Here is a 144179-nt window from a genome sequence, read left to right on the forward strand (position 1 = left end):
TCCCGCCCACCTCCTTCCTTCCTCATTGCCGGTGGATGCAGGTAACGAAAACCGCACCAAAACGCATGCAGATTTCGGTGCGGTTTTTTTTCGGATTTTTTTCCGCGGGTGCGGAAATCTTTCAGTGCCTGTGGAATTTTCTTAAGAAAATTCCATTTTCTAGTGCGCACAAGGCCTTAAGGCTACTTTACACACTGCGATATCAGTCCCGATATCGCTAGTGTGGGTACCCGCCCCCATCTGTTGCGCGACACGGGCAAATCGCTGCCCGTGCCGCACAACATCGCCCAGACCTGTCACACATACTTACCTGCCCGGCGACATCGCTATGACCGGCGAACCGCCTCCTTTCGAAGGGGGCGGTCCGTGAGGCGTCACAGCGACGTCACTGAGCGGCCGCCCAATAGCAGCGGAGGGGCGGAGATGAGCGGGACGTAACATCCCGCCCACCTCCTTCCTTCCTCATAGCGGCCGGGAGGCAGGTAAGGAAAGCTTCCTCGTTCCTGCGGCGTCACACATAGCGATGTGTGCTGCCGCAGGAGCGACGAACTACATTGTTACTGCTGCAGTAACGATAATCGAGAATGGACCCCCATGTCACCGATGAGCGATTTTGCACGTTTTTGCAACGATACAAAATCGCTCATCGGTGTCACATGCAGCAACATCGCTAATGCGGCCGGATGTGCGTCACAAATTCCGTGACCCCAACGACTCCGCATAAGCGATGTCACAGCGTGTAAAGCCCCCTTTAGGCTACATATGCATGCTGCGTTTTTTGTTGCGTTTTGCCTCGTTTTTTTGGTGCAGTTTTGTTGTCAGAACTTACTGACATTTGACTTCCCAGCAAAGTCAGATTTGCAATGTGCACCTTGCAGTTTATTTGTCAGCGGTTTTTTTGTCAAAAGTTTGTGACAAAAAAAATGCAGCATGTTCATTCTTCTAGCGTTTATGTTAACATTTGTCATAAAAATGCATCAAAAACGCATGCTGTCAAAACCTCACCAAAAACGCACCTACATTACAAGTATTTTTTTGGACATTTCCAGGCTCTCTCTGACAACGTGCAGTTTTGGTTGCAGTTTGTGAAGACAAAAAGCTACAGCGTGCGCATGTAGCCTGAGGCTATGTGTCCACGTTGCTTTTTACCTGCTTTTTACCTGCTTTTTTGCTGCTTTTTCAACTGCAGCGTTTAATGCCAAAATAGATGTGTTCTGCTTTTCAAGCAAAGTCTATGGGAATTTGGGTTTCTTGTCCGCACTATGCAGTTCAAACTGCAGCCTTTTTCTGGCAGAAATTTGGTCAAAAACTCTGCTTTGCAGTTCAAAACGCAAATGGCAAAAACAATTGACATGTCAATTGTTTTTGCCATTTGGGTTTTGCACTGCAAAGCTGAGTTTTTGTCCAAAGTTCTGCCACAAAAAGGCTGCAGTTTGAACTGCATAGTGCGGACAAGAAACCCAAATTCCCATAGACTTTGCTTGAAAAGCAGAACACATCTATTTTGGCATTAAACGCTGCAGTTGAAAAAGCAGCAAAAAAGCAGGTAAAAAGCAGGTAAAAAGCAGGTAAAAAGCAGGTAAAAAGCAACGTGGACACATAGCCTAAAGGCCACTTTACACACACAGATAAATCTTTGGCAGATCTGTGGTTGCAGTGAAATCATGGACATATTGTTCCATTTGTACACAGCCACAAACCTGGCACTGATTGTCCACAATTTCACTGCAACCACAGATCTGCCGCAGATTTATCTGTGTGTGTAAAGTGGCCTAGAGATTCAGCTGAATTAATCTGTAGATAAAGTGGCCTTTAAGCCAGCTTTACACCTTACAATTAGGTATGCGATCTCGTATGCGATGTGACACGCCCAGTCGCATATGCGATCTAATGAGATTGCATGTAGGTCGTTCATTTGCTGTCACACGAGCGTTAGTAGTCTATGTTAAATTGATCAATTTTGTGTGCGATCCTTTAGATCATGTGTCCTGTGACGTATGCATTGGGCACCTTTTTTTTTTTTTTTTATTTATTGACTTGCCAAGCGTGTGTAATGTGTAGGGATGCGTTTTTACTATGTCATCTGCCATTCAGCTCTGCTACATGGCCGCTGACAGCAGCCACAGACAGCCATGTAGCAGCGGTGAATGGCCGATGACAGCAGACACAGACAGAGCCGCACTGTCAGAATGAACTCGGGTGAACCTCACCCGACTTCATGGTGATGCTGCGGCTCTGTCTGTGCCGCGTCCCGATTAGCGGTCACCAGTGAAGGATTCACCGGTGACCGCTAATCTCCTGAGTAACTGAATTGAGCAGCCCTCTCTCATACTTACCGTTCCTCGATCCCCGGTGCTGCACGGCATTCACACTGCTCTGGCGGCTTTTACTGTTTTGAAAAAGCCGGCCGCCCATTAAACAATCTCGTATTCCCTGCTTACCCCGCCCACCGGCGCCTATGATTGGTTACAGTGAGACACGCCCCCCACGCTGAGTGACAGGTGTCACACTGCACCCAATCACAGCAGCCGGTGGGCGTGTCTATACTGTGCATTGAAATAAATAATTAAATAATTAAAAAAAACGGCGTGCGGTTCCCCCCCATTTTAATACCAGCCAGATAAAGCCATACGGCTGAAGGCTGGTATTCTCAGGATGGGGAGCTCCACGTTATGGGGAGCCCCCCAGCCTAACAATATCAGCCAACAGCCGCCCAGAATTGCCGCATACATTAGATGCGACAGTTCTGGGACTGTACCCGGCTCTTCCCGATTTGCCCTGGTGCGTTGGCAAATCGGGGTAATAAGGAGTTATTGGCAGCCCATAGCTGCCAATAAGTCCTAGATTAATCATGTCAGGCGTCTATGAGACACCTTCCATGATTAATCTGTAAGTTACAGTAAATAAACACACTCACCCGAAAAATCCTTTATTGGAAATAAAAAACACACACACATTCCCTGGTTATCCACTTTAATCAGCCCCAAAAAGCCCTCCTTGTCCGGCGTCATCCAGGATGATGCAGCGTCGCTTCCACCGCAGCTGCATGGAGGTGACCGGAGCCGCAGCAGACACAGCCGCTCCGGTCACCTCCACACAGCTAATGAACACAGCCGGCGATCAGCTGACCTGTCACTGAGGTTACCCGCTGTCACTGGATTCAGTGACAGCGGGTAACCTCAGTGACAGCTCAGCTGATCGCCGGCTGTGTTCATTAGCTGTGTGGAGGTGACCGGAGCGGCTGTGTCTGCTGCGGCTCCGGTCACCTCCATGCAGCTGCGGTGGAAGCGACGCTGCATCATCCTGGATGACGCCGGACAAGGAGGGCTTTTTGGGGATGATTAAAGTGGATAACCAGGGAATGTGTGTGTGTTTTTTATTTCCAATAAAGGATTTTTCGGGTGTGTGTGTTTATTTACTGTAACTTACAGATTAATCATGGAAGGTGTCTCATAGACGCCTGACATGATTAATCTAGGACTTATTGGCAGCTATGGGCTGCCAATAACTCCTTATTACCCCGATTTGCCAACGCACCAGGGCAAATCGGGATGAGCCGGGTACAGTCCCAGAACTGTCGCATCTAATGTATGCGGCAATTCTGGGCGGCTGTTGGCTGATATTGTTAGGCTGGGGGGCTCCCCATAACGTGGAGCTCCCCATCCTGAGAATACCAGCCTTCAGCCGTATGGCTTTATCTGGCTGGTATTAAAATGGGGGGGAACCGCACGCCGTTTTTTTTAATTATTTAATTATTTATTTCAATGCACAGTATAGACACGCCCACCGGCTGCTGTGATTGGGTGCAGTGTGACACCTGTCACTCAGCGTTGGGGCGTGTCTCACTGTAACCAATCATAGGCGCCGGTGGGCGGGGTAAGCAGGGAATACGAAATTGTATAATGGGCGGCCGGCTTTTTCAAAACAGTAAAAGCCGGCAGAGCAGTGTGAATGCCGTGCAGCGCCGGGGATCGGGGATCGGTGAGTATATGAGAGAGGGGGATAGACTGACATGGACAGAGAGTGAGGGACAGAGATAGTGACGGACTGACAGAGATTAGTGCATGACAGACATTGTGAGGCGCTTCAGAACGCAGCTTTTCAGCTGCGCTCTGAAGCAGACCTTTTTTAAGCTGCGGTGCAGAGCGCACACCTGCGCACATAGCATCAGACACAAAAATCGTATGAGGGATGTCACACGTTACAATTCACTAGTTTCGTACAACAAAACGTCCAATGTATGAGGAATAAACGACGTGTATGCGATCACCGTATTTTCGTTCAATCTTGATCGCATGTAGGTTTCACACGCAAATACGTCACGAACGATGCCGGATGTGCGTCACTTACAACTTGACCCCGACGACGGATTGAAAGATCTATTGAAGTGTGTAAAGCAGGCTTTAGGCAATTAAAAGTAGCATATTCATTGTTCAGATGACTTCCACTGAAAGTGAAAGTCACAGCTAGAACACCAGCAGACGGATGTCCATATTTTCCTAAATTGTCTTCTTCTGGGAAATCACTGTACCTAATGTCCTAAGGCTATGTGCACACGCTGCGTTTTTTTGACGATGCGTTTTTGGCCGCTAAAAACGCAGAAAAACGCACCCGCGGCAAAAATGCATGCGTTTTTACCGCGATTTGGTGCATTTTTGGCTGCGTTTTGCTGCGTTATTGATCTCTGCGTTTGCTGCGTTTTTCCAATGCATTGCATGGGGGGAAAATGCAGAAAAACGCAGGAAAGAATCGACATGTCCATTTTTTTTAAGCTCAAAAATGCAGCTTAAAAAAAAAAGTTGTGTGCGGACAGCAAAAATGAAAACTCATAGACTTTGCTGGCCAAGTCAAGCAGTTTTGAGGCCAAAAATGTGCAAAATCGCAGCGAAAAACGCACTGTGTGAACTTACCCTAAGACATTCTAGAAAGCCTTTTTCTGTTCCAGCATGACTGTGCCAACGCACAACCCAAGATCCATAAAGGCCCTGTTAAGCGGGCTTTACATGCTACGATTTCGCTACAGCGATCTCGTTGGTGTCATGGAATTTGTGACGCACATCCGGCCGCTGTAGCGATCTCGTAGTGTGTGACTCCAAGGAGCGATTTTGGATCGTTGCAAAAACGTCCAAAATCGCTCTTCGTTGACATAGGGGTCCGCTCCCAATTATCGATACTATCGCTTTGCCGTTGTTGTTCATCGTTCCTGCGGCAGTGCACATCGCTGTGTGTGACCCCCGTAGGAACGAGGAACACCTCCTTACCTGCCTCCGGCCACAATGCGGAAGGAAGGAGGTGGGCGGGATGTTATGTCCCGCTCATCTCTGCCCCTCCGCTTTCATTGGGCGGACGCTTAGTGACGTCGCTGTGACGCCGAACGGACCGCCCCCTTAGAAAGGAGGCGGTACGCCGGTCACAGCGACGTCGCTATACAGGTAAGTATGTGTGACGCGGGTGCGCGATTTTGTGCGCGACGGGCAGCGATATGCCCGTTTCACACAAAAGATGGGGGCGGGTCGCATGCTAGCGATATCGGTACTATCGTAGCATGTAAAGCCACCCTTAGGCTTTGCTGTGGAACAACTTGCCTGGCCCCTGAACAAAGACTTGTTCTCAAATGCTGAAGAACCTCATAGTTTACAGTATAGAACATAATAACATACATGCCGTCTTCTGTGGAAGATTACAATCCATGCTTCAGCTGCTGCAGAACATCCTAATACGTCTGCTTCTGTATAATCATAGTACACTCTTCAGCTGTTGCAGAACCTCGTAATTCACACATCAGAGGCTTCAGAATCCAACATTAATCCAGGTTCGTTCACATGAGTGCTATCCATTGTTTTCTCATATAGCACTCGGACCAATGTTACACTAGGGGACACTGCCGATTTGCACTTTCTCATGCCAATTCAGGTGATATGCACCCACACAAGTCTATGGGTGAGTGGAATTTATCGGACTGCATTCAGATGAGATCAGTGCAGTTCGATATACTGTACATGGGCAATGGAGATGGGTAAATTAAGTTCTCCATCTTCTCCTGACCTGTGCTCTGATTCTTTCATGGAAGAGAATCAGATCACAGTAAATAACACTCAGTTTACGCTCTGATCAGAGTTTGAGCCAAATGTCATAAACATAATCGGGTGACTCTCTTGCATGAGAGAACATACAACCATGTGCCCACGTTGCGGGGTTTTTTTTGCATTTTTTCTAGCGTTTTTCCTTGCTTTTTTAATCAATAAAAGCAAGGAAAAAGCATCCCACCAAAGTCTATGAGAATTGTGACTTGCTGTGCACATGCTGCTTCTTTTTTTTTCTTTGCAGATTTTGTAGTTGGCAGCATATCAATTGTTTCTGCATTTATTTCCTGCAATTCTATAATCCCCTGCAATGCTTTATCACTTATCACTATAGTGGATTATAGCTCTACAGTTCGCCTCACACACTATGCATATGGCATGGTGTGTGAGGCTCTCCAAGGCTCAGCAACCCGGGGTCATCATGCTGATAACCCAGGCTTACTATGGCAGCGATCGGGTCCCTGTGATCTCATTCCAGTGACCTGATCACCAGGAACAGGTAAGAGATCCCTCTCCCTGCTTTCTGAATGCTGTGATCGCACTGATCGCAGCAGTCAGAGTAGTTAAACTGCCGGAGTCGGGTTCCGGGTGTAACATTTGCCAGTGACCCAGCGGCGATCGTGGGGTACAGCATCTGAACCTCCGCGGTCGCCATGATTAAAAAATGTACAAAAGAGCATGGAAAAAGCATGTGAAAAAATGTGCAAATGCAATAAAAATGTACGTTTTTTCAGCTGCTTTTTTCCTACCAAAACAACCGATGTGCAGATTTTCTGCACATTAAAACGCAACGTGGGCACATAGCCTTAAGTTTTCCAGTTTCAGAAATCCCCTCTCCGCTGGCTTCTTTACTCAGTCACGGCAAGTCCAGAGATGATCTCTGCAGCTGGTGTGTGTAAGGGCTCGTGCACACAACGAGTATCTGGAGACGTTTTTAAGTTAAAACCAGGAGTGGAACAATCAGAGGAAAAGTATAATAGACACACGGCACCACTTCTGTATTTATTACACATTCCTGCTTTTGGCTTCCAAATACTGAGATAAAAAAACTCATCAATAACTCAATGTGTGCACAGAGCCTGATTGTCTGCAGCGCTGACGTCCGAGGGGGCAGGTTCAGGCATCAATTATTACCGTAATCCCATTTATAAAAAGGTTTTTAATTTTTGCAAGTGACAACCCCTCGATCATTGGAGCAGGGGTCCTCACCCAATAATGCTCAGTGCATCACATTATCTGGCATTTTTACATTTTAACTCTACTAAATATTTTTTAGCAAACAGTTTATATGTGATCAAAAAAAAAATTTTGTTTGGATCTTCTGCTTTATTTTATGCAAATAATTATTAGTATATGTACTTTTGCTGATAATATTAATAATAATGATTAGTATAAATATCATACATTAGAGCAGCATGGTGGGGCGCAGAGACCCCGGAGCTGGCTGACAAGTGCAGCTGCTCAGCCCGATGTCAGCACGTTCTGAGCCAGCAGAGGGCGCTCCACAGTAACTACACGGCCGAGTCTCCAGACATCCTGCACTGCTCGTGACGTCACTAACGTGCGACATCCCATGCTGTGTCCCCACGTGATCAGCGCTGTGTTTTGCTGGAATCACCGGAGACCGTCGTTCGGGATGTCGCTCTTTGTCATAAACAGGTGCTCGTATCTAATATTCCTCCCGGTCTCGTCGCTAGAACATGGAGATTAGACAGGAAAGCGCCAATAGATGATTGACTTACAGAAAACTGTTCTGCGGCAGCTTCACCAGCTGAGAATAGTATGATCGCTGTTATATGGAGGGCTCCTGTGTGATCTCTATCTATACAAGGCATCCTCATAATGACAATTACGGCTTACAGCGAGGGCTGCCTGTACCTGGCCTGTCTGCGTCACGTTTTAGCTAATTGATTTTCTGGACACATTTCATGGGATCTTTATGTGTATTTAGAAGTTCATACTAGTGATGAGTGAGCACTACCATGCTCAGGTGCTTGTAACAGGTATGAGTGAGCACTACCATGCTCAGGTGCTTGTAACAAGTATGAGTGAGCACTACCAAGCTCAGGTGCTTGTAACAAGTATGAGTGAGCACTACCAAGCTCAGGTGCTTGTAACAAGTATGAGTGAGCACTACCATGCTCAGGTGCTTGTAACAAGTATGAGTGAGCACTACCATGCTCAGGTGCTTGTAACAGGTATGAGTGAGCACTACCATGCTCAGGTGCTTGTAACAGGTATGAGTGAGCACTACCATGCTCAGGTGCTTGTAACAAGTATGAGTGAGCACTACCAAGCTCAGGTGCTTGTAACAAGTATGAGTGAGCACTACCAAGCTCAGGTGCTTGTAACAAGTATGAGTGAGCACTACCATGCTCAGGTGCTTGTAACAAGTATGAGTGAGCACTACCATGCTCAGGTGCTTGTAACAGGTATGAGTGAGCACTACCATGCTCAGGTGCTTGTAACAGGTATGAGTGAGCACTACCATGCTCAGGTGCTTGTAACAGGTATGAGTGAGCACTACCATGCTCAGGTGCTTGTAACAGGTATGAGTGAGCACTACCATGCTCAGGTGCTTGTAACAGGTATGAGTGAGCACTACCATGCTCAGGTGCTTGTAACAGGTATGAGGTGAGCACTACCATGCTCAGGTGCTTGTAACAAGTAGTGATAAACAAGCACTGCCATGCTCATAATGAGTAGTAACAAGCAGGCATTACCATGCTCGGGTGCTCGTAACGTGTAATGATCAGTGAGCACTACCATGCTCGGGTGCTCGTAACAAGTATGAGTGAGCACTACCATGCTCGGGTGCTCGTAACAAGTATGAGTGAGCACTATCATGCTCGGGTGCTCGTAATAAGTAGTGATAAGCAAGCACTGCCATGCGTTGTATGCTCATAATGAGTAGTGATGAGCAGGTATTACCATGCTTGGATGCTCGTAACGAGTAGTTATGAGTGAGCACTACCATGCTCGTAACGAGTAGTTATGAGTGAGCACTACCATGCTCGTAACGAGTAGTTATGAGTGAGCACTACCATGCTCGTAACGAGTAGTTATGAGTGAGGGCTACTGTGCTCGTAACAAATAGTGATGAGCGAGCTCCACCATGCTCTGGTGGTCGTAACGAATAGTGATGAGCGAGCTCCACCATGCTCTGGTGCTCGTTACGAGTAATGATGAGCAAGCTCCACCATGCTCTGGTGCTCGTAACGAGTAATCATGAGCGACCTCCACCATGCTCTGGTGCTCGTAATGAGTAGGGATGAGCGAGCTCCACCATGCTCTGGTGCTCGTAACGAGTAATGATGAGCGACCTCCACCATGCTCTGGTGCTCGTAACGAGTAGGGATGAGCGAGCTCCACCATGCTCTGGTGCTTGTAACGAGTAATGATGAGCAAGCTCCACCATGCTCTGGTGCTCGTAACGAGTAATGATGAGCGACCTCCACCATGCTCTGGTGCTCGTAACGAGTAATGATGAGCAAGCTCCACCATGCTCTGGTGCTCGTAACGAGTAATCATGAGCGACCTCCACCATGCTCTGGTGCTCGTAACGAGTAGGGATGAGCGAGCTCCACCATGCTCTGGTGCTTGTAACGAGTAATGATGAGCAAGCTCCACCATGCTCTGGTGCTCGTAACGAGTAATGATGAGCGACCTCCACCATGCTCTGGTGCTCGTAACGAATAGTGATGAGCGAGCTCCACCATGCTCTGGTGCTCGTTACGAGTAATGATGAGCAAGCTCCACCATGCTCTGGTGCTCGTAACGAGTTATGATGAGCGACCTCCACCATGCTCTGGTGCTCGTAACGAATAGTGATGAGCGAGCTCCACCATGCTCTGGTGCTCGTAACGAATAGTGATGAGCGAGCTCCACCATGCTCTGGTGCTCGTAACGAATAGTGATGAGCGAGCTCCACCATGCTCTGGTGCTCGTAACGAATAGTGATGAGCGAGCTCCACCATGCTCTGGTGCTCGTAACGAATAGTGATGAGCGAGCTCCACCATGCTCTGGTGCTCGTTACGAGTAATGATGAGCGAGCTCCACCATGCTCTGGTGCTCGTAACGAGTAATGATGAGCGACCTCCACCATGCTCTGGTGCTCGTAACGAGTAGTGATGAGTGAACACTAACATGCTCCCTGTTGTGGGGTGTGAGTTGTATGCTATAGTCAGCATGTGCAAATAATGAGGCAGGCGCATCTTCTGTGCCTCTGCTATAACTGTGGCCATATTTCCCCAGATGTATATTTAAATGTATAGTTGTCTCACAGTTACAGACAAAGCTCGATGCTCTCTATATATTATGTAACCACTATCGTTTTGCTTGATAGGTATCTTGGTGATGAGGTAGATTCAACTGAAGATAGGGCCAAAGCTTTACTAAAGAAGCTACATCAGCAAGCCAAGGATCGACAGTCACAACTAAAATGTAAGGAGAAAAATGTGAAGGCAATTTCTAAGTCCTCCAGTGAAGAGGTGGTACCGGAAGCACAAGTGTCTGAGAAACAGAAGAAACCTAAGAAACGGAAGAAAACTCTCGATGATGAGTCACCTACTGAGGTGGAAAATCCATGTCTTGATGTTCAACCAGAGGATGTAGGAAATGTGAAGGCAAAGAAACCTCGCAAGCAAAGTATCAATCATGAGGAACAAAAAAAGAGAAAGGGTCTCAATGCACAAGATGAAAAAAAGAAACATAAGAAGAAAGTCAGTAAAGGTGAGGCAAGAATGAGAACTGAAGCCATAATGAGTGAAGATGGAAAGACTGATCTCAAAAAGGAGCCGAAACAAGGAGGTGAGAACTCTGACAAAGAAGTGGGGGACGTCATGGAAGATACAAAGAAAGATGATGCCGAATTAGAGGGGAGCGCAGCAAAAAGTGACAATGCTGAGCTGGAGCAGAAGACTGGAGGGAGAAAAGACTTTCTACTACTTGGAGGCTTTAAGGCCAAACCAGTTCAGAAGGTAAGACCATTTGGCTTGAAAGCTATAAACCTTAAGGCCAGAATCACACTTGCTAGTGCCTCGCGTGAGTCACTCATGGTAGAACCCGGCTTGGCCGCACACTCCCCTGACAGGAGCGGGTCGGTTGCATATATCTCTATGCAGCTCAGACGCTCCTGTATGCATAGCGTGCGCACATGCCGGGTTCTACCATGAGAGACTCGCGCGGGAAACACGCGAGGCACTAGCAAGTGTGATTCTTGCCTAAATGTAAAAGTGACACCACAAATGCTCTCTTTTGTAGGTGCTGCCGGTTCTACCACAGTGGCTAGCAAAGCCTAATCTGGTTCAGAAGGACATTAGGCAGAACCTTATCTCCATCCATGATATCCCATGCTTGGCCCCAAGAATGCTAAAGAGACTGGAAACCAACAAAGTGAAATCTTTCTTTCCAGGTAGTTATACTGATTTACAGTTTTTACTTAGTGCTGTTTAATATGATTTGTGGAGATCCATTCAACAGTGGGGTTGGGGAAACATATCCTTTCTTTGTCGCTCCATTGGGAGACCCAGACAATTGGGTGTATAGCTTCTGCCTCCGGAGGCCACACAAAGTATTACACTTAAAAGTGTAAACCCCTCCCCTCTGCCTATACACCCCCCCGTGCATCACGGGCTCCTCAGTTTTTATACTTTGTGTTGAAGGAGGCACACATGCACAAGCTCCACAATTTAGTCAGCAGCAGCTGCTGACTTTATCGGATGGAAGAAAAGAGGGCCCATAACAGGGCTCCCGGCATGCTCCCTTCTCACCCCACTCTGGTCGGCGGTGCTGTTAAGGTTGAGGTACCCATTGCGGGTACAAAGGCTGGAGCCACATGCTGTTTTCCTTCCCCATCCCTTAGGGGCTCTGGGTGAAGTGGGATCCTAATCGGTCGCCAGACACTGGGACCGTGCTCCCTCCGCAGCCCCTGGGGGAATCTGCTGGACAGGAGACCGGGTATCGTCAGGGACAGGCCCTGCTCCTCTGAGGTACTCTGTGTCCCCTTGGGGACGGCGCATAGAGCGCCTGTGTAATGGACGCTGCAGCAGCTGCTGGGTGTGTTTGTGCGCCGGGACTACCGCGCTGACCGCGCTTGTTTGCCGGCCGCGCTTATAACTTTAGTCCCCGGCTTTTGCGGCTTAGTACCGCATACTCCCGCCCCCGGGCCTGCCAGTCAGGGGTAAGGGCGGGACGCTGCACTGGACGTCAGCGCTGAGGGCTGGAGCATACTTAGTATCCTCCTCCCCCCTCACTGAGCACCGTGGGGCACCAGATTCCCGCACTTTCTGAGGCACGCCCATGGCTCCCTCCTCCTCTGAGAACGTTGGCAGCCATTATTATCATCACTGCTGCCGGTGGAGAACTTCAGAGACGAGCTCCACAGCTCTGGGAGGCCCAGGCAGGGAATCTGGTGGTCACACAACCGCTGAGGGCGGTCGGTAAGCCGCACCTGTTACTAGGTGCTGGCCCCCCTGGGTGCCGAAGTGTATATTTATATGCTTATATTGTATACATTTGCTCTGTACGGCCGCACTATTGCTTTTGGCTATATACCCTCACTGATTGCTCTAGAGGAGACAACAGCATGTCGTCCGCAAAAAGCAAGGGTGCCAAGGCACAGGCTTATTTTGCATCCTGTATCTCATGTGCGGCTATGCTACCTGCAGGTTCCACCTACCCTCATTGTGTGCAATGCTCGGCCCCGGTGACACTCACTCAGCAGGAGCCTCAGCCACTGGTGGGACCCTCTGCCCAGTTGGAACCACCTGCTGCCACTGTCCAGGTGACAGGGACAGAGTTTGCAGTATTTGCTGACAAACTTTCTGAGTCTATGGATAGATGGTCTGCTAAGATACTAGAAGCTTTGCAGTCCAGACCGGTAACACAGGCCCCGGGCACTGTTGAATCATTGCCCCCAGGCCCCCCTCGGTTGGAGCAGCAAAGTGCTCCTGGGGCGAATCATAGGTCCCACGGTGAGGACTCCGACACGGACCGCAGTCCCAGACCGGCTAAGCGGGCTCGCTGGGAGATTCTCTCGACTTCATCACACTGCTCAGGGTCTCAGCATGAGGACTCTCTAGAGGATGAAGCGGATGTTGCAGATCAGGGCTCTGATCCTGACACTGCTCTCAACCTTGATACACCTGAGGGGGACACCATAGTAAACGACCTTATAGCGTCCATCAATCAGGTGTTAGAACTTTCTCCTCCAGCTCCTCCGATTGAGGAGTCAGTTTCTCAGCAGGAGAAATTCCGCTTTAGGTTTCCCAAACGTACACGGAGTGCGTTTCTTGATCACTCCGACTTCAGAGATACAGTCCAGAAACACCGAGCTTTTCCGGATAAGCGCTTTACTAAGCGCCTTAATGACACACGTTACCCCTTCCCCCCTGACGTAGTCAAGGGTTGGGCTCAGTGTCCCAAGGTGGATCCTCCAGTCTCTAGACTGGCGGCTAGATCCATAGTTGCAGTGGCAGATGGTGCATCACTCAAGGATGCCACTGACAGGCAGATAGAGCTCTTGATGAAATCCATCTATGAAGCTATAGGCGCGTCCTTTGCTCCGGCATTCGCAGCCGTCTGGGCACTCCAAGCTATCTCAGCTTGTCAGTCTGAGATTAATGCAGTCACACGTGCCTCTACTCCGCAGGTTGTGTCCTTAACCTCTCAGGCGTCGGCGTTTGCGTCCTACGCCATGAATGCTGTCCTGGACTCTGCGAGCCGTACGGCGGTAGCATCCGCCAATTCAGTGGCAGTACGCAGGGCCATGTGGCTACGTGAATGGAAGGCAGACTCTGCTTCCAAAAAGTTCTTAACCGGTTTGCCATTTTCTGGCGACCGCCTGTTTGGCGAGCGCTTGGATGAAATCATTAAACAATCCAAGGGAAAGGACTCGTCATTACCCCAGTCCAAACCAAACAGACCTCAACAACGGAAGGTACAATCAAGGTTTCGGTCCTTTCGGCCCTCAGCCAGGTCTCAATTCTCCTCGTCCAACAGGCCACAGAAGGGCCAGCGGAACTCTGATTCATGGCGCTCTAAGTCACGTCCTAAAAAGACCGCCGGAGGAACCGCTCCCAAAGCGGCCTCCTCATGACTTTCGGCCTCTCCAAACCGCATCCTCGGTCGGTGGCAGGCTCTCCCGCTTTTGCGACGCCTGGTTGCCACATGTCCAAGACCGATGGGTGAGAGACATTCTGTCTCACGGTTACAGGATAGAGTTCAGCTCTCGTCCTCCGACTCGTTTCTTCAGAACATCTCCGCCCCCCGAGCGAGCCGATGCTCTTCTTCAGGCGGTGAGCACTCTGAAGGCAGAAGGAGTGGTGATCCCTGTTCCCCTTCAGCAATGGGGTCACGGTTTTTACTCCAACTTGTTTGTGGTGCCAAAAAAGGACGGATCTTTCCGTCCCGTTCTGGACCTCAAACTGCTCAACAGACACGTGAAAACCAGGCGGTTCCGGATGGAATCTCTCCGCTCCGTCATCGCCTCGATGTCCCAAGGAGACTTCCTAGCATCAATCGACATCAGGGATGCTTATCTCCACGTGCCGATTGCACCAGAGCATCAGCGCTTCCTGCGTTTCGCCATTGGGGACAAACATCTTCAGTTCGTGGCACTGCCTTTCGGCCTGGCGACAGCCCCACGGGTCTTCACCAAGGTCATGGCAACAGTGGTAGCAGTCCTACACTCTCAGGGACACTCGGTGATCCCTTACTTAGACGATCTTCTTGTCAAGGTCCCCTCTCGGGTGGCATGCCAACACAGCCTGAACATTGCTCTGGAGACTCTCCAGAGATTCGGGTGGATCATCAATTTCCCAAAGTCAAAATTGACACCGACCCAATCGCTGACATATCTCGGGATGGAGTTTCATACTCTCTCAGCGATAGTGAAACTTCCGCTGGACAAACAGCGTTCACTACGGACAGGGGTGCAATCTCTCCTTCGAGCCCAGTCGCACCCCTTGAGGCGCCTCATGCACTTCCTAGGGAAGATGGTGGCAGCAATGGAGGCAGTTCCATTTGCGCAGTTTCATCTGCGTCCACTTCAATGGGACATTCTCCGCAAATGGGACAGGAAGTCGACGTCCCTCGACAGGAACGTCTCCCTTTCTCGGGCGACCAAGGCCTCCCTTCAGTGGTGGCTTCTTCCCACTTCCTTGTCGAAGGGGAAATCATTCCTGCCCCCATCCTGGGCTGTGGTCACGACGGACGCGAGTCTGTCAGGGTGGGGAGCGGTCTTCCTCCACCACAGGGCTCAGGGTACCTGGACTCAGCCAGAGTCCTCCCTTCAGATCAATGTTCTGGAGATAAGGGCAGTGTATCTAGCCCTAAAGGCGTTCCAGCCGTGGCTGGAAGGCAGGCAGATCCGAATTCAGTCGGACAACGCCACGGCGGTGGCATACATCAACCACCAAGGCGGCACACGCAGTCGGCAAGCCTTCCAGGAAGTTCGACGGATTCTGCTGTGGGTGGAAGCCACAGCCTCCACCATCTCCGCAGTTCACATCCCGGGCGTAGAAAACTGGGAAGCAGACTTTCTCAGTCGTCAGGGCATGGACGCAGGGGAATGGTCTCTTCACCCGGACGTGTTTCAAGAGATCTGTTGCCGCTGGGGGAAGCCGGACGTCGACCTAATGGCGTCCCGGCACAACAACAAGGTCCCGGCATTCATGGCACGGTCTCAAGATCACAGAGCTCTGGCGGCAGACGCATTAGTTCAGGATTGGTCGCAGTTTCGACTGCCTTATGTATTTCCTCCTCTGGCACTGCTGCCCAGAGTGTTACGCAAGCTCAGGTCTGACTGCCGCCGCGCCATCCTCATCACCCCAGACTGGCCGAGGAGGTCGTGGTACCCGGATCTGTGGCATCTCACGGTGGGTCAACCGTGGGCACTACCAGACCGACCAGACTTGCTGTCTCAAGGGCCATTTTTCCATCTGAATTCTGCGGCCCTCAACCTGACTGTGTGGCCATTGAGTCCTGGATCCTAGCGTCTTCAGGGTTATCTCAAGAGGTCATTGCCACTATGAGACAGGCCAGGAAACCAACGTCCGCCAAGATCTACCACAGGACGTGGAGGATCTTCTTATCCTGGTGCTCTGATCAGGGTTTTACTCCCTGGCCATTTGCCTTACCCACTTTTCTGTCCTTCCTTCAATCCGGAATGGGAAAGGGTTTGTCTCTCGGCTCTCTTAAGGGACAAGTCTCGGCGCTCTCTGTGTTTTTTCAAAAGCGTCTAGCCAGGCTTCCGCAGGTACGCACGTTCCTGCAGGGGGTTTGCCACATAGTCCCTCCTTACAAGCGTCCGCTAGAACCCTGGGATCTGAACAGGGTGCTAACGGCTCTTCAGAAACCACCTTTCGAGCCAATGAGGGATATTTCTCTTTCACGCCTTTCGCAGAAGGTGGTCTTCCTAGTGGCAGTCACATCACTTCGGAGAGTGTCTGAGCTAGCTGCACTGTCATGCAAAGCCCCCTTCCTGGTGTTTCACCAGGACAAGGTGGTTCTGCGTCCGGTTCCGGAATTTCTCCCTAAGGTGGTATCCCCTTTTCATCTCAATCAGGATATCTCCTTACCTTCTTTTTGCCCTCATCCAGTTCACCAATGTGAAAAGTATTTGCACTTGTTAGATCTAGTGAGAGCACTCCGGCTCTACATTTCTCGCACGGCGCCCCTGCGCCGCTCGGATGCGCTCTTTGTCCTTGTCGCTGGCCAGCGTAAAGGGTCGCAGGCTTCCAAGTCAACCTTGGCTCGATGGATCAAGGAACCAATTCTTGAAGCCTATCATTCTTCTGGGCTTCCGGTTCCTTCAGGGCTGAAAGCCCATTCTACCAGAGCCGTGGGTGCGTCCTGGGCTTTGCGGCACCAGGCTACGGCTCAGCAGGTGTGTCAGGCGGCTACCTGGTCGAGTCTGCACACTTTCACGAAACACTATCAGGTGCATACCTATTCTTCGGCAGATGCCAGCCTAGGTAGGCGAGTCCTTCAGGCGGCGGTTGCCCACCTGTAGGAAGGGGCCGTTTTACGGCTCTTTTAACGAGGTATTCTTTTACCCACCCAGGGACTGCTTTTGGACGTCCCAATTGTCTGGGTCTCCCAATGGAGCGACAAAGAAGAAGGGAATTTTGTTTACTTACCGTAAATTCCTTTTCTTCTAGCTCCTATTGGGAGACCCAGCACCCGCCCCTGTTCCCTTCGGGCTGTTGTTCTTTTGTGTACACATGTTGTTCATGTTGAATTGTTCTTGGTTCATGGTTTTCAGTTCTCCGAACATCCTTCGGATTGAATTTACCTTAGACCAATTTATAAGTTTCCTCCTTCCTGCTTTTGCACCAAAACTGAGGAGCCCGTGATGCACGGGGGGGTGTATAGGCAGAGGGGAGGGGTTTACACTTTTAAGTGTAATACTTTGTGTGGCCTCCGGAGGCAGAAGCTATACACCCAATTGTCTGGGTCTCCCAATAGGAGCTAGAAGAAAAGGAATTTACGGTAAGTAAACAAAATTCCCTTCTTATGTGAGTAAAGGAGTTTTTCCGTCTTTTAATAATCGTCCGCTTTCATTCTACGTGACTGCAGATTTCTGAATCCTTACAGTGTGTGCACCGCACACTGTCAGAATCCTACTTAGTTGTCATGTGACCACAAGTATGCAAGTTGCATCCTTCTAGCCACATTCCCATTAGACATGCTCGGCCTCTCTCATTTCATGTGTATTGTGCGAAGCGCAGCACTTCTAGCCAGCACATGACCGCATATGTGCAATTGGCATACTTAGGCTATGTGCGCACTAGAAAATGGACTTTTCCTAAGAAAAATCTGCACCCTCTGGCAGAATACCGCACCTGCGTTTTTGCCGCAGGTTGGTCCCTGCGGTTTTTTACCATTATCTATGGCAAAAAACGCAGGTACCTGCAGAAAAGTGACATGCACATTAATTCCGCAGCGGAAATTCCACGGGTACATTTTTTTTTTTATACCCAGAGGTTTTGCTAAGGAATGACTGCAGAAATGTTGGACACATTTTCTGCAGCAAATCCGCAGCGTGCCACATATTAGAAACAAAATTCTCATAACTGAGCTAACCATATGATCACCTGGCTAGCCTTGGTATGGCTAGACCGGTGAGTGCACCACTCAAAATGCATTTCAAAAACAAGAGGAAAAGAGTACTATGCGCAAAATACAATAGAACTTTATTGAAAAATCACGACACAGACATAGATAAAATATGTGTAATAAAATCAATCACAATAAATGGAGAAAGGAGGGGGAACTGAGGCCATGTAGTTAGGAAAAATGGCTTCCAAGGATATGTATTATGCAAAAAATAACAAAATGATGAATATGTGTATCAAGTCATAAACAAAGTTCATTCTGGGCAAGGGTTATATAGGCACATATGTCATATAGAGCTCAAGGAAGCCGTAATTACCTAAAGTGCGAGTGCGAATAAAGTGCAGTGAAGGAACGTTCCTAGGCCATCAGAGACCCCCCTCAGGTAGGATCAGGGGACCACCAACGCGCGTTTCGCTACGGATTGCATGCTTCTTCAGGGAGGGAGATCCTTAGCGTGCGCACATAGCCTCAAAGGGGTTTTCCAACTGACAAAATTATTTTAAAGTTGATTTTAATCAATAGATCTTGGAATAATAATATTTTCCACATTTGGATATGTTTAAAAAAATGTTCCTGTTCTGAAATCTTATATATGTGTCCCTGCTGTGTAATGGCCGTGTCTGACCGTACAGAGACGTAGTCTGATTATACCACCTCTCCTGGTCAGGGGAAGAAGTCAAAAAGTATACAGACAGGACAGTATGTGACAGGACAGCTGTTTCTTTGTGTGAGGTAAAACATTTCCCTGTCAGTTTTTAAATAAATGTTTTACTTCAAAAAAATAATTATTTGCTATCTTGTGCTTTATACTCTTTTGAGCCTTCGCCGGTCCTGGAGATGTGGTATGATCAGACCATGTTCCTGTACGGTCAGACACAGCCATTACACAGTACATAGCAGGGACACATATATAAGATTATTGCAGCACAGGAATGTTTTTTTTAAACGCATTTAATTGTAGAAATGATAATTATTCCAAGACCTATTGATTCAAATTAATTTTGTTCAGGGAAAACCCCTTTAAGTTATGTGACCATCTGCTTTCGCCAGCAACACCGGAGAATCCTGACAGCATGCGGTGTACAAGCTGTAGAGTCAGAAGACTGCAGACTTTCACTAGAAAACCAGAAACCCTTTAAAAGCAGTAGAAATTACCTTTCTTTTTCAGATGAGCCATTCATTTAAAGTGTATTTGTCACTAGATTTTACAGTATAAACTGCATACAATATTAAATAGATCAGTTAGACCTGAGGAGGCCGGTATTTCATGCTGGGAAAATCTCTGTTAGATTGGCTGTGTAATCCTGATTTTAAAATTGGTCCAGCTCATTTTAATATCGGGCAGGAAAATTTTCCTAAAAGATTATAAAGCCATATTGACATGGATTTTGAAAGTCTGTACACCCGCCTTCTCCAGTCTAAGAGATTTGTTTGAAGAGGTTTTTCTTTATCGTTCCTTTGGGAGACCCATACCATGGGTGTTTAGCTTCTGCCTCCGGAGGACACACAAAGTACTACACTTAAAAGTGTAGCTCCTCCCTCTGAGCTTATACACCCCCTGGTAGCCAGTCCTAGCCAGTTTATTGCTTTGTGTCAGGAGGCATACATCCACACATGCATTCTCATCTGATTTGTTTGACTTTTGGAAAGAGTTTGAAGAAAAGCGGGTCCATGTCTGGACTCCCGGCATGTCCCTTCTCACCCCACTGTGTCGGCGGTGTTGTTAAGGTTGATTTACAAGGCTGCAGCCTTACATGCCGCGCTCCTTCACCATCCCTTCTGGGCTCTGACTTGAAGTGGGAGCCAGCACGGTCTCCATGCCTGGCAGGAGTCCGGTCTCCATCCACAGCCCCTTGAGGATTCTGTTGGACCGGAGCACTCATCCCCAGGGACATGGCCCTGCGTCTAAGCAGCTAAGTACCTGAGACGTTTATGCTGGGGGTCCCGGTTCTTTATTGTAAGGGGAGAGTATTCTGTATGTGATTGTTTTAACTTTTCCGGCGGTTTCTCTAGCTTTTGCCTGAGAACCGCGCCGATGGTGCCTGCTTGTCGGCCTCGCCGCTTAAATTTAGGCCCCGGCTTCGACGGAGGCCTGGTTTCGTTTTCCTGCCCTCGCATGTCACTCATGCAGAGGGACAGGTTCGGCTCCTCCCGGCGGCCGTTCTACACAGGGGAGGGACACTCCCCACTGCTGGGGCGTCCCTCCTTCCCTGCAGGTCTCTATAGCCCTCCAGTTCCCGCTCTTTTATAGGAACGCCCCCTAGTCATTTCTCAGGCAGAGTTCACTCTGCTCTGGGACATCCTGCATTCTGCATCTCTGCTGAGGTGCTGCGACTGGGGGACCGGGCTTCGGGATCTGGAGGGCACACAACACCGCGCTCAGCGGTCTGGTAAGCCACAGCCGGTCTCCGGTTGTGGACCTCTGTATACCAGCAGCATGTCTCACACAAGGAGCAAGGCCCAGTGGTCTCTCAGGCTGCTGCTGCACCTGTGATTGAACCCCCGGCCTGGGTAGAGTCCTTTTCTAGGTCCATATCCCAGTCATTTGCTGAGTCCATGGGACTTTTGTCCAGGACTTTGATGAATATGCATCAGCCCCCCTCACAGGGTGCCTCTAATACTCTTGACAGAGGACTCCTATCCTCTGACCTCCGTCCATCGGAGCTCACTGAGGATTTATCATCTGATCCCAGTCCCTGTCCTTCTAAGAGAAGGTGCAGGGTTTCCTCCCCCTCCCCATCCCACGGCTCTGTCTCAAGAGCTGACTCTCAAGATGAGGAGGATGCTCTCACTGGGGGCTCGGAGGCTATGTATCCCATCGATTTCTCTGAGGGTGACTCAGATCTTAGTGATTTGATTGCTTCTATTAATTCTGTGCTGGATCTCAATCCGCCAGTGTCAGAGGAGCAACTCTCTTTGGCAGAAAAACATCAGTTTACCTCGCCTAAGAGAGTGAAGAGTGTGTTCTTTAACCACTCCAGTTTTCAGACCGCTGTGACCAAACCCAGGGCCTGCCCTGACAAACGCTTTCCAAAGCGTGGTTCTGATGACCGGTTTCCATTTCCACCTGAGGTGGTCAAGGAGTGGTCTCACTCCCCAAAGGTAGACCCTCCGGTGTCTAGGCTATCAGCCCGGACCGTTGTGTCGGTGGCTGACGGCACCTCACTTAAGGATTCCACTGACCGTCAGATTGACCTTCTGGCCAAATCTGTGTATGAAGCTGCGGGGGCTGCGTTTTCCCCGTCTTTTGCAGCAGTGTGGGCTCTCAAAGCCATCTCTGCTTCTCTAGAGGAGATGCATTCCCTCACCAAGGAATCTATGCCTGAGATGGTTACCTTAACTACTCAGGCTTCAGCTTTTTCATCCTATGCCATGTCTGCCATGCTAGAGGCTGCTCACCGCACTGCGGTGGCTTCAGCTAATTCTCTTGTTATCCGCAGGATTTTGTGGCTTCGAGAGTGGAAGGCAGATGCTTCTTCCAAGAAGTTTCTTGCTGGGCTCCCTTTTGCTGGTTCACGGCTGTTTTGTGAACAGCTGGATGAAATCATTAAAGAAGCTACTGGCGGGAAGAGTACTTCCATGCCACAAACCAAGACCAGGAAACCCGCCCAGGGTAGGAATCAATCGAGGTTTCGTTCCTCCAACTGGTCATCCTCTAAGCCTTCCGCCTCATCCGCTAACTCAGCCAAGGATCAGAAATCCAACTGGCACCCAAAAGCGCGTCCGCAGGAGACCGCAGGAGGTTCTGCCACTAAGGCAGCTTCCTCATGACTCTCGGCCCGCTCCAGCCACGTCCTTAGTCGGTGGCAGGCTCTCCCACTTTGGCGACGCTTGGTTAAAGCAAGTCTCCGATCAGTGGGTGAGAGACATCATATCTCACGGCTACAGGATAGAATTCTCTTCCAGCCCTCCAAACAGATTTTTTTCTCTCAACTCCCCCCTGCTCCAAGGCCGCCGCCTTCTCGCAGGCCGTGGCGTCCTTGCAGGCAAACGGAGTGATTGTCCCAGTTCCCGCTCAGGAACGGTTCAGAGGTTTTTACTCAAATCTATTCCTAGTTCCAAAAAAGGACGGTACCTTCCGGCCCATCCTGGATCTCAAGCTTCTCAACAAGCATGTCCGGGTGCGGCATTTTCGCATGGAGTCTCTGCGATCAGTCATTGCCTCTATGACCCAAGAGGAGCTCCTGGCGTCCATCGACATCAGAGATGCCTATCTACATGTGCCAATCGCAGTGTCACATCAGCGTTGGTTACGTTTTGCGATAGGAGAGGATCATTTCCAATTCGTGGCTCTCCCCTTCGGGTTAGCCACGGCCCCTCGGGTATTCACCAAGGTCATGGCGGCAGTGATTGCGGTCCTGCACCTCCAGGGGTTAGCAGTGCTTCCTTATCTGGACGACCTTCTGGTCAAGGGTACATCCAGCGCAGACTGTCAGCGGAGTGTTTCGCTCACTCTCGCCACCCTAGCCCAATTCGGGTGGCTTGTCAATCTTCCCAAATCCACTCTGACTCCGACCCAGAGTCTCACGTACCTAGGGATGCAGTTCGAGACTTTGCCGGCACTTGTGAAGTTGCCCTTAATCAAACAGCAGTCTCTCCGGCTAGCGGTGTGCTCTCTCCTGAGGCCCCGCCGTTATACCCTCAGGCGCCTGATGCAGGTGCTGGGTCAAATGGTGGCCTCCATGGAGGCGGTTCCCTTTGCCCAGTTCCATCTGCGTCCTCTGCAGCTGGACATTCTCCGCTGTTGGGACAAGCGGCCTTCCTCCTTACAGAGGTTAGTGGCTCTGTCGCCACGGACCAGGAGCTCTCTTCAGTGGTGGCTTCGACCCCTCTCCCTGTCCCAAGGGCGCTCCTTCCTGACTCCGTCTTGGGTGATTCTCACCACGGATGCCAGCCTTTCCGGCTGGGGAGCGGTACATCTCCACCACTCCGTCCGAGTCAGCCCTTTCAATCAATGTGCTGGAAACCAGAGCTGTGCTTCTAGCTCTCCTAGCCTTTCACCACCTGTTGGCGGGCAGGCACATTCGAGTCCAGTCAGACAACGCGACAGCGGTTGCCTACATCAATCACCAAGGCGGGACACACAGCCGCCTGGCAATGTTGGAGGTCCAACGCATTCTTCAATGGGCGGAGGACTCCAAGTCCACCATATCCGCAGTCCACATCCCTGGCGTAGAAAACTGGGAGGCAGATTATCTCAGCCGTCAATCCGTGGACGGTGGGAGTGGTCCCTGCACCCGGCAGTGTTTCAGTCAATCTGCCGCAAGTGGGGCACTCCGGACGTGGACCTAATGGCATCCCATCACAACAACAAGGTTCCGGTTTACGTGGCTCGCTCCCACGATCCTCAGGCCTTCGCCGCGGACGCTCTGGTTCAAGACTGGTCCCAGTTTCGTCTGTCCTACGTGTTTCCCCCTCTAGCTCTCTTGCCCAGAGTCCTGCGCAGGATCAGAATGGAGGGCCGTTGAGTCATCCTCATTGCACCGGACTGGCCCAGGCGAGCTTGGTATCCGGACCTGCTCCAACTGTCCATGGAGATGCCGTGGCATCTTCCGGACCGTCCAGACCTGCTCTCGCAAGGTCCGTTTTTTCGCCCGAATTCTGGAGCACTCAAATTGACGGCGTGGCTCTTGAGTCCTGGATTTTGACGGCTTCTGGTATTCCTCCTGAAGTCATCTCCACTATGACTCGGGCCCGTAAGTCTTCCTCCGTCAAGATCTATCACAGGACTTGGAAAATTTTCCTGTCCTGGTGTCGCTCTTCCGGCCATTCTCCTTGGCCATTCTCGTTGCCGACCCTTCTGTCTTTTTTACAGTCTGGTCTGCAGCTAGGACTGTCCCTCAACTCTCTCAAGGGACAAGTCTCAGTTCTATCAGTGCTGTTCCAGCGGCGTCTCGCCCGGCTGGCTCAGGTCCGCACCTTCATGCAAGGTGCGTTTCACATCATTCCGTCTTATCGGCGGCCCTTGGATCCCTGGGACCTTAACTTGGTCCTCACGGTATTGCAGAAACCCCCTTTCGAGCCCCTTAGGGAGGTTTCTTTGTATCGTCTTTCTCAAAAGGTGGCCTTTCTAGTTGCCATAACTTCTCTCAGGAGAGTCTCTGATTTGGCTGCGCTCTCCTCGGAGTCACCTTTTTTGGTTTTTCACCAAGACAAGGTAGTTCTCCGTCCGACCCCGGACTTTCTTCCTAAGGTGGTCTCCCCCTTCCACCTTAACCAGGATATTTCCTTGCCTTCCTTCTGTCCGGCCCCTGTTCATCGCTTTGAGAAAGCGCTGCATACTCTAGATCTGGTGCGTGCTCTCCGGATTTATGTGTCTCGCACCGCTGCGCTTAGGCGGTGCACCTCTCTTTTTGTGCTAACCACAGGGCGGCGCAAGGGTCTCTCTGCTTCTAAGCCGACCTTGGCCCGTTGGATTAGATCGACCATTTCGGACGCCTACCAGAGTACTCAGGTGCCTCCCCCGCCGGGGATCAAAGCACACTCGACCAGAGCTGTCGGTGCCTCTTGGGCTTTTAGGCACCAGGCTACGTCTCAACAAGTCTGTCAGGCTGCCACTTGGACTAGCCTGCATACCTTTTCGAAGCACTACCAAGTGCATGCTCATGCTTCGGCAGATGCGAGCTTGGGCAGACGCATCCTTCAGGCGGCTGTCGCCCACTTGTGAAGTTAGGCTCCGCCTACTTCTTAGTTTTTCTGTTTATTCCCACCCAGGGACAGCTTTGGAACGTCCCATGGTATGGGTCTCCCAAAGGAACGATAAAGAAAAAAAGAGAATTTTGTTACTTACCGTAAATTCTTTTTCTTATAGTTCCGTATTGGGAGACCCAGACCATGGGTGTTTAGCTTCTGCCTCCGGAGGACACACAAAGTACTACACTTAAAAGTGTAGCTCCTCCCTCTGAGCTTATACACCCCCTGGTAGCCAGTCCTAGCCAGTTTAGTGCAAAAGCTGAAGGAGAATAGCCACCCAAAAGTAGAACCGAGTAAGAACCGGAACAACCGGAGACTCTGTCCACGACAACAGCCGGTGATAACACGCGGAACAAGAAACTGCCAACAGGCAACAGGGAGGGTGCTGGGTCTCCCAATACGGAACTATAAGAAAAAGAATTTACGGTAAGTAACAAAATTCTCTTTTTTTTTTTTTTTTTTTTTTTTTTTTGTGAAATCTGCTCATAGATTAAAGCACTAGCAGTATTGGAGATAATGTAGACATTACGAGAGCAGACATTTTTTTCCTGAGCATATTTCCCCAACGCTATTGAGAAAGCGTCCACCCAACTCCAGTGTCCCTTCATCCGTTTTGTCCTGTTTATTTCCGCACTCTTTCAGTTCAAGCTGAAGTCATCCCGGCTATTCTGGATGGCTGTGCCCACGGATTTCTTGTGGGCAGAGGGGGATATCGCCCAAATGACATCTGTGTTTCTGCACCTACTGGAAGTGGGAAAACCTTGGCATTTGTCATACCAATAGTACAGGTCAGTGTGGAAAATTAATATGTGGTTTCATGAATTAACCCCTTCCCGCTGCAGCCAGTTTTCATTTTTGTGATTTAAGTTTTTTGCTCCCCTGCTTCTTTTTCCACAGGAGCCTTTGGGTTTTGTTTTTGTTGTTTTTGCTTAATGAATTCTAATTTTAAAGAAGACCATAAGGAAAAAATGTGTGGTGAAAATTACAAAAAATATTCCTGCAAAAGTCAGCGTGTGGCAGAAATGACCTAACACCATGATTCTCCAGATCGGTCTGATTATAGTGATACCAAAAAAAAAAAAAAATAGTTTTTCTTATTTTCTGACACCCATAAATTTTTGCATCAGCCAAGCTGTGTGAGGGCTTGTTTGTAGCCAGGCATTTACCATACAGGTTTAACCATTTTTAATTTTGATAGATTGGACTTCTACAGACACTACAATGCCAAATATGTTGCTGTGTGAGAGTTTCAGGAAAGTTTTATATATATATATATATATATATATATATATATATATATATATATATATATATATATATATACACATACAGCATATGGTTGTCCAAAAGTAGGTGGACAGTATGTGTAATAGGGTTATCAAACCTGGTGTAAAGTGAAACTATATATATATATATATATATATATATATATATATATATATATATATATATATATATATATATAATATATATATTGCTATATTACAGTTTTTAGACAAGAACATTGTAACCTATGAAGCCTTTTGCTGAGCTTCACAAAAGTACCAGCATATTAGGCCCACTACTGCCATGACAACCCATCCACAACCCCCGATTATATCGCAGGAGGCAATGGAAGAACCACATTAAAGGAGTTATCAGCAGTGACCTGAACGTTGCTGCATCTGTCGAATATGGTGCAGGCTCAGCTGTTGAGCCCTTGCCACACACGCTCACCCATTTTGCGCTTACATGTTCTACAGACGTTTAATAGGGATTATGCATTCTCATAAAAGCGCCACCTGTACGCGTGCCATATACTGGCAAATAAACAGAGAAACACCCCCCCCATGTTCAGATCTATGCATGCGCCTTTGTGGACAACCGCTCTGGTGGACCCAGCTTTATTTAGTCCTCTATTTGTCCTGTCTGGCAACATCGGGCAGCTCGTGGCAATAACTAATTGCTAGAGGCTAGAGACGTCCGCTTCTGAGCAAAATGATCGCTATTGTGCCTTAACCCCATTAATAATCTAATCATTTAAGTCTCACTTTTTGCCCATAGGCTTTGACAGAACGTGTTGTATGTCAAGTTCGAGCACTAGTAGTGTTGCCAACCAAGGAACTGGCACAGCAGGTACTTAATAAGGCCATGATCTGTCTTCTCATTTATTACTAGCATTTCTCTGCATTACGTATTCTTTATTTTTTCACTTCTCTCATCAGGTCTGCAAGGTGTTTAATGTCTATGCAGATGGTACGGGTCTCAAGGTTGTCCTCATCGCTGGACATAAATCTTTTTCTAAAGAGCAGGAGACTCTTGTCACTAAAAAGTAAGGGATTTTTTTGTATATACATACCATATTTTTCGGACCATAAGACGCACTTTTTTCCCCCCAAATGTTGGGGTAAAGTGGGGGGTGCATCTAATGGTCTCAATATAGGGCTGCGGCCGGGAATGAGGGTGCTGCGGTGGAGCGGGTCATCGGTGGCACGAGCAGGCTGCAGCAGCGCCTGCTGTGACCACGTGGGCCCGCTCATTATATATGCACGCCCATCATCCCACCCATCATCTCTCAGCGCTGAAGCCGGCTCTGACAGGTGGGCGGGGTGATGGGCGGGGGATGTGCGCATAATTAACAGCCGGCTGTGATCACCCCTGGCAACTACAGCCTGGAGTGATCATGTGCGGCTGTATTCACTGCTCCCCGCGCATAATCATCAGCGCGGGGCGCAGTGAATCAGTATAACTCACCGTTCCCCTGCAGCTTCGCGATCTCCTCCTGTCTGTGCCGGTCAGCTGATCTGTGTAGAGCTCGGTGAGCACAGCGGTGACATCATCCCTGTGCGCGCCGCTAGTCACGCAGGTCAGCAGGCAGACAGGAGGACGAGCGATGCTGCAGGGAAGAGACCGGTGACGGCTCCACACAGATCAGCGGCGCTGCTACCGCCACAGACAGGGGGAGGAGCGAGGTTGCATGGAGCGAGGAAAGGTGAGTATAAACGTGTAATTATTTTTTTTTTGTGTAATACAGGATACATGCCATATAGCAGGATGGATGGGGGTATATAGCAGGATGGATGAGGGTATATAGCAGGATGGATGGCGGTATATAGCAGGATGGATGGCGGTATATAGCAGGATGGATGGCGGTATATAGCAGGATGGATGGGAGCATATAGCAGGATGGATAGGGGTATATAGCAGGATGCATGGCGGTATATAGCAGGATGGATGGGAGTATATAGCAGGATGGATGGGGATATATAGCAGGCTGGATGGGAGTATATAGCAGGATGGATGGGGCTATATAGCAGGGTGGATGGTATATAGCAGGATGGATGGGGGTATATAGCAGGATGGATGGCGGTATATAGGATGGATGGGAGTATATAGCAGGATGGATGGGGATATATAGCAGGCTGGATGGGGGTATATAGCAGGCTGGATGGGGGTATATAGCAGGATGGATGGGGGTATATAGCAGGATGGATGGGGGTATATAGCAGGATGGATGGGGGTATATAGCAGGATGGATGGGGGTATATAGCAGGATAGATGGGGGTATATAGCAGGATGGATGGGGGTATATAGCAGGATGGATGGGGGTATATAGCAGGATGGATGGGAGTATATAGCAGGATGGATGGGGGTATATAGCAGGATGGATGGCGGTATATAGCAGGATGGCAGTATATAGCAGGATGGCAGTATATAGCAGGGATAAGGGCATATACCAGGATGGGGTATATATACAAGGCAGGAGGATCATTACCAGGATGGGGTACCTTAGTAGAAAATTTGGGGACATTACCCCCATAACAGTGTCAGCAGCAGATCCTCGCCCTATAAGTGTGTCATGACCACAGTTTTTGCTTAAAATTTTATTTTCCTCCTCTAAAACCAGGGTGCGTCTTATAGTCCGGTGCGTCTTACAGTCCGAAAAATACGGTATATATAGTTATCAGTTGCTTAAAGGGGTTGTCCACTTCTAGATAATCCCTGCTTAATCAATTCAGGACTCCATATAAGATAAAGAGCACCATTTCAGCAATGTCGGCGCCGCTGTTCCTGAGGGTAACGCGTGTAACATGACGGCTGTACCCAATGGGCTGTCCGTCAGCTCCAGCCGTTACTATTTCATCAGAGCTGACGTCTGTCCTGACAGATCCTGCAATCAGTATCCGCTGATTAGCTGCAGCCTGCTCCTGACACAGGTCACTCTTGGAGGACAATGACGCCAACATTGCTGTAATGGCACCTCTCGGTGGGTGGGGAGTATACATTGTTTTTATGTTATATGGGGTCCTAAATTGATTCAGCTGAGGCAGAGCTGCTTAGAGCGTATCCAGAAAATGTGCCCCAAATGGGAGAGTCCATATCTGTCACAAGTAGGCTATGTGCGCACAGTGCGTTTTTGCGCGTTTTTCGGGTGCGTTTTTGGCCTCAAAACTGCATGACTTTGCTTCCTCAGCAAATTCTATGAGTTTTCAATTTTGCTGTCTGCGAACAACTGTTTTTTTAAGCTGCGTTTTTGAGCTTGAAAACAAAATGGACATGTCAATTCTTTCCTGCGTTTTTCTGTGTTTTTCCCCCCATGCAATGCATTGGAAAAACGCAGCAAAACGCAGAGATCAAAAACGCACCAAATCGCGGTAAAAACGCATGCGTTTTTTGACACGTTTTTTCGACGTAGGTGCGTTTTTAGCAGCCAAAAACGCACAAAAACGCAGCGTCAAAAAAACGCAGTGTGCGAACCTAGCCATACAGTGCATAAAACACATATGGAAACATCCAAACATGCATTTACCTGAAACGTGGCGTCCCGGAAGAGGAGCTTCAACCTATGGATATGCCATCATTGCCACGTGTCAGAATGCATTTATACTGTACCTGACCTTTTTCCCTTTGTGACATGTACGTTATTGCGTCTTTTATACGTCTTACGTCTATTCTTTCAATTTGTACCATAGGATCTTTGGGTTCTGCAGTCTGGCGGACATTCTTGTCTGCACTCCTGGTAGACTTGTTGATCACATTCAGATGACAGAAGGCTTCACTTTGAGGCATCTACGATTTCTGGTAAGCTTCTCTAAGCTATAAAGCTTGCATGTTGGATTATCCTCATTTTCTAGGGTTTCATGCTTTGTGTATTGCAGGTTATTGATGAGGCAGATCGCATGATTAACACTATGAATCAAGACTGGCTCACTCAAGTTATCAATGCTGTCTATAAGGTGGATCCTCAAGATCATTGCAAGCATTTCTCTCGCAAGATGCCCGGAGTGCCCACTGCAGCAAAGTAACTATTACATAATATTCTTTTGATCCGCTCTTCATACATGCAGTGATAGCTTTGAATATCTATCAATTCATGCTTTCTTTGTCGCTCCATTGGGAGACCCAGACAATTGGGTGTATAGCTTCTGCCTCCGGAGGCCACACAAAGTATTACACTTTAAAAAGTGTAACCCCTCCCCTCTGCCTATACACCCTCCCGTGCATCACGGGCTCCTCAGTTTTATGCTTTGTGTGGAAGGAGGCACACATCCACTCAGCTTCTCATTTTAGTTATATCGGTTGGAAGAAAAGTGGGCTCCCACGGGGCCCCCGGCATGTTCCCTTCTCACCCCACTATGTCGGCGGTGCTGTTAAGGTTGAGGTACCCATTGCGGGTACAAAGGCAGGAGCCTCATGCCGTCTCCTTCACCATCCCTTAGCGGCTCTGGGAGAAGTGGGATCCTGAGCGGTCATCCAGTCACTGGGACCGTGCTCCCTCCGCAGCCCCTGGGGGAATCTGTCGGACAGGAGTTTGTTGATCCTCAGGGACCGGGCCCTGCATCACTAAGGTACTCTGTACCCCCATGGGGGATGTGCATGGAGCGCCTACATCCCGGACGCTGCAGCAGCTGCTTATTTGTGACGGCCGGCGGACTTCTGCGCCGACCGCGCCTGTTTGTCGGCCGCGGTGTTAAATTTAGTCCCCGGCTTCAATTGCGGCCTAGTAGCAAAACTCCCGCCCCCGGGCCTGTCTATCAGGGATAAGGGCGGGACTGCCGACCTGACGTCGGCTGTGAGGGCCAGGGCATCCTGTATGTTCCTTCCCCCCTCACTGATCACTGTGGGGACTCCAGATTCCCGCACTTTTCTAACGCCGCCCACGGCTTCTCTCCTCCCCTGAGAGCTCCGGCAGCCATTTCTTTGGCACTCTGCCTGTGGAAGATTTCCTGGAAAGAGCTCTGCAACGCTGGGAGACCTAAGGCAGGGAATCTGGAGGACAAGGCAGATCCGAATCCAGTCGGACAACGCCACGGCCGTCGCTTACATCAACCACCAAGGCGGCACTCGCAGTCGTCAAGCCTTCCAGGAAGTCCGGCGAATTCTGCAGTGGGTGGAAGCCACAGCCTCCACCATCTCCGCAGTTCACATCCCGGGCGTAGAAAACTGGGAAGCAGATTTTCTCAGCCGACAGGGCATGGACGCGGGGGAATGGTCTCTTCACCCAGACGTGTTTCGAGAGATCTGTCGCCGCTGGGGAACGCCGGACGTCGATCTCATGGCGTCACGGCACAACAACAAAGTCCCGGCATTCATGGCACGGTCTCAAGATCACAGAGCTCTGGCGGCGGACGCATTAGTTCAGGATTGGTCGCAGTTTCGACTTCCCTATGTGTTTCCTCCTCTGGTGATGCTCCCCAGAGTGCTGCGCAAAATCAGGTCCGACTGTCATCGCGCCATTCTCGTCGCTCCAGATTGGCTGAGGCGGTCGTGGTACCCGGATCTGTGGCATCTCACGGTGGGTCAACCGTGGGCGCTCCCAGACTGCCCAGACTTGCTGTCTCAAGGGCCGTTTCTTTGTCGCTCCATTGGGAGACCCAGACAATTGGGTGTATAGCTTCTGCCTCCGGAGGCCACACAAAGTATTACACTTAAAAGTGTAAACCCCTCCCCTCTGCTATACACCCTCCCGTGCATCACGGGCTCCTCAGTTTTCATGCTTTGTGCGAAGGAGGCTGACATCCACGCATAGCTCCACATCTTAGTCAGCAGCAGCTGCTGACTAGGTCGGATGGAAGAAAAGATGGCCCATATAGGGCCCCCAGCATGCTCCCTTCTCACCCCACTCTGGTCGGCGGTGTTGTTAAGGTTGAGGTACCCATTGCGGGTACATAGGCAGGAGCCACATGCTGTTTTCCTTCCCCATCCCTTAATGGGCTCTGGGTGAAGTGGGATCCTTATCGGTCTCCAGGCACTGGGACCGTGCTCCCTCCGCAGCCCCTGGGGAATCTGCTGGATAGGAGCCGAGTATCATCAGGGACAAGGCCCTGCTACTGTGAGGTACTCTGTGTCCCAGTGGGGACCGCGCATGGAGCGCTTGTGCCATACACACTGCAGCACTGCTGGGTGTGTTAGTGCGCCGGGGACTACCGCGCCGGGCGCGCTTATATGCCGGCCGCGCTTATAACTTTAGTCCCCGGCTTTTGCGGCCTAGTTTCGCTTATTCCCGCCCACAGGCCTGCCAGTCAGGGGAAGGGCGGGACGCTGCACAAGACGTCAGTGCTGAGGGCTGGAGCATACTCTGTATCCTCCTCCCCCCTCACTCAGCACACTAGGGCACTAGATTCCCGCACTTTCTAGGGCACGCCCAACGGCCCCCTCCTCCCCACAGAACGCCGGCAGCCATTCCTGTCAGCAATTCTGACGCTGGAGAGGAGAGAGAGGCCTAGGCAGGGATTCTGGTGATCACACAACCGCTTGTGCGGTCGGTAAGCAGCACCTGAGGTGCTGGCCCTACTGAGTGCCGAAGTGTAATATATATATATATATGCTTGTATGCTTGATTTACACTGTATGATCGCACTGTGCATTACAGTCCAGGCTGGTGATTCAGCCCGGGCACTGTTCAATCATTAAACCGCCCCCGGTCCTACCAGCAGGGGGAAGGGCGACACAGTCGGGCTGACGCCGACAGTGAGGGCCGGAGCACACTTCGCTGTCCTTCGCCCCCCTCACTAAGCACGCTGATCCCTGCAAGTTACTCAGTGTCCCCTTGGGGACGGTGCAGAGAGCACCTTGGCCTCAGACTTGGCGACCACCGCGCCTGCTTGCCGGCCGCGGTCTGTAACTTTAGCTCCCGGCTTTTGCGGCCTAGCGCCTTAAACTCCCGTCCCTGGCCCTGCCAGTCAGGGGGAAGGGCGGAACGGTCAGTCGGAGGCTAGCAGTGAAGGCTGGAGCACACTTGGTGTCCTCCGCCCCCCTCACTTTTCACTCAGGGTACCAGATTCCCGCACTTTTGGGGTTATGCCCACGGCTCCCCCCTCCACTGTATACGCCAACAGCCATATTTTCAGCAGCACATACTGCTTCAGGGTCGGTACACCAGGGAGTTTCTGCTCGCTGCTGGGCCCCCTAGAGTGATGAACTGTATATGTGATGAACTGTATATATGGATGTATAATGTTTGTATGCAGTTTCACAGTTCGGCTGTACATATGTATCCTCAGTGGTCACTGTGAACATTGCTCGGGCCATGTGGCACTCGCTCAGCCGGAGACGGGGGCACTGGTTGAGCTCCGCCGGCGTTCCCTGTCCAGGCGGCAGGGACAGAGTTGCAGTTTTTGCTGAGAAACTCTCTGGGCCATTTTCACTATCCATGTCTCAGGCTATGGACAAATGGTCGGCTAAGAGACTAGGAGTTTGCAGTCCAGACCGGCCCCTTACACAGGCCCCGGGCACTGCGGGATCGCCCCAGGCCTCTATCGGTCTGCGACGAAGCGTGTTCCTGGGGTGGCCTCTAGTTATTACGTGGTGAACTCCAGCACGAACCGCAGTCCCAGTCCGGCTAAGCAGCCTTGCTTAGAATCTTCCCCGACTTCTCCAAGGGTCTCAGCTTGAGGACCCTCTAGAGGATGGGGCGGAGGTCGCAACCCAGGACTCTGTCCGGACGTGGCCCTTAAGGCTTCACAGATACTGTCCAGAAGCACACCTTCCCGGACAAGCTTTTTACTGAACGCCTTATAACACACGTTGTCCCTTCCCCTCTGATGTTGTTAAGGCTTGGGCTCAGTGTCATAAGGTGCCCTCCAGCCTCTTGACTGGCGGCTAGATCAGTAGTAGCAGTGGCTGGCGAGTCCACGCTCAAGAATGCCACGGACAGACAGATAGAAATGAGATCCATCTATGAAGCCATAGGCGCGTCCGTTGCCCCAGCCTTTGCAGGGGTGGGCACTCCAGGCTATCTCAGCTGCTCTGTCTGAGATCAATGCGGTCTTCCTGTGCTCCGCAATTAGCGTCTTTGACGTTTCAGGCGGTGGTATTATCATCCTCCGCCGTGCACAGAGAACCTTTTCTGCATCCAGGTCAGGGGAGTGGTCCCCACATGTCCAAGACCGATGTAGGAGGCATTCTGTCTTACGGTCACAGGATAGAGCTCAGTTCTCGTCCTACGACTCGTTGCTTCAGAGCATCCCCGTCCCCCGAGCGAGCCGAGGCACGTTTCCAGGCGGTGAACACTCCTAAAGCAGGAGGAGTTGCGATCCTCGTTCCCCTTCAAGAACGTAGTCGCGGCTTTTTACTCCAGCTTGTTCGTGGTACCAGATAGGACGGATCACTCCGGCCCGTTCTGGACTTCACACTGCTCAACGGACAGGGAACCTGATGGTTCCGGATGGAATTTCTCCGCTTGCCATCGCCCTTGATGGCCCAAGGAGGCTTCTTAGCGTCAATCGACATCAGGGATACTTATCTCCACGTGCCGATTGTACCAGAATATCAGCGCTCCTGCGCTGCGCCTAGCGGTCCTACTATCTCAGGCAATGTACTGGTCAAGGCCCCCTCTCGGGTGGCATGGCATCACAGCCTGAACATTGTTCTAGAGACTCTCCAGAGATTCGGGTGGTTCATCAATTTTCCCAAAGTCAAAATTGACACCGGCACAATCACTGACATATCTCAGCATGGAGTTTCATACTCTATCAGCGATAGTGAAGCTTCCGCTGGACAAACAGCGTTCACTACAGACAGGGGTGCAATCGCTCCTTCGAGCCCAGTCACACCCTTTGAGGCGCCTCATGCATTTCCTTTTTATTATTTTTATGTTTCTCACATTCTCCCCTGTATCCAGGCCAGTATAATATGAATATGCCTTATGTTTTGTTTGTAGGACTTAGAAATTAGAATGTCAACATCAAAAACATCTGTGCAGCAACATTTCTCCTGTCTACACATGAAACCTGAGAATGGATTTCCGATATGATGTACTCATAATGATGTGATATTTCGAGTCTGTTTGCTGCCAATGTGTCATATATACTGCAATAGCTTGTTTCCATGCATTACGGTCGTCTCGGCGCGTGCGCGCCATGCCCTGGGTGGTGCGCTCGGAGCTGCCGCCGTCTGAGCGTCGCGCGCATGCGCGGGAGCCTTGGTGACGCGTCCCCGCTCCCGCGCATGCGCGAGCACGGCGTGACGGCTGGCGTCTCGCGCGATCTCCTAGGTCACATGGTGCGCGCGCCGGCAATGGGACTTCCGGGTTCGGCATTTACCGTACCGCTATTTAAAGCCTGGCGTCAGGGGTGAGTGTCAGGAGATGCCTCTTCCCTGACGAAGATTAACCTAATCGAAACGTACGTAGGCTGGCTCTTCTGAGGCTCCTTTTCCACGGACCCCCCTCTTCCAACCACTCTACTATTCTAAGTATATGGTTCAAGGATCGTTGTCCACACTTGATCTATGCAGGGGTCCTTTTTTTAGGACCGGGGGTAATGTGTTCCTATACACTATGAGTTTGGCCTTAACTTGACTTCAGGTTATGTTGCCCTATAGAAACCCATATGATATGTGTCTGATACGTAACCCTGTCCCTCATTTGCAACATTGCATGTGTTTCTGTGCCAAATGCTATTTTTCGCCACAGTAGCTTTTCTGTGCACTTAATATGGTATACTTGACACGCAATTTTCTGCATGCATTTTTTACTGTGACCCGTAGTGTATGATTACACGATATTGAACCAACACGATTGAGGTTGTTTGTGCATTTACTATTCATTGGGTCTGTCCGTGGACTATATATTTTATCTATATGTTTTTATGATGTCTTGGATGTTCATCCTCACTGTGTGTCTATAATAAACTTATGTATTTTTTGCACCTTTAAAAACTCTTGTTCTCTTTAATTGTGTAATACATTGAGTTGGTGTCTGGGGTGGGGATCCAATATTTCTTGGACCCACCCCTCACCCTATAGTATGGTGTTGTGGAGTTTTCTCCCTCTAATTATCTCAGCTGCTCTGTCTGAGATCAATGCGGTCTTCCTGTGCTCCGCAATTAGCGTCTTTGACGTTTCAGGCGGTGGTATTATCATCCTCCGCCGTGCACAGAGAACCTTTTCTGCATCCAGGTCAGGGGAGTGGTCCCCACATGTCCAAGACCGATGTAGGAGGCATTCTGTCTTACGGTCACAGGATAGAGCTCAGTTCTCGTCCTACGACTCGTTGCTTCAGAGCATCCCCGTCCCCCGAGCGAGCCGAGGCACGTTTCCAGGCGGTGAACACTCCTAAAGCAGGAGGAGTTGCGATCCTCGTTCCCCTTCAAGAACGTAGTCGCGGCTTTTTACTCCAGCTTGTTCGTGGTACCAGATAGGACGGATCACTCCGGCCCGTTCTGGACTTCACACTGCTCAACGGACAGGGAACCTGATGGTTCCGGATGGAATTTCTCCGCTTGCCATCGCCCTTGATGGCCCAAGGAGGCTTCTTAGCGTCAATCGACATCAGGGATACTTATCTCCACGTGCCGATTGTACCAGAATATCAGCGCTCCTGCGCTGCGCCTAGCGGTCCTACTATCTCAGGCAATGTACTGGTCAAGGCCCCCTCTCGGGTGGCATGGCATCACAGCCTGAACATTGTTCTAGAGACTCTCCAGAGATTCGGGTGGTTCATCAATTTTCCCAAAGTCAAAATTGACACCGGCACAATCACTGACATATCTCAGCATGGAGTTTCATACTCTATCAGCGATAGTGAAGCTTCCGCTGGACAAACAGCGTTCACTACAGACAGGGGTGCAATCGCTCCTTCGAGCCCAGTCACACCCTTTGAGGCGCCTCATGCATTTCCTAGAGAAGTTGGTGGCAGCAATGAAGGCAGCTCCATTTGCGCAGATTCATCTGCGCCCACTTCAATGGGACTTTCTCCACAAATGGGACAGCGTCCCTCGACAAGAACGTTGCTCCTTCTCGGGCAGCCAAGGCCTCCCTTCAGTGGCGGCTTCTTCCCACTTCTTCTCGAAGGAAAAGTCCTTCCTGCCCACATCCTGGGCTGTGGTCACGGCGGACGCGAGTCTGTCAGGGAGTCTTCCTCCGCCACAGGGCTCAGGGTACATGTACTCAGCAGAGTCCTCCCTCCAGATCACTGTTCTGGAGGGAAGGGCAGTGTCTAGCCCTAAAAGCGTTCCAGCCATGGCTGGAAGACAGGCAGATCCGAATTCAGTCGGACTACGCCACGGCGGTGGCATACATCAACCGCCAAGGCGGCACAAGCAGTCGGCAAGCCTTCCAGCAAGTCCGGCGGATTCTGCTGTGGGTGGAAGCCACAGCCTCCACCATCTCCGCAGCTCACATCCCGGGCGTAGAAAACTGGGAAGCAGACTTTCTCAGTCGCCAGGGCATGGACACAGGGAATGGTCTCTTCGACCGGACGTATTTCAGAGATTCGTTGCCGCTGGGGAAGCTGGACGTCGACCTATTGACGTCCCGGCACAACAACAAGGTCCCGGCATTCATGGCACGTTCTCAAGATCACAGAGCTCTGGCGGCAGACGCATTAGTTCAGGATTGGTCGCAGTTTCCACTGCCGCACGTATTTCCCCCTCTGGCGATGCTGCCCACAGTGTTACGCAAGATCAGATCCGACGGCCGCCGCGCCATCCTCGTCGCTCCAGACTGGCCGAGGAGGTCGTGGTACCCGGACCTGTGGCATCTCACGGTAGGCTAACCGTGGACACTACCAGACCGGCCAGACTTGCTGTCTCAAGGGCCGTTTTTCCATCTGAATTCTGCGGCCCTCAACCTGACTGCGTAGCCATTGAATCCTGGATCCTAGCGAGTCCCTCCTTACAAGCGTCGGCTAGAACCCTGGGATCGGAACAGGGTGATACCGGCTCTTCGGAAACCACCCTTTGAGCCAATGAGGGATATTCTCTTTCACACCTTTCGCAGAAGGTGGTCTTCCTAGTGGCAGTCACGTCACTCCGCAGAGTGTCTGACATAGCAGCGCTGTCATGCAAAGCCCCCCTTCCTGGTGTTTCACCAGGACAAGGTGGTTCTGCGTCCGGTTCCGGAATTTCCCCCGAAGGTGGTATCCTCTGTTCATCTCAATCAGGATATCTTCTTACCTTCTTTTTGTCCTCATCCGGTTCACCAACGTGAAAAGGATTGGCACTTGTTAGGTCTGGTGAGAGCACTCAGACTCTACTTTTCCCGTACGGCGCCCCTGCGCCGCTCGGATGCACTCTTTGTCCTTGTCGCTGGCCAGCGTAAAGGGTCACAAGCTCCCAAATCAACTTGGCTCGGTGGATCAAGGAACCAATTCTTGAAGCCTACCGTTCTGCTGGGCTTCCGGTTCCCTCGGGGCTGAAGGCCCATTCTGCCAGAGCCGTGGGTGCGTCCTGGGCATTGCTGCACCAGGCTACGGCTCAGCAGGTGGGTCAGACGACTACCTGGTTGAGTCTGCACGCTTTCACGAAGCACTATCTAGTGCATACCTACGCTCGGCAGATGCCAGCTTAGGTAGGCGAGTCCTTCAGGCGGCGGTTGCCCACCTGTAGGAAGGAGCCGTTTTACGGCTCTTTTTACCGAGGTATTCTTTTACCCACCCAGGGACTGCTTTTGGACGTCCCAATTGTCTGGGTCTCCCAATGGAGCGACAAAGAAGAAGGGAATTTTGTTTACTTACCGTAAATTCCTTTTCTTCTAGCTCCAATTGGGAGACCCAGCACCCGCCCCTGTTCCCTTCGGGCTGTTAGTTCTTTGTGTACACATGTTGTTCAGATTGAATTGTTCTTGGTTATGGTTTCAGTTCTCCAAACATCCTTCGGATTGAATTTACCTTAGACCAATTTATAAGTTTCCTCCTTCCTGCTTTTGCACCAAAACTGAGGAGCCCGTGATGCACGGGAGGGTGTATAGCAGAGGGGAGGGGTTTACACTTTTAAGTGTAATACTTTGTGTGGCCTCCGGAGGCAGAAGCTATACACCCAATTGTCTGGGTCTCCCAATTGGAGCTAGAAGAAAAGGAATTTACGGTAAGTAAACAAAATTCCCTTCTTTTCCATCTGAATTCTGCAGCCCTCAACCTGACTGTGTGGCCATTGAGTCCTGGCTCCTAGCGTCCTCAGGGTTATCTCAAGATGTCATTGCCACTATGAGACAGGCCAGGAAACCAACGTCCGCCAAGATCTATCACAGGTCTTGGAGGATCTTCTTATCCTGGTGCTCTGACAAGGGTTTTACTCCCTGGCCCTTTGCCTTACCCACTTTTCTTTCATTCCTTCAATCCGGAATGGACAAGGGTTTGTCTCTCGGCTCTCTCAAGGGACAAGTATCGGCACTTTCCGTATTTTTTCAAAAGCGTCTAGCCAGGCTTCCGCAGGTTCGCACGTTCCTGCAGGGAGTTTGCCACATAGTCCCACCTTACAAGCGTCCGCTGGAACCCTGGGACCTCAATAGGGTGCTAACGGCTCTTCAGAAACCACCTTTCGAGCCGCTGCGGGAGGTCTCTTTATCACGTCTTTCGCAAAAGGTGGCATTTCTAGTGGCAGTTACGTCGCTCCGTAGAGTGTCGGAACTGGCAGCGCTGTCATGCAAAGCCCCCTTCCTGGTTTTTCACCAGGATAAGGTGGTTCTACGTCCGGTCCCGGAATTTCTCCTTAAAGTGGTATCCCCTTTTCATCTCAATCAGGATATCTCCTTACCTTCATTTTACCCTCATCCAGTTCACCAATGTGAAAAGGATTTGCACTCATTAGATTTAGTGAGAGCACTCCGACTCTACGTGTCTCGCACGGCGCCCATACGCCGTTCAGATGCCCTCTTTGTCCTTGTCGCTGGCCAGCGTAAGGGTTCGCAGGCTTCCAAGTCAACCTTGGCTCGATGGATCAAGGAACCAATTCTTGAATCCTACCGTTCTTCTGGGCTTCCACTTCCTTCAGGGTTGAAAGCCCATTCTACCAGAGCCGTGGGTGCGTCCTGGGCACTGCGGCACCGGGCTACGGCTCAGCAGGTGTGTCAGGCAGCTACCTGGTCTAGTCTGCACACTTTTACGAAACACTATCAGGTGCATACCTATGCTTCGGCAGACGCCAGTCTAGGTAGGCGAGTCCTTCAGGCGGCGGTTGCCCACCTGTAAGAGGGGGCCGTTTCGGCTCTTTTTATCGAGGTATTCTTTTACCCACCCAGGGACTGCTTTTGGACGTCCCAATTGTCGGTCTCCCAATGGAGCGACAAAGAAGAAGGGAATTTTGTTTACTTACCGTAAATTCCTTTTCTTCTAGCTCCTATTGGGAGACCCAGCACCCGCCCCTGTTCCCTTCGTGCTGTTGTTCTTTTGTGTACACATGTTGCATGTTGAATTGTTCTTTGGGTTCATGGTTTTCAGTTCTCCGAACATCCTTCGGATTGAATTTACCTTAGACCAATTTATAAGTTTCCTCCTTCCTGCTTTTGCACCAAAACTGAGGAGCCCGTGATGCACGGGAGGGTGTATAGGCAGAGGGGAGGGGTTACACTTTTTAAAGTGTAATACTTTGTGTGGCCTCCGGAGGCAGAAGCTATACACCCAATTGTCTGGGTCTCCCAATAGGAGCTAGAAGAAAAGGAATTTACGGTAAGTAAACAAAATTCCCTTCTTTATCTAGTTTTCTTACTATTTTATAGTTACGGTCAGCTTCAGATACCACTGCAGAAACTGCTTTTCTCCGCTACGCTGACGCATAATCCAGAAAAGCTTCAGAAGCTCGGCTTGTACCAACCACGACTGTTTACATCTTTATATAAGCAGCCAACATTACAGACCACTGGAGAAGAGACCGAGCCCCTGACTTCTGAGAAATTCTCCCTGCCTGAGGAGCTTACGGTATGTACCATTTAAAGGGATTCTGTCAACAGGTTTTAGCTACCCTATCTGAGAGCAGCGTGATGTAGATGCAGAGAACCTGATCACACTGATGTATCACTTGCTGGGTTTCTTGCTGCTTTTTTATAAAATCACTTTCATCTGCTGAAGATCTAGTTCACTGAAGGCTGAGTTCTGTATAACGCCTCCCACTACCGCCACTGATTGGCAGCTTTCTGTATACACTAAGCATAGGCAAACAGCTGCCAATCAGTGGTGGGTGCAGGGTTATACAGAGCTCGTGAATATGGAGGACTACATGGCAGCAAGTTTACTAGGCCTCTAGTGATAATTTCCTGCTGATAAACAATTATTTATATTTCTTTATCGTTCCTATGGGAGACCCAGACCATGGGTGTATAGCTACTGCCCCCGGAGGACACACAAAGTTACTACACTCAAAACGTGTAGCTCCTCCCTCCTAGCATATACACCCCCTGCTAGCCAGTCCTAGCCAGTTTCATTCTTTGTGTCAGGAGGATCACACACACACATGCATCCTTTTTTGATTTTTCATTTTTTCTAAAGATTTGGAAGAAAAGTGGGTCCACTGGACTCCCGGCATGTCCCTTCTCACCCCCCTGGCGGTGGTGCTGTTAAGGTTGACTTCAGGGCAGGAGCCCTTCATGCCGCGCTCCTTCACCATCCCTTAGGGGCTCTGGCTTGAAGTTAGAGCCAACACGGTTCTCACTGCCTTGCAGGAGACCGGCCTCCATCCGCAGCCCTTTTGCAGGACCCTGCTGGACGGAGCACTGAACCCCCACCCCACCCAGGGACTGGGCCCTGCGTCTCAAAGCTAAGTATAGAGACGTTATTCAGAGGGTCCTTCTGCAATGTGGGGCACTTTTATTGGGGGGGACAGTGATTTACTTTGATAATGCTGCTTTTTACTGTGTTTCCGGCCGGTTCCACGGTTTTTACTGAGAACCGCGCCGATGATGCCTGATTGTCGGCCGCATGCATAACTCTAGGCCCCGGCTTCAGCCGCGGCCTAGTTTCGTTTCGTTCCCCTGCATGTCAGTCATGCAGGGGGACACTGCAGCGCCGCCCGCCGGCCGCTCTGCACAGGGGAGGACACTCCTTTTTGAGGAGATGATTCCCTCCCCTGTACATCTCCTTAGCCCTCCGATTCCCGCTCCTGGGTTAACCCCCGCCCCCCCCCCTCACTCTGGCGCCATTTTCTCAGCGTTCTTAGTACACTGGTCGGCGCTGGCTGCTCTGCAGTGCAGAGGGAGTGAATATCTGGCTGGGGGTCCAGGCTTGGAATCCGGAGGGCACTCATAATAGCGGCCTGATAAGTCACAACCTCTGGTTGTGCACTTTTATACACTCTCAGGGCATTCTGAAGGAGTTAATTCTTTATTATAGAACCTCCTCCTCAGCAGCATGTCTCACACTAGGAGCAAGGCTCCAAGGCTGTACACTACATGTTCTGCATGTAAGCTCATATTGCCTGAACCGGCACAGACCCACACTGTAATGGTTCTTATGTGGTGGTGCCTCAGCCTGGAGTCTCCCCAGGCTGAACCCTGTCTTGGGTATTCTAGACATTCTAGACAGAGCCCCCACCTCTGCAGCATGTCTCACAGAGCGAGGCTGCAGGCTGTTTTTATTATCCACTGCAGGTAGTCTCGTACGGCTGTACCGAGCTCATAACCACTGTGGCCCCTCAGCTTGGAGGCTCATTAATGGTCCCTCCAGCTGCTCCGGTTTCGGTGGCTGACCCCTGGGGGAATCCTATTTCCAGGGGTCGGCTGTCCCGGCATCTGCTGAGCATGCAGCCCCCTTCTCAGGGCGTTTTCTGCTTCAGCTCGCTCAGCAAAGCTCACAAGGGACTCTCCTTCTGGGCTTAGACCCCGTCCTCCTGACATGGAGACGCAGGGTCCCCTGTCCTCCCCGTCCCGCAGCTCCGATTACGAGCTGACTCACTGGACGAGTAGGATGTCTCTACCAGGGACTCGGACGCTACTTTATGTACATTGATCCGTCCGTAGGTGACGCAGATGCGAATGATTGGATTGCGTCCATTATACTTGTACTGGACCTCCATCCGCCTGTATCAGGGGAGTATTCCCCGCTGGCAGAAAGGCATCAGTATACCTTTAACAGGACGAGGAGTGTGTTCCTTAACCACTCCAGTTTTCAGCCCGCTGCGTCCAAGCCCACAGCCTGTCCTGCAGACCCCACAGCGGGGTTCTGCTGCCTGTCTTCCCCTCCCATCAGAGGGGTCTAGGAGTGTACTCATTCGCCAAGGGTGGCCACTCCGGTGTCTAGACTTTCAGCCCGGATAGTTGTATCAGTGGCTGACGGCACCTCTATAAGGATCCCACGGTACATTAATTTTGTACTGGACCTCAATCCGCCGGAGTTACCTTATCTAGGTGAACACAACGTGTGTTCCTTAACCACTCCAGTTTTCAGGCCCCTGTGACCAGCCCAGGTTCCGCTCTGACAGTCGCTTCCCATGAAGCGTGATTCTGAGGACTGTGTTTCCCCTGTCCACCAATGGTGGTCAAGAAGTGGGCTCATCCACCTCAGGTGGCTCAGCCCGGACCGTTATGTCAGTGGCTGATGGCTCCTCACTTAAGGTTTTGCGGTCCGCCCGGTTGTCCTTTTGGCCAAGTCGGTATGGGGGCGGCAGGAGCTTCGTTCTCCTCAGCTTTACAGCAGTGCGGTTTTTTTGTACCTTCTCTGCTTCTCTGGAGGAGATGCATTCCCTCACAGGGACTCTATGCCCAAAACGGTTGCCTGAACTTCCAGACTTCAGTCTTTTCATCCTCTGCCAGGTCTGCCATGCTGAACACCGCACGGCGGTGGTCTTGGCTACTTTCCTCGCTATCCGCAGGCTCCTGTGGCTTCGGAGGGACCAGTTTCCTCGGAACCAACTGGATGAAATTAAGGAAGCTCTTGGCGGGGAGTGTTCTTCCTTGCCACAAACCTAAACCAGGGAACCTGTCCAGGGCAGGAATCAGTTGAGGTTTCGGTGGTTTCCGTTCCTCCATCTGATCGTCCTCTAGCTCGGCCTAGGTTCATAGAACCAAATGGCTCGAAGCTGCGTCTTCAGAAGACCGCAGGAGATGCTGCCACTGAGTCAGCTTCCTCCGAGCTATCTAGCCACGCCAACAACCTCCTTGGTCGGTGGCAGGCTCTCTCCACTTGGCGACGTACGGTTCTAACACGTCTCCGTTCAGTGGGGGGCGGGATTATATCCCCCATGGCTACAGGATGGAATTCTGTCCACCCGCCAAACAGATTTTTTCTGTCAACTCCTCCCGGCTCCAAGGCCGCCACCTTCTCACAGGCCGTGGCATTTCTTGCAGGCCAATGGAGTAATTGTACCGGTTCCCGACTGGGAACGGTTCTGAGATTTTTGCTTAAATCTATTCCTAGTCCCCGAAGAGGGCGGTGCCTTCCGACCTGGATCTTTAGCTTTTCAAGCATAGTCAGGTGTGGCGTTTTCACATGGAGTCTCGGTTTTGTTCCGTGTGTTTTTCACCGGATCAATCAAGAACCCAAGGAGATTCCCTAGCAGCCATCGGCATCAGAGATGCCTATCTGCAGGAGTCAATCGCAGTTTCACACCAGCGTTGACTACGTTTTGACAATCGGAGTGGTCCAATTCGTGGCTCTTCCCTTGGGGTTAGCCACGGCCCCTCGAGTATTCTCATTGGGGCAGCTGTGATTAGGGTCCTGCACCCCTAGGGATTTGCAGTGATCTTTTGCCCTGGACGGCCTTCTTGTCGGGGCTTCATCCAGTGCTGACTCTTAGTAGAGTGCTTCGCTCACTCTCGCCACTCTAACCTATTGGGGTGGCTTGTCTTTCTGTCCAAGTCCACTCTGACTTCGAACCAGAGGTTCTCGGGGACGCAATTCGAGACTCTGTCGGCACTTGTGAAGCTGCTCTTAGTCGATCAGTAGTCCCTCCGCTGGCGGTCGACGTCGTTCTATCAGACACCTTATACAGGTGCTGGTCAGACGGTGGCGTCAATGGAAGCCTATCCGCCTTGGGAGCAGTATATCTCCACCGTGGAGCGCAGGGCGCTTGGACTCTGTCCGAATCAGCACTCTGGATCAATGTGCTGGAAATCAGAGCTGTATTTCTAGCTCTCTAAGCCTTCACCATCTGTTGGCGGCTAGGCACATTCGAGTCCACTCGGACAACGTGACAGCGTTTTCCTACATCAGCTTCCGGGGCGGGACACTCAGCCGCCTGGCAATCTTGGCGGCTCAACATTCTTCAGTGGACAAGGGACTCCTAGTCCACCGTATCCGCAGCCCACATCCTAGATGTGAAAACTGCGAGGCAGACTATTTCAGCTGTCCAACCGTGGTCCACAATCCTCAGGTTTTGCGGTAGACACACTGGTTCATGTTTGATCCCAGCTTCGTTTCTTTACGTATTTCACCCTCTACCTCTTGTCCAGAGTCCTGCGCAAGATCAGTAAAGGGGGCCGTCGGGTCATTCTCATACTCCAGACTGACCCAGGCAGGCTTGGTACTCTGACCTGCTCCTTCTGTCCGTTGGGTTGCCATGGCATCTTCCGGACCGTTCAGACCTTTTCTCAAAAGGTCCGTTTTTTCCGTCAGAATTCTGGATTCTCAGATTGACGGCGTAGCTCTTGAGTCCTGGATCTTGGCGACTTCTGATATCCTTCCTGAAGTCATCTCCGCTATGACTCGAGCTCCAAAGTGTCCTTTGACCTTTTTGGCCTTGCCGACCCTCCTGTCCCTTCCACAGTCCGGTCTACAGCTAGGACTATCCCTCATTAAGGGACAGGTCTCGGCTCTGTCAGTATGTGCCAGCGGCGTATCGTCCGGCTGGCTCCGGTGCGCTCCTTTAAGGGCGCATCTCACATCATTCCGCCTTTCCGGCGGCCTATGGAGCCCTGGGACCTTAATCCGGTCCTCCCGGTTCCCGGAAACCCCCCTTTGCGCCTCTTGGGGAGGTTTCTTTGTTTCATCTTTCACAGAAAGTAGTCTTTCTAGTGGCTATAATTTCCCGCCAGAGAGTTCTGGCTGCACTCTCTCGGAGTCACCCCCTTTTTTGGTCTTTTGCATCAAGACAAGGTGGTCTTCATCCGACTCCGGACTTTTTTCCCTAAGGCGGTTACTGCTTCCACCTTATCCGGGGCAATTTTCCTGCCTTCCTTTTGTCCGGCTCCTGTTCATCGCTTGAGGAAGCGTTGCATATCCTGGATCTGGTGCGGGCGCTCCGGATCTATGTGTCTCGCACCGCCGTTATTAGGCGGTGCACCTCTCTCTGGTGCTGACTGCTAGTCAGCGTAGCGGTCTCTCGGCATCTAAGCCGACCCTGGTTCGTTGGCTTAGGTCGGCCATTTCCGAGACCTACAAGTGTACTCAAGTGCCTTCCCCGCCGGGGATCAGAGCACATTTGATCAGACCTGTCGGCGCCTTTTTGGGCTTTCAGGCACCAGGTTACGGCTCAGTAGGTCTGTCAGACTGCAGCTCTAATTAGTCTGCATACTTTTTCGAAGCACTACCCAAGGCATGCTCATGCTTTGGCAGACGCATTTGTCCGGCGTCTGTCGCCCATTTGTGAAGTTAGGTTTGCCTGCTTCTCAGTTGTCTGTTTATTCCCACCCATGGACTGCTTTTGAACGTCCCATGGTCTGGGTCTCCCATAGGAACGATAAAGAAAAAGAGAATTTTGTTACTTACCGTAAATTCTTTTTCTTATAGTTCCGTCATGGGAGACCCAGCACCCTCCCTATTGCCTGTTGGCAGGTTTCTTGTTCCGTGTGTCTTCACCGGCTGTTATTGTTGTAGACAGAGGTTCCGGTTCTTCCGGATTTTACTCTGTCTCTTCTTGTGGGTGGATGTCCTCCTTCAGCTTTTGCACTAAACTGGCTAGGACTGGCTAGCAGGGGGTGTATATGCTAGGAGGGAGGAGCTACACGTTTTGAGTGTAGTAACTTTGTGTGTCCTCCGGGGGCAGTAGCTATACACGCATGGTCTGGGTCTCCCATGACGGAACTAGAAGAAAAAGAATTTACGGTAAGTAACAAAATTCTCTTTTTTCAAAACAGCAATCAGCCCAGTGAGTGACACATCACTAGAATCAGGGTCTCTGTATCTACTATGCTGCCCTCAGATGAGGTGGCAAAAACAAGGTGACAGATTCCTTTTAACAATGTTCTGAAATTTCTGGTATATCTTACTAGTAAAGGTGTAATGTGTATATAAGGAATATATATATTAGAAATTACTGTTCTATCTTACAGCACTACTATGTTCCATGCAACCTAAACTCCAAGCCTCTGATTCTCCTTCACTTCTTACTTACCCTCCGTTTCTCCCGTGTGCTTTGCTTCACCAACTCCAAAGAATCTTCACACCGGTAAGAGACAAACTTTGAACTTATTTGAAAATTGTTGTCATGACAGGTTCTTTTAGATTTTTTTGGAGACACAGAACCGTGGGTTCTGCCAATAGAAGGCTGTCACTAGGCAAAAAAGTTAATTCCTCTCAGCAGGTTACATCCAGCAACTGGCACTTATCAGTTTTAGCTTAGTGTCAATAGGAGGCAGACACGGGGCTGCACTTAGCTGCATTTCTGCCTTAGGTTTTGTTATTTTCTTTAATTCTACGTACTCCGTTATTTGGATCTCATCTGGATCAAATAATTTCTGAAGCCACAGGTGGGAAGAGCATTTTTCTGCCTTAGTAAAAACCAAAGCACCCTCCTTCAGGCGCAGATTTTCCCCGTTCCTTTCGTGAATTCTCATTCGGTATTTAGCAGGAAAAGTCCCCAACATCTCAAGAAAAAAATAATCATCATTCAAACCAGCCCAAACTTGGCGCACACACATGGCCAACAGGGTGGATCTGGATCCTCCAGATCCAACAGGTTCTCCTCTACATGACGGGTTGCCCCCACCTGGGACTCCTCTCAGTTGGGCGGTCATCTCCTTCTCTTTCGGCATGTTTGGCTCTCAGTCTTTGGACTGAGAGATTGTTTTCTCCAGGTACAAAATAGAATTTGCCACCCATTCCAACTGGGTTTTTTTTCCAGTCCTGTCTGCCAGAGTTGCCCTCTCTAATACCTTGGTTCTTCGGGGCCATCGCACCTCTCAGATTTGCAGGCGTCATCGTACCCGTTTCTACAAAGGAACGTTTCATAGTTTTTTATTCAAACTTCTTTGTGGTACCAAAGAAAGACGGCTCAGTGCATCCCATCCTGGATCTCAAGCTTCTAAATAAACAAGTTCTCTTCAATCAGTTCAAGATGGAATCTCTTTGGTCGGTTATTTCATCCATGGAATCCAAAACATTCCTCTGTTCAATAGAGGACACCTATTGTACCTCCACATTCCGTTTTACCCAGATCCCGACATGATTCTGCGCTTTGCTGTCCAGTAATCACATTTTCAATTCGTAGCTCTCCCTTTCGGACTAGCTACTGCTCCCAGAATATTCACAAAGGTCATGGCTTCAGTCATATCCATCCTCTGCATTTTCCTCCCCCCTTTTGTCCTTCTTATCCCTTGGGGCAGCCCATAAACAAATTGGACTTGGTTAGGGCAGTTTGTCTCCACCTATCTAGGACGGACTCTTAAAGACGATTAGATTTCTTATTCTTATTCCTTAGGGATATCGCTGAAGGTTGGCCGCCTCTAAGGCCACCATCCTGGAAGCCTATTAAGTGAAAGAGAGACCATGGCTCACTCTACTTGCACGGTGTGGGCCTCCTGGGCTGTTCGGCATCAGACTTCTGTCTTACAACTCTTTAAGGCTGCTACCAATTCTACAGAGCACACACTTATGCTTCGGCCGAGTCAGCTTAGGAAGAAAATTTTTGCGAGTGGAAAAGATCTAGCATCTTGCCTGACAATTTGTACTTCCTTCTTTTTTTTCCCAGTTCGTTCTCCCACTCTTGGGGGCTGCTTTTGGACGTCCCATGGTTCTCTGTGTGCCCCAATAAAGCGATAGAGATTTTAGATACTCACTGTCAACTCTTTTTGTCTGAGCCTTCATTGTGGGACACAGCACTCGCCCTGATTGTTGTGCTTCACGTTTCTATATTTCTAATATTTCACTTCTACTGCTTCCTCGCTGACTGATTAGTTTCATGCCAGTTAGTGGGTCTAATCTGCTGAGGAGGAAGTAACTTTTTGCCTAGTTTCAGCCTCTTGGTGGCAGCTGCACACATCTATGGTTCTCTGTGCCCCCCAATGAAAGCTCAGAGAAAGAGATTTTATGGTGAGTACCCAAAATCCTCTTATTGCCTCTGCACCATCAGAAGCATAGTGGTACTAACGATGGTCTAGATCAGGAGCTAACAATGAGCTGCAGTGATATTGGCCAGCTTCAATTCAGTTCTGAAAAGAATTTGTAAGCACTGCGCATGTTCTGCCATCACTGCTAGACCACAGAGGTGGCTGGTTCCCTGGCCAGCATTGTCTACTGCTTTGTCCTTTTAGTCTTACTTTGAATGCTGGTTAATGACGTTTTACACACCTATTTTACAATATAAGTATAGTATGAGGTGCATTGTATTTTACAGCCTGTTCCTGCTTATAAAACTTTTTGGTGGAATCAATGTAGCCGAATTCTCTTCTCGTCTTAAGGCTGGAGAGAGGAAGAAAACTCTGAAGGAATTTGAGCAAGGAAAGCTACAGCTGTGAGTTGGAATAATATGGTGCTTAGAGGGAAGGTTGTTGTCTTGCATTCCTTGTAATGGCGTGAGAGCTTAGGAATTAGATATCATTTGTGCGACATGTTTGTATTGCAGTGCTGAGAAAATGATAAGATCTTGGTAGAAATGTAAAATATGTAAAACTGGTTATGAACTTATAGTAACTAGTAAAAAAAAAAGAACCTTTTCTTGTTGAGTATGAAGGTGGCAGGGGTAAGCAGGCTCGAGCCCCCCTACTTTCAGGGTCCTTGGAGCGTTCTCAGCATAACTGGAATTCCAGAAATTATCACCTATCTTATGGATAAGGGATATCATATCTTCATACAATCCCTATAATTGTAAAGAAACATATCTGTCATATAGCGCTGTAGGGTGCGCTACACAGTGGGGGAGATTTACTTAGACTGATGTTTTTCTTTGTTGTTTTCTTTTTTTTTTTTAGGTTAGTCTAAAACTGATGTGAGGTAGAGTAAGTAAGAGTCCAAAATTTATTAAGTGGTGCCCCATAAAACCTTTTATTATACATTAATATATTATTATATTAAGCTGTCCTTGAGCAGGCATAGATTTATGACATAGTTCATGCAAATTTTTATCATGAATTACAGTAAACCTGCCCCACCATGGCTAGACATGCCCTTTCTTTTAAATGACACTCAAAAAAAAGCGTCAGCTGGAATACAGCAGCAAAAGTCAGTGTTCCCTAAACCCTGAAAAGTAGCACAGAATGTTTATGGTTTCATAGTAACGATTCGTAATGGATCTCCTGCTCTCAGCTCAGCCATGTGCATGAGACTCTGCTGTACCCCGATCATTGTATCTACGCTATATAGCTATTGTATATCCAGATGGAAGTCATCTGTAGTCAACTCCTTCACGCCATGGCCATTTTCTGTTTTTTTGTTTTTTTTCTCCCCTTTTTTCCAAGAGCCATCTAATATATAAAGGTGTGTGTGTGTGTGTGTCCGTGTCCGCGTCCGCTAAGGGAATCCGCACCGTCACATTTACAATCACAAAATTTTGCACAGACACCTCATTTGGCTCAGGGAACGTCAGACTATGTTTTGAGGGGAAAATTTAACCCCGCGCTTTAGAGTTATTCGCCAAAAAACCTGATTCCATTAAAGTCAATGGAGCTAGGAGCTCTGATTGGTTGCTATAGGAAGGAAGGACATTCTTAGTATAAAAAGCTTATGCATGAGGTAAGATGATGTTGATGGAGAGACAGACAGACACAGACTGAGAGACGGATAGAGTCAGAGAGAGGCAGACAGGGAGAGACAGTTACTATCCTGGGCAACGTCAGGTACTACAGCTAGTAACTTTTATATTTTGCCGTTAATATTGCTATATAACGACTTGATTTTTGCGGGTCGAGTTGTACTTTTGCACAACACCATTCATTTTACCATATAGTGTAATGGAAAATGGGAAATAAAATTCCAAGTGCTGTGAAATTGCAAAAACAAGTGAAATTCCACATTTGTTTTTATTAGGTGTTTTACTTATCGTGTTCACTATATGGTAAATCTGACCCTTGGGAGACTTGAAACTTCAATCATCTGATCGCTTGTGGTGTACAGAGCAGGGCTGATGCCCTGCTCTTTACAGCAGAAATCATGCTCTCCTATGAATGCTGGCTCACATCCTACATTCACAGGAGGATCATAATGACAGACACAGGGGTCATCAGCTGACCCTGACCCATCGGCACCCTGCAATCGTGTCACAGGCTCGCCAATGGGAGTGGGGAATGACGCACCACCCTATCAGCACTTGTTAAATCCCACTGTTAGAGATTGACACTGGGATTTAACTGATCTCCAATCCACCCGCAGTTGTTAAAGGCACATGATGGCTGATTTAATAAGCCATCATGTGCGGGGAAAGATACAGACTTGATGTGCGACCCCCACATCAAATGCACAGAGATATGACGTAAACATCTGATGAAGTTTAAATTAAAGGCAGATGTGACTATTCTGAAAGTTCTTTCTAGGAAAAAAAAACATTTCTACCATGATGTAATCGCATTGCAGGAAATACACAGGGCAGAGGCTACATGTGCAAATTAGACTCTTACCTTCCCAATCTCTACATGTTTGCAATCTAGGCATTTTTCTGTGCTATGACTAAGCCAAGACTAACTTCCTGAGCCTCATAGGAGACTGAGTTTTTCACTATATACCTCAATAATGTGGTATTGCAGTATATAGTACAAGTGATCAAGTCCCCTAATGTAATTATGATATATATATATATATATATATATATATATGTGTGTGTGTGTGTTACAGGGAGCCTGTCACCATGTTTTTCCCTTATGAGCTGCGACCACCACCAGTGAGCTGTTATATACTGCGTTCTACAATGCTGTATATATGAGCCCAGGCCATGCAGTGGAACATAAAGAGGGTACATAAAAAAGAGGTTTATAATACTCATCTATGGGGCGGTCCAGTCCGATGGGTGTCGCTGCTCTCAGTCCGGTGCCCCCTCCATCTTGTGTGCGATCGCCATCCTTCTTCCCAGCCCCATGTGGATGATGCATTCACACAGAAGCCTCCATTGCGCCCCTGCGCATGCGCACTTTGATCTGCCTACAGTAACTGAGCGTAGAGCAAAGTACTGTAGTGCGCACGCGCGGGTGGTCTTTGACCTTTTCTCGTGCCTGAGCAGTACAGTACTTTGCTCTACCCTCAGCCAGGCAGATCAGACTGCGCATGCGCAGGAGCACAATGGAGGCCGAGACCAGCGAAACAGATCGGACCAGACCGCCTCCTAGGTGAGTATTATAAAGGTGTTTTTATGTTATACAGAGCGACCTGGGCTCTTATATACAGTATTCTGGAATGCTGTATATAAGGGCTAACTGGTGGTGGCCACATCTCATAAGGGAAAAACCTGGTGACTGGTTCCCTTTAAATGCACCCCTCTTTTCTCCTGTTAAAAATAAAGTAAAAACACCGTTAGACAAAGTGTATTTGGTATCGCTACATCTGTAAAGGTCAGATCTATCAAAATGTGGAATTCATTAACCCCCCTATGGTACACACTGTAAAAAAAAAAATAAATCAAACCAACAGGATTGTGTTTTATTTTGGGTCACTGTCCTCACCTACCTAAAAAAGTTTAATCAATCAAAGCATGGTATGTGCCAGGGCTGTGGAGTCGGAGTCGGAGTCGTGGAGTCGGAGTCGGAGCTCATTTTGGTGGAGTCGGAGTCGGTATAAAATGCACCGACTCCGACTCCTAAAATATATAATAAATTGGGGACAGGAGTGCAATGCAGAATGTGCTGAATATTTTACTAAATAATAACATTTAGTATAATGCTTATATTTAAGTGAAAAATTTATTGTAGTACAATGTGAACATCAGACATTTAATTGTTTTTATGATACAATAATCAAGATATTTGGATAGAACATAAAATATTTATTGGAATACAACTTTAGAACACAAAAAACTAATAAATTGTAAATATGTAATATATATATATATATATATATATATATATATATATATATGTATACAGTGTATATACACACAAGATATATATGTAATCTACTGTATATTACATAGTGTATTACATATTTACAATTTATTACAGTTTTTTGTGTTCTAAAGTTGTATTCCAATAAATATATTTTATGTTCTATCCAAATATCTTGATTATTGTATCATAAAAATTATTAAATGTCTGATGTTCACATACACATATTCATGTACTACAATAAATTTTTCACCTAACTATAAACAATATATGTAGGAGTCGGAGCCGGAGTCGGAGTCGGAGCCGGAGTCGGAGTCGGTGCAAGAGAATTTGAGGAGTCGGAGTCGGAGTCGGAGTCGAAGGTTTGGCTTACCGACTCCACAGCCCTGGTATGTGCACAAAGTCAGCATCAATTCACACATCAGCTCACCATGCAAAACACAAGCCGTCACTCAGCCCCTGTACATGTATATTGTTTGTTAACAAATTGTTAAAGGGGTTATCCGGCTTATTTTGAGTTTTTTTTATTACTACCCTATTGGGCTACATTGGGGCAGGTAAGTAGATAGAGACCACTTACCTGCCCTGCTGTCAGCCCCTCTCCCCCGGCTCAGAGTGGTCATGTGACCGCTTCTGCCGCGATTTTGCTGCTTCCGGTCATTTCATGTCAACATGGGCAGGGCCATGTTGACATGCAAATCTGGAAACAGCATGTCGCCTCCCTGCTGGGCTGTACAGTGCGTGGAGTCCCCGCACCCCGTACTCTGCCCACAACCTCCCCCTGCACTGCTGTGGGGTCCGTGACCTGGGGGCGGGGCCTGGCGGCGGCTGCCGTGGTGTCAGCTCCAGCACCGGGCCCCTGCTCATTATCACACATTCAAATATACCGGCATCACAGATCGCAGATGCCGGTATATTTGAAAGCGCTGATGAGAAGGAGCGTTGCGCTTCTCATCACTGCCCGGCTGTCTGTGCTCTCTTCAGCACAGTGGTGACGTCACTACTGTGCTGATATGGCCAGAGCACAGACAGCGTGCGAACGTGCAGGAGCGACGGGGACTGGGGAGGGGTGAGTATGTATTCCCTACATGTGTTCCCTATGGGGTTAGGGGGGGTCGGTACAGAGCGCCGTGTGTGCGTGCAGAGCCCGATGTGAGTATGCGGTGCAGAGCCCGATGTGTGTATGCGGTGCAGAGCCCGATGTGTGTATGCGGTGCAGAGCCCGATGTGTGTATGCGGTGCAGAGCCCGATGTGTGTATGCGGTGCAGAGCCCGATGTGTGTATGCGGTGCAGAGCCCGATGTGTGTATGCGGTGCAGAGCCCGATGTGTGTATGCGGTGCAGAGCCCGATGTGTGTATGCGGTGCAGAGCCCGATGTGTGTATGCGGTGCAGAGCCCGATGTGTGTATGCGGTGCAGAGCCCGATGTGTGTATGCGGAGCAGAGCCCGATGTGTGTATGCGGTGCAGAGCCCGATGTGTGTGTGGAGTACAGAGCCCGATGTGTGTGTGGAGTACAGAGCCCGATGTGTGTATGCGGTGCAGAGCCTGATGTGGAGCTGTTATTTGCAATGCTGTAGTGATAACAGGTCAGGTGCTGGGGCAGAATATACTGACAGGGAATGTGTGTGCAGGGGGCGAGGCTGGACACTGGGGTGGGGCTGGACACTGAGGCCGGGCGGTGCCAGCTCTGACTGAGGTTTTGCACACAAAGTGGTCAGTTTGCTTGTGCTGAATGTAAATAGAGAGCTGCAGAGAATAAAGGGTGAATTCAAGAGGAACAAAAATTAGAAAACAAAAAATAACACTGTAGGGGTGATTTATATGACAATACAGCACAGATTAATGTAAACTAAAAATTTTTTGTTATGTCGGACAAGCCCTTTAAAAGTTTATTCCAAGAAACTTAGAATTTTGCTTGGAGTAGATGTGTCCCCCGCCAAACTCCCAACTTGTACCCGCTGAATCCCTTGCTATGCTTCCCCTTGGCTCCGTTCTGTATATAATACACACATAACTTTGTATATTAGAGGGGGGGAATACATTATATGTAAATTGTAGCACTTAAAGTGGGTGTCTTAAGACAATAGGCCCCGTTACACGCTACGATTTATCTGACGATCTCGTTAGCGATGTGACACGCCCAGATCGTAGTTACGATTTGCCGAGACCGCACATAGGTCGTTTATTAGCGGTCACACGTAACGATCTCACAAGCGACGCAAAATCGTTCAGCGATATATTGTTTGATCAAGGCGGTCGTGTGGATGTTGTTTGTCGTTTGCAGGGTGTCAAATGTACCAATATGTCTGCTGCGTTCCAAACGATGAACAATATTTTGAAAGTGAGCAACGTGTCAACGATCAACAATTTTCAACCTATTTGTGATCGTTCGGAGTCGCCCATAGGTGTCACACGCAATGACGTCGCTAACGCTGACAGATGTGCGTCACGGAAACCGTGACCCTGCCGACATATCGTCAGATAAATCGTAGCGTGTAACGCCGCCTAATGACCCATTTCAATATTCCCCATTAGGGCATGTGGACATACTAAAGGAGAGGGGGGCTCCCTGGTTGCCCAAGTTGGAAATGGCTTGTGATGAATTACACAGTCAGCTATTCATTTTAGTATGTAGAAATGTATGGTCGGGCCCAGCTTCTGGCACCATCAGCTAGGGCTAAGCGAAGCCAGACGCAAGGCGATCAGCTGATTTCTGGCCTTTTTTCTGTTTAGCACTGGGGTCTGTACTTCTCTATATAGGACCTGAATATTTAGTGTCAAGAACTGAACCTGAACAAAGTAGGAAACTGAAACTAAAAGTCATGTATGGGACAGGAGTCCTACTGGATTCTGATCCTAATTTTGCCACAAATTAGAAGCTACCCGTACAGGGCCTTACTACAGGCACAACAGGAAAACTTTAGGTTTGATGTTGTTATTTTCCTTAATAAATTCTTTAAAGGGAATCTGTCACCAGGTTTTTGCCACCTAATCTGAGATCAGCATAATGTAGGGGCAGAGATCCTGATTCCAGCGATGTGTCACTTACTGGGCTGCTTAGTGAAGTTTTGATAATCTGCTGCTGATGAAACAGTGATTTTATCATTACAGGACTACTTGACCTGTGTCCAGGTAGTCCATCATATTCATGAGCTCTGTATAACTGCTAGATCTGCAGCAGAGAAAACATTGATTTTATCAAAATTCCAGCAAACGGCTCAGTAAGTGACACATCGCTGGAATCGGGGTCTCTGTCTCTACATTATGCTGCTCTGAGATGTGGGAGCAAAAACCTGGTGACAGATTCCATTTAATTATTATTATTTATTATTATTATTATTATTATTATTATTATTATTTATAGAGCACCATTGATTCCATGGTGCTGTACATGAGAAGGGGGTTACATACATACATATTAATTAATATATTTGCTAACATTATTTTATATGCTCGTGTTGCACAGGCTAATAAGCACAGATGCCACAGCAAGAGGGATAGACATCACTGGAGTGAAATGTGTGATCAACTATGATGCCCCACAGTACATGAGGGTGTATGTTCACAGGTATGGTCGTCTTAAGAGCTCACAAATATGAATAGTGTGTGAATCATTTGGATTTGATAATATTTTTTCCAAAATGAGTTTATACCTCCTAAATTGCTGTCTGATGTGCATAATACACTTTGGCCGAATTCAGCTATCCATTTTTTGTGGTCCGAGTACAGCCCAAAGGTCTCACAACAGCCTCATAGGCATATATAAAAAGAAGCTTGTGGCCAGTCCAAAAATCACGGTTCATACTCAACCATGAAAAACGGACAAATTGTGAAGGTACAACAGGTGAAATAAGTATTGAACACGTCACCAATTTTCTAAGTAAATATATTTTCTTCGGCGCTCTATTGGGAGACCCAGACGATTGGGTGTATAGCACTGCCTCCGGAGGCCACACAAAGCAATTACACTTAAAAGTGTAAGGCCCCTCCCCTTCTGGCTATACACCCCCAGTGGGATCACTGGCTCACCAGTTTTCGGCTTTGTGCGAAGGAGGTCAGACATCCACGCATAGCTCCACTGTTTAGTCAGCAGTAGCTGCTGACTATATCGGATGGAAGAAAAGAGGGCCCATATGGGGCCCCCAGCATGCTCCCTTCTCACCCCACCGGTGGTGCTTGTAAGGTTGAGGTACCTATTGCTGGTACGGCGGCTGGAGCCCACATGCTGTTTTCCTTCCCCATCCCCCTGAGGGGCTCTGAGGAAGTGGGATCTTACCGGCCCCAAAGCCCTGAGGCCGGGCTCCATCCACAGACCCATTGAACCTGCTGGATGTGGAGCGGGAGTGCCGTTCAGGGACATGGCCCTGCACCATTCAGGTACTCTGTGTCCCCGTACACACAGGCACAGCACACTCCAGACTTGCTGGGTATGCTAGTGCGCCGGGGACAGTAAAGGGTTACAGTCACTGCAGCCTAGCTGAGTGACTTTATTTATTGGGAACTACCGCGCCGGACGCTCCGTGAGCGGCGGCGCGGCTGGGACTTGTAGTGCGCCGGGGACTTAGCGCCGACCGCGCTTTTACGGCGGCGGCGCTCATAAATCCAGTCCCCGGCTTTTGCGGCCTAACTCAGCTTCGTTCCCGCCCCCACCCTGTCAATCAGGGTAGGGGAGAGACGCTGTACACTCAGCAGCGCCGAGGGCTGGAGCCTTATTTACATGCTCCAGCCCTCTCACTAGACACTGTGGGACGCCAGGTTTCCCGCTCTGACTCGGGGCACGCCCACGGCCCGCCCCTACTCACACGAGCTGGGGAAGGACGCCGGCAGCCATTCCTGCAGCCCGAGCTGGGAGAACGGACTCTGGGCAACCAACAGGAATGGGGCGACCACACACCCGCTTATAGGCGGGCGGTAAGCGGCACCTGGGGTGCTGACACTAAAAACCGCAGTTTTGTCTATTTGTATTTAAGTACACTGCATAGGTCGCTATTTCGGGCTATATGCCCTCTTAGATGGCAACACATCAGCAGCAGGAAAGCATGAGTGCTACGGCACAGGCTTTCTATGCTGCTTGTATTGCACGTACTGAAGTGTTCAGGTGTATTTATGCTTGTATGCTGTACACTGCACTGTACGGTCACTAGTCTTGGCTATATTCGCCATAGAATGGCTAGACTACAGCAGCAGAAAAGCAAGGGTGCTGAGGCACAGGTTTTTTTCTATGCTGCTTGTATTGCAGGTGTTGCAGTGTTCATTTGTACTTATGCTTGTATGCTATACATTGCACTGTATGGTCGCTATTCTGGGCTCTATTCCCCTAGATGGCTAGTCTACAGCAGCAGAAAAGCAGGCTTTCTATGCTGCTTGTATTGCATGTGCTGCAGTGTTCATTTGTACTTTATGCTTGTATGATATACATTGCACTGTACGGTCGCCATTCTTGGCTCTATAAGTCGGCAGCAGCATATAAGCAACACAGGCTTTCGATGCTGTTTTTTGCTGCATGTGATACTGTTCCACGGCACTGCTCCCCATTGGGTGCAATGCTCCCCTGTAGCACTTGGTCAGCCGGGGTCTCTACTTGACGTGGCCAAAAGAACCACCTCTCAACCCTGTCCAAGGACAGGGACGGAGTTGCAATGGGATAGAGACTTGCAGTCCGGACAGGCCATGGGCAATCTGGATCATTGCTCCCTGGCCACCCTCACTTAGATTAAAAATCGGTGCTCCGGGGGGGTCCCAGGAGGCTCTCTGTATGATGACGTAGACGTAGCTCATCAGGACTTTGATCCTGACACCGCTCTCACTCCGGATACACCGGATGGTGACGCCATAAGGAATGATCCTATAGCGTCCATCAATGGAATGTTGGATCGTTTCTCCCTCAGCTCCCCCAGCGGAGGAGTCAGCTTCACAGCAGGAGAAGTCCCATTTCAAACTCAAACGTATATTGAGTAGTGTTCTGGCCACGCTGACTTCAGAGAAGCAGTCCAGAAACACCACGCTTACCAGATAAGCGTTTTCTCCAAACGTATTAAGGATACACGTTATCACTTTCCCCCTGACGTGGTCAGGCGTTGGACCCAGGGTCCAAAGGTGGATTCTCCAATCTCCAGGCTTGCGGCTAGAGCCACAGTTGCAGTGGAGATGGGACTTCACTTACAGATGCCATTGACAGACAGATGGGCTCTGGTTGAAATCTGTCTGTGAGGCTATCGGCGTGTCGGTTGCTCCGGCATTCACAGCCGTATGGGCACCCTAAGCTTTTCAGCTGTTCTTGTGCAGCTGGTCTTGAGCACAAGTACATCTGTGCCGCAGGGGCGTCCGTAACCTCGCAATGTCTGCATTGCGACTTACCCTATTAATGCTGTCCTGGAAGGACAGCCGAGGTTTCGGTCCTTCCCAGGCTCGGGCAGGTCCCAATTGCCCTCGTCCAAAAGGGCTGAAAAGCCTCAGAGGGGCTCAGCTGCCGGCCGGGCTCAATCACGCCCAAGGAAGGCAGCCGGAGGAACCGCTACCAAGGCGGTCTCCTCATGACTCTCAGCTCTCTCATCTTTCCGCATCCGCGGTTGATGGCAGACTCGCTCGCCTTTGGCGACATTTAGCTGCCACAGGTCACAGACCGGTGGGGGAGGGACAGTGTGCCCACGTGCACAGGACAGAGTTCTGTTCTCGTCCTCCGACTCGATTCTTCAGAACGTCCCCACATCCCCACCGAGCAGTTGCTCTTCTGCAGGCAGAAGGAGTGGTAATCCCGGTTCCTCTTCAGGAACAAGACACGGTTTTCCTCCAACCTGGTTGTGGTGCCAAACAAGGATGGCTCTTTCCGTTCCGTTCTGGACCTAAAACTGCTCAACAAGCACGTGGAGGCCAGGCGGTTCCGGATGATACCCTCCGCTCCGTCATTGCCTCAATGTCTCAAGGAAATTTCCTAGCATCAATAGACATCTAAGATGCTTATCTCCACGTGCCGATTGCTACAGAGCACCAATGTTTTTCTACATTTCGTGATAGGAAACGACCAGCTTCAGTTCGTAGCTCTGCCATTCGGGCTGGCGACAGCCCCACGGGCGTTCGCCAAGGTCATGACGGCAGTGGTAGCAGTCTTGCACTCACAGGGACACTCTGTGATCCCTTACTTGGACGATATACTTGTCAAGGCACCCTCTCAGGAGGCATGCCAACTCAGCCTGAATTTTGCACTGGAGACTCTCCAGGCGTTCGGGTGGATCATCAACTTCCCAAAGTCAAATCTGTCACCGACCCAATCACTAACGTATCTTGGCATGGAGTTTCATACTCTCTCAGCGATAGTGAAGCTTCCGCTGAGCAAGCAGAGGTCACTACAGACGGGGGTGCAGGCTCTCCTTCAGAGTCAGTCGCACTCCTTGAGACGCCTCATGCACTTCCTCGGGAAGATGGTGGCGGCAATGGAGGCGGTTCCGTTTGCGCAGTTTCATCTGCGTCCACTTCAATGGGACATTCTCCGCCAATGGGACGGGAAGTCAAAATCCCTGGACAGGAAAGTCTCCCTTTCCCAGACGGCCAAGGACTCTCTGCAGTGGTGGCTTCTTCCCACCTCATTATCACAGGGAAGATCCTTCCTACCACCGTCCTGGGCGGTGGTCACGACAGACGCGAGTCTGTCAGGGTGGGGAGCAGTGTTTCTCCACCACAGGGCTCAGGGTACGTGGACTCAGCAGGAGTCCAGCCTTCAGATCAATGTTCTGGAAGTCAGAGCGGTGTTTCTTGCCCTGCTAGCCTTCCAGCAGTGGCTGGAAGGGAAGCAGATCCGAATTCAATTGGACAACTCCACAGCGGTGGCATACATCAATCACCAGGGCGGGACTCGCAGTCGGCAAGCCTTCCAGGAAGTCCGGCGCATTATGATGTGGGTGGAAGCCACGGCCTCCACCATATCCGCAGTTCACATCCCCGGCGTAGAAAACTGGGAAGCAGACTTCCTCAGTCGCCAGGGCATGGACGCAGGGGAATGGTCCCTTCACCCGGACGTGTTTCAGGAAATCTGTCGCCGATGGGGAAGGCCGGACGTCGATCTAATGGCGTCTCGGCACAACAACAAGGTCCCAACCTTCATGGCACGGTCTCGCGATCAAAGAGCTCTAGCAGCAGACGCCCTAGTGCAAGATTGGTCGCAGTTCCGGCTCCCTTATGTGTTTCCACCTCTGGCACTCTTGCCCAGCGTGCTACGCAAGATCAGATCCGACTGCAGCCGCGTCATACTCGTCGCTCCAGACTGGCCGAGGAGGGCGTGGTATCCGGATCTGTGGCATCTCACGGTCGACCAACCGTGGGCGCTGCCAGACCGACCAGACTTACTGTCCCAAGGGCCGTTTTTCCATCGGAATTCTGCGGCCCTCAACCTGACTGCGTGGCCATTGAGTCCTGGATCCTAGAGTCTTCAGGCTTATCCCAAGGGGTCGTTGCCACCATGAGACAGGCTAGGAAGCCCACGTCCGCTAAGATCTACCACAGACCGTGGAGGATATTCTTATCCTGGTGCTCTGCTCAGGGAGTGTCTCCCTGGCCATTTGCATTACCTATCCTTCTTTCTTTCCTCCAATCTGGGTTAGAAAAAGGTTTGTCGCTCGGCTCCCTTAAAGGGCAAGTCTCGGCGCTATCTGTCTTTTTTCAGAAGCGTCTAGCACGACTTTCCAAGGTGCGCACGTTCCTACAGGGGGTTTGCCATATCGTTCCCCCGTGCAAGCGGCCGTTAGATCCATGGGATCTGAACAGGGTACTATGCCCTCCAGAAGCCGCCCTTCGAGCCTCTGAGGGAGGTTTCACTTTCTAGACTATCCCAGAACGTGGCTTTTCTGGTAGCGATCACATCTCTTCGGAGAGTGTCTGAGCTGGCAGCGCTGTCATCCAAGACTCCCTTCCTGGTCTTTCACCAGGACAAGGTAGTGCTGCGCCCCATTCAGGAGTTTCTCCCGAAGGTGGTATCCTCTTTTCATCTTAATCAGGATATCTCTTTGCCTTCGTTTTGTCCTCATGCAGTTCATCGGTATGAGAAGGATTTACATTTGTTAGATCTGGTGAGAGCACTCAGAATCTACATTTCCCGCACGGCGCCCTTGCGCCGTTCGGATGCACTCTTTGTCCTTGTCGCTGGTAAGCGCAAAGGGTCGCAGGCTTCTAAGGCCACCCTGGCTCGATGGATCAAGGAACCAATTCTTGAAGCCTACCGTTCTGCTGGGCTTCCGGTTCCATCAGGGCTGAAGGCCCATTCTACCAGAGCCGTGGGTGCATCCTGGGCATTACGACACCAGGCTACGGCTCAACAGGTGTGCCAGGCAGCTACCTGGTCGAGTCTGCACACTTTCACCAAACATTATCAGGTGCATACCTATGCTTCGGCGGACGCCAGCCTAGGTAGAAGAGTCCTGCAGGCGGCAGTTGCCTCCCCGTCGGGGAGGGCTGTCTTGCAGCTCTAACATGAGGTATTTCTTTACCCACCCAGGGACAGCTTTTGGACGTCCCAATCGTCTGGGTCTCCCAATAGAGCGCCGAAGAAGAAGGGAATTTTGTTACTTACCGTAAATTCCTTTTCTTCTAGCTCTTATTGGGAGACCCAGCACCCGCCCTGTTGTCCTTCGGGATTTTTGGTTTGTTTGCGGGTACACATGTTGTTCATGTTGAACGGTTTTCAGTTCTCCGATGTTACTCGGAGTGAATTTGTTTAAACCAGTTATTGGCTTTCCTCCTTCTTGCTTTTGCACTAAAACTGGTGAGCCAGTGATCCCACTGGGGGTGTATAGCCAGAAGGGGAGGGGCCTTACACTTTTAAGTGTAATTGCTTTGTGTGGCCTCCGGAGGCAGTGCTATACACCCAATCGTCTGGGTCTCCCAATAAGAGCTAGAAGAAAAGGAATTTACGGTAAGTAACAAAATTCCCTTCTTTAAAGTTGCTATTGACATTAATTACTCACCAGATGTCATTAACAACCCATCCAATCTATACAGGCAAAGAAATCAAACCATAGATGTCCATAATTAAGTTATGTGTAATAATGAGAAATATATAAAGAGTCAGCTCGGGCACTCAGAGAACATGAAAAAATAGAGAATGTTGATGCTTTTGATTCCAATTTTATTCATGCAAGGGTATATTTATATGACGTTTAGGCCATACAATTAGGCCTTTATCAAATAAATGATCACACAGGAAACGTATATGAGGCTAGACTGGTGAAATTGAGTTCACATGTGTTGGCAAATGGACCTTAGTAATCAACCTTTGCTATTGTCTATATGGTACACCTCTTGTGGACACAACGTTCATTAGAGTGCTGTAGCGTATGGCCCACTTTACTATTATCTATGGGATGAGTCTCACATGGACTTCATGTTCATTAAATTGCTGTAGTGTAGGACCCACCAGGTTGCTTATTCCACTGTTAAGGTCTCCTTAGGGTATGAAAGCCCTGTATCTACAGCCCCCCTGTAGAGATCTGGGTATGCAAGATGCAGTGGTGATTCCGTGGGGATGAGAGGCTGTGTATGAGGTGGGAGCCCGTGAAGTCCAGACCTCTGGACTCCACGGGCTCCCACCTCATACACAGCCTCTCATCCCCACGGAATCACCACTGCATCTTGCATACACAGATCTGGATAAGCAACCTGGTGGGTCCTACACTACAGCAATTTAATGAACATGAAGTCCATGTGAGACTCATCCCATAGATCAGGGGTGGGGAACCTTTTTTTCTGTCGGGGGCCATTTGGAAATTTCTACCAACCTTCGGGGGCCGCACAAAATTATCAATGTTTAAATGACCCTGCTATATTGGGTGAAGCAATTAATTAACTGGGGGCATGGGGCTGGGGGCACAGACGCCATAAGCGGTTTTGGGGGCACAGACACCACAAGCGGTTCTGGGGCCACAGACACCACAAGCGGTTCTGGGGGCACAGACACCACAAGCGGTTCTGGGGGCACAGACACCACAAGCGGGGCTGGGGGCACAGACACCACAAGCGGGGCTGGGGGCACAGACACCACAAGCGGGGCTGGGGGCACAGACACCACAAGCGGGGCTGGGGGCACAGACACCACAAGCGGGGCTGGGGGCACAGACACCACAAGCGGGGCTGGGGGCACAGACACCACAAGCGGGGCTGGGGGCACAGACACCACAAGCGGGGCTGGGGGCACAGACACCACAAGCGGGGCTGGGGGCACAGACACCACAAGCGGGGCTGGGGGCACAGACACCACAAGCGGGGCTGGGGGCACAGACACCACAAGCGGGGCTGGGGGCACAGACACCACAAGCGGGGCTGGGGGCACAGACACCACAAGCGGGGCTGGGGGCACAGACACCACAAGCGGGGCTGGGGGCACAGACACCACAAGCGGGGCTGGGGGCACAGACACCACAAGCGGGGCTGGGGGCACAGACACCACAAGCGGGGCTGGGGGCACAGACACCACACGAGGGGCTGGGGGCACAGACACCACACGAGGGGCTGGGGGCACAGACACCACACGAGGGGCTGGGGGCACAGACACCACACGAGGGGCTGGGGGCACAGACACCACACGAGGGGCTGGGGGCACAGACACCACACGAGGGGCTGGGGGCACAGACACCACACGAGGGGCTGGGGGCACAGACACCACACGAGGGGCTGGGGGCACAGACACCACACGAGGGGCTGGGGGCACAGACACCACACGAGGGGCTGGGGGCACAGACACCACACGAGGGGCTGGGGGCACAGACACCACACGAGGGGCTGGGGGCACAGACACCACACGAGGGGCTGGGGGCACAGACACCACACGAGGGGCTGGGGGCACAGACACCACACGAGGGGCTGGGGGCACAGACACCACACGAGGGGCTGGGGGCACAGACACCACACGAGGGGCTGGGGGCACAGACACCACACGAGGGGCTGGGGGCACAGACACCACACGAGGGGCTGGGGGCACAGACACCACACGAGGGGCTGGGGGCACAGACACCACACGAGGGGCTGGGGGCACAGACACCACACGAGGGGCTGGGGGCACAGACACCACACGAGGGGCTGGGGGCACAGACACCACACGAGGGGCTGGGGGCACAGACACCACACGAGGGGCTGGGGGCACAGACACCACACGAGGGGCTGGGGGCACAGACACCACACGAGGGGCTGGGGGCACAGACACCACACGAGGGGCTGGGGGCACAGACACCACACGAGGGGCTGGGGGCACAGACACCACACGAGGGGCTGGGGGCACAGACACCACACGAGGGGCTGGGGGCACAGACACCACACGAGGGGCTGGGGGCACAGACACCACACGAGGGGCTGGGGGCACAGACACCACACGAGGGGCTGGGGGCACAGACACCACACGAGGGGCTGGGGGCACAGACACCACACGAGGGGCTGGGGGCACAGACACCACACGAGGGGCTGGGGGCACAGACACCACACGAGGGGCTGGGGGCACAGACACCACACGAGGGGCTGGGGGCACAGACACCACACGAGGGGCTGGGGGCACAGACACCACACGAGGGGCTGGGGGCACAGACACCACACGAGGGGCTGGGGGCACAGACACCACACGAGGGGCTGGGGGCACAGACACCACACGAGGGGCTGGGGGCACAGACACCACACGAGGGGCTGGGGGCACAGACACCACACGAGGGGCTGGGGGCACAGACACCACACGAGGGGCTGGGGGCACAGACACCACACGAGGGGCTGGGGGCACAGACACCACACGAGGGGCTGGGGGCACAGACACCACACGAGGGGCTGGGGGCACAGACACCACTGGGGGGAGGCACAGACATCACTGGGGGGAGGCACAGACATCACTGGAGGGAGCACAGACATCACTGGGGGGAGGCACAGACATCACTGGAGGGAGCACAGACATCACTGGGGGGAGGCACAGACATCACTGGGGGGAGGCACAGACATCACGGGGAGGATGCTCACAGGACTGTGGGATGGGCTGCACACAGGACTGTGGGATGGGCTGCACACAGGACTGTGGGATGGGCTGCACACAGGACTGTGGGATGGGCTGCACACAGGACTGTGGGATGGGCTGCACACAGGACTGTGGGATGGGCTGCACACAGGACTGTGGGATGGGCTGCACACAGGACTGTGGGATGGGCTGCACACAGGACTGTGGGATGGGCTGCACACAGGACTGTGGGATGGGCTGCACACAGGACTGTGGGATGGGCTGCACACAGGACTGTGGGATGGGCTGCACACAGGACTGTGGGATGGGCTGCACACAGGACTGTGGGATGGGCTGCACACAGGACTGTGGGATGGGCTGCACACAGGACTGTGGGATGGGCTGCACACAGGACTGTGGGATGGGCTGCACACAGGACTGTGGGATGGGCTGCACACAGGATTGTGTGGGGGTGCACACAGGACATTGGGGGGCTGCACACAGGAATGGGGGAGGGGTGCACACAGGACATTGGGGGGCACACTGCGCTGAGAGTTTCATGCAACTCTGGGGGAGAAGGTTCACAGAACTGGGGTGGGGAGGCACAAAGCATTGGGCAGGGCACATAGCAGCAGAGGGTCGGCGCTGGACTCACAGCAGCATTGCATTCACATCACCGGAGTGCAGGAGCCGGACACACTGCATCAGAAGGAGAAGGCAGGCACTGATCTCCGGAGGGCAGGGGGCGTGCACACAACGCTGGAAGCTGTGAGGCTGCTGTGGACCCGTCCACAATTGGCACTGGCCGACGGGAGAACACATTGCAGCACAAACAGCAATGTGTGGATTTAAAGGGCCGGCGGCAGCAAGACCTCAGTGACAGCACGAGCACTGCCTCCCCCGGGAATCTGCCCGGGGGCCATATAAAAGGTCATGGCGGGCCGCATGAGGCCTGCGGGCCGGAGGTTCCCCACCCCTGCCATAGATAATAGTAAAGTGGGCCATACGCTACAGCACTCTAATGAACGTTGTGTCCACGAGGTGTACCATATAGACAATAGCAAAGGTTGATTACTAAGGTCCATTTGCCAACACATGTGAACTCAATTTCACCAGTCTAGCCTCATATACGTTTCCTGTGTGATCATTTATTTGATAAAGGCCTAATTGTATGGCCGAAACGTCATATAAATATACCTTTGCATGAATAAAATTGGAATCAAAAGCATCAACATTCTCTATTTTTTCATGTTCTCTGAGTGCCCGAGCTGACTCTTTATATATTTGATTTTTTTCTCGGAGGCACCTAACCCATATGTGAGCCAGATTCTATTCTATATAATAATGAGAAATGACAGAGGAAAAGTATTGAACACATGCAGAAAGAAAGGTGTAAAAAAACATGGAAAGTCATGACACTAGCTGAAATCTATCAGTAATTAGAAAGCAATCCTGTCACTTATTGAAAAATATCAGCTAGTTCAACTGATGGCCTGTAAAAAGGTGTCTCATTAGCAAGGTGCCACACAAGAAACACCTCATGATGGGTAGAACCAGTGAGCTGTCGCAAAACCTTTCACAACTTTATTCTTGCAAAACAGAATGATGACATTGGTTACATTATAATTTCTAAACTACTGAAGCCTCCAGTGATTTGAAGAGTGTTTGTTTGGAAGAATGGGCCAAAATGTGACCAATGCAGGCAGATAGTTTCTCCATATAGGAAGCGTCTTGAAGCCGTCCTCACCAACAAAAGTTTTTGTACTTAGTAATAAATACATTTCAGTAAGCGTGTTCAATACTTTTTTACTGAGTCATTTCTCATTATTATACATAACATAACTGTCAAAGTATAAATTAGGTTTTGATTTCTTTGCCTGTGGATTGGATGGGTTGTTAGCGACATCTGGTGAGAATTTCATGCCAATATATTTGCTAAGAAAATTGGTGAGGTGTTCAATACTTATTTCACCCACTGTAAGTGCTGAGGATGATGTTTCTTGTAGGTAAAATCATGAATGATTGGGCAAACTGTAAGCTTATACCGTCAGTGATTTTCTTATATGCAAAAAAAAAGAAAAATTGCATACCTTCTACCCATTGCAATTTTAAAAATAGACAACACACAGATTTTCAATGACCCATAGACTTGTAGGGGAAATTTTGACTTAGATCCAAATTGGACGTGTCGCTGTGATTTTTTTTTTTTTTTTTTTTTTTTTTTGTGGTTCACAAGAAGAAAAACGTGAATAGTTCTATGGGTTATAATGAGTAAATGCTCTATTTATGAAAAGCACGGATAGAACACATATGGGAAAATAGGGCAGCACCATGGCTCAGTGGTTAGCACTGTTGTTTTGTCCTGGATTCAAATCCCACAAAGGACTTTGTATGTTCTCCCCGTGTTTGCTTAGGTTTCTTCCCACACTCTAAATACATACTGATAGGGAATTTAGATTGTGAGCCCCAATGGGGACAGTGGTGATCACATCTGTAAAGTGCTGTGGAATTAATTGTACTATATAAGCAATGCAAAATAATAACGGATTGAAGCCCAATTGTTCTTGCACTTGTAGGGTGGGAAGGACGGCCCGAGGAGGGACAGCTGGTCTGGCGTTCACGATGCTGCTGGGAATACAGGTCTGTACCATATGCCCTTGTTATGGGTGGAAGATATGATAGTTTATCCTTTCACTGAAACATACTACTCCTTTAGGAGCAGAGATATCTGAACATGATGCAAGAAGCTGGTGTCCCAAAGTTAGAAAAGCAGCTGGTGAAGAAGGCAAACCTCAGGCAGTTTGAGCAGCGATATGAAGAGGTGCTGCAACAGCTACAGATGGCTATTAAGGTGACTGACCGTGTTTCTGGGATATAAAAATAAATTGATACTTTAAGGGGAATCTATCGCTATATTTTTTTTACTAATTAAAATTTGTTTTTATTCATTTTTTTAATTGTCGTCTTTCTGTACATGGTTATCGAGATGACCACCGTGATTATGATGGTGACCACAGTGTAATTATAGAGGTGACAACCGTGATTATGGAGGTGACCACCGTGATTATGGAGGTGACCACAGTGTAATTATGGAGGTGACCACCGTGTGATTATGGAGGTGACCACCGTGATTATGGAGGTGACCACCGTGATTATGGAGGTGACCACTATGATTATGGAGGTGACCACCGTGTGATTATAGAGGTGACCACCGTGATTATGATGGTGACCACAGTGTAATTATAGAGGTGACCACTGTGATTATAGAGGTGACCACTGTGATTATGGAGGTGACCACTGTGATTATGGAGGTGACCACTGTGATTATGGAGGTGACCACCGTGTGATTATAGAGGTGACCACTGTGATTATGGAGGTGACCACCGTGATTATGGAGGTGACCACTGTGATTATGATGGTGACCACTGTGATTATGGAGGTGACCACTGTGATTATGGAGGTGACCACTGTGATTATGGAGGTGACCACTGTGATTATGGAGGTGACCACTGTGATTATGGAGGTGACCACCGTGATTATGGAGGTGACCACCGTGATTATGGAGGTGACCACCGTGATTATGGAGGTGACCACCGTGATTATGATGGTGACCACAGTGTAATTATAGAGGTGACAACCGTGATTATGGAGGTGACCACTGTGATTATGGAGGTGACCACCGTGTAATTATAGAGGTGACCACCGTGATTATGATGGTGACCACAGTGTAATTATAGAGGTGACCACTGTGATTATGGAGGTGACCACTCTGATTATGGAGGTGACTCTTGTTATTATGGAGGTGACCACTGTGACTATAGAGGTGACTTTTGTAACTATGGAGGCGAGCACTGTGTGATTATGGAGGTGACTCTTGTAATTATAGAGGTGACCACTTTGTTTATGAAGGTGACCCCGTAATTATGGAGGTGACCACTGTGTGATTATGGAGGTGACCACTGTGTCTATAGAGGTGACTCTTGTAATTATGGAGACGACCACTGTGTGATTATGGAGGTGACTCTTGAAATTATGGAGGCGACTCCGTAATTGTGGAGGTGCCTGAGCTGCTGTGAACAGCATTCAGATATATGATTTACAGCAGTTACATGAATAGGAACCTGTAGACTGGAGACGATCATTGACGTCTTGAAGAACAATTTGTGTGCATGTTTTGTGACCTGTGCAGGGAGAGGGAGGAGGTGAGTTGTGCCAGTCATCTATTGTGAATAATGGATCTTGTATTGTCTAATGTGTTATCTGTCATTGTAAATAATACATTTCTTCATCGTTCCTTATGGGAGACCCAAACCATGGGGTGTATAGCTTCTGCCTCCGGAGGACACACAAAGTACTACACTCAAACGTGTAGCTCCTCCCTCCTAGCATATACACCCCCTGGTAGCCAGTCCTAGCCAGTTTCAATGCTTTGTGTTCAGGAGGTCACACACACACATGCATTCTCTGATTTTTTATTTTGATTTTTTGGATTTCAAAGATTTGGAAGAAAAGTGGGTCTAATCTGGACTCCCGGCATGTCCCTTCTCACCCCACTGTGTCGGCGGTGCTGTTAAGGTTGACTTTACAAGGCTGGAGCCTTCACATGCCGCGCTCCTTCACCATCCTTCGGGCTCTGGCTTGAAGTGGGAGCCATCACGGTTCTCACTGCTTTGCAGGAGACCGGTCTCCATCCGCAGCCCTGTTCAGGATCCTGTCGGACGGAGCGTTTAACCCCCCCCCCAGGGACCTGGCACCTGCGTCTCAAAAGCTAAGTATGAGACGTTTTTACCACAGAAAGTGGTCCTTCCAGGGGTCCCTTGTACTTTATTTGTTGGGGGGAGTGTGTTATATGATTGGGGTAACATTCCGGCCGGTTCTCCAGTTTTCACTGGAGAACCGCGCCGATGGTGCCTGCACGCTGGCCGCATGTTTAAATCTAGGCCCCGGCTTCGCCTGAGGCCTAGTTTCGGTTTCACTCCCCCTGCATGTCTGTCATGCAGAGGGACAGTGTGGCTCCACCCAGCGGCTGTTCAGCACAGGGAACGGACACTCCTCACTGAGGAAGGATTCCCTCCCCTGTATACCTCATTTGCCCGCTCTCAGAGTAGGCCCCGCCCCCTCTCCTCGCTCCAGTCGCCATTTTCTCAGCGTTCTCAATGTCTGCATAGGCACAGAGATACCACATTGTGACAAATGGGGGCCTGGGCTGGGGGACTGGAGGGCACAGAAATGTATGTTAAACGGTCTGGCAAGCCACAACCTCCAGTTGTGCAGCTGCTTATATTCTCTGTTTATATACTCTGCTGGGGGTCATTCTGGAGATGCATTCCCTCACAGAGCCCCCACTTCTGCAGCATGTCTCACATCAGAGCAAGGCTGCAAGGCTGTTCTTAATATGCACTGCATGTAGACTCGTACTGCCTGTACTGAGCACATAAACACAGTGGTCCCTCAGCCTGGAGGCTCGTCAGTGGTCCTCCAGCTGCTCCGGGGGTGCTGAGCATGCATTAGCCCCCTTCTCAGGGCGCTTCTGCTGCTACGGCTCGCTCAGCAAGCTCTTAGAGGTCTCTTCATCTGGTTTCAGACCCCGTCCTCCTAAAATGGAGACGCAGGATCCCCTGTCCTTACCCGTCCCGCAGCTCTGATTCACGAGCTGACTCACTGGACGAGGAGGATGTCTTACTGGGGGCTCGGACGCTACTTAATGTACCATTGATCTGTCCGAAGGTGACGCAGATGCTAATGATTTGATTGCGTCCATTATATTTGTACTGGACCTCAATCCGCCTGTATCAGGGGAGTATCCCTCTCTGGCAGAAAGGCATCAGTTTTCAGCCCACTGTGACCAAGCCCAGAGCCTGTCCTGACAGACGCTCCCAAAGCGTGGTTCTGATGACTGTTTCCCCCTTCCACCAGAGGTGGTCAAGGAGTGGGCTCATTCACCAAGGGTGGTCCCTCCGGTGTCTAGTATTTCAGCCCGGATAGTTGTATCAGTGGCTGACGGCACCTCTCTAAGGATCCCACTGTACATTAATTCTGTACTGGACCTCAATCCGCCAGTATCAGAGGAGCAAACTTCTCTGGCAAAAGGACACCAGTTTACCTTGCCTAAGAGAATAAGGAGTGTGTTCCTTAACCACTCCAGTTTTCAGGCCACTGTGACCAAGCCCAGGGTCTGCTCTGGCAAATGCTTCCCAAAGCGTGGTTCTGATGACAGTTTTCCCCTTCCACCAGCGGTGGTCAAGGAGTGGGCTCATTCACCAAAGGTGGTCCCTCCAGTGTTTAGACTCTCAGCCCGGACGTTGTATCAGTGGCTGATGGCTCTTCACTTACGGTTTTGCTGTCCGCCAGGTTGTCCTTCTGGCCAAATCTGTATGGAGGCGGCAGGGGCCTCGTTCTCCCCATTTGCAGCAGTGCGGCTTTCAAAGCCATCTCTGCTTCTCTACAGGAGATGCATTCCCTCATAGGGACTCTTTGCCCAAAATGGTTGCCTTAACTTCCAGACTTCAGTCTTTTCATCCTATACCATGTCTGCCATGCTGGATACTCTCACCGCACTGCGGTGGCCTCGGCTAATTTCCTCGCTATCCGCAGGCTCCTATGGCTTCGGAAGTGGAAGGCGGATGCTTCTAAAGAAGTTCCTTGCTGGGCTCCCTTTTGCTGGGACCAGACTGTTCGGGAACAACTGGATGAAATTATTAAGGAAGCTCTTGGCGGGAAGAGTTTCTTCCATGCCACAAACCTAAACCAGGAAACCTGTCCAGGGCAGGAATCAGTTGAGGTTTCGTTCTTTTTGTTCCTCCATCTGATCGTTCTCTAAGCCTTCGGCCTCGCCCACTGGCTCAGCCAAGGATCGTAAACCCAAATGGCGCGCGAGAAGACCGCAGGACATGCTGCCACTAAGTCAGCCTCCTCCTGGCTATCTGGCCACGCCAGCAACGTCCTTGGTCGGTGGCAGGCTCTCCCACTTTGGCGATGTATGGTTTTAACACGTCTCCGATCAGTGGGTGCGAGATACCATCTCCCACGGCTACAGGATAGAATTCTATCCAGCCCACCAAACAGATTTTTTCTGTCAACTCCCCTCTGCTCCAAGGCCGCCGCCTTTCTCACAGGCTGTGGCATTCTTGCAGGCCACTGGAGTAATTGTACCGGTTCCCAACTGGGAACGGTTCTGAGATTTCTGCTTAAATCTATTCCTAGTACCCGAGGAGGGCGGTGCCTTCCGACCTGGATCTCAAGCTTCTCAAGCATGTTCAGGTGCGGCAGTTTCGCATAGAGTCTCTGCGATCAATCATTGACCCAAGGAGATTCCCTAGCATCCATCGACATCAGAGATGCCTATCTGCATGTGCCAATCGCAGTTTCACACCAGCGTTGGCTACGTTTTGCAATCAGAGTGGTCCAATTAGTGGCTCTTCCCTTTGGGTTAGCCACGGCCCCTCGAGTATTCTCAAGGTCGGGGCAGCTGTGATTGCGGTCCTGCACTTCTAGGGGTTGGCAGTGATCTTTTTGTCCAGGACAGCCTTCTACTCTGGGTTTCATCCAGTGCAGACTGTTAGCGGAGTGCCTCGCTCACTCTCGCCACTCTAACCAATTCGGGTGGTTTGTCATTCTGTCCAAGTCCACTCTGACTTCGACCCAGAAGTTCACAGACCCAGGGACGCAATTCGAGACTCTGTCGGCACTTGTGAATCTGCCCTTAGTCAAACAGCAGTCCCTCCGCTGGCGGTCGACGTCGTTCCATCAGGCACCTAATACAGGTGCTGGATCAGATGGTGGTGTCAATGGAAGCAATTCCCTTGCCCAGTTCCATCTGCGTCCTCTGCGGCTGGATATTTTCCGCTGTTGAAACAAGCGGACTTCCTCCTTCCACGGGGCGGTGGCTTTGCCACAGACCAGGGGCTCGTTTCAATGGTGGCATCGTCCCCTCTGTCTCAGGGACGCTCCTTTTTGGCTCCGTCCCGGGTGATCCTCACCAAGATGCTAGTCTATCCGGCTGGGGAGCAGTATATCTCCACCATGGAGCGCAGGGCACTTGGACCCTGTCCGAATCAGCCCTCTGGATCAATGTGCTGGAAATCAGAGCTGTGTTTCTAGCTCTCTAAGCCTTTCACCATCTGTTGGCGGCCAGGCACATTTGAGTCCAGTCAGACAACGCTACAGCGTTTGCCTACATCAACCTCCAGGGCGGGGCACTCAGCCGCCTGGCAATGTTGGAGGTTCATCGCATTCTTCAGTGGACGGAGGACTCCTAGTCCACCATATCCACAGCCCACATCCCAGACGTGAAAAACTGGGAGGCAGATTGTCTCTGCCGTCAAACCGTGGCTCCACGATCCTCAGGTTTTTGCGGCAGACGCACTGGTTCGAGTTTGGTCCCAGCTTCGTCTGTCTTACGTGTTTCACCCTCTAGTTCTTGTCCAGAGCCCTGCGCAAGATCAGAAAGGAGGGCCGTCGGGTCATTCTCATTACTCCAGACTGACCCAGGCAAGCTTGCTACCCTGACCTGCTCCGTCTGTCCGTAGAGGTGCCATTGCATCTCCCGGACTGTCCAGACCTTCTCTCTCGAGGTCCGTCCTTCCGCCAGAACCTACGGCTCTCAGTTTGTCGGCGTGGCGTTTGAGTCATGGATCTTGACGACTTCTGGTATCCCTCCTGAAGTCATCTCCACTATGACTCGAGCTCGGAAGTATCCTTTGGCCTTTTGGCCTTGCCGACCCTCCTGTCCCTTCTACAGTCCGGTCTGCAGCTAGGACTATCCCTCAATTCCCTTAAGGGACAGGTCTCGGCTCTGTCAGTGTTGTGCCAGCGGCGTATCGCCCGGCTGGCCCAGGTGCGCTCCTTCATGCTGGGCGCATCTCACATCATTCCGCCTTACCGGCGGCCCTTGGAGCCCTGGGACCTTAATTCGGTCCTCACAGCTTCCGGAAACCCCCCTTTGAGCCTCTTAGGGAGGTTTCTTTTGTTTAGTCTTTCACAGAAAGTGGTCTTTCTAGTGGCCATGACTTCCCTCAAGGGAGTCTCTGTTTTGGCTGCACTCTCTTCGGGGTCCTCCCTTCATCAAGACAAGGTGGTTCTCCGTCCGACTCCGGACTTTCTCCCTAAGGTGGTTGCTGCCACCTTAACCGGGGCATTTTCCCTGCCTTCCTTTTGTCCGGCTCCTGTTCATCGCTTTGAAAGGGCGTTGCATACTCTGGATCTGGTGCGGGCGCTCCGGATCTATGTGTCTCGCACCGCTGTTTTTAGGCGGTGCACCTTTCTTTTGTGCTGACCGCTGGTCAGCGTAAGGGCCTTTCGGCATTTAAGCCGACCCTGGCTCATTGGTTTGAAAGGAGAAATATGTCAGCTCACCCCTCTTCACTCCTGGACTCTGCACCGATGCACGGAACGCCCTGGCCTGGGCGGGGATGAAGGCAGCAAGAATCAAATGTCCAGCATCAAGGAGGATAAAAATAAAACTTGTATTTATTTGTATGATTATAAAAACATACAGACTGTACAGTGGACACAGAGGCACAAGTGCAAAAAGTGGATCTATCCGACGCGTTTCGACCAGAGAGTCTTATTCATGGCATGTGTTGTAACCAAACTGGTTCAGATTAAAAAGTTTTTAATCTGAACCAGTTTGGTTACAACACATGCCATGAATAAGACTCTCTGGTCGAAACGCGTCGGATAGATCCACTTTTTGCACTTGTGCCTCTGTGTCCACTGCACAGTCTGTATGTTTTTATAATCATACAAATAAATACAAGTTTTATTTTTATCCTCCTTGATGCTGGACATTTGATTCTTGCTGGCTCGTTGGTTTAGGTCGGCCTTTTTCCGATACCTACCAGTGTACTCAAGTGCCTCTCCCGCCAGGGATCAAGGCAAACTTGACCAGAGCTGTCGGTGCCTCTTAGGGTTTTAGGCACAGGCTACGGCTCAGCAGGTCTGTCAGGCTGCCACTTGGACTAGTCTGTATACCTTTTCGAAGCACTACCAAGTGCATGCTCTTGCTTCGGCAGATGCGAGCTTGGGCAGACGCATCCTTCAGGCGGCTGTCGCCCATTTGTGAAGTTAGGTTTCGCCTACTTCTCAGTTTTTCTGTTTATTCCCACCCATGGACTGCTTTAGAACGTCCCATGGTCTGGGTCTCCCATAAGGAACGATGAAGAAAAAGAGAATTTTGTTACTTACCGTAAATTCTTTTTCTTATAGTTCCGACATGGGAGACCCAGCACCCTCCCTGTTGCCTGTTGGCAGGTTTCTTGTTCCGTGTGTTATCACCGGCTGTTGTTGTAGACAGAGGTTCCGGTTGTTCCGGGTTTTGCTCTGTCTCTACTTGTGGGTGGATGTCCTCCTTCAGCTTTTGCACTAAACTGGCTAGGACTGGCTACCAGGGGGTGTATATGCTAGGAGGGAGGAGCTACACGTTTGAGTGTAGTACTTTGTGTGTCCTCCGGAGGCAGAAGCTATACACCCCATGGTCTGGGTCTCCCATGTCGGAACTATAAGAAAAAGAATTTACGGTAAGTAACAAAATTCTCTTTTTTAAAACAGTAGTTTTCTTCAGCGCTCTATTGGGAGACCCAGACGATTGGGGTATAGCTACTGCCCTCCGGAGGCCACACAAAGCACTACACTAAAAAGTGCAAGGCCCCTCCCCCTCTGGCTATACCCCCCCGTGGTATCACGGGTTCTCCAGTTTTAGCTTTGTGTGCGAAGGAGGTCAGACATCCACGCATAGCTCCACAGATTTTAGTCAGCAGTAGCTGCTGACTATTTCGGATGGAAGAAAAGAGGACACATATAGTGTCCCCAGCATGCTCCCTTCTCACCCCTGGATGGTGTTGTAAGGTTGAGGTACCTATTGCTGGTACGGAGGCTGGAGCCCACATGCTGCTTTCCTTCCACATCCCCCTGAGGGGCTCTGAGGAAGTGGGATCCTGCCGGCCTCAAAGCTCTGACGCCGGGCTCCATCCACAGACCCATTTGAACCTGCTGGATGTGGAGCTGGAGTACCGTTCAGGGACATGGCCCTGCACCATTACAGGTACTCTGTGTCCCCGTACACACAGGCACAGCACACTCCAGACTTGCTGGGTGTGCTAGTGCGCCGGGGACAGTAATGGGTTACAGTCACTGCAGCCTTGCTGAGTGACTTTGTGTTTTGGGAACTACCGCGCCGGACGCTCCGGGAGCGGCGGCGCGGCTGGGACTTGTAGTTCGCCGGGGACTGGGCGCCGACCGCGCTTTTACGGCGGCGGCGCTTATAACTCCAGTCCCCGGCTTCTGCGGCCTAGTGCCGCTTCGTTCCCGCCCCCTCCCTGTCACTCAGGGAAGGGGACAGGCGCTGAGCAATCAGCAGCGCCGAGGGCTGGAGCCTTTTTACATGCTCCAGCCCTCTCACTGCACTCTGTCGGACGCCGGATTCCCGCTCTGCCTTGGGGGCACGCCCACGGCCCGCCCCTACTCACACGAGCTGGGGAAGAAGCCGGCAGCCATTACTGCAGAGCTCGGGGCACCAAGGCAGGACAGTGGCGATCATACACCCGCTTATAGGCGGGCGGTAAGAGGCACACATAGTGCTGACCACGATATAACTGCAGTGTATACATGTGTTGTTTTTAACTGCATAGGTCGCTATATGCCCGCTTGGGGAGCGACACATCAGCAGCAGGAAAGCAGGTGTGCTAAGGCACAGGCTTTCTAGGCTGCTTGTTTTGCACGACTGAGGTGTTCATTTGTGTTTATGCTGATATGCTATACATTGCACTGTACAGTCGCTAGTCTTAGCTATATTCTTCTGGAATGGCTAGACTACAGCAGCAGAAAACCAAGGGTGCTGGGGCACAGGTTTTTTTCTATGCTGCTTGTATTGCATGGGCTGCAGTGTGCATTTGTACTTGTGCTTGTATGCTATACATTGCACTGTATGGTCACTCTTCTGGGCTATATTCCCCTAGATGACCAGTCTACAGCAGCAGAAGAGCAGAGGTGCCAGGGCACAGGCTTCTATGCTGCTTGGATTGCATGTGCTGCAGTGTTCATTTGTACTTGTGCTTGTATGCTATACATTGCACTGTAGGGTCACTCTTCTGGGCTATATTCCCCTAGATGACTAGTATACAGCAGCAGAAGAGCAGGGGTGCCAGGGCACAGGCTTCTATGCTGCTTGTATTGCTTGTGCTGCAGTGGTCATTTGTACTTTATGCCTGTATGCTATACATTGCAATGTACGGTCACCAATCTTGGCTATATACTTCTAGATAGCTAGTCGGCAGCGGCAAAAAAGCAACACAGTTTTCAGTGCTGTTTTTACTACATGGGATGCTGTTCATGACACCGTCCCATTGTGTGCATGCTCCCCTGTAGCACGTCGTCTGCCGGGGTCTCTAGCACTTCGTCTGCCGGGGCTCTACTAGTTGTGGCCAAAGAAACCTCCTGTCAACCCTGTCCATGGACAGGGACGGAGTAGTCATAATATAGAGACTTGCACCCATGGGCAATCTACTTGAACAAAAGGCAGCTCTTCAGGGCTTTGATACTGACATCGCTCTCAATCCGGATACACCGGGTGGTAACGCCATACGGAATGATCCTATACCGTCCACCAATGGAAGGTTGGATCTTTCTCCCTCAGCTCCCCCAGTGGAGATAGGAGACGAACAGGAGAAGTTCCTTTTCAGTGTCTCACGCAGATATTGAGTATTTTTCTGGCCACGCTGACTTCAGAGAAGCAGTCCAGGAACACCACGCTTACCAGATAAGCGTCTTCTCCAAACGTTTTTAGGATACATGTTATCCCTTTTTTCCCCTGACGTGGTCAGCGCTGGACCCAGGGTCCAAAGGTGGATTCTCCAATCTCCAGGCTTGCATATAGAGCCATAGTTGCACTGGAGATGGGGCTTCACTTAAAGATGCCATTCACAGACAGATGGACTCTGGTTGAAATCTGTCTAGGAGGCTATCGGCGTGTCGGTTGCTCCGGCATTCACAGCCGTATAGGCAACCTAACCTTTTCAGCTGTTCTTGCGCAGCTGGCCTTGAGCACATGTACATCTGTACCGCAGAGGCGTCCGTAACTCCGCAATGTCTGCACTGCGACTTACCCTATTAATGCTGTCCTAAAAGTACAGTCGAGGTTTCGGTCCTTCCCAAGCTCGGGCAGGTCCCAATTGTCCTCGTGCAAAAGGGCTACAAAACCTCAGACGGGCTCAGATTCCGGCCGGGCTCAATCACGCCCAAGGAAGGCAGCCGGAGGAACCGCTACCAAGGCGGTCTCCTCATGACTCTCAGCTCTCTCTCTCTCTCCGCATCCGCGGTTGATGGCAGACTCCCCCGCCTTTGGCGACATTTAGCTGCCACAGGTCACAGACCGGTGGGTGACGGACATTGTGCTCACGTGCACAGGACAGTGTTCTGTTCTCGTCCTCCGACTCCATTCTTCAGAACGGCCCCACCTCTCCACCGAGCAGATGCCCTGCTGCAGGCGGTGGACGCTCTAAGAGCAGAAGGAGTGGTGATCCCTGTCCCCCCTCAGGAACGAGGGCGAGGGTTTGTACTCCAATCTCCTTGTGGCTCCAAAAATGGACGGTTCCTTCCGTCCTGTTCTGGTTCTGAAACTGCTCAACGAGCATGCGAACGCCAGGCGGTTCCGGATGGGATCCCTCCGATCCGTCATTGCCTCAATGTCTCGAGGAGACTTCCTTGCCTCAACAGACATCAAAGATGCCTATCTCCACGTGCCAATTGCTACGGAGCACCAACGTTTTCTACGTTTTGTGATAGGAGACGAACATCTTCTGTTCGTAGCTCTGCCATTCAGTCTGGCGACAGCCCCACGGGTGGGCACCAAGGTCATGGCAGCAGTGGTAGCAGTCTTGCACTCTCACGGACACCCGGTGATTCCGTACTTGGACGATCTACTCGTCAAAGCAACCGCCCTCGAGGCATGCCAACGCAGCCTGAATGTTACGCTGGAGACTCTCCAGACTTTCGGGTGGATCATCAATTTGGCAAGGTCAAATCTGTCTCCGACTCAATCACTAACGTATCTCGGCATGGAGTTTCATACTCTATCAGCCATAGTGAAGCTTCCGCTGAACCAGCAGCGTTCACTGCGGACAGAGGTGCAGTCTCTCCTTCAAGGCCAGTCGCACCCCTTAAGGCGCCTCATGCACTTCCTAAGGAAGATGGTGGCAGCCATCGAGGCAGTTCTCTTTGCGCAGTTTCATCTGCGCCAACGGCAATCGGACATTCTCCGCCAATGGGATGGGCAGTCAACCTCCCTGGACGGGAAGTCTCCCTTTCCCTGACGGCCGAGGACTCTCTGCAATAGTGGCTTATTCCCACCTCATTGCCATAGCCCCCATCCTGGGCAGTGGTCACGACAGATACGAGTCTGTCAGGGTGGGGAGCAGTTTGTCTCCGCCACATGGCTCAGGGGACGTGGACTCAGCAGGAGTCCACCCTTCAGTTCGATGTGCTGGAAATCGGGGCAGGGTATCTTACCCTATTAGCTTTCCAAAAGTGGCTAGAAGGGAGCAGATCCGAATCCAGTCGGACATCTCCACAGCGGTGGCATACATCAACCACCAAGGAGGGACACGCAGTCAGCAGCCTTCCAGGAAGTCCGGCGAATCCTCATGTGGGTGGAGGACACAGCATCCACCATATCCGCAGTTCACATCCCGGGCGTAGAAAACTGGGAAGCAGGCTTCCTCAGTCGCCAGGGCATGGACGCGGGGGAATGGTCCCTTCACCCGGACGTGTTTCAGGAAATCTGTTGCCGCTGGGGGGGGGGCCGGACGTCGACCTAATGGCGTCTCGGCACACCAACAAGGTCCCGGCATTTATGGCACGATCGCGCGATCACAGAGCTCTGGCGGCAGACGCCTTAGTGCAAGATTGGTCGCAGTTCCGGCTCCCATATGTGTTTCCACCTCTGGCACTCTTGCCCAGAGTACTGCGCAAAAATCAGATCCGATGGCAGCCGCGTCATACTCGTCGCACCAGACTGGCCGAGGAGATCGTGGTACCCGGATCTGTGGCATCTCACGGTCGGCCGACCGGGGTCACTACCAGACCGACCAGACTTACTGTCTCAAGGGCCGTTTTCTCCATCGGAATTCTGCGGCCCTGAACCTGACTGTGTGGCTTGTGTGTCCTGGATCCTAGCGTCTTCAGGATTATCCCAAGGGGTCGTTGCCACCATGAGACAGGCTAGGAAGCCCACGTCTGCTAAGATCTACCACAGAACGTGGAAAGTTTTTCTTAATCTGGTGCTCTACTCAGGGAGTGTCTCCCTGGCCATTTGCATTGCCTATCTTTCTTTCCTTCCTACAATAGGAGTTAGAAAAGGGCTTGTCGCTAGACTCCCTCAAAGGGCAAGTCTCAGCACTATCCGTGTTTTTTCAGAAGCGTCTAGCACGTCTTTCTAAGGTGCGCACGTTCCCGTAGGGGGTTTGTCATATCGTACCCCCGTACAAGCGGCCGTTGGATCCATGGGATCTGAACAGGGTTCTAGTTGCTCTCCAGAAGCCGCCTTTCGAGCCTCTGAAGGAAGTTTCCTTTTCTCGCCTGTCACAGAAGGTGGCGTTTCTCGTTGCGATCACATCGCTTCGGCGAGTGTCTGAGCTGGCAGCTCTGTCATCCAAGGCTCCCTTCCTGGTGTTTCACCAGGACAAGGTAGTGCTGCGCATCATTCCGGAGTTTCTCCCTAAGGTAGTATCCTCGTTTCATCTTAATCAGGATATCTCCTTACCGTCCTTTTGCACTCATCCGGTTCACCGGTATGAGAATGATTTACGTTTGCTAGATCTGGTGAGAGCACTCAGAATCTACATTTCACGCACGGCGCCCGTACGCCGTTCCGATGCTCTTGTCGCTGGTACGCGCAAGAGGTTGCAGGCTTCTAAAGCCATCCTGGCTCGATGGATCAAAGAACCAATTCTGGAAGCCTACCGTTTTGCAGGGCTTCCGGTTCTTTCAGGGCTGAAAGCCCATTCAACCAGAGCCGTGAGTGCGTCCTGGGCGCTACGACACCAGGCTTCGGCTCAACAGGTGTGCCAGGCAGCTACCTGGTCGAGTCTGCACACTTTCACCAAACATTATCAGGTGCATACCTATGCTTCGGCGGATGCCAGCTTAGGTAGAAGAGTCCTGCAGGCGGCAGTGACATCCCCGTAGGGGAGGGCTGTTTTGCAGCTCTAACATGAGGTATCTCTTTACCCACCCAGGGACAGCTTTTGGACGTCCCAATCGTCTGGGTCTCCCAATAGAGCGCTGAAGAAGAAGGGAATTTTGTTACTTACCGTAAATTCCTTTTCTTCTAGCTCTTATTGGGAGACCCAGCACCCGCCCTGTTGTCCTTCGGGATTTCTTGGTTGTTTGCGGGTACACATGTTGTTCATGTTGAACGGTTTTTCAGTTCTCCGACGTTATTCGGAGTTAATTTGTTTAAACCAGTTATTGGCTTCCTCCTTCTTGCTTTGGCACTAAAACTGGAGAACCCGTGATACCACGGGGGGGTATAGCCAGAGGGGGAGGGGCCTTGCACTTTTTAGTGTAGTGCTTTGTGTGGCCTCCGGAGGGCAGTAGCTATACCCCAATCGTCTGGGTCTCCCAATAAGAGCTAGAAGAAAAGGAATTTACGGTAAGTAACAAAATTCCCTTCTTTTCGGACAGTACAGTATTACAGTTGTAGCAGTGTGAATAAGATTCTACAAAACGTATCCGCACAGTTCAGAGAAAACACAGCATTACTTGATATGTGCTGACAATCTGATTCACAGTGCACCAATGTATGCAATGCCAATGGTAAATCTTTGCAGCATTTCTGCAACAAAACACACGATTGTGTATTTTACTGCTGCAGATTTAAGGTGGTGTCACACACAGCGACGACGACAACGACGTCGCTGCTACGTCACCATTTTCTGTGACGTTGCAGCGACGTCCCGTCGCTGTCGCTGTGTGTGACATCCAGCAACGAGCTGGCCCCTGCTGTGAGGTCAATGCTCGTTGCTGAATGTCCTGCTTCATTTTTTCGTCGTCGCTCTCCCGCTGTGAAGCACACATCGCTGTGTGTGACAGCGAGAGAGCGACGAAATGAAGCGAGCAGGGAGCAGGAGCCGGCGTCTGGCAGCTGCGGAAAGCTGTAACCACTGTAAACATCGGGTAACCAAGGGAAGACCTTTCCCTGGTTACCCGATATTTACCTTCGTTACCAGCCTCCGCCGCTCTTGCTGCCAGTGCCGGCTCCTGCTCTCTGCACATGTAGCTGCAGTACACATCGGGTAATTAACCGTATGTGTACTGTAGCTAGGAGAGCAAGGAGCCAGCGCTAAGCAGTGTGCGCGGCTCCCTGCTCTCTGCACATGTAGCGACGTTATGATCGCTGCTGCATCGCTGTGTTTGACAGCTAAGCAGCGATCATAACAGCGACTTACAAGGTCGGTGTTACGTCACAGAAAATGGTGACGTAACAGCGATGTCGTTGTCGCTGTCGCTATGTGTGAACCCAGCTTTACTGAGAATTTTCAGTTTTTGTACAAAACTATAAAAGGATATTCAACAATAAACCCCTTCTAATATAATCCCACCCAACAATTAACCCCTTCTAATATAACCCCACCCAACAATAAACCCCTTCTAATATAACCCCACCCAACAATAAACCCCTTCTAATATAACCCCACCCAACAATAAACCCCTTCTAATATAACCCCACCCAACAATTAACCCCTTCTAATATAACCCCACCCAACAATTAACCCCTTCTAATATAACCCCACCCAACAATAAACCCCTTCTAATATAACCCCACCCAACAATTAACCCCTTCTAATATAACCCCACCCAACAATAAACCCCTTCTAATATAACCCCACCCAACAATTAACCCCTTCTAATATAACCCCACCCAACAATAAACCCCTTCTAATATAACCCCACCCAACAATTAACCCCTTCTAATATAACCCCACCCAACAATAAACCCCTTCTAATATAACCCCACCCAACAATAAACCCCTTCTAATATAACCCCACCCAACAATTAACCCCTTCTAATATAACCCCACCCAACAATAAACCCCTTCTAATATAACCCCACCCAACAATAAACCCCTTCTAATAAAACCCCACCCAACAATTAACCCCTTCTAATATAACCCCACCCAACAATAAACCCCTTCTAATATAACCCCACCCAACAATTAACCCCTTCTAATATAACCCCACCCAACAATTAACCCCTTCTAATATAACTCCCACCCAACAATTAACCCCTTCTAATATAACCCCCACCCAACAATTTACTGTTGTGTGTTGTCCCTAAATGGACTGCTATGTGGCATTCATTCAAATGAATGCATTTAGTATGATTCCATAGTTTTATAAATCCACTTTAGATGATAAATGGAGTTCCCAAGTTGGAGACTTCCCTATTTTATATTGTATACAGGTACAAAGAGGATATTTAAACAGATGTTTTTAACCCTTTCCCACATGAGGGCATAAATAAACATCCTAGGCAAGGGTTGTTATTGACTTTTAGAATTGCTTCTCCCAGTAGGTAACGATAGAATTATAGTCCTCTTCCTTGATGAAGAAGCTATTTGCAGATTTAATTTCCCAGAGGGGCATTGCATGGCTTATAACTCTCCTTACGCCAGCTTGGTGCTTTCCACAAAAAGAAAGGTTCCACCTTAGACTCCCTATTCAATATCTGGTGCTTTTCTCACCCTAGTAATAGTTTATTGGTAAATATTGAATAATTGATCTCGATCCTTGTTTTTTCTGTCCACAGGAAGAACGAGCTGAGAAGCGTCGCTGAATTATGGAAAAGTAAACAAAGCATAATCGGTTCCGTTATTAGGAACTAATAACTTATTGGTTCAGTTGAGCTTCTGTTGTCTCAATTGTCAAATCTGAAGACTAGTAACAAAGGCCGGACAGATTCTGACACCGTCTATTGGGAATGTGTGTGATAAGTCACCAGCCTGTTATGGATGAGCTCTGTTCTATGGGGACCACGACTCTGTGAAGTGCGGACTTTGTGCCTTAATGATTCACAAGACGTTTTACAAATTTACCTATTATTTTCATGTACAGAATTACTTTTTTAAGAATTGTATTTAAGAGATACCATATTTTTGCCTAGCAAATTTAAAGTATTCCCAATATTTTTCTTATTAACTAACCCTATGTAAATGGGTACAATGTAATCTAAGAGGGTTTTCCAGTTCTTGGCACCACTCTGGTCCTCTTCTCATTCACTTGACTTCTATTTCAACTTGTCGGATCACATTGATGTCTATGTGTGAGCCGGAAGTCACTTTTGCAATTTATGTCTATGCAGCATCTGAGTGTGGCTCCATATAGTCACATTATAAAAGCATCTTCGAGCTCAGACATAGACATCAATATGATCCGGCAAGTCAATATAGACGTCACATAAGTGAGAAGATGACCAGAGTGGTGCTGGAAACCGGGGAAGACTGCGATCGGTGAGTATATTAATGCACTTATACCATATTACACACATTTACACAGGTTTAGCTAATAAAAAAAATGTGAGTGCTTTAATTGAAAGTCAATATGGCTATGTTCACTTAATGTGTGTGATATATGATTGGTGGGTATGGCAGGAAAGCTCTCACTGTATAAACCTGTTCATATGGTTATATAACTGCCTGACAGAGGATAAAGTAGTGTTCTTTTAGCCTCCATGGGGCTGATATACATTAATATGACACAAACATTTGCACATTACAGCCATGCAAAGGTATCCAGTTACAAAAACACGAAAAAACAGATCTACCTTTTTATATTGATAGACAGATGTCAGTTTAACCTATACATCTGGACATGTACAGTAATCGAAGGCCAAAGACATGGTGTGAACATAGACTAAGATAGCAAGGGTCTTCTTAGCCCCGCGGTACTTTCTTCCGCTGCGATATATCTATTGGAAAACAAATACAGGACAATTTGGTTATAACCGTGCCAAAGCTTGGTCAATGGAATTACAGTTTTATGCAAATGACCGTATCATTACATACAAGACTGTAGCATTAATGCACTCTAAAACTGCAGTCCATGTAAAAAATAGGGTTATTCTTCAGAACATTTATGAAATCAAAATAATTCCAAGTATTGTTGAGTTGGGTTATAAATATCAGTGAATTCCACCTGTGATGTGATAACTTGTGCTGCGCCTTCATTCATGCAATATAACACCCATGATGACCTCCAACCTCTACTTTTCTACTTGAATGTCTTTTATACTGTTTTTGTCTATTATAATTCATTCTAAACACATTTATGCTTAAGTGCAGTCACCTTCATTAAAGAGAAAGTTGTCATTCTTGGAGGAGTAGAGTTCAGATATTGCTGTCAGTCTGTCTTTTCTTTCTGAAATGTCTTTAATTCACCAATCTAATATATAAAGGTGTGTGTGTGTGTGTGTGTGTGTTCGCTAAAGGAATCCGCACTGTCGCATTTACAATCACGAAATTTTTAACAGATGCCCCATGTGACTCAGGGAACGTCATAGACTATGTTTGGATGAGAAAGTTTAACCCCGCCCTTTACAGTTACTCTCCAAAAAACCTGCCTCCATTAGTCAATGGAGCTGCGAGCTAAAGGTTATTGATAGGAGCTGTGATTGGTTGCTATAGGAACAAAAGACATTCATAGTATAACAAGCTTATGTGTGAGGTAATAAGATGTCGGTAAGAAGACGGATAGAGAGAGAGACAGACAGACCTAGGCACAAACAGAGTAAAGGGTACTTTGCACGCTGCGACATCGCTAGCCGATGATAGCAATGCCGAGCACGATAGTCCCCGCCCCCGTCGCACAAACGATATCTTGTGATAGCTGCCGTAGCGAATATTATCGCTATGGCAGCTTCACACGCACTTACCTGCCCTGCGACGTTGCTCTGGCCGGCGATCCGCCTCCTTCCTAAGGGGGCGGGTCGTGCGACATCACACAGCATGCGGCCAATAGGAGCGGAGGGGGCGGAGATGAGCGGGACGTAAACATCCCGCCCACCTCCTTCCTTCCGGATAGCCGGTGGAGGCAGGGAAGGAGAAGTTCCTCGCTCCTGCGGCTTCACACACAGCGATGTGTGGTGCCGCAGGAACGAGAAACAACATCGTACCTGTCGCTGCCGCGAAATTCTGAAAATAACCGACACTACACAGATCACCGATTTACGACGCTTTTGCGATCGTTTATCGGTGCATCTAGGCTTTACACGTTGCGACGTTGTTACTGGCGCCGGATGTGCGTCACTTTCGATTTGACCCCGACGCGACATCGCTGTAGCGATGTCACAACGTGCAAAGTACGCCTAAGAGTCAAACGGGGAAAGAGTTAGACAGGGAAAGAGATAGAGAGTGACAGACAGACATGGATAGAAACAGAGACACACATGGATAGAGACAGCAACACAGAGACAGGGAAAGACAGACAGACAGAGACTGGGAGAGAGACAGTTACTATACCAGGCAACGCCCGGGTACTACAGCTAATCTAATATATAAAGCTGAGTATATGTATGTGTGTATGTATGTCTCCTAAAGGAATCCGCACCGTCGCATTTACAATCATGAAGTTTTGCACAGACGCCTCATGTGACTCAGGGAACGTCATAAACTATGTTTTGAGGGGAAAATGTAACCCCGCACTTTACAGTTATTTGCCAAAAAACCTGCTTACGTTAAAGCCAATGGGGCTGGGAGGTACAGGTCATTAATAGGAGCTATGATTGATTGGTATAGGAATGAAGGACATTCTTAGTATAAGAAGCTTATGTGTGAGGCAATATGATTTTGGTGGAGAGTCGGATAGAGACAGACAGAGAAAGAGACAAAGAGGGTGACAGACACAGAGAGACCCCTATCCCGGGCAACGCTGGGTACTACAGCTAGTATAATATATTTATTAATAATACACCACATAATAAAAGAATAAAGTGCACAATACAGAAATCAGAATAAAAAATGGCTCATGGGATATTGTAATGTAGACCTCAGCACCGAAAAGAGAAACCTAGAGATTCTTGATGCAAATTTTAGCACAAAGCATTAGAGTTTTACACTGTACAATGGGCAGAGTGAAATGAGTGGTGACATGTTTTCCAGTCTCCGGTCATTTAATAGCCTGTTTACATAGGCAGATTGGGCGGCAGATGTGCACTGAATGATTTCTAAAAAAAAAGTATTTCAGTTTTAATTGCAGAATCTGTATAATAAAGAACATATTTATAAGCATTACTTTACAAGAGAAGATTTGTTATTGCATAGTTTGGTGTTGACACCTGCAAAAAACACAGATAAAAAGCACCAAACAAGAACCCTGCAGCATTTACTCTGTGAATACAGCCTAAAGGCTCATACAGATATCTGGGATTTTTCTCGTACCTAAAAATTGACAGATTTTCATCAGAGCTCAGTCAGTGTGTCAGGTCTTAACTTCAGAGTTTCAACAGTTACAACAGCAAAGAAGGGCTGCAGTTGTACATCGCCCAGGCCAAAAACGAATACTCACAGGATACAGCTAAGCCCCCACTAAGTGGAGGCATCACAGGTGAAGGAGGAGCAAATCACACACACACTTCCATGAAATGGAGGGGGGCGACTGCTGGATGATAAAACTGCACACGGATGGCTTGCATAGGCTGCTTTCACACTTGCGTTGTTTGGCATCCGTCACAATACGTTGTGTGACGCATGTGACGGATGCGTTGTAAATAGTGTGATAGGCTACTTTCACACTTGCGTTGGACGGCTTCCGTTGCTATCCGCAGCCTTGAGGAATTACGGTAACCGTTGCAGGAAACCATTATATTCCGCATAGACTTCTATTAGCTATGGATAGCAACGGATGGTCTTGCGCTGCATCCGCTGCACGATGCAGCGTCGTTATTTTGACGCTGCGTCGGGCAGAAGGTACGCAGCATGTAACTTTTTTGAGCGGCGGAAACCTTTACTTTTCACTGCGCATGCTCTTTTTTTTTTTTTTTATCACAGAAACTTTATTTTGTTTCTCGGTGGCCGAACGTTCAGCTGAGCGCCCGGCCGCCGGCATGTGAGAGCTCTCAGCTGAGCGCCCGGCCGCCGGCATGTGAGAGCTCTCAGCTAAGCGCCCGGACGCCGGCTATTGAGAGCGCTCAGTTGAGCGCCCGGCTGCCGGCTATTGAGAGCGACCAGCTGAGCGTCCAGCCGCCGGGTGATCAGCTGATCAGCTGATCAACAACAGACGAAATGGAGGAAAGCTTGACACGCCCAATGGGAGTGCAACGATATGGAGTGCAACGATATGAAGTCCGCCAGGTGGACTATAACTTGAATAAGAGGAAAAATATCGGCACATCCTAGGGTCTTCTGAATATGGATAGACTTTTTTAATACCATGTGAAAATAAAGAAAGAAATTACTTTACGTTGGATGTGCCGATATTTTTCCTCTTATTCAAGTGATCAGCTTATCGTTCACAATAGTCTGCTGCCAGTAAAACTGTAAAGAGGGGAAAAAAAAAACCTTCCGTTGTTTTGTACGATCCGTTGCATCCGTTGTACCATTATATGCAACGCATCCGTTGCATCCATCACACAACGCAATGCAACGGATGCCGTTCAACGCAAGTGTGAAAGTAGCCATAGAGCGCTGTTCACACAAGCAGATAACACAGTCACAAGCCCACAGCCTATTAGGTGACGCCCATACTATTAGATCAGGCGGGCTGCCAAGCCGTACCCCACCTGTGTACCACGCAGGGACAGGAATTCTAATATGCAAGGCCTAACAGAAAGGGGCCTGGCTGGATTCTATACAAAAAATATGAGGTTTTAGTTGGTTTGATGGCCAGAATACAGAAGCCTACAACCCTCGTCATGGGAACCTACACTAAATATAAAAATAGCAACAAAAAAAAAAGGAATAAATATCCTCCAAAAACTTTTTTAAAAATAACTAACTGAAAATTGTGGCGTGCAATATTATTCATCCCCTTTAAGTTAATACTTTGTAGCACCACCTTTTGCTGTGATTACAGTTGCAAGTCGCTTGGGGTATGTGTCTATCAGTTTTGCACATCGAGAGACTGAAATTCTTGCCCTTTCTTCCTTTGCAAATAGCTCGAGCTGAGTGAGGTTGGATGGAGAGCGTTTGTGAACAGCAGTTTTCAGCTCGTTCCACAGATTCTCGATTGGATTCAGGTCTGGACTTTGACTTGGCCATTCTAACACCTGGATACATTTATTTGTGAATCATTCCATTGTAGATTTTGCTTTATGTTTGGGATTATTGTCTTGTTGGAAGACAAAGCTCCGTCCCAGTCTCAGGTCTTTTGCAGACTCCAACAGGTTTTCTTCAAGAATGATCCTGTTTTTGGCTCCACCCATCTTCCCTGTCCCTGCTGAAGAAAAGCAGGCCCAAACCATGATGCTGCCACCACCATGTTTGACAGTAGCGATGGTGTGTTCAGAGTGATGAGCTGTGTTGCTTTTAAGCGAAACATATCGTTTGGCATTGTGCCCAAATAGTTTGATTTTAGTTTCATCTGACCAGAGCACCTTCTTCCACATGTTTGGTGTGTCTCCCAGGTGGCTTGTGGCAAACTTTGAACAACACTTTTATGGATATCTTTGAGAAATTGCTTTCTCCTTGCCACTTTTCCAGAAAGGCCAGATTTGTGCAGTGTACGACTTGATTGTTATCCTATGGACAAACTCTCCCACCTCAGCTGTAAATCTCTGCAGTTCATCCAGAGTGATCATGAGCCTCTTGACTGCATCTCTGATCAGTCTTCATCTTGTTTGAGATGAAAGTTTGGATGGACGGCCGGGTCTTGAAAGATTTGCAGTGGTATGATATTGCTTCCATATCAATATGATCGCTTGCACAGTGCTCCTTGGGATGTTTAAAGTTTTGGAAATCTTTTTGTAACCAAATCCGGCTTTAAACTTCTCCACAACAGTATCACGGACCTGCCTGTTGTGTTCCTTGGTCTTCATGATGCTATCTGCATTTTAAACAGAACACTGAGACTATCACAGACCAGGTGCATTTATACAGAGACTTCATTACACACAGGTGGCTTATATTTATCATCATCAGTCATTTAGGACCACATTGGATCATTCAGAGATCCTCAATGAACTTCTGGAGTGACTTTGCTGCACTGAAAGTAAAGGGGACGAATAATATTGCACGCCCCAATTTTCAGTTACATATTTTTTAAAAAAAGTTTAAAGTAAGCAATAAATTTCGTTCAACTTCACAATTGTGTTCCATTTGTTGTTGATTCTTCACCATAACAATATTTTTTTTATTTTTATGTTTTAAGCCTGAAATGTGGGAAAGGTTGAAAAATTCAAGGGGCCGAATACTTTCGCAAGGCACTGTATGTGTGTATGTCCGCTAAAGAAATCCGCACCGTTGCATTTACAATCATGAAATTTTGCACAGACGCCTCATTTGACTCAGGGAGCATCGTAGACTATGTTTTAGGGGAAAATTTAACCCCGCACTTTTAGTTAAGGCTACTTTACACGCTGCGATATCGGTACCCCATCTGTTGTGCGACAAGGACAAATTGCTGCCCGTGCCGCACAACATCGCCCAGACATGTCACACATACTTACCTGCCCGGTGACGTCGCTGTGACCGGCGAACCGCCTCCTTTCTAAGGGGGGGTTCGTTCAGCGTCACAGCTGTGTCACTGAACCGCCGCCCAATAGAAGCGGAGGGGCGGAGATGAGCGGGACGTAACATCCCGCCCACCTTGCTTCCGCATTGTGGCCGGGAGGCAGGTAAGGAGAGCTTCTTTGTTCCTGCGGTGGCACACGGAGCGATGTGTGCTGCCGCTGGAACGAGGAACAACCTCGTTACTGCTGCAGTAACGATTTTTGAGAATGGACCCCCATGTCACCGATGAGCGATTTTTCACGTTTATGCAACGATGCAAAATCGCTCATAGGTGTCACACGCAACGGCATCGCTAATGCGGCCGGATGTGCGTCACCAATTCCGTGACCCCAACGAGTTCGCATTAGCAATGTCGTAGCGTGTAAAGCCCCCTTCATTCAACAAAAAATGCTTAAATTAAAGTCAATGGAGCTGAGAGCTACAGGTCATTAATAGGAGCTCTGTTGCTATACGCAATGAAGTACATTCTTAGTGTAAGACAGCTTATGTGTGAGGTAATGTGATATTGGTGGAGACAGACACACAGACTGATACAGAAATGCACACAAAGACACATACAGACAGACACACTGAGACATAGATACACATACAGACAGGGACACATGGACTGATACAGAGACACACACACAGACTGATAAAGAGACAGACACGGAGACAGGCACAGAGACAGAAAAAAGAAAAAAAGGGCTTCAGCTTACCTTGGGCAATTGTGTTCCAGGACTTATGGAAAGTTCTCGCAGTCCTCCAGACAGGCTAAACTGGTACAAAGCATAGAACAATTAGAGGAAATTGGACCCAGCACTGAGAATCCGTAAAAATAGAAAAAAACTTTATTGGACATCTTAAAATCTTCAAAGCGATCCATGAGGTCAAAAACACGCATAAGAGCACCTTACTCGTTTCGGACGTAGAATAAAAACAACAGAGAGACAGACACACAGAGAGAGAGGCAGATAGAGGGAAACAGACAGTCAGTGACATACAGATAGAGACACACAGAAACAGACACAGAGGTAGAGACACACACAGAGACAAAGACACACAGAGAGAGAAAGAGAGGGAGAGTGACAGAGACACTTAGTACCCGGCGTTGCCCGGAATAGTACAGCTAGTACTACGAGTATAATATGTACAAGTCCTATCTGAAATACTGATGTCTGAATGAGCCCTTAATGAATAAAAAAAATAAATGAATGGAAATTATACTAATTATAAAACCATAAATACGGCAACAACAGTGTGGTCAATTTACTTGAACAAATGTCTGCTCTTTACGTATATAGGCATATACACCATTCAACAGTGAAACTGCATTACCAAGAAGTTTTGAAATTTTAAAAATTATGATTTATTCAGTATTGAGTATGAGCGCCAGTATAGAAGTACATGCATTAACTCTCCTTTGCTGCTATCAATGAGATAATTCGGTTAAAGTATTAAGTTAAGGACATAGGATTAGTGATGGGCAATCCCGAACTGTAAAGTACATAGTGATCGTGTACACGATCCCGAACACGAGCTTTCCTGGGAAGCTCGTGTTACAGTTCGGATCCAGGGGCTGTAAAAAAAAAAAAGCACATTATTAAAAGACATTATGATCATAATTACAGGTCCCGTGACGTGTCCTGCCGGCTCTGTCTCCCGGTCGCTTCTGCTTCCGCGTCCGATCATTGCTGTGCCACCCGGTAAGCACCACTGACTAAAGGACCTTCCATGACGTCATAGCCATGTGACCAGTCTGGTGTGAATGTTGTACAGACATTGGCTTACAGACTAGTCACATGGCTATGACGTCATGGCAGGTCCTGTTAACTTCCGGGGGTATGCATTGCACTGCTCGTCACTCGGCAATCTTTGGCTGTTTTCGGCCGTGTTCGCGGTGACCTCAGGGTTCACCCGAATCCATGTCTCATGGACTCGATTGAACTTTGACTGTCACTGTGCGAGTCTCGCATCGCATAAACCGGTACGGCTGCACACTGTTCTGACAGGAGCGGTTGGCTGCATGTATTTCCATGCAGCTGAGGCACTCTTGTCTGCAGAGTGTCAGTCCGTGCCGGATGATGCCGATGCGAGACTGCACAACTAATACGTAAGTGGAACTCCGGCCTCAGTGTCAGCCTGCTTCTCACTCTGTATAGACACTGTCTGTGCAGAGTGATGAAGCAGAGTTGACAATGCTCTTCGTGTGGACTACCTTGGACTAAGGATTTTTTTTTATAATAAAGATGGAGTCTCTAAATGTTTTTTTTGTTTTATTTCCAATAAAAAAAATTGTGTTTTTTTTTTTTTTTACTGTTTACTAGAAATTCATGTTGGTCATGTCTAATTTGGTGCGACACCATGAATTTCGGGCTTAGTACCAGTTGAAAATACAAAGCTGGTATTAACCCCTTTATTACCCAGCATGCCACTGCCATCAGGGCCGCTGGAAGAGCTGGGTAAAGCGCCTAGAAATGGCGCTAATTAACAATGCGCCATTTCCAGGGGCGGCTGCGGGCTGCGGTTTTTAGCGTGGGGGGCCCAGAACACTTGGGCCTTTCCATGCTCAGAATCCCAGCCCCCAGCTGCCTGGTTTTACCTGACTGGCGATCAAAATACGGCGGGAGACAACACATTTTTTAAATTATTTTTAAAGCTAGGCAGATGGGGGTGGCAGCCCGTAGACGTCTGCTTTATCTGCGCTGAGAATCAAAAATACCGGAGTGCTACGTCATTTTTTTTAATGATTTATTTTTATACAACTATATACAGTATGCATATATACATGTACAGCTCTGGCAAAAATTAAAACCACTGCAAAATTTTCAGTTTTTCTGATTTGTTTTTTTTTTTTATAGGTACCGTATATTTTTGAGTAAACTGTAAATTGTTGTTTTATTCTATAAACTACTATTTTCAGAAAATAAATCCAAAATTTTTTGCTTGGAAATTCTGAGACATGTTGTCAGTATTTTATAGAATAATTACAATTTACATTTTACTCAAAAATATACCTATAAAGAAAGAAATCAGAAAAATTACAATTAATTTCTGCCAGAGCAGTACATATATAAAATGTGTACACAATATATAGTTGTATAAAAATAAATCATTAAAAAAAATGACGTAGCACTCCCCAGTATTTTTTATTCTTAGCGCAGATAAAGCGGACGGCTACGGGCTGGTACCCCCATCTGCCTGGCTTTACCTTGGCTGGAAATCAAAATACAGGAAGGACATTAATTTTCTTTTATTATTTAAAAAATTATTAAAAAAAAATGCGTGGGCTGCCGACGTATTTTGGTCGTAAGTCAGGTAGAACCAGGCAGCTGGAGGTAGGGATTCTCCACAGCCGCCCTTGGAAGTAGCGCATTGTTTCTTATCGCCATTTCCAGGGACTTTAACCGGCTCGTCCAGCAGCCCTGATGGCGGTGGCACGCTGGCTAATAAAGGGGTTAATACCAGCTTTGTATTCTCAGATGGTACTAAGCCCGAAATTCAAGGTGTCATGCCAAATTAGACATGGCCACCATGAATTTCTAGTAAACAGTAAAAAAAACAACAACACATAGAAAAAAAAATTATTAGAAATAAAACAAAAAAGACATTTAGAGACTCCATCTTTATTATAAAAATTAGCCCGACATTGTCCACAGGTAGAGCATTGTCAGCTCTGCTTCATCACTCTGAACAGACAGCATCTATACAGAGTGAGAAGTAGGCTGACAGTGAGGGTATCATTCCACTTGCGTCTCGCATTGCATCACCCCGCACAGCCTGATGCTCTCGGGACAGGAGTGCCTCAGCTGCATGGAAATACATGCAGCCGACCCGCTGCTGTCGGGAGACTGCGCCGTACCGGGTGATGCGATGTGACACACAGTGACAAAGTGCAGTTAACAGGACCTTCGATGACTTCATAGCCATGTGACCAGTCTGTAAGCCAATGTCTGTACAACATTCACACCTGACTGATCACATGGCTATGATGTCATGGAAGGTCCTTTAGGCAGTGGTGGTTACTGGGCGGCACAGCAATGATCGGACGTGGAAGTTGAAGCGGCCAGGAGACAGAGTGCAGGACGCGTCGAGGGACCTGTAAGTATAATGACAATGTTTATTATTAACTATATTCTTTATTTTACAGCCCTCCCCACCCCATCCCATAACTCTAACTCAGACCTGGGCAAGGGGCGGCCCGCGGGCCACATCCGGCCCGCCTACTCTCTGTGACCGGCCCGCCTGGTTCAGGGCGTCCTTGCTGGCCGGTAACTGATGAGGGCAATATGACCTGTTGTCCGGAGCTCCAGGCTCCGGGAGGCCCGTGGTCAGATTGCCTTCATCACACGCTGCGTGCTGGGCAGGGAACAGAGGACAGATCCTGCAGCGCCGCACAGTGTAGGCAACGGAACGCAGGAATCTCTCCTGTTCCCTGCCCGGCAACTTTTCTCTGTGACACACGCGCGCCCTGATATCGTCAGTACGGCGCGAGTGTGTCATTTGAAAAGTTCCCGCCCGGCAGGAGAAGAAGCTGCAGCGGAGCTGGCTCCTAAGAAAACAGCATCGGCGCGCGCAGCCTGGGCATGTGAAAGAGAAGCCGCTCAGCGGGGGGCTCGTACGGAGGTGCCTGAGGAGGGGACAGTAAGAAGAGAGGTGAGTGGTTACTAGTAACCTGCGGGGACAATGGGGCGGTGGGCGGGGGGGAAGGGGGGTAACTGTTGACAAATATTTGGGGTGTAGTGTTGTAGGATATGGGAATGTAGTTTTACAGGTGTGGTATATGGGGGGTGTAGTATATAGTGGTGTAGTTTTATAGGGGTGTAGTGGTGTAGTATATTACAGGTGTGTATATAGGGGTGTAGTATAATACTACACCCCTATATACACCTGTATTATACTACACCCCTATATACACCTGTATTATACTACACCCCTATATACACCTGTATTATACTACACCACTACACCCCCCATATACACCTGTATTATACTACACCCCTATATACACCTGTATTATACTACACCACTACACCCCTATATACACCTGTATTATACTACACCCCTATATACACCTGTATTATACTACACCACTACACTCCTATATACACCTGTATTATACTACACCACTACACCTCTATATATACCTGTATTATACTACCCCAATACACCCCTATATACACCTGTATTATACTACACCCCTATATACACCAGTGTGTAGTATATTACAGGTGTATATAGGGGTGTAGTGGTGTGTAGTATAATACAGGTGTATATAGGGGTGTAGTATAATACAGGTGTATATAGGGGTGTAGTGGTGTAGTATAATACAGGTGTATATAGGGGTGTAGTGGTGTAGTATAATACAGGTGTAGTATATAGTGGTGTAGTATAATACAGGTGTATATAGTGGTGTAGTGGTGTAGTATAATACAGGGGAATATAGGGGTGTAGTATAATACAGGTGTAGTATATAGGAGTGTAGTATAATACAGGTGTATATAGGGGTGTAGTGGTGTAGTATAATACAAGTGTAGTATATAGGGGTGTAGTGATGTACTATATAGTGGTATAGTATATAGAGGTGTAGTTTATTACAGGTGTAGTGTATAGGGATGTATATTACAGGTGTAGTATGTGGCGGGTGTAGTGATGTAGTATAAGGGGATTGTGTGTGTATGTATGTATGTACACATTATGTGTGTATATATATTATATACACACACAGTATATATATATATATGCGTGTTTGTGTGTGTGTGTATATATATATATATATATATATATATATATACGCAATTGTATTGATATATTTTAAAATTTAGACACCCATTAATAGTGAACACACAAAGGGCATAGATGATGAAGGGGAGGAGCTAAATATATGGGGTCCCTATAGCACCCTATGAGACCTTGCTCCTACCTACCAACGGAGGGTATGACGCCGTAACTGTTTTGGGCGCCCCCGTTCCACGTCGGCTCACCCTCTAGTTGCCCTGGATAGTTAACGAATTAAAATAGTAATTACACTACGGATGGCCATACAATAGTACTAGAATGTATTAAGTACAAAGTGCTCATGTAATCACACTGTCTGATAGATAACAGCTTCCTATCAGGAAAACCAGGACAAAAAAAATCAAATATCAAGCCCCAATATAGATAGGCTTCCAGCTTTTGGGGCTGGAAAACAGTACAATAATGAGTGTCTGCAGGCACCATGTTGGCTTCTGGAATTTCTGTGATTGACTGGCCGCATCATAGCATGAGGTCTCAGGCCTGGGCGTACGATTCAGCACACTGCTCTTCAGGGAGAGTTGATGTAGGAGGCAGAGCATAAATGAGATCAGGGTTTTACACCTGTACGCTTTAGTGACTTTCAAGTGGCACTAAAGGGTGTTTTAGCCTTGTTTAACTTAATGAATAAATAATTTAAAAAACTACCGTGGGGTCTCCCCTATTTTTTATCACTAGCCAAGGTAAAGCAGACAGCTGGCGGCTAGAATTATTAGGTTGGGAAGGTCCATGGTTATATGGCCTTTCCCAACCTAAAAATAGCAGCTCATAGCCTCCCAAATTATGGTGCTTTGCCCTCTGCTTTGGCTCTTTTCGATTGTCCTGGTGCGGTGGCAATCAGGGTAATAGTTTTGTGGGTTGACATCAGCTGTGAATTATCAGCTGACATCAAACCCAGGGGTTAGTAATGGAGAATATTTTATTTTTTACTTAACACTTACTGGATTACTAATGGGGGTGTCCGACAGACACCTCTGTATTACTAACCCCTAAGATTGATGTCAGCTGCTGACATTACAGAGCTGACATCAACCTCAAAAAATATTACCCTGATTCGCACAGCACCAGGGCAATCAGGAAGTGTTGGGGCAGATGCAGGCTGGTATTTTAAGGCTGGAAAGGGCTAACAAATGGGCCTTCCCAGACTGATAATGCAAGCCCCCAGCTGTCTGCTTTACCTTGGCTGGTTATCACAAATGGGGGGGACACCACGCATTTTTAAATTATTTATTTTTTTACTTCCCAGCAGCAACCTGGGAGTCAGAGATGTGTCCAGGCGTCTTACCCATGCTGCTCCCATTCCATTTGAGCATTGTTTCCATCCATGTCAGCAATTTTCCTCCTCTTCTGGAAATATACTCAGGTTCCCAATAGACTTCAACTATACTTGTTACTCAAACTGAGCCTTTCTGAGCTATTTGAGTTGAGTAATGAGTGCTTGAGCAATTTAGTGCTTGCTCATCACTAGTTATATACAAGACATGAAACTTGTTGAATCACCATGAGATAAAGTCCTCATTGTGTCCCTTGGTAAAGTTATGAGATAAACAGCTCCGTACTGAGGACTCCCTGAAGAGCTAATATGGCCTTGATTATGTATAGGTCATTCATTGCAACATGGACTTTGGGTGAAAAAAAAGCGTAACAAGAAACTTTGTACATCCATTCTTAGTTACATAACTGGGCACTGAGCCAATTAACCCTTTCTATTACATTCTTTCACATTCAGACTGCTGATCTATCATTCAAGACTGAACATTTTTAGGCCTCTTTCACACGTTCGTGAAAAACCACGCACGTTTTTCACGGACGTGTCAGAGGTGCGTTTTGCCCTCCGCGAGCCGTGTTTATGGCCTACGTGTGTTCTCCGTGTGTTATCCGTGATAACACATGGAAAACGAGAACTTTCTGCTCACCTGTCCCTGGCGTTGCTGTCCGTGGTGCTGATCTTCGGTCTCTGATCCTGCCGACTCCTCGCTGCTGCAGCTTCCGGCCGCAGTGAAGTGAATCTGCAATGAGCATAATGAGCGGCGGTCAGAAGCAAGTGACAGCAGCGGCAGAGACAGGAGGGCTAGAGAAGGTGAGTAAAGTTTTTTTTTTTTCTCAAACACATGTGTTTTCTCCGGCGCGTGTCACACGGAACACCTCCGTGTAGTCCGTTTGCGTTCCACGTGACACCCCGTGATGCCGGAGAAAAACGGACATTTTGACGTGTGGAGCACACTTACACATGTATGCTCCACATGTACACACGGTCCATGGCAGAACACGCACGTGAGCGCAGACCCATTGATTTTAATGGGTCTACGTGTGCCCGTGTCTCCGGTACGTGAGGAAAAGGACCAAACACGTACCGGAGACAAGGACGTGTGAAAGAGGCCTTAGAAAGAGGTACAATTAATCTTATGGGCCCTAGGGCAGAATTTGGACCTGGGCCCCCATCTTACCCCATAATGTTGATGTTGAGGTGTTTCTATCACCCTTTAAAAAACTTTTTTAAAAAAAAATAAATACATTCTATATACACACACACACACACACACACACACACACACAGTATATATAAATAAATTGATCTTACAAAAAATGCAGCAATAAAATAATTTTCTGGGTAATATTATTAAATAATAGTCAGTTACCAAAAACAACAAATATTATTGCTATATCGTTACTGAACAAAATACACTATACCAAACCTAATATAACGCCACATAAAAGGGATAAATACCGCCACACCATGGCAATATATGATGACCACATAGTGCCCGAATGTAACCACCATCCTGTTACTTAAAGGGTATCTAAAGTGGGGAAGTTATCCCCTATTGCTGGTGCCCTAGAGAATGATGGAGCGGCAGTACGACCAGCACTCCATTCACACAGGGTTTTTCAGGACTCCGGTTCTCAGGGTTGGTGGGGTCCTAATGTTTGGACCCCCAGTGATCGGGAAGTTATCCCCTATCGCTTGGCTATTCTCGGTGGTGCTATAGAGAATGATGGACCGTTAGTGCAACCAGCACTCTATTCACATACGCTTTTTCAGGACTCCGGTTCTCAGGGTTTGAGGGGTCCTAATGGTCGGGACCCCAGTGGCCGGGAAGTTATCCTCTATCGCTCGACTATTCTCGGTGGTGCTATAGAGAATGATGGACCATCAGTGCGACCAGCACTCCATTCACACAGGGCTTTTCAGGACTCCGGTTCTTAGAGTTTGAGGGGTCCTAATGGTTGGACCCCCAGTGGCCGGGAAGTTATCCTCTGTCGCTCGACTATTCCCGGTGGTGCTATAGAGAATGATGGATCGTCAGTACGACCAGCACTCCATTCACATATGCCTTTTCAGGAATCTGGTTCTCAGGGTTGGTGGGGTCATAATGGTCGGACCCCCAGTTCTCGGGAAGTTATCCCTTAGGCCTCTGCCACACTCACGTGAAATTCACGCACGTGCCGAGAGACACGTATTTCCCCTGCGTGTTGCGTGCAGGTAAGTACGTGTCTCTGGTACGTGCGGGCCACGTGTATTCTACATGTGCTATTCGTGATAGCACACGTAGAACCGGTAATTTACTTACTCACCTGGTCCTTCCTGATGTCCGCGCTGCTGTCCGTGGTGCTGATCCTCGGTCTCCAGCCCTCCTGTCTCCCCGCTGCTGCTGCTGCCGGCCGCAGTGAAGTGAATATTAAATGAGCATAATGAGCGGCGGTCTGCAGCAAGAGGCAGCAGCGGCAGAGACAGGAGGGCTGGAGAAGGTGAGTAAATGTTTTGGCTTTTTTTCACTGACACGTGTGTTTTCTCCGGCGCGTGTCACACGGGACCGCATCCACACTACACCCGTGTAGTACGGGTGCGGGCCGTGTGACACCCGTGCTGCCGGAGAAAACACTGACATGTCAGCGCTTTGAAAACCGCACACACGTACAAACGCACACGGACACACGTTCCGTGTGGTTTTACGTGTGTGTGCCTGCTACAATAGGGTAGCATTGCATAACGTGTCTCCGTGCCGCCGGTACGTGTAAAAAATGACAAACACGTACCGGCGGCACGGATGTGTGTCGCAGGCCTTAGTAATTTTTTTCCCCTCTTTTCAGTACATCACATGATAAAATGGATGGTGTCATTAGAAATTACAATTACCCTCTCATGGGGTTTAGATTGAGAAATAAAGGGGGGATGGAAAAACAAAAGTGCAAAAATGGAAAATCATTGGTCAGCAAGTGGTTAATTGAAGAGACTTGATCATTCTTCAGGTGGTTTCACTGGGTAGGGGGAAAAAGCACAAAGTGTGAACAGGCCACAGAGAAAATCCGCAGCTCATGAGCCCTAATGCGGTTACTCAGAGAAAGACACAAGAAAGTGGAGGAAAGTCCTGGTCCAGTCCTGACAGGAGCTGTAGAACAAGATGGCAGTGACCAGGACATAGTGCAGGGGAGCAGAGGCCATCGTCACTTTCTGCTGTCATCCCCGGACCAGCCCCAGAGCCACTACGTGATATGGCAAAGAGTAAGGAGCCTCAAGCAACAGCATGGGGTGGGCGGGGCTCCGTATAAGGGGCGTGGTCAGTGAGGGGTAACACGAGCCCCGTCCCCAGAGCCGCTCACTCCCGGGCTGTGCCGAGTTCGTAGGTGCCATCATGTCGGACCTGACTCTGTACCTGGACCTGGTCTCTCAGCCCTGCCGCGCTGTGTATGTCTTCGCCAAGGCTAACAACATCCCCTTTAAGCACGAGGAGGTGCTGCTGTTCAGAGGTCAGTCCATAGTCTGGCTGCAGGGTCTTGGCAGGAGGCTTGCAGCTGCTGCAATGCTGGATTATCCATGTACTCTGAATAGATCGTATCCGAAGCGTGACGGATGCTGCCTATTATGCGCTGAAGCAGTGTGGCAGGTAGCTGGCTCAGTGGTGACTGTTCTGTGCGGCCCCCAGGGGCCCCTGCACCGCCCTGTCAACCACACGAGGTCTAATGGACGATGTCTGCACTCAGGAGTTCAAAGTGAAGGCAGCGACACCAGAGCACAGAGAGCCCAAAACTGGACCGGGGCATCATTCCGGTGCATCAGTCCGGGGCGCGACTCTGGGCGACCGGGGCACCATTCCGGGGCGTGACTCTGGGCGACCGGGGCACCATTCCGGGGCGTGACTCTGGGCGACCGGGGCACCATTCCGGGGCGCGACTCTGGGCGACCGGGGCACCATTCCGGGGCGCGACTCTGGGCGACCGGGGCACCATTCCGGGGCGCGACTCTGGGCGACCGGGGCACCATTCCGGGGCGCGACTCTGGGCGACCGGGGCACTCGAGGGGAAATGTCCTTGGATAAAAACCAGTTCTGTTTGAATTGGGTTGTAATGAGATGTTTGTAGAACTGTCCGCAACCAAATCCGCCCCATGTGAATTCTGCCTTCCTCACTTATTGCATTTATTTTTTTCCGGTTCAATTTAAATGCGGTTTTTGGCTGAGGTCAGTCTGTTCTGCACTTGTGCTGTGATCGGGGGGGAATGATCCCGGCCCCAGTGTAAGCTTCTCCTGGAAGTGCTCGGATCTGCAGAGTGGCCGCCATTGGGAGCTGCACATCTGCCTCCATCTGCATCAGTAATGCGCGCATGTGCAGCCCATGGCCACTATATACTGTATAGAGCTGTGCAGCTTCCAACCGAGCACTTCAGGTGCTGCCAGGACCCAGAAACAGCTGATCACTGGGGTGTCCGGTGTTGCAGCCCCACTAGAGATCAGTGGTGGAAAACCTCCGTCCCATGGGTCGTTTGTGGCTCACAATGACCTGTTCTTCAGCCCTTGGGCAGGTTTTTTGGAACTGTAGTACTGGGGCTAGCGGTCGTGTTTTGAGGGCCATCAGCACATTAATTCCTTCTTGCAGCATATGCATTAAAGCATTCTGTCCTGATGCTGCAAGAGTCTGAATGTATTTTGTGGGTGGAGTTAGCTGGTGACGCGCACTGTCCCACAAATGAAGACCACATGGACTGCCCCAGCGTCTCCTGTGGGATGTGTAGCGCCCTTGACTATATCGGGGTGCTACAGGGAACTGCAGCCTCTCCCTTGGGTGCAGGACCTACCCCCCCATGGTTCCAGGTTTTCAACAACCGGTGTCACCTCCATCAGCACTACAAATCCCAACCCCACCTCACCTCAAACCTGTTACACACCAGTGGGTTGGTCAAGCTGGAATAGGGCCATCCACCTAGGGGTCAGGTAGACTGGTGGGAAGGAGGAAGTGGAAAGCAAAACAGTCGAGTGAGAGCCCTCAAAGAGTGAGGAGCTGGGAGCAGTAGCTCCTGGGGAGCGAGACCAAGGTTGGGTCGCAGATGGTGGTCCGGGACCGCAGATGGTGGTCTGGGACCACAGGAGTTGGGGACCGGTAGCAGGGACCATGGAAAAGGGTGCGACAGTCTTGGAGGACCGTCGGCATCAGAAAGCCCAATAAGCGGACCGGTACCGAGCACGGCGGGGTACAGGACCCTAGGTCAGGAACCAATTCAACGTCCTGAAAATTCACGAGAGAGAGAGAAAATATATCTTCATGAACTTCCTTAAGAGCTCAGAGATTGAAGGCATGAGCACAACGCGGGGGATAGGGTTCTCCAGATAAATCAACCACTGAAATCCCAAGTGCCAGCCATCAAGAGCACAGCTACACTTCACATAGCGGAGCCCCAACAGCTTCAAGCCAAGGGGCCACAAACGGGCAATCAAATTGTGCACTGAGGCAAGATGCTGACTATCATGTGACAAAGGGTGGGAGCGGACACCTTGACTGGCTCCCTGCAGTGGCAGCGGTACACAGAGACTTTGGCTTACCACTGTGTGTCTACTTTGTAATCCTCATCCAACACCACGACTAACACAGTGAGTACCCTGATCCCTGCACCCTGCCTTCCCAACTATCCGCCATCAATCACCCTGAGTCCGGGGCCTTCCCTACCTGCGGAGGGACTGACACCTTGCTGCCCCACACCTTCTGCCCCAGTACTCGCTCCAGCAGCGGCGGTACTCCCATTACCGCAATCTGCAGGTGGCGTCACAAACTTCTCCCCTGTATATACCCCCTTTCAAGGATCGGAGTGTTAGCCGAGCCCGGGTCCAGATTCGAGCACCCCGGTCAGCGTCTCCTGCGTGACGTGTGTGCGCCCCGGTCAGCGTCTCCTGCGTGGCGTGTACACTTCAGACTTCCTACTGCTCAATTCTATAAATGTTATATCAGCAGTGTTGAGTTTCCCATTGTGAGGAGACATGAATGTAGATCTGTGTCCAGACTGAGGCATACCTGGAAGAGCAGCAGCACAATCAATATCACCTGACATCACAGCCTCACAAAGTAGAGGATTCTCCAGCCATCACATTAGGGGTGAACTAATTGTTTGATCAAATATATCAGGATAACTTGGTTTAGATATTGATGACCTATACTAGGGATAAGCAAATAATGTAAAAATCCCAGACAACCCCTTTAAGGGTATTCGGCTATCTACAACAGTCACATATTGAATTGGAGCAGAGGTACATAGGCTTGACCTCCACTTTATGGGGTTGATGTTAGGGCTCTGTGCATTCAGTCACGTTTTTCCTCACCAATTTCTCCTACCATGCCTTTATGGACCTTACTTGGTGCACTGGGCACAGTCATGCTGGAACACTAAATTGCCAACCCTAGGAAAATAACATTATCCCTCATCCACTAAACTTTACAATTGGTGCAGTGCCATAGAGAGAAGTGGAATTTGTCACTTCACAAAATGTTTCCACTGCTCCAGAGTCCAGTGTTTGCTTCATGTACCTCATCTTGCCATTGTGCTTGGTGATCTGAGGCTTCCATGCAGCGGCTCAGACCAGGACATCCATGTGACTGAATCAGCAGAGTTTGTAGCGGAGTTGGGGTGTGTAAACATTAAAGCGGTTTCTCCAAGAATGAGATAAAATGGAGTCCCTGTTATAATTCAAACTGCACCCTGTCCTACTCACGGCTGAAGACTTGCAGCTTCCAAGACCTGTTTTTTTTATTTTATTTTTTTTATTAATTAACAAGAGCTGTATCACTCATACCTCAGTTTGCAGGTGGGAGTACTTGTATATGTAATTTTGTATGTAACCCCTTCTCATGTACAGCACCATGGAATTAATGGTGCTCTATAAATAAATAATAATAAAAATAATAAAGTTGTGTTTAGTCAGTCTGACAGCTTTATGGCAGTGCACAGATTGGCTGCTTCCAACTAGAGGATGATGAATAGGCACAAAGAAAACTCCTGCCCCTGCCGTCTACCTCCCATAAATGCACAGTGCACACTGACATACGAAGATGAAGTCCATGCACACAGCTATGCTGTAATAATCAGTGGTGCTCTGTCATTATACAAGTCAATAAAATTCCCAAGTAGTAGAGGTGAAGATGTAGGCCACATGTGGAAAAATCTTATCTCATAGAAAGCAATAAAACTCAGTTGGCGAGAGTACAGTACAGGCAAACGGCAGCCGGCTAAGGCCGGTTCATGCCTACTGACACTTGTACAGGACTATTTTCACAATGGAAACTGCACACTATTTAACACTTTCCCAACCGAGCCTGTTTACACCTTCCTGACCAGGGCAAAATTTACAATTCTCAGCAGTGTTATTTATAAGGTAATAACTCCGGAACGCTTCAATGGATCCCAGTGATTCTGACTTTTCTTTTCATGAAACATTGTACTACATGATAGTGGTAAATTTAAGACTATAAACTAGTTACTAAATAACATTACCCACATGTCTATTTTACATCTGCATAATTTTATTAAACTTTTTTTTTTTTTTGTTCATTCCGACTTCATGTGTTTGTCAGTATAGAAAGTGTGACGAAACCGACAAAAAAGCAAGAAAAGAGGCTAATTTTTTTTTTGTTTTTTTGTCAGAAGTTTGTGACAAACGGCAGACAAAAAAATGCAATGTGCACACAGCAAATCTGAATTCCCAGAACTTGCCGACAACAAAACTGCACCAATAAAAAGCAACAGAAAAGCAACAAAAATTGCAGCGTGCGCATGTAGCCTAAAGTGCTTAAACATTCAATACGTTTATTAACACTAAGTGCTTCAAAGGAATTAAAAATTTTCCTACCGTATTGCTTTATTTTTTTTTTCTTTTTCACAATATTGTTTTAGCCCCCAAATATTGCAGTTTCACAAGAGAAAATGGAGCATACAGTGCAATTTTTTTTTTTCCTGAGTACGCTGATACACCATATGTGGTGGAAATCTACTGTTTGGGTGCACAGCAGGGCTCGGAAGGAAAGGAGCATCCTTTGACTTTTGGAACGAAAAATCGGCTGGAATAGATAGTGGACGTCATATCACAGTTGTAGAGCCCCTAATGTGTCAAAACAGTGGAAAACACACACACACACACACACACACACACACACACACACACACACACACACACACACACACACACACACACACACACACACACACACACACACACACACACACACACACACCCTTTGTAAACTAGATCCATCAATGAATTTATCTAGGTGTGCTGAGCACCTTGAATGAGTTTAACAAGAATAAGTCCCAATAAAAATTGAACACCTTTATATTACAATTCTATTAAAGCGTGTAAAGACGACCATATTATCACACCATTAAATTTGGTAAATCAAGGTATTATTTGGCTATAAGCAGAGTCGATACTGCAGCAAAAATCCTCAGTGACCCTGTATTGACTCTACAAGTCAATACCCTCTACCTGACAGCAGAGGGTATGACACCCTAAAAATTAAAGTGGCGCCCTCACTCAGCCTCGTCTAATCCTAGTTCCACCCTAACATCCCAATATGAAGCACAAGTACACTGTGCTATGTGGTACCAACAAAAAAAAGATAACCTCTACAATGAGCTGATCTTATATCTGTCATTTGACTGATCACTACATGGATTAAGGACTCCTACAGAAGAGAAATCCTTCCTTTATTATTGTCTGTATATTTGGGTAGCTTTCACTTCATGTATATTATTTAGCCTGTTTTTTTGTAGACTACTGCATATCTCTTCTGGCTGTTCTCTTTTGTGTTGGTACAATATAGCACACTTGTTCATATAGGGATGTTGTTAGGGTGGAAATTGGGGTAGACGACTCTAAGCGAGGGCGCCACTTTCATTATTCTGGTGTCATACCCCCTAATGTCAAGTAGGGTGTGAATGCAGGGTCACTGAGGGTGTGTTTTTTTTTTTTTTTTTTTTTTTTTTTTTTCTCCATAGATAATGGTAAAAAGCCGCGGGTGTGGTTTTACCGCGGTTTTTGCCGCAGGTGCGGTATTCTGCCAGAGGGTGTGGATTTTTCTTAAAAGTCCATTTTCTAGTCCGTACATAGCCTAATGTTGATAAATGTAAAGTAATGCACCTAGAATAGAGTAATAATATTGCTGCATATACATTACATGGAAGTAAACTTGGAACTTCAGAACAGGAGGACTTGGGTATTCTCATTACAAATAAGCTGAGCAGCAGCACTCAATGTCAAGCAGCAGCTGCTAAAGCAAACAAGATTTTAGGGTGTATAAAAAGAGAGATTTGATCCAGTGATCCCAACGTATTGTTACCCCTCTATAAATCACTTGTAAGGCCACATCTGGAATATGGGATCCAGTTTTTGGCTCCACATTTTAAAAAGGACATTCAGAAGTTAGAGTCAGTTCAAAGGCGGCTAACTAGACTATTACAAGGAATGGAAGGCCTCCCATATGATGGCAGATTGAAAAAGTTGGGCTTAGAAAAAAATGCCTCAGAGGAGATCTCATTTATATGTATAAATACATGTGTGGTCAAAGCAGAAGACTGCCACAAGACTTATTCCTTCCAAAGACCTAAGAACCAGGGAGCACTCATTGAGGCTATGTCCGCACTTTGCTATTTACCTGGTTTTTTTTTTTGGTTTTTTTTTTGTTTTTTTTTTTTTTTTTGCTGCGTTTTTAACTGCAGCGTTTAATGCCAAAATGGATGTGTTCTGCTTTTCAAGCATAGTCTATTGGAATTGGGGTTTCTTGTCAGCACTATGTTGTTCAAAATGCTGCCTTTTTGTGGCAGAAATTTGGGCAAAAACTCTGCTTTGCAGTTCAAAACGCAAGTGGCAAAAGCAATTGACTTCTTTGAAAAGCTGAGTTTTTGCCCAAATTTCTGCCACAAAAAGGCAGCATTTTGAACAACATAGTGTGAACAAGAAACCCAAATTCCCATAGACTTTGCTTGAAAAGCAGAACACATCCATTTTGGCATTAAACGCTGCAGTTGAAAAAGAAGCAGGTAAAAAGCAAAGTCCGGACATAGCCTAAGGATGGAAGAAAGCCGAATCCGGCAGCTAAATAGGAAAGGGTTCTTTACAGTTAGAGCAGTCGGTGTGCCATTACTACCTCTTGTGGTAGTGCATTCCAGATCCTATAAGGGTATGTGCTCACTTAGCAGATTTGTATGCAGGTTTTCTGCACACAACACTGCATGTTTTGGCAGGAAAAATACAGCATAAAAAACCCCACTATTTTATCTTTTTTATGATAAGATTAGAGCTGGCTCAACCGTTCAGTAGTGGGTGCTCAGAGGTCAAAGTATGTGCAATATGAAATAAATGACCCTGACACACCTGGGGTGAAAGAATTAAAAAATGTTAACCAAGAATGCATCTTCTTATAGATTGTCTGTCTGTCTGTCTGTCTGTCTGTCTGTCTGTCTGTCTGTCTGTCTGTCTGTCTGTCTGTCTGTCTGTCTGTCTGTCTGTCTGTCTGTCTGTCTGTCTGTCTGTCTTTTTAATGTTCTCAAAAGGCAAAAAATGTATGACCTGTCACACACTGGATCCAACCACCGTGTCTTTTTAGAAAAGGTGAACGGATGGACTCTACATGGCTGGTTCCCACCGTGAAGCATGGAGGAGGTGTGATGATGTGGGGGTGCTTTGCTGGTGACACTGTTGGGGATTTATTTAAAATTGAAGGCATACTGAGCCAGCATGGCTACCACAGCATCTTGCAGCGGCATGCTATTCCATCCGGTTTGTGTTTAGTTGGACAATCATTTATTTTTTAACAGGACAATGACCCCAAACACACCTCCAGGCTGTGTAAGGGCTATTTGACTAAGGAGAGTGATGGGGTGCTACGCCAGATGACCTGGCCTCTACAGTCACCAGACCTGAACCCAATCGAGATGGTTTGAGGTGAGCTGGACCGCAGAGTGAAGGCAAAAGGGCCAACAAGTGCTACGCATCTCTGGGAACTCCTTCAAGACTGTTGGAAAACAATTTCCGGTGACTACCTCTTGAAGCTCATCAAGAGAATGCCAAGAGTGTGCAAAGTAGTAATGAAAGCAAAAGGTGGCTACTTTGAAGAACCTAGAATATAAGACATATTTTCAGTTGTTTCACACTTTTTTAAGTATTTCATTCCACATGTTGTAATTAATAGTTTTGATGCCGTCAATGCGAATATTGAATGAGGTGTGTCCAAACTTTTGGTCTGGTGTGTGTGTGTGTGTGTGTGTGTATAGATATCCAGTAATGGGTTTACTACATGCCAGTGATAAATTCTCTATCCTGACCAGTTGAAGGAGCTTGTCTCTGCAAACCAAGGAGTGTTTCTTTGTTTTTGTGTATTTCCCTACTCGTTTGTCTTGCCTTCCTCATGTTTTTATTGTAGTACTGGGACTAGTGTCTCACTGACCTATTCACTAGCCAGGGTAAGTTCAGGGTCAGCAAGGGCCTAGGCACATGGGAGGAAGGACCCATCTAGGGACATTAGGGACCTGAAGGATTAGTCTCAGGCGAGTGTGAGGTGGTGACCCCCCCCCCCCCCTCCCCCCCCACAAGCCAAGTGTTTCCTCTCCCCGGTGTGACAGCTTCGCTATGATAGTGTGCACCCTGAACGTCTTAGAAAAGTCATCTATTATGGAAAATTCCTCCAGATGCGCAAGATCAACCGGAAAAGAGAATTTTCTTTAGGCTGGTTTCAGACGTCCGTGTTTTAGGTACGTGTGACATCCGTTTTTAACACTGATGTCACACGTACCCATGTTACCCTATTGTGCACTCACACGGCCGTGTTTTCACACGTACCGCGTGGCCCTGCTATTTCACACGGAGACGTGCCCGTTTTTTCTCCGGCAGCACGGATGTCACACGGACCGCACACTGATGTGATCTGTGTGACATCAGTGACACGTACCGGAGAAAACACTGGTTTTTAAATAAAGATTTTCCATAGTTACCTGTATCCAGCGATGCTGCCTCCTGCTCCTGACCCCCGCTCATTATTTTCATTGATTATTCACCACAGTGAGCAGCTAAGAGCAGGGGCATCGTGGTGACAGCGAAGGAGACAGCACCGCCGAGGACAGCATGGCTGGGGACATCGCTAGTGACAGGTGAGTATCCTGCCAGCAGTGTGTGTGCAGAGACGTCCAAAAGGTCATCGGATTTCCCAATGAACTCTGACCTCCTGATGACACCCCTGCGACAACTGCGCTACAGCGAGTGTCACGATGGTGACTTCCAGGGGTTAATGAGAGTTCATTGGGAACCCTGATGAGTCCCTGGATATCACTGCACAAACTGCTGTATAATCTCATGTCCCCGACGGTGCTGTCCTTGGAGGTGCTGTACCCATCCTGTCCCCGCGATGCTGTCAAGCTTCCAGATCCTCAGGCAGTGAATAATCAATGAAAATAATGAGCGGGGATCAGGAGCGGGACGCCGGAGACTGCATCGCTGGATACAGGTAAATAAAGAACATCTTTTCATTAGAGACACATGTTTTACCCGGTACATGTCACACGTATGCAAACACAGATGTGACACACGCGTGACACGTGTAACACACGTATGACCATAACCATGCGTGTGACTGGTACCTGATTAAACACGGACGTCTGAAACCAGCCTTAGAGTGGGTACTCCAATAGGCTACTAGAAGAAACTGATTACACAGGTATCAAATTTTACTACTCGGGAGATCTTCAGTAATAAACATGGACAAAGTAATTCAAACAGTAATCATTAGAGAGTGACTTAATTTACAGCTCAGCCCCATGGATAATGCTATAGGATGAGCGATACAGAAACTGACATCTACTTACCGTAAGTTGCCGATCTAAAAGAACAAAAAAAAACATTAACTTACAAAAGGAATTGTAATTTAAAAAGGTATGCTTGTTACAAACAGAATAAGTAATCTAGCAAATATATGGTTGAATAAGTCCATCCCAAAAGGTAAATATAGATGCGGACAATGTCGCTTTCATTCTATTCAGCTTTGAACAAGGCTCAGGTGGGTGGAGTCGCCCATAGTCAACTGGTTTCTAACTTGCAAAACACAGGTGGTGGTATATGAGCGTCTGTCTTTGTGGCTTATTATATTGATAAAACTATTAGGAGAATGTATGAAAGGTTTAGGGAACACTGTAAATCAATTCAGACCGAGGCAGGAGCCACTCGGCAGATTAAACACCTAATTGAAACCCATAATAGTGAACAGGGGTGGACATTTAATTGGTGCAGCCTGTGCGGCCGCATCGCAAGAGATATGGCATCCCATTACCACCTCCATAGCAGGTGGAATTGTGCATATTGGGCTGCTTTCATACATCCGTTTTTTCCTGTGCGGCACAATCCGGCGCTTTGCAGAAAAACTGCAACTGTGTTTGGTTTTTTTTTTCCCGCCGGTTGCGGGTTTTTTTGCGTAGACTTTAATTAGTGCCGGATTGTGCCGCATCGGCTTGCGTTCGGTCCGGTTTTTGCCGCATGCAGCAGATTTAGCCGATGCGGCGGCCGGATGGAACGTTGCCTGGCATGTGTTGTGTTTTTTTTTTTTTTTTTTTTTGTCCGGCAAAAAAAAAACGCATCGCGCCGCATCTAGCCGATGCGGCGCGATTTGTAATACATGCCTATGGATGCCGCATGTGGGTTTTTTTTTTTTCCACTGCGCATGCTCAGTGGCGTGCCGCAAGCGGCAAAAACCGGACGGGACGCATGTCAAAAACTTATGCAAAGGATGCGGTTTTGTCGCCGCATCCGTTGCATTGGTTTTAGAGCCAGATTGGCCGGCCCTGCTAAAACCAGAGGTTTGAAGGCAGCCTTAATGAGTATTTGGGCTGCAAAGAGGCCATATTTTGTTCTTGCAGTCTGTGTCCGCCAGTGATGGTGACCCTACGGTATTGAAATTTGCCCCCCCCCCCCCCCCCCTCGCCCATCATCTGAGAGCAGCATAATGTGAAGACAGACCCTGATTCCAGCAATGTGTCACTTACTGAGCTGTTTGTCATTTTGATAAAATCAATGTTTTCTCTGCTGCCGATCTAGCAGTTATACAGAGCTCATGAATATGCTGGACTACCTGGCAGCACACCAAGTAGTCCTCTAATGGTAATCTACTGCTGATTAATCAGTGATTTTATCAAAACTATGCTAAGCAGTCCAGTAAGGGCCACACCACTGGAATGAGGATCTCTGCCCCTACTTTACGCTGCTCTCAGATTGGGTAGCAAAAACCTGGTGACAGCTTTCCTTTAAATTGTGTGCAGTTTTCACTGTGCACATAGGCCAGTAGAGGTGTCAGGAGACACAAAATGGCTGTAGCCGGCTGCTGTTTGCTTAATTTTTATTGCTTCCTATGAGATAAAGAAAATTTTTCCATGATTTGGTGAATGCCGTTTTCTTCACGTCTACTACTTGGGAATTGAGGAAAATGAACCTGAAGATAACCTAATTATGCTCAGGGAGGAAAAGCTATTTGCTTCGCATGGCAGTGACGACATGTATTGCCATAGCAGGCATGCTCATGTCAGCAGCCAGCAATAGAGGAGGACACCGCGCGTCATGGAATTGGAGGAAGATGAGTAGGGTGTGTAGGGGTTTTACTGCGTTATAGAACAGCAGCAGAAGGGGGACATGTATACCAGGAAGGGACCCAGGATTCTGGACATACTGTACCGAAGGATGGAGGGAAACCTGCCTGGAAGGGGCCAAAGATGGGTGACATTAGTACAAGATGGGAACATTACTACATAATGGGGGAGGGCAACACATGTCTTTATAGGATTTAGAACAGTACAAGGGCCCATACATCTGCCAACATGCAGGGGATGTGGGGACTCGGGTACAAATCTTGAATCGAGGCCCAATGGACTCTAGTTACGGCTCTGCAAATAATTGCCCTTTGTTTTCTCCCAAAAAAAACCCAAAAACCGTTGCTACATGTAAATATATTCTTATGCATCTATGTAATAGAGAACATGGCTGTAGCGTGTGTGCATGAATGTGGTGTCGCTTCTGTATCTTTGTATGGATGTTTAAAAAAAAAAAAAAATGCTGAAAGGCAGGAATTTCCAATAATCTGGCCCTTTGCCATCCCTAGGGTATGTCACATTAGTACATACTGTAGCTATGGAATTTTTTTTTCCTTTCTTTTAAATGTACTAGCAAAGGTCATCATGTTTTCCTGGATCTGTTGAAAGGCAGCACTAAGGAGCTAAGAACACATTTGCAGCATGAGCTGCATCTAAAGACTCCCATGGGTGTGAATATATTTTCAGAACAGCTGCTACATTTAATGAAACCTATCTGTACATTTTCTGCCATGGGACAAAAGGGAATCTTCAGGATTTCACCCCCCCAAACTATTTATATACTCATGTAGCTTTCCTAGACAAGTATCAATACCTTACATGTCCAGTCTGTTCCTCCATTATTGAAAAATCTGCATTTGAATTGATACACAAATAAGGCTGGAGATCTGAAGCCTCTGTCACTCCAGCTCTATTCCTTACCCAATGACTCCTCCTCCTGCTTGACTGACAGTCTCCTTGCTGTGTGACTTCAGCCAAAGCAACGGAGGTATAAATCCAGAGGAGGAGATTGCGCTGTGCAGGGAAAGAGCTGGAATCTATAAATGATTCCTCAGACTCCCTTGCATAACAATTGAAACTGATTTCTTAGAAATGGAGGAACAGACTGGCCATGTAAAGGTATGGTTGGACTTGAGCTACATGTGCATATACAGTGTATATTAGAGCTCTGGGTGTGAAATCCAGCCGACCGATTCCCTACTATGCCTGATGGTTTGGTGTTTGTATCTTCTGTATCAGAGCTGTGTAGTTCATCATTGTAGCTTTATTTCATTGTCTTTTTGTAAGAGCACTGAAATAAATATATATATATATACGGTATATATAAATATTTTTTCTGCCTCATTATGACTTTGGTATGGAGAGAAGTTGCTGCACTTTGAACTGGAGGATTTTTTTCCGGCTTCTGTTAGGCTGGTTTCACACTACGTCTTTTTAACATCCGTTGAAAACGTTTTTTTAACGGAAGTACGGATCCTGTGCAAATCCGTTTTCACTTCAATGCATTTTCAATGGACTCGCGTCCACCTGCGTTTGCATGCGTTTGCGTCCGTTAGACGCAGGATCCGTCCTTTTGCGTTATTTTAACATGTTTCAAAAACGCAACATGTAGCGTTTTTTTGCTTTGTTAAAATAACGCATCTCACAGGATCCTTCACATTGCGCCGCGAGCTGCAATGCATTTCAATGAGTGCTGGATCCTGCCTAGCAGAATGCGTTCAGTTGCGTTGTAACAGGATCCTGCTTTTGTACTGAGCATGCCCAGAAAGTACTGAGCATGCCCAGAACCAGTCTCCAGTGATCTGTCTATCTCTCTACTCCCTCCCTCACCCCCTCTCTCTCTATCTCTGTCTTTCCCCCTTCCTCCCCCCCCTCCCTCTCCTTCCTCTCTCTCCCACCTGAGAGCTGCGGACACTCGTAACCAAGGTAAATATCGCGTAACCACTTCTCTTAGTTACCCGATGTTTACGTTGGTTACGCGTGCAGGCAGCCCTGCTCCTAGCAGCTGCAGACACTCGTAACCAAGATAAATATCGGGTATCCAAGGCCGATGTTTACCTTGGTTACCAGCGTCTGCAGCTGTCAGAAGCCTCCTCCCAGTCTAGTTCCCCTCACTCCCGATCACATGACTCCAATGCCCGCCCCTAAATATCCAGTGCAGGATCCTGCAAAATAACATATGCATTTGCATACGTTATTTGCTGTAAAAGCAGGATCCGTACTTCCGCTAAAAAAACGTTTTCAGCGGATGTTAAAAAGACGTAGTGTGAAACTAGCCTTACAATCTAATGCCATTGGCATTAGAAGCTTTGTATCTAGGTTAGAATATCTGCATAATGCTATTAATATAATATAATGCTATCCTGATGGTAACTCATACCGTGCCCAGAATGTGAAAATGAACAGGTCTAGTGACAAATCAGGGTGGTATACTGCTAGTAATGTTCTGATCTGGATACAGACTACAATATTTGGATCCTTTTCTTTAGGAGATCAGATGGCTGAAGACTTCGGCAAGGTGAATCCACTTCGTAAGGTGCCGTCTCTTAAGGATGGAGACTTCACAATGGCTGAGAGGTAAAGAATCCTATATACGATGTTAGAATAAATTTACATTATTTCTTTTCAATTGTGAACATTGTTTTTGTATGAGATATAGATAGGTAGATAATAAAAAAATAAAAAAATTATAAAGTCAAAAACTTGATGCAGCAAGGTTTGTAAAAACCGACTTCTGGACCACAAATACAAACCTTTATTCGAGAAGAGATGGGCAGACCCAAACAGTAAAGTTCCGTGTTCGTACCGAATACGGACAAAGAAAAAACAAAGGTGTGTGTGTGTGTGTGTGTGTGTGTGTGTGTGTGTGTGTGTGTATATTAAATTAGTAGAGATTTTTTTTTTTCCCCTAAATCACCATATCATATTACACACATATATATTTTTTTTTTTTTTTTGTGGTGATATAGGAAATGATAAAAAGATAAGCTAACAAATCTCCCCTCCTCTCCAAATCTCTAATTTAAAAATCTTGATTTTTCTGATTGACTGTTCCTTGGTTATACAGCCTAGATATATTTTCTGTCATCAGTCCTGATTCCACTATATATATATATATATATATATATATATATATATATATATATATATATATATATATATATATATATATATTATAGTGTGTGTGCATATTGCATGCAGTTACGCTGTGTTCTGCACCGCAGCGTAACTGCATGCGTCCTGCATCCCCAGCACAATCTATGAAGATTATGCAGGAGCCGTGCGCACGTGGCGTATTAGAGCGCAGAGATTCGGCTGCTGCCCGAAGCGTGCGTTCTAAGTGAAATGTCACTTTCGTGTGCTTTGCATGCTGTCTAGAGGGAGAGGCAGCATGCAGAGCGCACAAATTCTGCAGGCACCAGGCGCTTCAGAACGGAGCTTTTCAGCTGCGCTCTGATGCTGACCCTTTAGTGTGCGGTGCAGAGCGCACACGTGGGCACAGCCTAAATTAGGTCTGTATATGGTTTTCAGAGAGCACGCTGTTTGGGAATTAAAAATAAAATTAATCCTTCTCAGATGGCAGTCCTTGCTCATTATTGCTGTAAAATGGAAGTTCATTACATTTAGGCTATGTGCGCACTTTGCTTTTTCAACTGCAGCGTTTTCATGCCAAAATGCTTGCATTATGCTTTTCAAGCAAAGTCAATGGGACATTGAGCTTTCTTGTGCGCACTTTACTGTTCAAAACGCTGCGTTTAATTTGCATAAATTTGGGCAACAACTCGGCGTTTAAAGAAGCAACGTGTCAATTGTTTTTGCCATTTTGGCAGCGTTTCCCATCCATTAAATTTAATACAAAACTGCAACGTTTCTACAAGCACCGGAAAAGCACTAAAAACTCATGAAAACCGCAAGGTGTGCATAGGCTACTTTCTTTGCGTTTTACATGAATTTTTAAAGCCAAAAGCATTATCCTTTCTGCCAGAGGATGCTTTTTAGGCTGGACTCACACGAGCGTATGGCATCCGATGCGAGAGCATCGGATGCGATATGCTAATGTCCCCCGGCTCAGGCTCTGCTGCGAGCGTGAGCCGAGTGTCATGCGACTGTAACCCGATCTTGCGATCGGGTCACAGCTGTGAAGCTGAGTGCAGGCGCTGCGGAGGAGAGGGAGGGGTTAATCCTCCCATCTCCTCCACTGTCAGCCTGTGCGTAGATCGCACTGCACTGGGATAACATCCGAGTGCAGTCCGATGTATCTCTCGCATCCATTCACTTGAATGGGTGCGAGAGATACGGCTCTCGCAGACAATCGCAGCATGCTGCCGCTTTTCTCGCATCCAGAATCTGGATGCGAGAAAAGCTGACCAACAGCTCAACCTCATTGCCTAACATTGGTCAGAGTGCAATGCGAGAATTTCTCGCATTGCACTCGTCCGATTTTCACGCTCGTGTGAGCGTACCCTAATACTGCAACTACTTCGACGCAAAGTGCGCACATAGCCTTAGAAGATTGGAATTGCACACCAGATGCTCCAAATCCAGGTTTAGATCACTTCCTAAACCTTAGCATCTGGATTAGGTTGCCATTTCCTTTTCATATATGAATTAGATTTATTGCAGCAGGTGCATGGATTTCTGCAAGCACTATTCAGAAATATGGGACAAGTGCAGAAATGGAAGAAAAAAAAAAAAGTGTAAAACATACCCTTTTACCAAGTAAAGATTTTTTTTTTTTTTTTTCCCCCTTTCTGGACATTTTGGGTTTATTTATTTATATTTGTTTTAAATTCGGTTTGACCCACCAATTCCAGATATCTGCGGGTTCCCCCATCACTAGATAGGACGTTAGAGTACATGCCAAGAGGAGTGAGGACCCTGCTAACAATCGGACAACAAAGTGCTAAAATAAAGCTACATTCCAACAAAGATATTCCAAATTTACAAGAAGTTCTACCCTAAGATTTAATATTAGAATTTTATTTTTGGTGGCCTTTGTAAATTTCCCCCTCCCACCCCCCACCCCACCCGACTATTAATCCAGAACGGGGTAATTTGGCACTTGTCAGGCTTCATTCATTACTTTTACAATTGTACATCATTATGTTTTTCAACGGGTTGTCCACTACTAGGACAACACCTTCTCATTCTCCATGTTTCACCCTATTAAAATAAAAACCTTTATACTCTCCTCCAGAGCTCTTGCTCTTTCATCGGTGTCAGCACTCGCTCTTACAGCACTCATCGTCAACTTCACTGTCCCCTCCTTCGGACAAATTGGTAATTAAGAGGAAATAAGATCTGTGGCTGCTCTCTAACTTGCTATTGATGTTTAATGCATCCGAAGGCGGGGACAGTGAATCCAATGCTGAGCCCCGGGACAGTCAGTGCCAACACTGCTGAAATGGCAACAGCACGGGAGGAGAATATAGATGTTTGTATTTTGACGTGGACAAACGCTCAGATTGAGAAGTGGTTGTTTTAGTATAGGACAACCCCTTTAAGTTATGAAAGAAAAATAAAAAAACTGTTTACTCACCTTCCATTCTCTTTCCAGCACTGCAATCCTCCAATATCTGGCTAACAAGTATAAGACCCCTGATCACTGGTACCCTTCAGACCTGCAGAAACGTGCTCGTGTAGATGAGTACCTGGCTTGGCAGCATACAAATACCCGTCCACATGCTGCAAGAGTCTTTTGGATCAAGGTAAACTGGTCTTGAAAATAAAGTGATCTTTGATACAGTTTTTGGAATATGGATAATCATGGGTGGTTGGGTGGCTGATGTTCAGTCTCTTCTGGTGGATTGTTTGTATTTTGTGGCATATGAAAAAAAAAATTGAGGCTAATCCTACCCATGAGCTAAGCAGGAGATAGCTGACCTGAGATGGTCCTCCCCCTTGGTAGCAGCAGAACTAGTATCTTATTTTCCAGTTTGCTTACCACATAGTTCAGCTGATTTACTTATTTTTAGTTTTAAGGGTGCTTTACACGCTACAATATATCTTACGATGTGTCGGCGGGGTCACGTCGTAAGTGACGCACATCCGGCATTGTAAGTTACATTATAGCATGTAACAGCTACGTGCGATTGAACGGTAAAACGTTCATCGCACGCACGTCGTTTATTTCCTAAAAATTGGACGTCAGGTTGTTCATCGTACCCGAGGCAGCACAAATCGCTGTGTGTGTGACACCCCGGGAACGATTAACAGATCTTACCTGCGTCCTGTGGCTCCTGCTGGCAATGCGGAAGGAAGGAGGTGGGCGGGATGTTTACGCCCCGCTCATCTCTGCCCCTCCGCTTCTATTGGCCGGCTGCCGCGTGACGTCGATGTGACACCGAACGTCCTCCCACTCCAGGAAGTGGATGTTCACCGCCCACATCGAGGTCGTATGGACGGGTAAGTACATGTGACGGGGGTTAATCGTTTGTGCGACACATTCAACAAATTGAACATGCCACACATACGATGGGGGGTGTCACATCGCATACGATATCGTATGCTTAATCGCAAGGTGTAAAGCAGGCTTTAATCTGCCCTAAACAGTTTTGGATTAGTACAATCTAATTACTCTTCTTACGGTTATTTAAGAAAAGGTGATTGACAGTCTTGATGGGTAATATCATCCTAAGAAATAAAGGAATCTGTGTAAATTCAGAACTCAAAATATATCCAAACATTTGTTTTTGGCTTATGCGCAAGTATTCTCTTTAAATGGTAAATTTTAACTTTTTTTTTGTTGTTTTAATTATTAAACGCTTCTAACCAATTTGCAATTGCAGAATTTTAATAGTAGAAAAAGGGCCTTAGTGTTCGCTTTATTCACATGTCAGGTTTTTTGTTAGTATACAATCAATAATTGTAAACCAGAAATAGGCTTAAACCTACAGAGGTAAAAAAACCCTGTATATTAAAGAATCACATCTTTTCTGTTTTGGAGCCACTCCTTGTTGTGATCAATATTTTGAGAATCCTCCTCGTGAGCGGATAACACTGCTCTGGTCAGCAGCTCGGACCAGAAACTATAATGCAGCGGAGTGGGTCTTGTTGGAAACCATGAGGATCAGAAAGAACAGACTGCAAGGTGGACAGGTAGCACAGATGAAGAATAAGATGTGTATACACACAGGAACAATAGCAACAAAGGAAAATGGCGGCTTCAGTCAGGAAAGCTGTTAAGCACAAAATGTAGTCTCTTTTCTAGCAAGATAATGGTTCATGGAAATGCAACAGAAGTAAATGCAGTCTGGTATCTTAAGGCCCAGTCACACACAACGACTTACCAGCGATCCCGAAAACGATGTGACCTGATGGGGATCGCTGGGAGGTCGCAGGTGAGATGCCACACAGTCAGATCTTACCAGCGGTGCTGGAACAATACAGGTCGCAGTAGCGACCTTATAACGATCTCAGCAGTCACTGTGACCCTGTCACACAGTGTCAAACACAGCGATGTGTCCTGCCCAGCAGGAAATCTCCTTTTGAAGAAAATGGCCTGAACCATTCTGCAACGACTAGAGATCTTACCGCAGGGGCCTGATCGCCCGTAGGTGTCGCACATAACAAGATCGCTAACGGGATCGCTACTGCGTCACAGAAACCGTGACTCAGCTGCGATCTCGTTGTGTGACGGTACCTTTTAATGCTAGGCAATGTTTAATCCAGAAATGCAATGAAGAATAGGCAAATTGGAGATTAGCTTGAAGAGACCTATTATCTAGATTGCAGAGGCTAGATGAGAACAGGAGCGAGTTCAGTTGTATACTCAACCTCTCAGCAATCATTTCTTACAACAAAGTGTACTGGACTGCGAAGTAAGCACAGCACTTCAGCATTCTCATAGACTTTGATCAAAATCTGCAAGATAAAAGACACACACAAAGAAACAAATGCAGCATGTGCCTAACAGCGCCCCTCTTAAGTGTCTTTAACAAAAAAAGGATGTTGAGCATGACGTTTCCTGAGCAAGGTAGGAGCATTTATATCCTTTTTTAGGGACCCAACATCTCTCTTCAGGACCCTATCCCATTCATTAGGAGTTTCCACTAACCTTCTAGAAGTCTAGAATTTGGTTGAGATTTTTCTCAGGCTCAGAGGCAGGAGCTGTTTTGACAGGAGTGAATTCATTGACTATAGGGCATAGTAAAGAGATATTAAAAGCATTTGGAATTGTTACTGTAGCGCCCCTGAACCCATCAGGGCACTACAAGGTACTGCATCCTGTCAAAGATGTAGGGCCTACCCCCAGGGACCTGGAAGACCAGTGCCAGTAACAGCAAAACACATTAAAACCCCAGTTTTTCCCCCATCCACAGACTGGTTCCAATTCTAGTCTGTCACCAATGGATGGCCACCCATGGGTGGAGCCGATCCAGTCCACTAGACAACAATCAGGTGGGAGGGAACGGACAGTTAGATAGTAAGTGGAAGTGAGAGAATGCGTACGTAACTGCACTGACATGGCGTGGGTTGCCAGTGGAGTACGGCGAAGTGCTCCCGGAACGATAGCACCGACTGGGTACAGAGCCCTAGGTCAGGAAAAACGCTCCAGGCAGACCTGATAAAATCTGCACAGTGAGGGGACCATCCAGGACCTCACTGACCTGAAGTCCAGGGGCACCAGCAGTAACTGGAGAACCAGGGACCGGAACAGAACACCGACCCTACAGGGTGCACACTGCCCGCCGTACGGACCAGAGACTAAGAAACAAACAGGAGGGGACCCCCAGACGCTCCAAGCCACGGGGACCCACCAACTTGAGAACTGAGCACGGGAAAGAAGCCACCAGGTCATCAACCCGGCACTGGGACTAAGAGAACCAAAGGTGAACACCAGCCTTCATCCGGGTACCAGTTACCATCCACTGTGAGTAAAGAGAACCAGTTATACAGCAACCCCTTGTGTGGCCTAACTTCTTTCTGCGCCTAACTCAATGACCCACCCCCCTGGGGCCCCGGCCCTACTTGCGGAGGGCCCAACATCCAGGCTGCCGTCAACATCAGCCCCAGCGGAGAGACTGTGCAGTGGCGGTACTATTGTGCCGCCCTGGCAAAACAAGGGTGGCACAGAGGACTGCATCCACCAAAAGGATGCAGGACTCACTCCTCCTTGGTAAATCCACCTGATCCCACACGGGTACAATCAAACAGCCAAACTTCCTCCCTCCCCCCCTCCCCAGAACAGTAGGGACGCCCACTCTGGGGTTATGAAGTGTCTGGGAAGGAAACAAGTAGTTGGAGGAGGGAGGCAGAGCAGAGCAGGCAGGGGTTGGCAGCTCCTGGGCTGCTGTGGAAGTGTGAAGTGCAAGCCAAGTTCTGGGAGCTGAAGTGAGTAGTAAGCTCAGGGAACTGAAGTGAAAAGTGGAAGTGAGCTCCGGGACTGCTGGAACAAGTTGAGCTGTAAGAAGGAACCCAAAGTGAACCGGGGCAGGGTAGTGGCCCGCCGGTATTGTAAGCGGGAATCTGGACTAGTGCAGGGAAGTGGACTAACACCCCCCCCCCGATCCAAGCAGAGGAGTTAAAGTGACTTTCAACTAGTGCAGGAGAGAGGGCCCTATTCCATTGTATCGGGTGTGGGATCAGAGCACTACCCACCCAAAGGCCCATGGACACCGGCAATTTCTGGTTTACCTCATGGACTTGTGTGAGATTACTGAACTGTGAGTACACCGTTGACCCCAGGTCCAACCCGGCACGCCACCTCCAGCAGCCATTACTCCCGTGTACCGACCATGGACTACACCTCCCCTACCCGTGGAAGGGATCCCATCTTGCTGCCCCACTAAATCAGCCCTGGGCGCCCCATCACCAGGCAGCGGTGTTGTCACAATCCCTCACTGCAACCTACGGGTGGTGTAACCGACACAACACATCCCCTGTAAATACCCCCCATTACGACGGTTATGAAGACTGATGGCCATGCGAGCCCTGGTCCGGTCACCACTCGAGCCGCAGCAGCAACCCGGATCCAAGTGGCCCAGAGAAGCGGTGGCGGCACCCGCCCGCAACACTATCTCCATAACCGCGACCCGCAAGTGGCGTCACAACAAATTTATTGAAAATTCCCCTGTGTATATAATCCCTTTTAAAGCGACCCTTCCTCCCCCCCCCCCCCCCCCCAGGATCACGGAACCGGGCAACGGCCACCCAGTGACAAATCCCAGTAGTACATTGCCCGGGATAGAGTACCCCATAGCCCTGGGGCGCCACATTAACATGGAAGTTAATGTCAGGCAATAAGTGACCAGATTGATTTGCTCAAAAGCCCAAAATATACTCACAATGTCATGTATGTGACTAACAGGGTAAACCAGATACCAAACCACCCTCCCCGTAGGTGTTACTACACTCAGGATACACGGGGAGAGGGAGCAGGGTCACCACCTACTCATCTGTGGCTAAACCCTGCACTCCCTGACATCCCCATATGGGTTCTTGCACGCTATCGACGACCATGTTCCTAAGCCCTTGCTTACATTAAACTCATCCTGGCTACTGAGCAGGCCGACTACCTTCCTATTCTTGTCTCTTCAATACAGAAATACAAGGGTAAGAAAACAGACAAGGGAAATGGACATGAAAAGGGAAAACCTTCCAGGCAGCTTCAGTGCAGCAAACTCCACAGCTGCATACAACAGAAACTTCTTCCAGAGCAGGCTCCTGTCAAAATGGCCCACATAGAAATGAAGATTCAGCTTCTATCACAGTCATCAGCTGATAAGGCACATGACCTTTAAATAGTGAAGGGGAGTGAGCTCATAGAGCTGCTCCGGAGAGTGAAAACTACAGCATGCAGCCAGGCAGGTAAGGGTGCTTAATCCTTACAGCACTACTAGCAAAAAGATGTTATTTAAGTGAGGCTAGTTTCACACTTGCGCTATTTTGACGCAAACGGAATCCGTCACTAATGTAGTACAGTTCATTTATTTACAGTGGAAGCGCGTTACTATGGCACGTGTCTGTGTCATGCAGTACCCGCTTGTGTCCACACGATGTCGCGCATGAACTGTACTACATTACTGACGGATTCCGTTTGCGTCAAAATAGCGCAAGTGTGAGTGGGCCCTAACAGCAGTGGATCTGCCAGCAGCAGCTGTGACCTTCTGATACCAGACTCAGGAGCGACACACTCCTGACGGATGAAACTTTCTCACCAGCACAGATGTTGGGGACAGTTTGGTGTTATCAACACTCTTCTTTGCTTTGGCCACTTTTGTTGTCAAATGCCAATGTCGTGAATATCCAGAGACTTTTGAAATGGTTTTTGTTTTGTTTTTTTTTGTTGCAACTATCAAAGGAAAATTAAGCCCTCGACTGCACACTGAAACAAAGAGGTTTTCATGACTACTTATTGTTGTGAGCAAATTTGACCCAAGGAAGTAATTCTGGCTAATTATCTTGATTTAAGAGAGAGAGAAACTTCATAGGTATTGCATGTATCAGTTTTCCCATTACTTTTAAGTAAAGCCTGCGTTTTGGCTGGGTAAACTGTGCAGTTGCTCAGAGCCCCACTACCTTAGGGGCCCCCAGCAGTTAGTGGGTGCTACACTAATCATAGCATTATCCATGTAGCTTCCAATGTAGAGACTGAGTACCTTTTGATGACATCATGATTATCTGACCGTTCTGTCACCACAGGACTTGAACTCTGTGGAATAGCTGAAGAGGAGGTGTGTGTCTGTGTGTCTGTCTGTCTCATGTAAGGGCTCCTTGTGAGATGTATTAGTGAAAAACCAAGAATGCCACGGAGACACCATCACATGTTTCTCAACACTGGCAGGAAACTAGCCAGGTCTCTCACCGGGAAGGAACAACCATGGGAAGGGCAGTCTCCAGTCAAGGAAACCGCCTATACCAAAACATGGTATCCTTCCACAGACAGCTGTTTCCGTGGTTGTTCCTTCCCGGTGAAAGACCTGGCTAGTTTCCTGCCAGCGTTGAGAAACGTGATGGTGTCTCCGCAGCATTATTGTTTGGTAGATTTTTTCCCAGGGGGCCTTGTAGTGTCACTGCGTTGAGAAACACGTGTCTCCGCGGTGATGGATGTTGATCTCCCCGAGGTCATCTATCTATATAACATAGATAGATAATATATATTATAATCGATATGTGACGACTTCAGAATGTATGGGCTCCTGGTGTTTATATGTGTCTCTGTATGTATGTACTCTTTTGTATGTCGGTGTCTGGTATGAAGGTGCTGTGTGTGTGTGTGTGTGTGTGTGTGTGTGTGTGTGTGTGTGTGTGTGTGTGTGTGTGTGTGTGTGTGGCATCCATTTATAAATCCTGGATGCACAGATAAGAGTTGATGGGTGTAAATATGTCAGCAATTGACCAATGAACAAGCAAAATTCTGCTTATTCATTAAGGTGATTGGATTGTTTATGGCGGAACAAAATAATTCTCAGCAGCACATTGGCCATGATACAATATGTGAACATATTGATCTAGTGATCGTTCTGTGCCCATAATTCTTCGTCATCCTGTGTAAAGAGACCAGGAAACAAGCAGCGAACAACTTATTTTGTCGATTACACTTATTTAATGGTCTGAACTCAGCACATGTAATATGTTAGTATTTAGTGCCCCGCTTTTCCTAAAACCGGCCCCGCTTTTAAGGTGATGAGCAAATGTGACCTTCAACAAGATTTTTAGCCTCTTGCAGAGCGACCTCTAGAACCTAGAACACTTGGGCCAGCTGCGGAGTGGATAGAATTCCTGGTGAAATGACAAACTTATACTTGTTGGATAATTCGTCCACCATGACCTAGATAGTAGTAAATCATTGTTTCATATCTTTCTGAGGCTCAAAGTCGATAGAAATTTTATCTGAAATCTCGTGTTATGCGGGTGTCACACGAGGCGATCTATCATGCGATAGATCGTCGGGGTCACTGTTTTTTCGTAACGCACATCCGGCTTCGTTGGCGACGTCGTCCCGTGTGACACCTACGACCGATCACAAATCGGTGAGAAATCGGGTATCGTGTACTCCTCGTTTCTTTTTAAAAAATCGTTTATTTTACTTTCCGCAGGTTGTTCATCATACCCGGGGTAGCATACATCGCACTGTGTGACACCCCGGGAACGATGAACACCGCTTACCTGCATCCCGCGGCACCCGACGGCTATGCTGAAGGAAGAAGGTGGGCGGGATGTTTACGCCCTGCTCATCTCCGCCCCTCCGATTCTATTGGCCGGCGGCTGTGACGCTGAACGTCCCTCCCCCTTCAGGAAGTGGATGTTGGCCGCCCACAGCGACGTCGCTCAGCACGTAAGTACGTGTGACGGGGGTTAAACGACTTTCTACGACACTGGCAGCAATTTGCCCATGACGCACAAACGACGGGGGTGGGTACGATCGCTCGTGCGATCGCACGATAGATTGTACCGTGTGAAGCCCGCATTACAGAATGAGGCTGAAGCGGACTAAGGTGCTTGAAATGAGAATTTGTACACTTAGGACATGGATGTTGCAAATTTGTTGACTTGTTTCTTTTATTTTGGTCACTACTAGAAAGAAGGGAGTTTAGCACTTAGTTTAACACCTTGGCGACCCAAGAGGCCAGAAGAATAGGTGCCATATAAGACTTAGGCCAAAGTCCCTTAAAGACTAGTGAACATTCTTTGGAAGATGAAATGAAGGTTATAATACGTTTACGTTCAATCATATGAGGGAAGTGTCTACTGAGACATCATATGGATTAAAGGACAAGCATAGGGAGTCAGCTCTTCTGTTTTTCCTAGCAGGATGCTATAAAGACAAACCATTGAGAACAAAAGTGACTATCAGGTTTGACGTGGATTTGCCCTACAGGTGGACTAAAGATATTCCAGATTGTCATGGTCCGTATTCGCTCACTGGAAACTTCACTCCTTCGAATAGATGATACCATTCTTCCAAAGAACTTAACTGAAAGTTGACAATTGCCAAGAGTAGTTTTGCTCTCCTGAAGAGCATTTTGTAGAAAATTTGTAGCTTCTGAAGAATTTTACTCCTACATAATTAGCAAAGGCATCCACTTCTAGGAATAATGGACCATCACCGTCAGGGCAATGTACAACTGGAGCCATGGAGAACCAAGATTTAAGTTGCTTGAAATGCATGTTCTGAGAAATGATGTCCTTCCAAGTAAGGGCCATTTGCTAAACCTGGCGTGAATTTTAGCAAAGCGAGGAAGCCATAGGAGAAGAGAAAAGGGGACAGATGAGTAACAAACTGATACCCACATCCATGTTTTGTTAGGAGTACGCACAAACCGGTTGTGATGTTTTTCTGACCCAAATTAAACAGTCTCCGACATGTGAAGCTGCACAGTTGGGTCAGAATCCCATGTTCCAGTTTGTGCATTTCAGTTTGTACTTGGACTATGAAACATGAATCTGTTAAAGGCATAAATCTGTCTGATCTACAGACAGCTGACTATGGACAAAATTATATATTTTTTTTTTCTTTTGTTGGAAATCTTTGTGAAAAATGGTACATAAAGGATTAATCAGAGGATAGCTTATAACTTTCTGATCGGGAGTCCTACTCCTTGACCAATCCCAAGAACTGTCTCTGATGTGCACTACTGGAGTGATAGGTGCAACCACTCCGTTCACCTTATTCGTATCTGCCAGATACGGCCAAATTCTATACTCTCCTCTGGCAGTACCAAAAGTGTGACTAGAGTGGTGCATATGTATAGACGTCATTCCATTTAAGCAGGGCACTTGAAAGCCCCCACTCTCAGGATACTGGGGTCCCACTGGAGGGCCCACATGCAGCAAGTTATAGTGGTGCAAGTTTGATTCAATAATTTTATGGGGATCCTGTCTTTATATGTAAAACTCATACTGTGAAATTGTGAATAATTATTGTAAATTGTGTTTTATACTGTAACAAACATGAATTTATATTAAGTAGTGACTGGTGGTGTAATAAATTCCAAGTTCTCCTCCCTTCTGTTCTAGGGCATGACCCCTTATCTCCTCGGTCATGAAGCCACACCGGAGCATTTAAATCCTGCTCTTTCTGAGTTTAATACCACTTTGAAATCTATAGAAACTAAATTCCTGCAGGACAAACCATTCTTTGCTGGGGATGAGGTCTCCATTGCTGATTTGGTAGCTATTGTAGAGATTATGCAGGTGAGTTAATACTATTGTGTGTTCTAATATATATAATAATCTCTACTGCACAACCCCTGCTGCTTACTCATTTTGGGCCCCTGCAGTGATGCTGTTCTAGTGATATCCGCGCAGCTAGTGCCAGGGGGTCACGTCACATTGGCCACAGTCTCTTGATACAGCAGCCAGTGATCAGCTGTAGCTCCTCCATATTCTGTTAGAGCAGACATCTCACCAGGAATGGCAGTTCCAGCAATGTTGGCACCATGCCACTGCAGAAGGTGAATAGTATTCATAGTTTATTCTGTGTTTTTTAAACAGGGCCCTGAAGTGTTATAAGCAGGGGTTGTCAGGTGTTGCCCCTTATTGGTCTTTCCGAGCATCGCTCCAGGTGATTTGACAGGTCTCTCAATATTAAAGAAACCTGGCAATTGCCTGGGTGGAGCAAGGAGAAGCCGGCCAGGGGTAGCACCGGACTAGTCTTATCTCTGCCTATGCTACATGGCCAGTACTTCAAACTATTTTCTCAAATGGAGCATTGCGCAATATACTTTGCTGCAGTCATGTAGCCAGGTTCATGCTGCCTGTAGTTTGGGCCATATGAATCGACTGACTGATTCCTTAGAATGCCTATTTGATCTTTTGACTCTCATAACTTGAACAGTTGTCATTTGCATTTGCAGAATGGCTTAAAGAGAACCTATCGCCTGGTTTTTGCCACCTAATCTGAAAGCACCAAAATGTAGAAACTGAGACCCTGATTCTAGTGATGGGTAACTTACTCGGCTACTTAGTGTAATTTTTAGAAAATCCCTATTTAAGCTGCAGAAGATCGTCGTTGGAGGACTAGTAAACCTGCTGCCAGGTAGTCAAACATATTGATGAGCTCTGTATAACCCTGCCCACATCACTGATTGACAGCTTTCAGTGTACTTAGACTGCCAACCAGTGGTATGGACAGAATTATACAGCGCTCAACATTCTCTGCTAGATCTCAACAGATTAAAACAGTGATTGTATCAAAAGGTTACCAAGCAGCCCTGGAATCTGGGTCTCTTCCCCTTACAATATGGTGCTCAAAGATTGAGCAACAAAAACTTGGTGACAGATTTCCTTTACTGAAAACCCGTCATGTAAATAAATAAACACTATTAGCCTGCAGAAATGGGGTTAATCTGCAGGTTAATAGAATTCTGACTCCATGAGGCCACAGCACAGAGAACCCTGCTGCTGGGAGGAAATTATTTTTATTCCTCCCAGCAGCTCTAGTTTTCAGTCGTAGGGGTATGGCAGGCGTGGTTTGTCACTTTTCTGTGCATAATGAGCAGTAATTGTAACCACACCCCCTCCACTAACTGACAGCCATCTCTGCATTGCATCAGTACAGAATGGGGCATCTGAATGCTATTAACCACATATCTGCAGGTTAATAGCATATTATTTTCACATAACCGGTACCCTTTAAAGAGTTCCTATCACCAATCTGAAGTGTGCAGAACAGACAGTAATATCCCAGGGTTCAATTTTGTAACAAAAATTTGGATTGAGCATATAGTTTGTGGGATCCTGGCATGGCCACTCTTTCACATTGAAAGTGTGAGATCAGATTGGTTCATGCACCAGAAATCAGATCTTCCCAAAAATATCTAGTATATTATACACAATTTTTTTTATTTATTTATTAATTTTTTTTTTCTTTTTTACAGCCAATTTCAGCTGGGGTTGACGTTTTTGAGGACAAGCCCAAGTTGTCAGCCTGGAAGCACAGAGTGGAAGAAGCAATCGGAGCAGATCTGTTCAAAGAAGCACACGAGTCAATAATGCGTATCAAGGAGATGCAGAGCCGACCGATCTCTCCTGAGCTCAAGGAGCGACTTAAAGCCAGATTAGCATATTTTACTCGCTGATTCAGTATTCCAAGGGATCCGGGCTTGTAAAAATACTGCATCTATAGAAATAAGTAGAGAAGTGATCTGAGTACATGCAGATTAAATTTCATTACCGTCCACCATTTAAATACTTTTTTTTTTTTTAAATGTATGTTTAGAGGAATTTTTCTTCTATGTGCATCTAATAAATTAGGATTTGGTTATTGTATCCAATTACATCATCCCTGTATATCTATCTTCATTTCACCCAAGTGCTAATACTGAGGCTTTATTCCATTTGCTGACCTAATTCTACAGGAGAAGGTGCTCACTGCGACTTCACGACTTTCAAACTTTTTACATATTCACTTTTCTTAAGGATCTTTGCACCAATAATATGTCCGCCCCTGAAATGCTTTATTGGGGGCAGTATGTAATGAGCTATTCTTCCATTGACTCAATGCGCTTCTAGGTGGACAAGGCTGTGAACATACGCAACCCAAAAGGAGCAATGGAATCTGACGCATACCTGTATATTAAGTTGGTACCATGCATATATATGGGTGCCCTATTAGGGTATGTGCGCACGTTGCTTTTTACCTGCTTTTTACCTGCTTTTTTGCTGCTTTTTCTTCTGCGCTGTTTAATGCCAAAATGGATGTGTTCTTCTATTCAAGCAAAGTCTATGGGAATTTGGGTTTCTTGTTCACACTATTGTTCAAAATGCTGCCTTTTTGTGGCAGAACTTTGGTCAAAAACTCAGCTTTTCAAAGAAGCAACATGTCAATTGTTTTTGCCATTTGGGTTTTGCACTGCAAAGCTGAGTTTTTGACCAAAGTTCTGCCACAAAAAGGCAGCATTTTGAACAACATAGTGTGAACAAGAAACCCAAATTCCCATAGACTTTGCTTGAATAGAAGAACACATCCATTTTGGCATTAAACAGAGCAGAAGAAAAAGCAGCAAAAAAGCAGGTAAAAAGCAGGTAAAAAGCAACGTGCGCACATACCCTTACAGCTATGTACACACCTGATCACTGGGCTCAGCAGTCACATCAGGGGCAGACATATCATTGATGTAACCTATGCAGCTGCACAGGGGCCCAGGAGGTAAGGGGGCTCAGGAGGTAAAGGGGCCCAGTTCTACCTCCCAAAGTCAGTGAAATTGTGTATTTTGATGAGTTATTGGACTACAAAGGTGCCATATACTATATTTGCATAGGGGCCCTTTTCCACCTGTGACCGCCAGTGCTATACATATTTGCATCACTGGTGAGGCCAATGACTGGCTGCAGCTTACAACATACAATCACCTATGATGACTGAACGCAGACAAACTGAGGACCACTGGAGCATCAACAGTGGAGCAGAGGAAAAGTCAACAAATAAGTGCTTTTTTTTTTTTTTATTTTTTTTTTATTTTTTCATTTGGAACATATGTTGCTGTCAGTGTGAATTAATGATTGAACAACCTGTATATCCATTAGTAATGTTATATAATTAAGATAAAGGACACAAAGGTCGGGGTTGCCAGTGCTTTCATAGAGTATCCTATAGGAATAGTACTGGCAGCTTTAAAAGAAATAGGATATGATCTGTAGTACCCAGGAGTAGTCACTAAACATTGTACATATCTGCAATGTTCCACTCCGAACAGCAGATTGGGGGGGCTGCAGGGTTCTGAACCAGCCCCTTAAGTACAAAATAATAGCTCCCTCTGAGAATCACTTTTTTTTTTTTTTTTATGTACAGGCTAAATGACAGTCAATGCTTCTAATAAGACCGGTTTCATATACAGTATAGTTTCCTCAGGGTTGGGTCTTCTGTTGAAAGAACTGTGTACATTTCACGGATGTGTGGACCCAGGCTAAGCCAAGTAATACAGAACGAATTTAAAGAATTAAAGGGAACCTGTTACCAGAATTTTCGCTATTAAACTAAAAATCCCCTTCTGCAGCTCCTGGGCTGCATTCTAGAAAGGTTCATCTTGCTACTGGCCCCCCTTTCAGACCTAAATAACTTTATAAAATATTACTTTTTTGCTATGGTAACGAGGTTTGTTGGCCCCGTGGACTGGCTGTATTTCGTCTGTTATTTCCCCCCCCTTCCTGCCGCTGTTGGCCGTCCCCCAGTGTTGATTGACATAGATGAGGCCGCCGCCCTCATCTTCCGCAGTGCTCCAGGAGTCTCGCGCATGCGCAGTGGCACTATCGCGGTACTGAGCACTGTTTTCAAAAAAAGGTAAACGGGGATGATAAAAATCAAGCGCATAACGGTAGAGGCAGAGGTAAAAGCGCGGGCACGAGATTATGGGCGGGTTCTTGGATGACACTGGTGATGACATTCACAGCGCGGCCCATAATCTCACGCCTGCGCAATAACATCACCGGCGCTCGCGTTTTGAAAACGGTGCTTAGTCCCGTGATAGTGCCACTACGCATGCGTGAGACTCCCGGACCACTGCAGAAGATGAGGACAGCGGCCTCCTCTATGTAAATGAACACTGGGGGACGGCGAACAGTGGCAGGAGGTGGGATAACAGACGAAATACAGCCTGCCCCCGCGGCCAACAAACCTCATTACCATAGCAAAAGGTAATATTTTATAAAGTTGTTGTTTAGGTCTGAAAAGGGGGGCCAGTAGCAAGATGAACCTTTCTAGAATGCAGCCCAGGAGCTGCAGAAGGGGATTCTTTTAGTTTAATAGCGAAAATTCTGGTGACAGGTTCCCTTTAATGTAACGTTAGAGTTCTACAGAGAGAATACCCTATACTGATAAAAAAAAAAAGACACTTTACACCTACAGGATCTTTTATGATATCCTAATCTAAATCCATGGTCATTAACATTGAGTTGGTCCCCATTTTGCAGCTATAACAGTTTTGATTCTTCCGGTAAGGCTATATACAACATTTTGGAGGTGTTTGTGGACATTTATGTTCTAATTTATCCAAAGCATTTTTGATGGGTTTGAGGTCAGGGCTCTGTGCAGACCAGTCAAATTCTTCCACAATGCCTGTATGAACCTTTACTTTCTGCACTCGTCAGTCATGCTGGAAAAGTAAAGTGGTTTTATTTTTATGTTTTTGTTATGTGGTTTTTTTTTTTTGTTTTTTTTTTTGTTTTATGCTTTAAAAAAAAAAAATCAAATATGTCTTGGTATCGTGAAGCATTAAAATTTCCCTTCCCTTCATCCCTGCTACACCAAATGTTACAGTTGTTACAATGCTTTAGGCAGGTTGCATGCAAACCCCCAAATCATCCATTAGACTGGCAGAAAATGTGTGATTTATAACTCCACAGAACATGTTTCCAGTTGTTCAGTGGCTGTATCCTTGGTTCACACCAGAACTGGGCATAGTGTGGACAAAGACAGCCAAGGAGCCGCCGGCCATATCTTGTCCTCATGCACCTCCCATCATTGGTAGAGAACGGTGCCGCCGACTCAGTGTGGGGCACAGCAGATATGATGTCACATCATCAAGTGTACTGTGTGGAGCATCAGTGCACCGTAGGCTGGAGCAGAGTGCCAGGTGAACGGGATTGAGGGGAGTATGGTTTTTGTTTTCATGTGCATTTGATGTTTGCATGTATGTAGGAAGCGGTGTGGGGAATCACAATGTATATAGGGGTTATGAGGGGGCTATATAGGAGGCTATGTGGTATCTCAAAGAATATAAGAGGCTATGTGGGACTCCTAATGGATAGAGGAGGCTACATGAGGCTCAATTTATATAGGAGGATATGTGGATGCTCAATTTACAGTGCCTTGCGAAAGTATTCGGCCCCTCTGAATTTTTCAACCTTTTCCCACATTTCAGGCTTCAAACATAAAGAGAAAAATGTTTAATGTTATGGTGAAGAATCAACAACAAATGGGACACAATTGTGAAATTGAATAAATGAAATTTATTGCTTATTTTAAACTTTTATAAAAAACTGAAAAGTGGGGCTTGCAATATTATTCGGCCCCTTTTTAAGTTAATACTTTGTAGTGCCACCTTTTGCTGCGATTACAGCGTATGTGTATTAGTTTTTCACATCGAGAGACTCAAACTTGCCCATTCTTCCTTTGAGCTGAGTAAGGTTGGATGGAGAGCTTTTGTGAACAGCAGTTTTCAGCTCTTTCCACAGATTCTCGATTGGACTTTGACTTGGCCATTCTAACACCTGGATACGTTTATTTGTGAACCATTCCATTGTAGATTTTGCTTTTATGTTTTGGATCATTGTTTTGTTGAAAGACAAATCTCCATCCCAGTCTCAGGTCTTTTGCAGACTCCAACAGGTTTTCTTCAAGAATGGTCCTGTATTTGGCTCCATCCATCATCCCATCAATTTTTAAGTCTTCCTTGTCCCTGCTGAAGAAAAGCAGGCCCAAACCATAATGCTGCCCCCACCATGTTTGACAGTGGGGATGATGTGTTCAGGGTGATGAGCTGTGTTGTTTTTCCGCCAAACCTATCATTTGGCATTGTGCCCAAAAAGTTTGCTTTTGGTTTCATCTGACCAGAGCACCTTCTTCCACGTTTGGTGTGTCTCCCAAGTGGCTTGTGGCAAACTTTAAATGACACTTTTTATGGATATCTTTGAGAAATGGCTTTATTCTTGCCACTCTTCCATAAAAGCCAGATTTGTGCAGTGTACGACTGATTGTTGTCCTATGGACAGACTCTTCCCACCTCAGCTGTAGATCTCTGCAGTTCATCCAGAGTGACCATGGGCCTCTTGGCTGCATCTCTGATCTTCTTGTTTGAGATGAAAGTTTGGATGGACGGCCGGGTCTTGGTAGATTTGCAGTGGTATGATACTCCTTCCATTTCAATATGATCGCTTGCACAGTGCTTCTTGGGATGTTTAAAGTTTTGGAAATCTTTTTGTAACCAAATCCGGCTTTAAATTTCTACATAACACAGACCTGCTTGTTGTGTTCCCTGGTATTCATGATGCTCTCTGTGCTTTAAACAGAACAAAGACTATCACAGAGCAGGTGCATTTATACGGAAACTTGATTACACACAGGTCACTTATATTTATCATCATCAGTCATTTTAGGACAACATTGGATCATTCAGAGATCATCAATGAACTTCTGGAGTGAGTTTGCTGCACTTTACTACAAAGTAATGGGGCCGAATAATATTGCACGCCCCAATTTTCAGTTTATTCTTTTTAACAAGTTTAAAATAAGCAATACATTTCGTTCAACTTCACAATTGTGTCCCACTTGTTGTTGATTCTTCACCATAATATTAAAATTTTTATCTTATGTTTGAAGCCTGAAATGTGGGAAAAGTTTGAAAAATTCAAGGGGGCCGAATACTTTCACAAGGCACTGTATATAGGAGGCTAAGTGCGGCTCATAATGTGTATTAGGCCGGCTTCACACTTGCGATTAACTCGCACGAGTGCAATGCGAGAAATTCTCGCATTGCACTTGGACTGATGTTAATCAATGAGGCAGCTCCCATCTGCTATTTTTTTTCTCTTCTCAGTCCAAATCAGACTGAGAAACAAATCGCAGCATGCTGTGTTTTGGTGAGTTTCATATGAGTCACTGCAATGAAAGTCTATGAGTGCGTGAAAAAAAAACCCGGATATCACACGGACGGCACATACACCATCCTAGTGACATGCGTTTTTCTAAATACATTTATCGCATGTTGCAGAGAACACTGGAAATGAGTGAGGTCTGTTGATGCCGGTCTGTCAGTTGGTCTCTCCCTCTTGGTCTCTATTCTCTCTGTCGATCTCTCCCACCCCTCTCTCATACTCACCGATCACCAGCGCAACACTGCACGGCTGTCACACTGCTCCGGCGGCTTTTCCTCTTTTGAAAAAGCCGGCCGCTCATTATTCCATCACGTATTCACTGCTTTCCCCGCCCACCGGCGCCTATGATTCGTTGAAGTCAGACACGCCCCCACGTTGACTGACAGCTGTCTCACTGCAACTAATCACAGCTGCCAGTGGGCGGGTCTATATCGTGCAGTAAATTAAATAATTTAAAAAAAAAACTGCGTGCGGTTCCCCCCTCAATTTTCATACCAGCCAGGGTAAAGCCATACGGCAGGAGAGGCTGGTATTGTCAGGATGGGGAGCGTCCCACTCTAACAATATCAGCCAGCAGCCGCCCGGAATTGCCGCATCCATTAGATGCGACCGTCCCGGCTCTGTACCCGGCTCATCCCGAATTGCCCTGGTGTCGTGGCAATCAAGGTAATAAGGAGTTAGTGGCAGCTATGGGCTTCTGCCATTAAGTCCTAGGTTAATCATGGTAGGCGTCTCCCTGAGATACCTTCCATGTTTAACATGTAAGATAAAGAAAATAAAGGATATTTTGGTGCATATCTTTATTTGAAATAATGACAAAAAAACACCCTCTTTCACCACTTTATTAAACCCCCAAATACCCCTTCAGGTCCGACGTAATCCACAGAGGACCCACGACGCTTTCAGCTTTGCTACATCAGAAGCTGACAGAGAGCGGTCACAGACCATGAGCACTCTGTGAGCTCCCCGCAGCGACTAAAGTGAGTCGCGCTATCACCGATGACATCACTCAGGTTACCCGCGGCCACAGATCTCAGCTGGAGGACTTCTGCTGTGGCCGCGGATAACCTCCAGTGACGGCACCGCTGATAGCGTTGATCACTTAAGTCACTCGGGATTTGCGGTCACCGGTGAGACCTTCACCGGTGACCGAAAATCAGGCCATGACACACACAGCCGCGGGATGACAATGAAGTCGGATGAAGTTCATCCGACTTTATTCTGATCGTGCGGCTCTGTCTGTGTCTGCTGTCAGCGGCCATGTAGCAGAGCTGAATGGCAGATGACATAGCTGCTGAGAATAAAAACCGATCCCATACGGATCACACACTGATTGCACATGGACTACAATCAATTGAAAAATCACAGGATCACATTGCTGTTGCATTGCACACTGATCAACACTTGAACAGAGCTCATGCTACTTTCTAGCATGAGACTCGGACCGATTTTACACACACAAGTGTGATTCCAGCCTTAGCACTAGAAGTCCCAGAGAGGGGTCATTTAACATTTTTACCTTTGGAACCCAGAGACTGGTCGAATGACCTGAAGAATTTTAGCTAACATCCTATAATCACCATCTTTTGTTCTGTAATTAAGGCCATTACTGTCGCACCACAGGAGGTTGTTGTTTTCCATTGAGTTTAGCCATTTAGTTTCTAGTTAGCTCTATTCAGTTTGGACTAAGGGTCATTTGACCCTCTTTCGGGACTTTAGGGGGGAGCCTGAAATTTCTGGGACTTTTAGTGTTAGAGGCTATGTGTGGCCTCAGATGTATAGAGGAGGCTTTGTGGTGTTTCAAAATATATAGATTTCTAGGTGGGGGCTTAAAGTATATAGGAGGATATGCGGGGGCTCATGCTGTATGTATGAGGATAGGTGGGATTCATAATGTATATAGGAGGCTATGTGGGGCTCAAAGTATATAGAAATTGATGTGGAGACTCAAAGTATCCAGGAGGCTATGTGGAGTTCATGCTGTACATGAGTAAGTGGCGCTCATAATTTATATAGGCGGGTATGTGGGAGCTAAAATTATATAGGAGGCTATGTGGGCATTTAAAGTGTATAGGAGACTAAGGGGGCTTATACTGCATAAGAGGTTATATGGCAGCTCATGCTGTATATGTGAGGGCTCATACTGAATATACGATGCTATGTGGGACTTGGTGTATATATGCGGCTATGTGGGGCCTCATAATGTACAGCTGAAACGAGAAATTTACATACACGATCTAAAAAATACACATCTGCATGTTTTTCTCACTATCTGATATTAATTCAGAATAAACCTTCCCTGCTTTAGATATATTAGGAACCAAAAATATTTATATTTACCAAATTCCAGAATAATGAATGTTTTAAGGCAATTTTATTACTTTCTGCAAAGTCAAAAGTTTACAAACACTAAGTGTACTATGCCTTTAAACAATATGGGAAAGCGCATATCATGAGCTTATGTCTTTGGAAGTTTGATAAATGTTGCAAAAAACAAAACAAAAAAACTCTGAGTTAATTAGAGATACACCTGTGGATGTATTTTAATGCACACCTGAAACACACTGCTACTTTGTGTAGCATACTGGGTAAATTAAAAAGAAATCAAGATCTCAGAAAGAGAATTTTGGACTTGCACAAGTTTGGTTCACCCTTGGGTGCAATTTTCAACTACTTGAAGGTGTCTTGTTCATCATTCTATACAAACGTAAGTACAAACAAGATGGGCATGTCCAGCCATCATACCACTCAGGAATGAGATTGGTTCTGTGTACCAGAGATGAATGTGCTTTGGTCAGACATATGTGCATATCAACCCAAGAAGAAAAGCAAAAGACCAAGTGAAAATGCTGGCGGAAGCTGGTAAGATTGTGTCATCTACAATGAAACGAGTCCTGTATCAACATGGGCTGAAAGGCCACTCTGCCAGTAAGATGCCATTACTCCAAAAGAAAGGAACTGAAAAGACAAGAGGGCGCAAACCTGGTGTCTTACACTGGTTTCACCAGGATAAGAGGGTGCAGGGAATAACTCACTTGGATAAGTTATGCAAGTCAAAATTACTATAGATCGCTTATTAGCGTAGGAAACCAGCTGCTACAGCCCCACGGGGTGAAGTAATTCAGTGACGCAGGAGAGAAGGGTTGTAATTTCGCGCTGCCGGATAGACTCAGAAGAATTTTCATTAAAATCAGCAGGTTTTATTTTTCATAGTTCTACGTGTTTCAGAGCTAGCATGCTCCTTCAGGAACCAACAATAGCAATGTACTGTATATTGAAAAGTGATGAAAATACATTCTTATATAGGTTGTTGCAGTTTGAAAAAGGGCGTGCGAGTAACTGACCGTCACATGACAGGTCCCTTACCACATGTTCATTGACAATAGAGTGAATTCATTTATATAACGTGAACAACATTATACCAGTTTAATGTGATAAAGGAGAATGCAAAAAGATTTTTAATTTAAATTAATAAGTGTAAAAAAAGGGTCAGGGGAGGAAGGAGAAGAAAGAACGATGGTCTTCCATCTAGTAATAGTCGTTTTAGAACCTGTGGAAAAAAAAGGTGCTTGTAGTGCTGAAAAGGAATTAGTGTCGGACTATTGTGATGTTTCAGCATCCTATTTAGAAGGTGTGGTGATATTTTCATAGAAAACCTTCTAAATATGAACTATATGGCGGTAGACAGAGTCTTGTGTATGTGAGTATATGGAAGAAACTATCAGAATGGCAGAGAACATATTCACATGGTGGACCTACCCCCCCCCCCCCAAAAAACCTTTTTGTTTTATATTCAATTTTAAATTATTGTAGTTCAGGAACAGTGGTATAAACTGTTTTAGAAGGATAATCTTCCGAAACACAATGGTATTACATTCAGAAGGGCACCTACTCTGAGGAGTATGATAGCCCCAAGTAGATTAAAACACCCAAATCAAGAAGTTGGATGTTATATACCTGTGGCAATAGGACCGAAACTAAATCCTGAAATCAATCATTATATCTGTGTCAATACTTTTGTACATAAAAGGTATCAGAAAGGTGAACCGGTGTTCTGGGGTTCTACTGCCATGGTGCTACCAAAGTACTGGCATCTGATTTACCACGTCACAATGGTACAAGAGGGGAGACCCCCCGAGGAAGCCAGATGTGAAACGCGCGTCTGGGCGACTCAACACATTCAGGCACTTTATGGGGGCATCCTAATCATGGTGATTCATGGCTGTCAGCTATGCTTATAATAGCAATGGTAGTTCCTGAGGCTTAGGCTGTGTCATATGGGTGGTATTAGACTTCTCCGCTACTGTAGCACCACCTTGTGGCCACCTGTGACACTACATCCACTTTAATCTTTTCTGAGCTGGCTGTGTCCTATGTGTAACTTCATAGCAGACTTTAACCCTTGATTTAATTAATCAGGTCCTGGCTGTTGTTCTCCAGTGTAGCTCCTTTTTTGTGTTTTCACAATTTTATCTTGATATTAGTAATCAAATGTCTATGATTTGTAATGATATAAACCTCCACATATATCTTATGTTATTTGTAGCCCTGTTTGTGTATATTAATAAAAATTGTTGCATTTGTAAATGGGACGCTGACACTATTTGTATTTGTATTTGTATTGACTGTGGGTGCTAATGTTACTGGACAGAAAAAAACCTGTTTGAATTTTGCTAAATAGTACAGGAGTGTATTCTTATGTCAGCCAAGCTCCTGCTGTAACAGCAAGGGCCAGTGCATGTAGGGCCCCTGTGTATTTAGCCCTCTAAATGCCACGATCAATAGAGATTGCAATATTTAGGAGCTTGAAAGAAGAAGGGAGCTTCTTCAATCACTCCATTAGTGTAACCACATCATGGAGACCTGATCGTTGTCATCGCAGCCGGAGGTCAAATAATGATCTCCGCATCTTCTAGCTATGGTGGCCTGTTAGTCTATGCCATAAGCAAGGTCTAACAGGAGTTCTGCCATTGCAAAACTGACAGGTCTAATGCATAGTAATGCATTAATTTTGCAATGCATTGGACCAGAGCAAAGAAAAAGTTAAAGTCCCATTATTCAAGATAAGTAAAAAAAAAAACCACATTGTAAAACCATAAACCCCCTCTTCCCCCCGCATAATTAAGAGAGAAAAAAATAATATAATTGTGAAAAAATATTAAACAAATATAAATCCATATTTTATGAAAAAAAAGAAAGAACACATATTTGGTATCACTGCATCTGGAAAGACCTGTTATATAAAATTGTCAAAATAGTTAACCCCTACATTGACCACCATAAGAACTTTATTTTTTCATCACACAGCCAAACAAAGTATGGAATAAAATGTGATCAAAAAGTCTTGTGTAAATAAATATATTATCCTTTAAATCGGCATTGTGTCCCCCAACAAATCAGCTCCATCCAGCTTCATGAGCAGAAAATTAAAACAGCCATAGCTCTATTTTTTTATAAAGTAGTTATTTTTGTGTAAAATTAGCAAAACATTACAAAAACCTACATAAATATGGCATCAGTGTAATCGTATTAACCCAAAGAATAAAGCAGTCTTATTTTTTTTTAATGCACAATGAATGACATAAAAAAACAAATACTGAAGTGTTATTTTTTGTTAATTCTCACTGCCAAAATAATAATAAAATCGGAATAGAAACAATCAAAAAATGTTATGTACTCCAAACTAGTCCTGCAAAAACATGCTAGTCCTGCAAAAACATGCTAGTCCCACAAAAATTCAAGCCCTAACATGATTTTACCAGCAGAAACTGGAAAAATTATAGCTCTCAAAATATGGTGATGCAAAAAAACATTTTTGGTGTAAAATACAAACAAAAAATAAAATATAGCAGTGTTATTTAGCATGTAAAAGTAGCAAAAACAAAATATATGTCTGGTATCACTATAATGGTACTGACCCGAAGAATAAAATTGTCTTATTCCTTATACTGCACAATGAATGACTTAAAAATACATATATATATATATATATATATATATATATATACACACACACACACACATATATACACACACACATACCGTACATATATAATTCTTCAAATGCTCTTGATTTGTTCATTCTGACTCCCAAAGATTGCAATAAGGCTCAGTTCACATTTTTCCTGCGCTCCGCACTGACCACTTACATTAGGGTTTCTGTGTGAATCTCTAAACTATGTGATTTACATAAATCCCCTAACAGAACATTCAAGCACAAATCTAGGATTTTTTCTTATTACACTGCTAGAGTGGTGCTTTCACTCTAAGTCCTCGGACCTCTGGGATACTCACCTTCCAGTGGCTTCACCTTCTATCGCCACCGCTCCGATCATGGGCAATTTATGACCTGCCGACAGCTCCAGTGTTCAATGGAGCGCTCCAGAGGTCACTATTCAATGCATCTCTATAAGAGACTCGTTCTGGCTCTCATAGGGATACACTGAGCGCTTGTGACAAACTACAATTCTAAAAAAAAAAAGAAGTTATTTAAAGTTTTATTACATACAGAAAATGGGTAAGACGTAGCCCATAAACATATGGATTGAATCAGAAACAGCTTACAAACAAATTGCATATTTCTGTATATACAGCAGTATTATATCAGCTAATACACATACTAAACAAGACATTGACATAAAAGGGTAGAGGGGTGGGCAGGTAGGTAGAGCCTCAAATAGCTGTAATCAAATATAATGGTCTCTCTCAGCCCAATATGTATCCCAGAGTCCAAATACTGTCAAAACGGTCCATCGTATAGCAAAGTGAAGGCAAATAGATGAAACGGACATGACTGAAGTAGTGAGAGATCCAAGAAAGGGTTAATGAGTAAAGCCCCCATCACATTTAACGACTTTCCAGCAATCCCGACAACGATACGACCTGATAAGAATCGCTGGCAAGTCGCTACGTGGTCACTGGTGAGATGTCAAATAGTCAGATCTTACCAACGATGCAGCAACGATACAGCGACTGTAGTGACCTGTATAAAGATCTTGGTGGTCATTGGGACCCTGTCACACAGCAGCTAGTGTGACGATTCAGACCTCGATTAGGGTCTCTGAGTCATCAACGAGGTTGTTGGTAAGGCGTCAAACACACTGATGTGTCTAGCAGGATTTCGATGATCAAAAAATGTTCCAGACCATTCTGACACGACCAGCGATCTCACAGCAGGGGCCTGGTCGCTGCTATGTGTCAAATGTAGCGAGATTGTGTTAAAAAAATATACTCTTAAATATATTTTTCTTCAAATACGTAAAGGCGCATGAATGAAAAGACCTCAAAAATGTAAAAAATAAATGTATTTTATCTATTTAAAAATGGTTGCCAGGGTTCAGTTACAGAAAGGAAAAAAAATAATATACTTTGATAGCTTACGCAAAAATAAGAGTTCATTTAGTCCATACTGATCAATGGGAAGTCTTTACCCATCTTTCTTTGATTCCTGAACGGCAATGCTGGGTATGTCATCTCTTAGTGTGTCTTCATCTTTGCAGCCTCGAGTCTTCTCACAGCAGGCAATGTGGAGAGCGACCAGTAGCCCCCTCCATCGTGCATTATATACCAGCTGTTCAGACCATATAGGGCATTCTAGTGTAACACAGTTGAATATAGTTCCATATTACGTAACCTTCTGGAAACTTCGGAAAGCTTCGGGAAGGATTCAAATATATCCCTCCATGCTCATCACTCAAGTATATTCCATATGGGCATATTTATCCCTTATAAACTTTATTAATAACCTATGCCCTCCAACATGGACAGAACTATGAACGTATATGTCTTACTATGAAATATTTGATAACTTGATGTATTAATTTCAATCATTTTACAATTCCCCCTTGAAGTGGGTGGAGCAACCCCGAAAATTAATTAATACATCATTAAAATAACAAATCTTCTTTCCTTATTTGGCAATAACGGATTAATATCAATAATAATGATGAAGAATAATTAATTTGCATTATTCATGTTGTAAGTTCAATAATATAATATTGTGGATTCCTGTTATGACAGGCTGTGACTGATCAATCATATAAAAATGTATATAACTATACTTCGCTAGACCTAAAAAGAAATGCAAAAACCAAATCCGGTCACCAAATGATGTCCTCTGA

The 144179-nt window shown here is 47.7% G+C and overlaps 2 protein-coding genes across 2 annotated transcripts; both read left to right on the forward strand.

Annotated features, from left to right (window-relative positions):
- The first annotated feature begins 7666 nt into the window (after positions 1-7666).
- DDX51 (DEAD-box helicase 51) lies at positions 7667-86534 on the forward strand. Its single transcript, XM_075321578.1, has 15 exons — positions 7667-7742; positions 10430-11063; positions 11347-11497; positions 25540-25685; positions 26941-27012; positions 27102-27208; positions 29850-29958; positions 30036-30178; positions 40813-41011; positions 47293-47408; positions 49575-49691; positions 56671-56772; positions 68730-68793; positions 68870-69004; positions 84956-86534. Exons 1-15 carry the CDS (start codon positions 7720-7722, stop codon positions 84980-84982), a joined length of 2145 nt encoding a protein of 714 aa, XP_075177693.1. The 5' UTR covers positions 7667-7719; the 3' UTR covers positions 84983-86534.
- A 15681-nt stretch (positions 86535-102215) lies between these two features.
- GSTT4 (glutathione S-transferase theta 4) lies at positions 102216-130750 on the forward strand. Its single transcript, XM_075341801.1, has 5 exons — positions 102216-102392; positions 116013-116100; positions 119081-119231; positions 128485-128661; positions 130347-130750. The coding sequence occupies exons 1-5, from the start codon at positions 102278-102280 to the stop codon at positions 130545-130547; spliced, it is 732 nt and encodes a 243-aa protein (XP_075197916.1). The 5' UTR covers positions 102216-102277; the 3' UTR covers positions 130548-130750.
- The last annotated feature ends 13429 nt before the right edge of the window (positions 130751-144179 follow it).

This window comes from Anomaloglossus baeobatrachus, chromosome 1 (assembly GCF_048569485.1).
Source record: "Anomaloglossus baeobatrachus isolate aAnoBae1 chromosome 1, aAnoBae1.hap1, whole genome shotgun sequence".
In the NCBI taxonomy this organism is placed as follows: Eukaryota; Metazoa; Chordata; class Amphibia; order Anura; family Aromobatidae; genus Anomaloglossus; species Anomaloglossus baeobatrachus.

Coding starts and splice junctions, on each gene's coding strand:
- GSTT4 (XM_075341801.1), top strand. CDS start 102,278: ATGTCGGACCTGACTCTGTACCTGGACCTGGTCTCTCAGCCCTGCCGC. Junction 102,393..116,012: donor GGAGGTGCTGCTGTTCAGAG/GTCAGTCCATAG, acceptor CCTTTTCTTTAG/GAGATCAGATGGCTGAAGAC. Junction 116,101..119,080: donor GACTTCACAATGGCTGAGAG/GTAAAGAATCCT, acceptor TTCTCTTTCCAG/CACTGCAATCCTCCAATATC.
- DDX51 (XM_075321578.1), top strand. CDS start 7,720: ATGTCGCTCTTTGTCATAAACAG. Junction 25,686..26,940: donor TTGTCATACCAATAGTACAG/GTCAGTGTGGAA, acceptor TTTTGCCCATAG/GCTTTGACAGAACGTGTTGT. Junction 47,409..49,574: donor TCCAAAGAATCTTCACACCG/GTAAGAGACAAA, acceptor TGTATTTTACAG/CCTGTTCCTGCTTATAAAAC.